At 40.7% G+C, this 144179-nt stretch overlaps 1 protein-coding gene across 1 annotated transcript; it reads left to right on the top strand.

Moving 5' to 3' along the window:
• The first annotated feature begins 69899 nt into the window (after positions 1-69899).
• Positions 69900-143643, top strand: RAPGEF5 (Rap guanine nucleotide exchange factor 5). The gene is made up of 16 exons (XM_047097277.1): positions 69900-70191; positions 94402-94480; positions 99482-99626; positions 100811-100908; positions 103053-103083; positions 103985-104063; positions 106389-106538; positions 110254-110351; positions 113538-113660; positions 115644-115822; positions 121154-121244; positions 123381-123431; positions 124234-124321; positions 129890-129954; positions 135387-135441; positions 139570-143643. Exons 1-16 carry the CDS (start codon positions 69900-69902, stop codon positions 139686-139688), a joined length of 1743 nt encoding a protein of 580 aa, XP_046953233.1. The 3' UTR covers positions 139689-143643.
• Positions 143644-144179: the final 536 nt, after the last annotated feature.

The following is a 144179-nucleotide window of genomic DNA, read 5'->3' as shown; positions in this document are numbered from 1 at the left end:
CTACTCCTGTCTGTCTCTCTCTCTCTCTCTCTCTCTCTCTCTCTCTCTCAAACATAAATAAAAAAACATTATTAAAAAACCCACAAAAAGCCAGTTCCTGAGTGTCAGGGATTCGGGAGCATATTATAGCTGGATGCTATAATATGAGCAGGATGGCTTTTGCTGAGGATCTCTCAGGAAGTTGTCCAAATGTGGGCTAGGGTCCTGGCCATCTGAAGCCTAGACTGGTGCTGGAACATGGGATTGCTTGTTCAGGGCCAACCAGTCCTTTATTAGTACTTAAATAAAATTCTAGTTTCTGTTTCTGCAGTTTCTCAAAGTTTTAGTTTTCAATACAATAATATTTGCATAGGAGGCCCCGAGTCCTGATCATATTCTTTTCTGAAAATTCCTGCTGGGAGTAGCTTATTAGTGGGGAATGTCTTCTCTTTGCATTTTCTCTCCCCTAGGTCCTTTCTAGGTTTTGGGGTTTTTTTTTTTGTTTTTGTTTTTTTGTTAAAGATTACTTATGCATCCACCTCCTGTGGGTCAATGAATGATTGCTGATTCTTGCTACCATAAAAAGACAAACAGGTCCCTGACTCAGTAGAACTTCCATGCAGAAGATAGGAATTAGTCATTCATTTGAAAATGATTAAATACATGCCAGTGTGCTTTAAAAAAAAAAAAAAAAAAGGTTCTGTTAAGATGCTATAGGAAGCTGCAATAAGATCTTAGCTAGTTTGTGTTTTTGCTTGATCAGCACTTTGTCCTTTTTGTTTTGTAGGAAGAATACCTACCCTTGGGTTTTTTATCAAAAACCTCTATCCTGGAGCAGAAACAGGGAAGCTATTACACACCCCACTCTGCATAAAACACTCTTACATCCTCCCTGATGGCAGACATTCAGGGAATTTAGTGTAGTTCTATAGAGTAATCTCATTTACTTAAAAAAAAATGTTTTTTAACTCAGATTTCTCCATTCACCTGTGAAATTCTTGTCTCTCTCACTGGCCTCTCTCCTCTCTTCCAGCTCTGCCAAAGTGTTGTGTCAGTTTCTTATGTACCCTGTTCCTCCCTTTCTTGCCCCACCAAATCTTTGAAAAGATGAGATACCATAGGAAGATGGGAATCTAATCCCTTCTTTTTTTGAGCTCTTTATATTTTGAGATTTATTTCTAATTAGAGAAAGAAAAACTGAATATCTGTGAATTTCAGGTATGGAAAACTGACTTCCTGTCCCTGAGCCACGATGGGATCTTCCCTGGGAGGTTGTAAAATCAGGAAGCCATTGACAAGATCCCAGTTTATTGTCTGCATCTTTGCCCCCACCCCTGAGAATTTGTGACACTGTGAGAGAGGAAAATCCCAAATAGAGAGGGTCATATTACAATAAAACTTATAAATAACTTCAAATATGTAAAGGATGCAATAAATGATGTTTTCATTTGTGACTGTTTTTATTTGACTACCCACGCAAGTATTTGTAAAGGATTTTTGGGGGTCACGTATCCTTTTTCCCCTTGGCCCTCTTTTTCTCCTGAAGTTCTTTTTTTTTTTTTCTTTTTTAAGTTTGTTGTTTATGTCATGAGAAAGAGAGAGAACGAGAGCATGTGCAAGCAGGGGAGGGGCAGAGAGAGAGGGAGAGAGAGAATCCCAAGCAGGTTCTGCACTGCCAGTTCAGAGCCCAACACAGAGCTCAAACCCATGAATTGCACGAGATCATGACCTGAGCCAAAATCAAGAGTCAGACACTTAACCAACTGACCTGCCCAGGTGCCCGTTCCCTACATTTTTCAACCGCAAATTTTCCTACTATGAGCATTTTCAGAGCTGACATCCCATGGTTGGAGAGGGACTGATGGTCTTCTCATTACTGAATAATTTTCCAGAGAGAGTCTTAAGGTATCATAGAAGGGGCTAAATCAAGAATATACCCTTTTTGCATGGCCCGTGTACTAGCCAGACAGGGAAAACACAGCGGTAAAGCAGTAGTGAAGGAAGCTGCCTTCCTCGCGTGGTGATGCCTAGCCATCGTGAAAGCAGTTCACAGCGGAGTCCCAGAGTATAGCATATATATCTACTTTTGCCTTCAAATAAATGAATACATATTAGATCAATTTTAATAGCAAATCTTCTGTAACCTTGAACTTGTGAGTTCTCCCTATAAAATGTCATTAGTGTAATGTATTAAGCTGCAGGACATTCCAAACTCACCAGCACTTCCAAACACATGAATGCACATACACTTCTAAGCTTAATCCTAGAGAGGAATGAGCTTGCTCATTATGGAATTTTTGTTGCTGCTAAACATAGATATCCCAAAGATTATCTTCATGGTATCTTTTTTTTGGGGGGGGGTATTTTTGAAAGTGTTATGTGAAGTGAAGTGAAGTTAAAGTGAAAATGTTATTTTTGAAAGTGACTATGGTTGGGGTTCTTGGTGGCTCAGTAAGATAAGTGTCTGACTTCAGCCAGGTCATGATCTCACAGTCTGTGAGTTCGATCCCTGCATCCGTCTCTGTGCTGACAGCTCAGAGCCTGGAGCCTGCTTCAGATTCTGTGTCTCCCTCTCTCTCTGCCCCTCCCTCACTTGTGCTCTGTCTCTCAAAAATAAATAAAAACATGAAAAAATTTTTTTAAAAAAGTGACTATGGTTATTTTTGTTTTAATGTTTATTTTTTGAGAGGGAACAAATGGGGGACGGGCGGGGGGGGGGGGGGGACAGAGGATCTGAAATGGGCTCTGCTCCGGGAGCAGAGAACCCAACGTGGGGCTGAACCCACAAACCATGATATCATGACCTGAGCCAAAGTCGGACACCCAACTGACCGAGACACCCAGGTGCCCCAAAAGTAACTGTGGTTATCGTTTTTGGTTTTATGTTCCTCTTTGAGAATGCTTTTAGGAAAGGACTTAAGCATTCAAAGTGTGGGGTGGTGGAGAGAGACAGTGAGCAACCAAAAATCTGGACAAATAAGTGGGGTTGAAGGCACTTATTAAAGTTCATTTTGTCTATTTCCATTTCACTGAGTCAATGGCACTTACTTTTATGTGGCATATTTTCCAAAATGGTTGCTGTAAACCTGTCAGACTTGAAGTGAACATTGATTGTGTTTGAGTAGAGATCCAATTACACCAGGATCATCTATTTTAATGTTTCTAGAATTTCTGTGTAAGCTAGAATCTTTGAGGGATAAATAGTATTTAGTATCTTCGCCAAGGTATCTTGCGTGTTTTAATAATTTGTTATTTGAATTATTCCTGAATGTTTTATAATTACAGTTTTGAGGCTCTTCCCTTCATCATAGCAAAAATGCCAATGTTTTACAATGTATACATTCTGGCAACTGTGTAATTTATTTTAAGTCAATATGATTCTTTGAGATTTTTGACCTAAAATTCCTTTGCAGAGGTTTTTCCATCCTACAAACAAAAGCCAAAAAAGTGACAGCAAACATAACTTTAATTGCAATAACTCTTAATTTTGGTGCATACCCAAACACAAAGTACTGCTTTTGATAGCTTCATTTTTCTTGTCCTAATTTGATTTTTTACCCCCCTAATATCAGGTGCAGAGAGAGCTTGCAGCTGTGATTGCTTTGAAAGCAAGGAAGTCTGGTGAGTAGTCCTTCCTGGGGCTGAGCTAATCTCAGGAAGTTTTGATGCAGAATGCAAAAAAGTATTACTATTTGTTTTCAAAATTATATACTCTCCCATTGAAACAGCATAAGCTACTATATGTCGTTCTTTAAAATTTTACTGCCTTGTTTTATTTCATATTTCAAGGAAAAATGAAATTAAAAATAAATGTTGTAGTCCATTGCAACTATGAAAAAAGTGTAAGTACACAACCCAAGAAAGCAAATCACATTGTATTTACCTACCATAATGACAGAGTAAACTAACATAAAGGTGGTCTCTGTTTAAGGGTATGTTTTTCATCTCAAAGTAGTTTCTTCTAAAAAGATTTGTGTAATGCCATTTAAAAGCAAGCATTTCATGTAAGACTGAGTGGATCTGATCCTGGATACCTGTAGGATATGATGTGGAAGCGATATGTGGAGAGGAAAAGGAAGCTTTCAAATACATTTTGAAAGGGAGAAAGCCATACTCTGCTGAAATTCGATATGAGATGGAGACTCGCTGAAGTAGAAAAACACTTAAGAGGAGTGTCAGAAGAAGGCATCCTTTGCTGTTCAGAGGGAGGAGATCAATGCTGAATAGCATGACAAACAGAAGGGAGATGCTTCTTGGGTCACGGTAAACTGGAATAGGACTTTGCAGACAGAAAGACTATGAAAAAATTGAATAAATAAATGGAACAGAAATATTGTAAGAACACAAACCATCCATTTTACATCTTTCTTTTTCCAATTAGAAACTCTAAGGAGAAAAAAAAAGAAACTCTAGGAATTTGCTTTTCTCACAGTTAGCTTTTGAATCAAACGCACCTTAGTATGAATGAGCTTATTATATTTATACCATTTTCTTTGCTGATTTGGCTGATGTGGAGGACACAGAGACTGCATGCTATAAAGGTAGAGAGAAGGATGCAAAGAACAGTGATCTTGACCCCCCAGGATAGTGAACAGAAAGTACAGCCTGAATAGGGCTTCTAAGTGCCGGCATCTGAACTTGGCTATTTGCATAGGTGGAGACCAAGATGGAGAAAAGACATCAATATAAAGGTTTTGGGAGGGAGGTCCTAGAAATTAATGTGCTAGAGCTGTTCTTGTTTCCTGGCATCATAAGAAGACAAAACTTACAGTCTGTTTGAGTTGGAATGGCAGTGTCGGGAATTTTTTTTTTTCAAGTTTCAGAAAAAGTTAAGGGAAATAATTAACTTCCAGGGTGTCATGGCTGGAGAAAAATAATAGATAGGGAGGCTGGAGAAGAGGGGTTGCTAATTTGCACAAAGTGCGATGGGAAGGCCTCTGGTAGGGGGCATTTGAGCAAGACCTGAAGGCAGTGAAGGGGTGGGGCATGTGGCCATCGGAACAAGTGCCTTTGGGCACAGGGGTGCAAAATGTGTTTGGGGAACAGTAAAGAGGTGTGAGTGGCTGGAGCCAGGTGAACAAGGAGAAAAGAGGTAAGTTTTGGATGTCAAGCTAAGAAGTTTGATTTTCTGGAGGTGAAGAGAAGTAAGCAAGACCTCTATAGGTTAGATTGTGCAAAATAAAAGTTTTGGTGTGAAGTTAATTTTATTATTCCTTGATGTGGCTGTATGAAGTTGGACCTGTTTTGCTTACTTAATTGATGTGTGGAGCTTGGAGTGTGAACACAACTTGGGCAACTGCTCAGGACAGTGAAATGGTCTTTCACACATGCACAAATGTTGGGGACGATGCATGTGAAGATTCAGGTAGAAGGAATCCATTGCATTTTTTTAAAAAGTAAGAAATTACAAACAATCCCTAAGTCCTCATAATAAAGAAATAAGAAAATTGAGCAGTACAATGGAATGTTTAAACAGCTTGTAAAATGATATTTTGAAGAATTGATACAGTATTCATTGCAAAAAACTATATGTAATGAGCATACATTACTTCTTTTTTTTTTTTTTTTTTTAATTTTGGGACAGAGAGAGACAGAGCATGAATGGGGGAGGGGCAGAGAGAGAGGGAGACACAGAATCGGAAACAGGCTCCAAGCTCCGAGCCATCAGCCCAGAGCCTGACGCGGGGCTCGAACTCACGGACCTCGAGATCGTGACCTGGCTGAAGTCGGACGCTTAACCGACTGCGCCACCCAGGCGCCCCCATTACTTCTTTTCATAATAAAAATAGTTTTGATTATCTTTTTCTTACTATTACAGTATAGCATGCTCATTGAAAAAAACTTTGCTAATAAATGAGTGTATGAATAAAGTGAAAAATCACTCATTATCTCACCAGCAGAGATAACCACTGTTACTTTTCTTGTATATGTTTCCAGATGTTTCTGTATTAGTATGTAGATACTATATTATTATATATTAATATGCAGATTTGATAAAATTGGGATCATTTTATCTGCATTCTTTTTTTTTGAGGTAATTATATGTTCATATGCAGCTGTAAGAAATAATACAGAGACCCCACATTTCCTTTTCCCAGTTTCACCTAACAATAATATTTGACAAAACTATAGAACAATATCACAACCAGGATATTGACTCTGATACAGAATATTTCTTCCATCACTACAAGGATCCCTCTTGTTGCTCTTGGGTAGCTACACTGACTTTCCTCCTACCCTTTCTACCCCCTTAACCCATGGCAATTATTAATCTGTTCTCTATTTGTATAGGTTTTGTCCCTTCAAAAACATTATATAAATGAATCATACAGTATATAACCATTTGGAAATATCTCTTTTCACTTGCCATAATTCTCTGGAGATTCATTCAGGTTGCTGTGCATCAGTAGTTCATTACTTTTTATTGCTGTAGAGTATTCCATCATAGGAGTGTATGTCAGTATGTTTACCATTCACCCATTGAAGGACATCTGGGTCGTTTGCAGTGTGGGACTATTATCAATTAAACTGCATCTGCAAACATTCATGAATAGGTTTTTATGTGAACCTACATCTTCATTTCTCTGGAACAAATGCCGATGAGTACGGTCGCTCAGTTGTTGGGTAGTTGCATGTTTAGTTTTTTAAGAAACTACCAAGCTGTTTTTCAGAGCAGCTATACCATTTTACGTTCTTGCTAGCAATGTACAAGTGATCCAGCTTCTCCACATCCTTGTCAGAATTTGGTATTGTCACTGGTTTTTATTTTACCCATTCTAATAGGCATGAGGTGATATCTCACTTTTTCCATTTCCCTAATAGCTATTTTTTTAGTTTTTGTGTAAGTTGTAAGACTTAGGTTGGAGGGTTTTTGTTTTGGTTTGGTTTGTTTTTTTTTTTGTTTTTGTTTTTGTTTTTGTTTTTGTTTTGGCTTATTAATGTCCAGTTACCCCATCACCACTTGTTGAAGAGACCATCTTTCTTAAATTGAATTGCTTTTACGCCTTTGTGTGGATATATTTCCAGGTTATCTGTTCTTCTCCATTGAACAGATTCTGTTGGTATCCACCAGGCTTGATTACTGTAGCTATATATAATCTACTTTGTACAGGATTCATTTGCATGTCAATAATATGAATCTACATCTTTAGCTTCATTAGCTATATATACTATAAAATTCATTTAACTAATTCTGGGGCGCCTGGGTGGCGCAGTCGGTTAAGCGTCCGACTTCAGCCAGGTCACGATCTCGCGGTCCGTGAGTTCGAGCCCCGCGTCGGGCTCTGGGCTGATGGCTCAGAGCCTGGAGCCTGTTTCCGATTCTGTGTCTCCCTCTCTCTCTGCCCCTCCCCCGTTCATGCTCTGTCTCTCTCTGTCCCAAAAATAAATAAACGTTGAAAAAAAAATTTTAAATTCATTTAACTAATTCTTGGTTGTATATTTAGGGTTTTTCTCCCTGTCCTAAATAACAATAGAAGGACCTAAGGATATATTCTTAGACTTGTATCATTTTTCCCTTTTCTAATTATTTTCTCATAATAAATTACTAAAAATGGAATAGCTAGGCTGATAGCTAGGTGTAGACAGTGTTAAAGTTTGGTTTTTCACATTCAGGACTTTAAGTCCTCTGGAATTTTTTTTGTATATGATGTCTGGTAGAAATCAAGTTTTCTGTTTTCTTTGTGCTAAGTCAGTCACCCCAGTAGCATCCATTGGGTATGATGCCAACTCCATCATATATGAAATTCATATATATTGTTTCAGTTATCAAAGCTTTATAATAAGACTTTTTCCAAGGTGGGGATAAGGCAAATCTCTTCTTACCTTTCTTGTTCTCATAGTTTTATTTGGCCAGGTTCCGTGAAATCTGATACAGAAATATTTTAAAGTACATCACATTTATAGATCATTAGATACATTTGACACTTTGGAAAGAAGCGTTTCCATTCAAGAACTTAGGATATCTTTTTTCGTTTTTTCAAATTTTCAATCCTGCTTAAAAAAATTTCTCCATAAAGGCCGGCCATGCACATTTTGTTTGTATTTTTAGTTACCTTGTGATTTTGGTTACTATTGTAAACGAACTGTTTCTCTCTGTATCTCTCTTTCAATTCTCTTCTATGATGGTTTCTCAAGTCTTTATCTTTCATGACACTTGTGTTTTAAAAGCTGTACTTTTTAGAGAAGTTTTGGGTTCACAGAAAAATTGAGCAGAAAGGACACAGAGCTATATGGGAGCTCTACCCCTACCGATACACAGCCTCCCCTACTATCAGTAGCTCAGAGTGGTGCATTTGTTACAATCGGTGAACCTACACTGATACATTATTACTACCCAAAGTCTCTAGTTTGCATTAGGGTTCAGTCTCTATTGTACATTTTATGGGTTTGGGCAAAGGTATAATGATACATATCTACCATTACAGTATCATACAAAATAGTTTCACTACCCTAAGAATCCTCTGTGTTTCACCTATTTCTTTCTTTCTCCCAAACCCTGGCCACTACTCCTCTTTTACTGTTTTCATAGTCTTGCCTTTGCCAGAATGTCATATAGTTGTATTCATAGAGTATGCAGCCTTTTCAGATTGGCTCCTTTTGCCTAGTTAGTAATTTGCATTTAAGATTGCTTCATGACTTCTCATGGCTTGATAGCTCATTTCTTTTTAGCACTCAGTAATATTCCATTGTCTGTGTCTTCCACAGTTTATTTATGCGTTCATCTATTGAAGGGCATCGTGGTTGCTTCCTAGTTTGGGCAATTATAAATAAAGCTGTTATAAACATCACTGAGCAGGTTTCTGTATAGATGTAGACTTTCAACTTCTTTGTGTAAATATCAAGGAGCACAATTTCTGGATGCTGTGGAAAGAATATGGTTTGTTTTATAAGAAACCGCCAAACTGCTTGCCAAAGTGACTAATGCCATTTTGCATTCCCACCAGGAACACATGAGAGCTACCGTTGCTCCGTTCTTTACCAGCATTTTGTTGCTGTCAGTGTTCTGGACTTTGGCCACGCTAATAGTTGTGTGGTGGCAACTCGTTGTTGTTTTAATTTGTGTTTTCCTGATGACACAAGATGTGGAGCAGCTTTCTACATGCTTATTTGCCATCTGTATACCTTTGGTGAAGTGTCTGTTAAGGTCTTTGGCCCACTTTTTAGTGAGATTTTTTTTTTGAGTTTCAAGAGTTCTTTATATATTTTGAAGGACAGTTCTTTTTCAGATGTCTGTTTTGAAAATATTTTCTCCTAGTCTGTGGCTTGTCTTCTCATTCTCTTTCCATTGTCTTTTGAAGAGCAGATATTTTTAATTTCAGTGAAGCCAAGCTTATCTTTGTTTCATGGAATCATGTCTTTGGTGTTGTATCTAAAAGGTCATACCATAGTCAAGGTCGTCTAATTTTTCTCCTATGTCACATTCTAGGAATTCTGTACTTTTGCGTTTTTTATTCTAGGAATTCTGTAGTTTTGCGTTTTTTATTAGATCTTTGATCCATTTTGAGTTAATTTTTTTAAGTTTATTTATTTATTTTGAGAGAGAGAGAGAGAGCTAGAGAGCATGTGTGTGAGTGGAGGAGGGGAAGAGAACCAGAATCCTAAGCAGGCTCCGCACTGTGAGATCATGACCAGAGCTGAAACCAAGAGTTGGACGCTTAACCAGCTGAGCCACGCAGGTGCCCCTTGAGTTAATTTTTTTGAAAGGTGTCAGGACTGTGTCTGGGTTCATTTTTTTGCATGCGAATGTCTAGTTGTTCAAGCATCACTTGTTGAAAAGACTCTCTTTTATCTGTTACATTTCCTCTGCTCCTTTGTCAAAGATACTGATTTGTGGGGGGTCTATTTCTAGGCTCTTTGCTCTATTCCATTGATCTATTTCTCTATTATTTAGACAATACTCCACTGTCTTGATTACCGTAGCTGTATAGTAAGTGTTGACATCATGTAGTGTCAGTCATCCAACTTTGTCCTTCTTTAATACTGTGTTGGCTATTCTGGGTCTTTCCCCTCCATATAAACTTTGGAATAAGTTTGTTGATATCCACATCTATATTTGTTGTCTTTTATAATTGGTATTTTTTGCTGCATGAGAACTCTTGATTTTGTGCCTAGCAAAAGTGTTGAACTCAAATGAATTCTAATAGCTTGTTTTAAAATGATCTTGGATTTCCTATATGGGCAAATACATCACCTATCAATAATGACTAGTTCGTCTCCATCTCACCAGTCCAAATAACCCATTTTTATCTTGTACTATTTCATTAGCCAGTGTCCTCCAGTATAAGGCTGACTAATGTCGTTGGTAGTTGGCATTCTTATTTTACCCCTGACTTTATTTTAAAGTTTATTTTTATTTATTTATTTTTTGAGACAGAGAGTGCAAACAGAAGAGGGGCAGAGAAATAAGGAGACAGAATCCTAAGCAGGCTCCGCACCATCAGCACAGAGTCTGATGTAGGGCTCGAACTCATGAACGTGAGATCGTGAGCTGAGCCAAAGTCAAGAGTCAGACATTTAACCGACTGAGCCACCCAGGCGCCCTTTTCCCTGACTTTAACTGAATATAATATTTTTTACTTAGAAAAGTAACATGAGTGAACGAGATTGTTTTAGAGAAAAACAAAGATGTTTCTCTCGTACACCTCAAACAAATTTGGTAAGCAGTCTTGGGACAGAAATAACCAACAAGTTATGTATTAAAATATTCAAATAATCCAAATATGAAAGTAGTAGAGATACTTACCTGTTTCACTCTATACTCTCACTTCTTGAGTTGGCACTGACTGTAGATGAAAAATAACAATGACAAGATATAAGAGAGGCTGTCCTAGGTGTTGCATTCATTCATGCCTTTTGCAGATTCTAATTTGACACCTACTGTAGGCCAGGTACAGTGTAAGATGCGAGGATACAATAGGAAAGATAAATATGGCCCCTGCTGTTATTAAATTACAACATGTTTCATAAATGAAAACCATTAATGAGTCACTCACTGTTTGAAAAAGAAAAACTTATTACTGTGTACTTAGGAGGTGAAAAAATGCAGAGACACTAAGCATAGCCTTAATTAAAATAGAGTTCCAGCTGCAGAATGGTATTTTCTGTGTATGCTTGATGTTGTTTTCTAAAACTATTTTGAGGGTTTCTTTTTTTAAGGAAGAAGAAAAAAGAAGTTGGTATATATCTAACAAAAATATTAAAATGATAGTTGACACATCTGGGGCATGACAGAAGGAATTGATTACCCTAATATCTTATGTCTTGCAGTAAAACTGTTAATTAGGGCTCAGGTGGTCATACCAGATTTATGTCTCATTGGCAAGGGCTATTAAAACAAGAATTCGTATAAAGCAAAAGTTTTTGATTTCAGCAAACTGTGCAAACAGAAATAAAAGTAACGGCCAATCAATAGATTATATAAATGATTCAAGACTCTAGCTTAGTAAAAAATCCATTTTGTTGTAATTTTCTAAAAGGGCATTAGGATGTGCCTTTAAACAGTTTTCTCCAAATGCTAACCTTAGCAAGCGTGAATTGCATTTTAAGGCTTCAGGAGATTTACAAGAATTAGCCCAGATATCCTTGCACTTTTTGTTCAATTGCTTCTTCTGCTGCTAATGTTAGCTAATTAGAGTCTTGGGAGATATGTTTTTTCCCTTTTCTAGGAATCCACAGCCAAAGCACTTTTAGCTCTCATTATCTTTAGATCATAGGAAATTGTGCCATGGTGGGCTTCTATTTCTGGAAAGCCAGAAATACCATATTGGTAAATCTCCTTGGCAGTTGTTATATTTTACTCTGTCTACTTAGTCCATCACTAGTTAAGTGCTTTAAAACTAAGTATCTAGGATATTAAAGTTAGGAAAAGAAAGAAAGGGGTTCTAGGCTCTGTTTATGCCGTTGACTGTCACTGTGACCTTAGCAAAGTGATTGCAATTTGTATCATGAAGCGATTGGCATACAATCTGATAACCTTAGAGATTCCTTTCAGCTCTAATATTTAATTTAGCGATAAATACTCTTTTTATTAATGACCTTAGTTATCCTTAATGGAGTCACAACCTTGGAAATATTTTATTCGGGACTCTTAGGTGCAGGTGCTAAAAAACAGACTGAAAACCACAAAGGGAATGTATTGGTTTAGAGGATCTATAGAGTTAATTGCAGAAAGGGAGAAGGTCTTTCCTGGTAGTCCCAACCAAAGTCCTGGTGGGGACCTTGTTGGAAGAATGACATGCCTGTCTCTGGAGCAGGAGAAGCATGGCAGGGGTGGCTGAAGAGGTCAGGACACCCCCACCCAAGACACATGGACTGAGGCTAGGATACATGTGGCCCCTCAGAGAAAATCAGCAGTAGCAGGAGTGGCTGGTAAGCAAGCACAACATGGGCTCACCACAGAAGGCATTGTTTGTGTTGCATCTCAGTCTCAAGGTTTAGAGAGGAAATGATCTGCTTGGGATCACTTAGGCTGGAAAGCCTGCAGTCAGAATGCAGTCAGAAAAACCCAAGTTTTTCAACAATCAGTCTCTAGGTTTTCCAGCTACACTATGCCCCCTTACTCATTAGTAATTTTCTGGACTATGAGAGTAAAGATGTGATTTGTGAAAAGATATTCCCATTTTCCATGTTTGTTCCTGGAATGGAAAAGACCCGATTAAAAGCTCATACACTTTCCAAGTAGCAGATAGCATTTTTTATTGTCTCTCCAGGATAAATCAGCCAGGGATTCACGTTGAGGTGTTATTTGTGTACCAAGATAGTGTATGATTTCTTTGGGAGAGTAAAATATATATAACATAAAATAGGATAAAATAGCTACACTCTATTGTGTTTAATTTTAGCTTTTTAATAAACATTTTTAATAGGCTTTAATAGAATTAAATGAAAGGGAAGCCAGTGTTTTACATTGAAGTTAAATTGTCTCACCTAGCCTTCTTGGATCCTCATGTTTGTTTTATCATCTTTGGATACTATATTCAAGCTTAATTAGGCATTTGAATAGGTGTGTGATTTCAACAACTTGCTTACTATTATTCTCGCCTTGCAATGAACTCTGCGCAGAACGCATTCAAGCGGGCAACCCCTGGGTCAGGTAATCAGGTCAGACGGGTTGAAGGTCTTTTTATCACTCTGGTAATCTGGTTCAATTGCCAACTTTGAAGATCTACTGTTAGTAACAATCACTGGTCATCAGCCATACTTAGTAGGAAATTTTAGCAGTTTTAAGCCTCCTTCTTAAGAGTATGTCTGTAAAACTGGAGGAAATGAAATGTTGACAGGAAGCTCTGATGTGAGGTTTGAGGTCTACTACAGTTGAAAAGACATATTCTCCTTCAGGGCCGAAGCATTACAAAGACCAGATAGTCCTGTTGCTTTGTCATGAGAAATGAAATAGATTGATTATTTTTTATCAGTAGAGAATAAGGCTTTTCCTTTGGCACATTTAGAAGAAAAACAATAACCATGAAACCCATGGAATGGCTCTGACTCTTATGGTCCTCTAAATTTTCACTTTGCATTGTTAGTTGACAGATGTCTTCTTTTAATAGAGAACCTTGTTTGACTTGACCCTTTCCCTTTTATAAACACATAGCTCATATATAAGAGAACGTACGATAAAATGGGACTTTAGAGTAGACGTTAATAATAAAGTCAGGGGCCGGCAAAGACCACTTCACATCCTAGTACACAGTTCTTGCTGTGTCAGACTCTTTCTGCCTTTCTGGTTTTCTGTGATATTTTATGTTGAAAATTGAAACCTTCTATCTCTAGTGATCTTCTCTTACTTGTTTTTTCATCTCATCTCTGAGTGCTCTGATAATGAATGTTTGAGCTAAAAAGGACTAGAATGACAGAAGTCTGTTGCCTATATTTTAAGTAATTAAGATATTCTTAGTTTTTACTGATAGTTTCAACTGCTGAAGTTTTCTTAAGTTTTCCATAGCCTGTCCTCTAAGGATGCACCTTGTTCTCTCACAGTGGAGATTTCCACATGGTTTGGTTTTTTGTCCTTTTCTTCTTTGCCACCTCTTGGATGCTATGCCGGCCAGTGGCCATCGCTCTCATTTGTGGTCAGCACAGACCTACACTGACTGTCTTGTAACCCCACTGAATGTGGTGTTCAGCATTTGTCCAAGAGGAAAGAAGCAGTATGTGTTTTCCCCTAAAATAGTCAACACAACATTGTGGTCTTCCTGATTGATTGATGATGTAGGATGTTTTCCCTGGAAGAGAGTGCTTTGCCTAACACCATACTGATTGTTGAAGCTTGTAAAATCTCTCTCCTCCTTTGGTGCTATAATAACTCCTTGTTCTAACATTTCCAGACACTGTTCTTCTGTCCCTGCTTGCTGACAGGTTTTGTATGTTCACATCCCATCTCCACTAGTGCATGATGTTATCAGAGATCAATTCAGTGGTTGACAGGTTATATATTCCTTTTTTTTTAAAGACATCAAACCATAATAAGAATCTTAATACGGTAGTTATCAATGCAGTGTAAAGTTAAAGGATCTTTGAAAATGTAAAACTCTTGCAATCAAGAAAATAATAGCATTGGTAAAACCCAGGACCAATTGAAAATGCTTGCAGCAGATGCTTTGTAAATTTTTCTAACTCTCCCACTGGGATACAAAGAAAATTGCCTTTAAAAAAAAATCCTGTGACACTGTCTTTTGTAATTAGAGCTATTAAGTCGAAATGATAAATAACCATTCGATGGCGTACTATAAAAGAAAATAGCCCTTTGCCCTGATTTCTCCTTGAATAGCAAGAGATCTGAGAGTATTGAGTATTGTTTAGAATGTAAGAAAGCAAGCAAGCGGATTTTCTTTTTCATCCTTCAACATGGTCATGTCCATTAGGATAGTAAGTGAAACTGGTTTGCCAAGGACGTGAATGATTAAAACCACAACAGAGTGTGCCCCAGAATGCTAGGTTTTCGTTTTCAAAACAAAGTGCTGTGGGTCACTTCAGTGACGGTATGTAATGCTTATTATAAGGCTCCATAGACAAAGGTAATTATCTCTGAATGGGCGCTTGTCCCTGGTTTAGAGATCAGACGCTGGGAAGGAGAACCAACGGAGCACTGATGGCCCCTGTCCCCCAAAATGTGAGGGCTCACAGACCAGGCTGTTGTTTCCTGGGGTCCAGGACAACGATTATATGTCATTCAGATTTTTACCTGTTAGTGCCTATGTTTTATAAATGTTGCCAAACCTCCCTGAGGTTTGGAACAGAGAGATGGGTGGAAGGCAGGAGAGAGGCTCTCAAGGAAGAATCAAGTTTTCTATTTGAGTGCCGGAAAACGGCTCCTAGCACTGCAGCTCCTGGGAGCATTATTTTCTGTGAGGAAACTAGATGAGTATAATGAGTGTACCCTGTGCATAAATTCAATATTAATTCTACACCCAAGGTCAAATGAAAGTTAATGACCATTTGCACACCAGAGATCTGAAACCCACATTTTACTCCTTTCTCATAATGGCAGAAAAGGAGAGCAATTTATATTTAAATTGATTTAAATTTCAAAGCATAAACACAGAGGTCTCCCTGGTACTCTTTCCTTGTCAGTGCAACTTCCTGGCAGGGCTCGACTTTTGTAAAAAATTGAGCCCCATCCCATTGCAGTTCCCTAGTGTGGACAGTTGTTTTGTTTTCTGTGGCACTACCCTCTTCCCACTCTGCTGGGTTGGTGACGCCAAATCAGAAGCCTGCGGCGCAATCAGGGCCACTTTCTTTAATGATTTGGGTTTTGCATTTGTTGAGCTAATTAGCTGATTGAGGCAACTAATGGGTGTCTTTAATCCACTGTTGACTGGGCACCTTCTCCCCGAAGCCTGCCAGCTCCTTTGTTCTCAGGCGTCTGGGGAGTGGGAGCTGCTTCCCAGATGAACATATGATATATGCCACCCAGTGTCTGGAGGCCAGCCTGGGAGGCTGATTTGCTAATTACCAAGTGCCCTAAAAGGCCACGCATCCGCTTAAAGCCCTGTGGCTGACCAATCCTCTGTGTACGAATGAAGGTTTACATTTGAAGGGTGCCCGGGTGAGAGCGGGAAGGAGGATTGATCTATAATCCATTTTCAGAATTTATAATTCTGTGATTGCTTCTGTGTATACACCTCAAGGCACAAAATAAAAGCAATCTGTAGATGTTTTAAAATATGAAATACTGGAAGATTTGAGGAAATATTTAAAGAAGATGATCAGATAATTAAAAGGAAATCTGTATTAATGGCTAAAATCATCTCTCTTATGAACCAAAAATATTCCTTAGAAAGAAGAATCCTTGCCATATGCTGTTTTTATAAAGTCAAGAAGTTCTACAGTCTGGTATACACACCTTCCTTCTGAAATCCAGCAGTCCTAGGCAGATAATTAGGAAATTTGACCCCCATGCTGTCTTGTGTTCTTTCACTCTGGTAAGTCAACTGGCTTCTCTCAGCCTTAGTTTCCATATTTGGTAAAAGGCTCGGTTGATGCCCAAAGTGCCATGCCAAGGCTGCGGGTCATGTCCTAAGTACCAAGTACTAGGCAGCTTTACTTCTAATTATACGTTGATGTCTATTCAATAAGAATATGGGGATGACCACTTTTTATCACCTAATTTGCTTTCTAAACTTTTTTGATTCATTGCCTTTTTCCTCATTGAAAATCTGCAGAAGGCCCTTTCCTCCCCACTGCCCTCCCCTTCAGGGGACATTTTCTAACTCTCATTTGTATTGACAAGTGAGAGCTATCAAGGGAAATCTTTGTCTTGGCCACATGACCCAGCTATTGTCCAGCATTCGTCACATTAAAAGTCTAATTGTATAAACAGCCATGAAAATGGAGCTGTTCTCAGTAAAACTGCAATGACATGAACACAGTGTGTGTGAGTATAAGTAAATAATGCTCCATAGTACATACACAAAGCAAGCAATTTGATTTAGCTGAGTTCTACCAGAATGAGTAATGCTGTTGTAATAAAGGTGAAATTTGCTTCAGATACTGTTCTTTCCATTTATGCAACACACACATGAATACTTAACATTTGAGAATTTCTATATCAGACCGTGGTTCCAACTATTTGCCTTTTTCAGATAGGTTATAAAAATACTGCATTTTATTGCTGCATACAGTGATTGAGAGCTGTTTGTGGAATGAGATGGGTGATAGAAATGTTGACCCCAGAGTCAACGAAGTCTTGTATTGCACAAGCTCAGCTTCAACAGTACATTTTGACAGTGTTTTTATTTGGAGATGGGGAAACAGAGAATGGATAGATACTTTTAGAAATAACCTTGGGTTTCTTTCCAAAAGCAAAATTCCTCCCTGACTAAAGGGAATTTTGTTTTTCTAAAGCAGTGGTTCTCAAATTTAATTTACATAGCAGTTAATTTGTAGCACTTATAATTCCTGCCCTGCTCTTCACTGCCCCCCCTACACTCAAGTTAAGCTTGATTGCACGCCCCAGTATCTGAATTTCTAACCAGCCTTCACTTCTAGGTGATTTAGATGCCACACTTTGACAGACACTTTCCAAAGTCTTTGTGATCTGCTGTCTCAGAGAGTGAGCTGGTGTTCTATGAAGGGTGTTGGTCTAATGATCCAAGCATGGCAGAGACCATCAAACTGTTGTTTCTACTTTGGCTACTAACTCATTTACTGGACAACTGCCTAACTTCTCAGTGTTTCTCTGCCTGACTGGAGATTTTGTCTCGGGGATGATAACAGAATTATAACACTCTCATGTCATTGGCAGTAAAAGCTTTATAAACGAAGTGAATTTTTACCAAGGTTTGTTTGCTGGGCAGACACAGGAATAAGTGAACATTCTCACTAAAGTCTTACTTACTAAATTCACCAGAAAGACATTTGAGGTGGGGGTGGGGTGGGGGGCTGGGTAGTTGGCACTATTTATAGGGGAAGTGAATTTAACCCTGGCCCCAAACAAGTGCTCCTGAACCAAAGCCATATCCTTGTAAATTGTGGGCTGATCCCAAGTCAGTAGAACCAATGAGTTTGTCTGGTTCCCCTTTTGCTAAAAAATGGCTGCCTTCCATCTACTGAAAATGCAAGCATTTAGTAAAAGCAAAGCATTCACTTTAAGACTTATTAAAATCAATGGGGGAAGTTTGCACCTCATCATCCAATTGCTTTCTGGTAGAAAAATGATTGTGGGAAATGTGAGGTTGAGGTCACTTGGTATCTATCCTTGGGAACAGATGGTAGTTTTTAGGAGTGTTGCCTGTAAAACTTTGCTCTACTTTTGAGAGAGAGCAAAGCATGACAGATGCCATCATCATCTCAGTTTTATGTATTCTTATTTTCTTCATATTTATTTTTAGCCTTGTTTTTGTATGTTTAAAAGGCCTATTTGTATATTATAGTTCCAAAGGTGAAGCTAGGTGCAGGTGATTTTCCTCTCCAAAGGGGCTTTATACAGTAAATACAAATTTGTCACACATTAGCAATAAAACCAACTTCCCCACCCTTCAGATAGGGTTCTTAAGGGGAGTTTGGAGATTATCAATAAGCCCTGGCTGAGAGCCTGTCTTGCTGACAGTGTAGGGGTAGGGGAGCATTATCTCAAAGCCTGGGTTCCCCAGGGGGTGCTGTGTGTACGTTATCTGGTCAGGGAAGGGGCAGATTCCATTACTGGGCTTCATGGTGCTCAAGCAACACATCTGGGCTGTAGGCTTGGACAGTGGACCCCTCGGACCCTCTGGTTCTCTTAGACCCATCCCTGAAACTAACTATGGACATGGAATTCACACTTAGCATTTGCACCTAAGTCCAAGTGACTGAATTTACTTCCTTTTGTGGGTAACATTAAGCCTACATGAATTCACTAATTTCAGGGTTAGTCATAAAACCAGATGGACAGTTTCGTCCAAAGATCACATCTATTTAGGTGGTTCAGGTCCCTTCAAGGACATTTTCATGGGACCTGCTCAAGTACAGTTTTTTGTTACCTTGGTATTTCAAGAAGAAAGACAAATAAAACAACCAATAGTTTTATCAGTTTTATCTGAAAACTCAAGATATATATACTTCTATTTTTTTTAATTTTTTTTAACATTTATTTATTTTTTGAGACAGAGAGAGAGCATGAACAGGGGAGGGTCAGAGAAAGAGGGAGACACAGAATCTGAAACAGGCTCCAGGCTCTGAGCTGTCAGCACAGAGCCTGATGCGGGGCTCAAACCCACAGACTGTGAGATCATGACCTGAGCCAAAGTCGGACGCTCAACCGACTGAGCCACCCAGGCACCCCCATATACTTCTATTTGAGAAGAAATGTAGTTCAGTGCCTTTGGCATGAATGCAAAAGATAGTTTGGGTGCTGTATCAAAACGTTTTTTTCCCACATGTATTTTGTCTTGGTTTTGTTAGCTGATAATCTTAGGAGATTATTTTGTGAGCCATTAAAGTCCTTATATTGATACTCAAAAGTGCTCATTAACAGATTCTCAGAATTATTCTTTATACTGAAATGTAGGTGGGGAATGCTGTGTTCTTTATTCTTGACAACAGCTCTTTGGTCCTCAACAAGCTGCTACCTACTGCCAGAAAGTAATATCTTAGCTATTTTTGATTTGAACTCTTTCTGTGATAAATGGTCTGTTCAGGATATTGCTCCTGCCTGGGCTGAGTTTAAAATACCCCCTTTTGGATCACTTAGTCCCTGGCATGGGAGGGTCTTTGGATCCCCACGGTACTCCTGGGCTTCTCTGGTCTCTGCAGAGGTGCCCGTGACCGTCAGGGGCCCATCTCATCTAGGTTATGGTCTCTGGGACTTTCTGGTTGTCTTGCCCTATATTACCTCTTGCAGGGGCTGTAAACTCCACTGTTGACTGCTGCAAACTCCATCTAGCCTATGGCCCTTTATAAAATAGGCTCCATTGCAGGCCTCTGTCCCCAGGGCATATAAAACTTGTGAGACCTTGCAGATTTCCTATCCTGGGGAAGAGGAACAACTCAGGAGTGATAAGCTCCATACCTCATCTACCCCTTGTCTGCCCTCAGCTTTACTGTGCTCACCGCTGAATCCACTGTGAGCATGCTGACCCCCACGTGGGGCTGGCAGCAGACTGTGATACAGTCTCCCTCCCCTGTGTGCTAAGTCTCAATCTTTGTGTAAACCTGCACTCCTGTTTTCCGTGTCCCCTCAACCATCTACCTGGCCTCACCTTCTGAGAGTCCAAGCCCAGCCAGGGAAGAGGAGGCCCATAGCTCTTACCTTTCATCTCTGCTGCCATCTGTAGACATCTGGTCTACCATCTTTAGTGCCCTGTCCCCCAAACCCAACAGTCCATTTGCAGTATCCTGGGAATAGCCTTGAGCTTTCCTAGCCCATTACTTCCTGACAGCTCCTTGAGGGGGACAAGCCTGTGGCTTATCTGGCTCAGGAGAGAGGGATTTGAGATTTGAACTTCCAGAGTTGGTTTTTGATGTGCAAAGGAAGGTAACATTTCTTTGTAAATGTTGCCCTTTCAAGGCAAAATCCTAACTTGGATGTCAGAATACAAATACTAATGACTTTGTTTCTATGTTCCTTATCCTGCACTCTACCCCAATAGTGGGTGGGTCTGATGAGAAGAAAGGCCCCATCCATGGATGAAAATGCAAAAGGAAAAAAGCACATTGCCATGTTGGAGTATAAGGTAGCTACCCTTGATCAAGCACTTTACGTCCATCCTTTCTTCCACATACCCAGCCTATAGGGTGGTGATTGTTAACATCTCTCTTCTTCAAGTAATGAACTTGAAGTTTGGTGAATTGATATAACTTGACAAAGGTCATGTGCTAGAAGGACTGTAGGAATGGTGCCGTATTTTTCCCCAAATGTGTAATAAAAGGAAGTTTCTTTAAATTCTAGCAGGATGGATTAGATGAGAGTTATGGAAAATTTCACATCTTTCCTTGGCCTCCTCTTGAGCTGCCTGCCCTCCATCGATTGCTGTATTGATTGAACTATTTGGTGTCTTCGCTTGTATTTGCAAACACAAGGACTCTTAGGGAATTCTTGGTGGTTCCTCTGTATGTTTTACAATTTCCCTGTAATGTCAATGAGAAGATTTAGCAGTAACATTACTGACAATTCAGGAATTTAAAAAAAAGCTTATGAGCATCATATGAGTGGCAGAAAACTTTTACGTTATTTTTAAAAAGTAGATTGCTGGTCTACCATAAAACCTTAGTTAAGTGTCCATGTAGATACAACCTGTTGTGTTTTCTTTTTTTTTACAATCCTAGAGGCAGATTTGTATAGCCAGGAAAAGCCAAATCCAGAGACTCAGTTTCAGTTCTAGATTAGCCACTTGACTTAGTGGCTTCCAGAGGCTCATTTTCTTACTCTACGAAATGGAGCACATGCCTCTGGGGCTTGTTAGGTATTGGGAGGGGGGCAGTTAAAGGAGATGCCATAAAGCATGTAGCTTCACATAGGCACATAGTTAGACTCAGAAATTACTTTTCTTTTATTCCCTGAGATCAATCTTTTAGAATTTTAATTCCTGAGAGAGATACAGAGTAAAAAAGTGCACTAGGGTCTTTTTAAATGAATAATCATCTTGTATCAGCTCAGTACCACCTCTGCTCATACCTTTACCGTATGATTATAGCAGATTGGCCTGAACCTGTCCTGTCACCAGATCATATCCTTGTAAGGCACTTAAAAAATGAAAGCTCTTCTGTCTCTGAAGATAAACACTGAAGAAAAATGGTAGCTAAGGTTAACTCGATTTTTTTAAATTGAGGTTTTATTTTAGTTGCATCATGTATAAGGCATCTTTGCATTGAAAGGAAACTTGTTTTTTTCTGATATGTTTCCTCAAAAGAAGGGCAACCATAGAGCTTACTGGGCTCAAGTACTGATTAGTTCTTTATTACTCTGGCCAACGGAGCAAGTATTTATGATCTAATTAAGATTTGATACAGGATGCACTTTGCTCTTTTGACATTATCATTTTTCTCTGTTGAATAACTTTTCCATTGACTGGACATGTATTAAATGGTATTCAAAAGAAAACACTATAAAAACCTATTACAAAGTGGGGGAGAGGAAATTTGAAGAGTCTAGGCTACACGACAAAGGCATAAGAATTGAAGGGGGATCCTCTCTGCCTGAGGGGAGGATAAATCATGCAGGCAGCTGGGCAGCAGGGAAGCAGTCCAGACCTGGTCGCTCTGTGGCATGAGCTGCCTCTAGCAAAGTGTGCAGAGCTTGGAGCATCAGATGGGGAAAATGGCAGTTTTTCAGCTACCTCTCATTTTAGCCTCCTCACTGTGGATTTATTATGTTGCCTGACTGCTGTGCATTTCCAGAACATCAACACACCTATATTCACATGTTAGTAAAAGCAATACCTTTCTTTTGTGCAGGAAAAGAAATTTATTTATTAATTATTTATTATCTTCTCTTCTATAAAAGCAGGGTTTAGGAAGCATGGTGAGAGTTGAAGGAAAGGGGTATGTATGTAGGAGCACTTAGCAATGAGTATGTCATTATGGCCCTAACTTTTACAGACTGAACTCCTGGTAGGAAATTCAAGTCAATTTTCATTAGACTGTTTACTGTAAGCCTCCTGTGTTCTTTGTTTTCAGTCTCACTCCTTTTCAGTTCATTTTGGACAGTTTAAGTCTTCATGGTGGATTGGAGCAGGTAGAGAGTCAGACCTGGGTACTTGATCTCCTCCACCGACTTCCTGTGTGATTCTGGGCCAGCTGTTGAGCGTCAGAGGCTTCAGCGTGAATGGTTCACGGAGCCGGGATCACATGTGTCAAAGCTGTCCAAACGGCACAGCCCCATGCTGAGCCCCACTGCACCAGGAATGCCAGGGATGGGGCCCTGGAGTCTGACTTGGTACTCAGGCCCCTGTGTGACTCTCCTGTTCTCTGAGTGGGGAGAGGCAGGAGTCTGAAAGGATCGGGGGCTGTTGTGATCGGACTCACCAAGTCTGTGGAGGAGAGAATGAACTGTAAAAGAGGCTGCTGGGAGGCTGTGGCAGTGACCCGGGACAGAGGTGGTGCAGTCCTGAGCTCTGATCCTGACAGAGAGGAAGGAAGGTGGAGACATTTCGGAGGTAGAAGTGACAAGGTTTAGTGAGAGACTGATGTGAGGGCAGAGGGGAGGGAAGAACAGGAAGACACCTGGTGGTGACATAAACTAAAATACTGCAAGAGGAGGCTTGTGAAATCTAGTGGACACGATGCTGGTGATTTCAGACCTTCGTGTCCTCGCACCTTGGGGACAGAAGCGGTACCACCACGCTATCATAGCTGCTTGTACCTAGCAGGTGCACAATGGTCTGCAAAATGAAAACGTTCAGAGTGTAACTGGAGATGTGGGCTGGGACTCTGAGGAGAGGGCAGAGATGGAGACACAGATTTGGAAATAACCTGTATAACCATGAAAACTGAAACCAGAGGAACAGATACGATCACTGAGGAAAGAGGCAGAGAGAGAAAAGAGAGCCTGCGGGAAACTTGCATTTTTAGAGGATTCAAGGATGATAATGACCAGCAAAGAGAGTTTTCAAACAACAGTCTCAAGTTCAGTTCACAGGCTAAACCAGTGGGGGCTGAGAAAAGGCATTTGGGACAGAGATGTTGTAGGCATTGGTCAGCTTTCAAAGAGAAGTTGAAAGGGCACTCTGGATGGTCCAGATGATAATACTCTACAACAAATCTTGATGGTGAATACGGAGCAGTAGTTTTCAAATTTTAACACGAAAAAAAAAAGTGACGAAGTGAAGGCTGCAACAGCTTTTTCCCCTTACTTTTTAAAAAATAGAAAAGATTTGAGCATTTTGAAGCATTTGTGATTATATATTGGTAACCAAAAATAAATAGACTCTATCAGCATTTCTCACCGCCAGCTCGTTTCCATGCCGGCTCCGAGGGAATGCAGTACTTGCTGAATGTGGATGGAGTGTTGTTGAGGGGCCTCCTAAAATAAATATTATGGCCCCTCTCCAGGAATGGTACAAAAAATAGCCGGTTATTTAGATAATGAGGAACTGGGTTCTGCCTCCCATGGCCTGGAAGCACCTCAGTGTTTTCCTAACATTTTAAAGTCCACAACCCGTTGAACACACAAAACAGCCCCACCTGGTACACATCTCATCGCATTTGTGAACAGTAAGTACCTGACGTTACTGGTTGCGATGCATTTTGACATTTACATTTTTTTTCCTGTTCTAGTTTATTCTGTTCTGTTTCATTAGAAAAGAAAAAAGAGAAAAAAGAAATACTGGCGAGGACCCCCATGAATGGACTTGTTGATGTGCAGTTTGACCAGCACGGTACCATTGCATCCTTGACAGACACAGGCTGGCACCACTGTAGAAACATCCCTTATCCCGGGAGGGCTGGCACAGGTTACTTCACCTTATGTATAAGATGGTGATGACTTTCCCCGTCCATGTCTTCAGGATGTATGAACCTCAAATGAGAGACCCGTTAGGAAACCTTCCTCCATAAAAAAATGCTCCGAAGGTGAAAGATGGTATTATTGCCCCAACTTTAGTTGTTGGCAAAATACTCAGCGAATTACTTCTCTTGACTGTGTTTGGTGATTTCTCACATTGGGACATGAAATGTTAAATTTCTCTGTGTGGTGACATTTTTGGACGGTGTGTAAATTAAAAAAAAAAATGGTTTGTAAAGAACACTCTCAAGTATAGTCACCTAGCACATCGCGATCCTTGCGTTTAATTTGTGCTAGTGTGGCTCTTTCTTACCTTTGCAAAATTGATTAGAAATTAAATAAGCATTGTTGTGAAAGGACGTCTATCTTCTTTGTGTTTAAATAATAATATTAGTAGAGTTATTAAGAAAGTTGTCTTAGCAACCATCCTAGTAAGTCATGAGAGAAAACCTGTTCTCCTGAAGGTAACAAGGAAGTGATATTAAGGCAAGCCCTGAAATCTTGAAGGCTGTCTGCAGTAGTCCATCTGGAATGACTGTTGGCTAACTTACAAATAGGTGCATTTAAACTAAGTACTCTTATGTGAATTGGTGCTTAGTAATCCACATATATACTTAGCACATAAAACATGTGGATTTTCATGTTTACTATTGAAAATATATGCTTCAGATCTTGTGCTTGTGACTTTTGTTGTGTAAGTTATTTCAAAGGCCTTTTCTTGCTTTCAGACTCTGGGTTGAGAGATAAGGAGATGGTTTGTGTTGGCAGAGAGTGAGGCTCCCAGCCTCCCTCGGTCCCAGAAGCTGTCATTCCTGTGTACGTGTTCCACTGGAGGGAAATGTCCCAGAATCAATATTTGTGTAGGAAATTTTCCCCAACCTACTCTTACTCCGACCAGATAAAAGAAAAATACAGCTGAAAAAATCTAAATAACTGCTTCCTCCTCTTTCTATCACATGAGCCACACCACTAGGAGGCGTGAAGAGAAAAGTTGTCTTTGTATGTATTCCCTGACATGTTCAATCTTCATGTTCAAGGATGCCTAGAAGACTCCTTTTTAGGTGACTAACTGTATTTCATATGGGACGCTTCCCAGGGTGATGATAAATCCTCCGAAGTCCAGAATAAGTACACTTTTCTTCCCAAATGGCGTATATGAACTACTGGCTGAAATATATTCTTGGAATCATACTTTTTCAGTGCTTCCAAGAAAATAATGTTATTTATGTGTTGGAAAAGACCACACTCTTCCTTGTCATCAAGATACTGAAGATAAGAGTCTACTAGAACTTTGAGAGTCTTCATGGTGCGCACTGAGATGGATTGCTGAATTACCTTGCCAAGTCCCTGAATTTCCTTGTATTTGTGATTCTTGCTCTGTGAATCGAACTGTATTGCTGCACAACTAATTTTGAGGTTTTCAAAGATGTGATGAGAAATGGAGTATTGTTGCGTGGGAATAAGCTAGAAATACAGGACTGAATCTTTATCCCAATTATGCTTTGATGCTAATCCCCTCTCCTTTGTTTCTATGTATATGTACTAAGAATCATGCCTAAATCTTAAAAAATAGTGTTAGCCCTCAATTCTGAAATTGTTTTTCATTGTCCTGCGTGTCAGTGTGCAATAATAAATGCCTAGACACCAGAATATTGTTTTAAAAACAAAAACATGAATTTAGAAGGCAAAATATTCAAAAATTTAGTTTTCTTCATTTGTATCAAAACAAACTTCATGGGGCACCTGGGTGGCTCAGTCGGTTGTGTGTCTGACTTCAGTTCAGGTCATGGGTTCAAGCTCTGCATCCAGCTCTGTGCTGACAGCTCGAAGTCTGGCACCTGCTTCAGATTCTATATCTCCCTCTCTCTCTGTCCCTGCCCTGCTCATGATCTTTCTCTCTTTCCCTCTCTCTCAAAAATAAATAAACTTCTAAAAATTAAAAACTAAAACTTCAAAGAGCAAATGTTGAAATTAAAGTGTAAATCAAGTGCCAAGGTATGGTTCACACTTCATGTAGATGCACTTGTCCCGTGTTAGTTGCCCTCAAGAAGAATTATTCCCCATTACAGGTAAAGACTTCCCTTGTTTCAATTAGTTGAGTAAAAGGCAAATAGAAGTAAAAACTTCCATAGCCATTGCATTTTTAAGCGGAATTTACAATGTTACTCTGTATTTTTCCCTTGGCATTCTCACCTCTAGTTTTTCAGAGAAAACATAAGAGTTTTTCTTTCGTCTTCACTTTCTTCATAATTGGGCAGCAGTAGCAATAGGGGAGCCCCTTGGAACAAGCACAAATGGAACTTTTTGCTGGAAAGAGAAGAAAAGCTTCTGTCCACTTCCGCTGTTGCTGCTTTGCCCCTAGATGCTCAGTGATAGGCGTTAGGCTAGTTATTCATGGAGTTTAATACAAGAATTTCCCTCCCCTCTTTTTTCATAAATAGTTATGAAAGAAGTAGTTCATGTAAGTAGGCCTAGTCAAGCCGTGCCGTTGGGGGCACTTGGGGAGGGAACTGTTGATCCAGTTAGTTTTTACAGAGCTCATATGGTGTGCACAGCATTTTAGGTGCTCTCTGTGGTAAGCACCTCACAGTAGGCAGAAAAGGCATACAAAAGCAAAGGGAATATGAAACGGTGCTTTAAAAACTATAGAGCGGAAAGCACAGTATTTGGTACACAAAACCATGCAAAGTGAACCCATAAGTACAGTGCATGACCTCACTGTCAGTAAGGTTGGTAATATTTTTGCCCTGCTTTTGATGGAGAGTGCAAAAGAATAAATGGCACAGAAGATAGGAATAACTTATTCTACTTAGGAGTCATCCTTGATTGCTTCTTCTCCTCATCTCTCTCCGCCATCAACCATATTCAGTTCATTGGCAAGTGGTGTCCATTTTGTCTAAAAAGTCAGCTCAAATCCTCCATGTTTCTGCAGCTCATTGCCACCTTCCCGGTCTGAGCCATTGTCATTTCTAGTCACGATGTCGGCAGTTGGGAGCACCTGGGTGTCTCAGTTGGTTAAGTGTCCGACGTTGGCTCAGATCATAATTTTACTGTTTGTGGGTTTGAGCCTTGCATCTGGCTCTACACTGACAGAGCTTGGAATCCTCTCTCCCTCTCTCTCTGCCCCTACGCTGCTCGTGCTCTAGCTATCAAATAAATACATAAACTTAAAAAAAAAAGATGTTAACAAGAGTCACCTAAGTGGCTCCCTATTTCCTCTCTCGCTTCTCTTAAGGCTGTTCTCCACAAAGAAGTCAAAAAGAACTTTGGAAAATACACATCAAATCATGCAATTCTAATTTAAAATTCCATTGTGCTTTCCCATGTTCTTAGGCTAAAATCTGGATTCACGCTGGGCTGTGCTTTCTCTGGGTTTGTCTCCTATCACTCTCATCTGCCATGGGTGGCTCCATCTCAACCTTGAGGTCTCCCCCCAAGTGTCACTTCTTCAGGGAACTGCTATCCCTGCCTCCCTCCCTCAAGTGTGACCTCTCCCTGTTGGTTTTCTGTCATTGCCCCATTTCTCATGATCTCTAATGCCATCTTACTATTTTTACTGTTATCATCGTTACCATTATCATTATTGTTATTGTTAGTTGTAGTAGTAGTTGTTGTTGTTCATTGTCTCTCTTCCCAGCCAGGATGTGTACTTCATGAAGTCAGGGTTTATTGGCCTTGCTCGCAGGAGTAGCCTCAGTACCAGGCACACAGTCACCACTCAGGAAATATTTTTAGGGTGAAAGAGCCAACTGTACAAAGAGCAAAATAATCAAGTCAGTCCGCCTGGATCAGGGTTGTATTGAATGTCAGTGTGAAGTTGCAGGTTAGGAGGAAGCTAGAGAATTCAAGGAAGACCTTCAATGACAAACAGGGAATTTATACTTGATAAGATAAGCGATAATATAGACCAAAGCATGGTACTTGTTTTATTTTTTGAGACTGATTATTTTAGCAATTGTGCCCCAGCTGGACTGTATGAAGGAGAGGGTGGAATCAAGAGCTTTGTGTTAGGAGATTGTTGCCTGAGTGCAGAAGGGGTGATAAGGACTTGGATAGGGAGATGCTGGGAAGATACAGGAGCAGAGGTAGATTCAAGACTCCCCAGTTTGGAATTTTGTGGTAACAATGCACTGAGCGGTCTAAATTTACAATTATGCTTTCTTTATTATATGACTGTAAACTACCAGCCAAGAAACCCACATTGTTTAAAAAAAATTACTGTTCTCCGATCAACTTGGTAGAAGCCTTCAACTACACCCTAAATCCCGTTAGAAGGAAGCACAGTACTGACATGCTGGTCAGGTTTAGGTGAAGAACCCACGAGAGCAAACTGTTCCACTGCCATTGATTTAATAAACAAGAAAATGTACATGAGAAGTGCCCAACGCAATTAAAGTTCCATCCAAATAATTAAAAATAGCACTGATATTTACATTTTGTGAATCTCCCTAACATTGTTTTTTCTTGCCAAATTGCCATCTGAAAGGAAATTATCTAAAACTGCTTTCTTATGATGCTACATTGTTTTTAACATTCCTTTTCTTTTCTTTTTTGCTTAAAGCAATTGAACAAGATGAAGACAATGGTGACAAACATGTAATTGTGGCAGAAGCTGAAGGTGTTCCAGATTCTCAGGTATGATCAGTTCTGTGACAGTTCCTCGTTACCCTTGTCGTCTGCATTGACAGTTGTGAGATAACGCAGGGGTTTGCAAATGATACAGGTTTGACCTTCTGTGTTCTGTAAATAGTGATACTACTGAGAACAAAGTGCTTGCTTTTGATAAAGAGGCATTTCACAAGAAGGGCCCTAAATTGTTAATGATACTTATAATTTGACTCATGAGGGAGGGAAAGACAGGCAGACATACTCCACTTCCCATAGAAAGCAAGGAAAGTAAGTGAAGGAGCGGGAGAGATCACCTTAGAGCACACCACCCCCTGGAGATGGCGGAGAAGAATCTGCGAGCCGGCAGCGTCGACCGCCAGGGCTTGGCCAGACAGAGGAGTGTGACGCCTCACCTGCCAAATTTTCTGTGCCAACGCCCAGCATCTAACGCAAGGAATAAAGACCTGAGCCACCCTAGTGCTCTCAACTGCTAACTTGATGTAAATCAGAACATTTGAAGATTCTTCGCTTGGTTGACCCATTGCACTTCACCTTCCAAGTTCTGTATCTGTTGATTGTAGTCAGAATAATTACATTAATGGGGCACCTGGGTGGCTCAGTTGGTTAAGTGTCTGACTTCAGCTCATGTCATGATCTCAGGGTCCGTGAGTTCGAGCCCCACATCAGGCTTGGTGCTGACCGCTCAGAGCCTGGAGCCTGCTTCAGATTCTGTGTCTCCCTCTCTCTCTGCCCCTCCCCCACTCATGTGCTTGCTCTCTCTCTCTCAAAAATGAGTAAAACGTTAAAAAAAATTTTTTTCAGTATATGAAATTTATTGTCAAATTGGTTTCCATACAACACCCAGTGCTCATCCCAAAAGGTGCCCTCCTCAATACCCATCACCCACCCTCCCCTCCCTCCCACCCCCATCAACCCTCAGTTTGTTCTCAGTTTTTAAGAGTCTCTTATGCTTTGGCTCTCTCCCACTCTAACCTCTCTTTTTTTTTTTTTCCTTCCCCTCCCCCATGGATTCCTGTTAAGTTTCTCAGGACCCACGTAAGAGTGAAACCATATGGTATCTCTCTTTCTCTGCATGGCTTATTTCACTTAGCATCACACTCTCCAGTTCCATCCACGTTGCTACAAAAGGCCATATTTCATTCTTTCTCATTGCCACGTAGTACTCCATTGTGTATATAAATCACCATTTCTTTATCCATTCATCAGTTGATGGACTTTTAGGCTCTTTCCATAATTTGGCTATTGTTGAGAGTGCTGCTATAAACATTGGGGTACAAGTGCCCCTATGCATCAGCACTCCTGTATCCCTTGGGTAAATTCCTAGCAGTGCTATTGCTGGGTCATAGGGTAGGTCTATCTTTAATTTTTTGAGGAACCTCCACACTGTTTTCCAGAGTGGCCGCACCAATTTGCATTCCCATAGAAAAAAAAAATAATTACGTTAGCCTTTTCAGTCAAGATGGCACAGGCTGTACTGTGTCAGTAAGTTTATATAGGGAATTGTTTGGAATTGTTTTGATGTGGTCATACTGAAAATGCTGTAGTCCTCAAGTTCATACCGAAATTGCATTTCAGGCTTTCAAGAAACCTGGTCAGGGATTCCCCAACTTAGTGTATCCTACACTTCCTCAAAGGTTTCTTAAATCATTAAATTACTAGTGGGACAGATATTTCGAAACATAAACTGTTACTCATTTTTTTGTTTTTGAACTCACTCTGTGGGCAAAGGTCTGTTTTAATGCAATTTTATTTCTTTGTCTCAAGAGGATACGCAGACCTGGCTTTTTGGGATTTTGTGATTTTCTTCTCCAACAGTGTTGTAACTACGCATCTGCAGGGTGCTCAGAGGAATGAAATCATGAAACCAAAAGAAACCAGTGAATTGATGATTAGATCAGGAACAGATTCTGTTTAGTTTGAAAGGCAAAGGTTAAGTTCGCTGGAGGCATGATGCTGGGTGTTACAGGCCAGGGCCACAGAGGAAGGAAGGCAGCTGTCACCTCATCTGATGTGTCTAAGAAAGTCTGACCTGCCACCACCGTACAAGCACCAGTTTTCAGTTCACTTCTGCGGGTCCGTCTTTCCAAATGCTCTGAGTAGCATCCTCAGTGGTTCAAGTCAGGTAGGGTGAGCTCAAAGAAAACTTTGAGAATTTTACCGTCAGACACCGAGGCAGAGTTAGAAATAAATGTATGTGTGTGCACATGTGTGCCCTTGACACCAAAATTTATTAATTTGGTGTTTAGTGTATGTACATATAATGGATTGAGCATCTATGTGCCATGCTCTGTGCTATTTCACCTTATTGCAGTCTTCCCTCCAGAGCATATTTTAAGCAAGTTAAGTAGAAATTGGTTTCCGACTGCCTCCCCATCTGTGACAAAGTATGCCACTATGGGAAAAATGCCCTCATGCTGTTGAAAACTTTGGGTATGTAAAGGGTTAAGATGGCAAGACTGGGTCTTGTATACAGCTTTCCCACCTGCCATAAAACTCTAGTTCTCTCCTCATGTGTTAGCTCCTTTCCTCCTTTTCTCACTAAAAATATCTTTCCTGCTTAAGAAACTCCCACTTTAATGCAGTGACGTGTGGGTGGAGTGAAGGGAGCACGTAGACTTCGGTTTGCTTCCCAGCCCTTCTTCCTAGCCTGTGCTTTTACACAAGTTCTTTAGCGGCTAAACCTGTGGGCTGCTGCAGGGTAGCGTCAGCATTGTTGTCACCATAGTGTCCCTGCATGCAGAGTCCCTGCAAGTGACCGGCACGCTTGATTTTCGCCTCTGTAAAGCAGAGATATTATAAAGTTGTCTTGAGGTTGAAATGATACCGCACAGAAAATGCCTGGAATCCTGGCACATCAGAGTTTCTATGTTGGGCAGCACATGGGAGGTGTGGAGTGCAGCCTCTGGAGCCAGACGCCTGGGTTCTCCTCTGGGCTCTGCCACCGTAACCTTGGGCAAGTTATTCTCCTCTCCTGGGCGAGAGAGTCCTGTACTGAAATAGCATTGAGAGTTCACTTGTGCGGCAATGCGGATGCCGTAAACACTCTCCTACGCTCTTTGTTTTCTCCGCTCCACAGTGAACCCTATGAAGTAGGGAATGTATTGACCACCACTTCACAGATGAGCTGGTAAGTGGCAGGGCCAGGAATCAGACCAAGACAGTCTGGCTCTGACATCCTGGCTTTCAACACCTATACTAAACCGCCTTTCTAACATCTGTAAAATGGGGATGATTGCTGAGTTGAAGATTAGATGAATATATGTGAGACAGAGTGGCGCATGGCACATAGTAAGTACTCAAACAAGTGAGCCTCTATGAGTTGTTACCATTATCATCGTCTATCACATTGCTCTCTGGTTTGAATATTTAAGGCATCTGACATGGTTGGGTTGCAGCATTAGTCTCTATATATGCTATCTTCACACACATACATACACATAGAGAAACAATCTAAACTCTTGATCCTTATCACTCTTTATTTTTTTATACAATTTTTTTTTAATGTTTATTCACTTTTGAGAGATAGAGCATGAGTGGGGAAGGGGCAGAGAGAGGGAGACGCAGAATCCGAAGCAGGCTCCAGGCTTTGAGCTGTCAGCACAGAGCCCGACGCGGGGCTCGAACTCACGAACTGTGAGATCATGACCTGAGCCGCAGTGGGGCACTGAACCGACTGAGCCACCCAGGTGCCCCTCTTTATCACTCTTTATATAGGACTAAAGGATTAAAGAATTTTTATCAAAATGTATAGAATTTTTCCAGGTTCTAGTTTCTGGCTCTTAATGAGATCTTCAATGAGTAATTTATAATGTATTGAACTTTGGAAATTCTTGCTTTGCTTCAGGTCGCCATTGACCCCTGGATTCAGGAATTATTTTTGTTGTCTCCTCTCTTCCATTTGTATCAATCATCTTAATATTAAGTGATGGTAACTGTTAATTATGTACAGTAATTGCCAAATATTTGATGATTAATTTACCATAGCCAAAATGTGACTTCTTTTTAATATACTGAAGAAAGCTGTTATTTAAGGCTGGAATAGCTATTATAGAAACCAGATGACCACTCAAAATCCTTTATGTTGAAATTTATTAGAATTTGCTTTTTTTTCTTCTTTATTATTTGTCTACTTTGCTGCCCAGCTTAGCAGTGTGGTCAGTAATGTTTACAGACTGGAGCTTTAATTTCAGGTCAAAACAAGACAAAATATTGGTGTCCTCCCGACTCTAGTCTGAAAGTTCAAGGAATCAAGTATATGAAATCAATGAATCTTTGACTTCATCAGCTATGTAAATGTATGACAATGTAGTTTCTAGTTTTATCAGAAGAGATTATGTCAGTATAACAGATTAAGAAAATTAAAAAAATTTTTTTTTAATGTTTATTTTTGAGAGAGAGAGTGTGAGTGGGGGAGGGACAGAGAAAGAGGGAGACACAGAATCTCAAGCAGGCTCCAGGCTCTGAGCTGTCAGCACAGAGCCCGACAGAGGGCTCAAACTCACAAGCCGTGAGATCATGACCTGAGTCAAAGTGGGTACCCAACCGACTGAGCCACCCAGGTGCCCCTGAAAATATTTGAGGGAAATAATAGTTATTAAGTCCATATAATAAGGTTTCTGCCTCCTTCCCTACTCGCACTATGCTCTGGCAGGATGTAGTTTCATATAGTGTTTGTATAGGATGGGTCTGTCCAATCGAAAAGTGTTTTTTTAACACATGTAATTGCAGAAAAGAGGAGGACCAGAGAAATGAACCTCTCTGAACTTGGTGCATCACCTGTACAGTAACCAGGAGTTACTGAATCATTTCTGAGGCTCTGTGATGCCCCAGTATGTGGTCTCAGGCCTGTGCTAGTGATGCCCTGGGCATCTATCACATGCACTTTTCACTGTGGATGCAGCTTGGCCCTTTCCCAAAGGAAAGGGTGTGTTTTTATATTACCAAAAGACAAATTTTGGGGGGTGCCTGGATGGCTCAGTCAGTTAAACATCTGCCTTCAGCCCAGGTCATGATCTCATGGTTTAGGGGTTCCAGCCCGCATCAGGCTCTATGCTGACAGCTCAGAACCTGGAGCCAGCTTTGGGTTCTGTGTCTCCCTCTCTCTCTGCCCCTCCCCCACTTGATCTCTCTCTCTCTCTCTCTCTCTCTCTTTCTCTCTCTCTCTCTCTCATAAATAGATAAACATTAAAAAAAAAAAAGATAGGGGCACCTGGGTGGCTTAGTCAGTTAAGCATCTGGCTCTTGGTTTCAGCTCAGGTCATGATCTCATGGTTTGAGGATTCGAGCCCCGCCTCGGGCTCTGAGTTGGCAGTGTGAGGCTTGCTTGGGATTCTCTCCCTCTCTCTCTGCCTCTCCCTGCTTGCTTGCTCTGTCTCTCTTTCAAAATAAATAAATACACTTTTTTAAAAAAGATAGATTTTTCTATCCCAACAAAGAAGAAATTTTAATAGTTTTCTTTCTCTATCTGAATTTAAGAAATGAATACCTGCTGCCCTACAAAATAAAATACGATTATTATTAATTTGTAAATTTGTTATTTATTAGGATATTTAATATATCCTTATATAATAAATACTATAATTAGTTAATTACTATATAATATATTCTATTATATATTGCATATTATGTTACAGTATTAATATATATTTAATATATTTATTATATTTTATTTGTTATTAATCTTATTATTATTATTATTATTACTATTATTATTTAGTGTGAATTGTCTTCTGAATTTTCCTGGAAAGGATTCTTTTTTTTTTTAATTTGTTTAACGTTTATTTATTATTCAGAGACAGAGAGACACAGAGCGTGAGCAGGAGAGGGGTAGAGAGAGGGAAGACACAGAACCTGAAGCTCTGAGCTGTCAGCACAGAGCCTAATGCGGGGCTCTAACTCACGAACTGTGAGATCATGACCTGAGCCGAAGTCAGTCGCCCAACCAACTGAGCTACCTAGGCGCCCGAAGGATTCTTAATATTTGTTGTTTAGGAAATAGATACGTACAGTTTAGTCATGTAATATATTGTCCCAACCCATCAGTGTTTTATTATTTGAGTTTTCTGTTTAAAATAGCAAAAAAAAATTATTTTATGAATTTCTGTGTGACATTTAATTGTTAAAGAAATGACCCTATTATGTAGTAATGAATAAGTATTTATCCAAACACCTTGAATTCATATTAAGTAGCATTGTGGCGTTGCAAAAGTGCTTACTTGAAAAGTGGACTCTTTGATCCTGGTTTTCCTTCTCTTTTGCATGATGTTTGATCTCAGTGTTTTAGAGTAAGTAATTTTTAAAGTCAAGATAATGCAGATGATGTTTTCATACGTAACCTGTGCTCTTTCACCTTTTGTCATGTGGGTTATTCATGTATCATCCTTGTAACCTTTCCTGACAGAATCCTGTCCAAGCTTCATTTTACCACTGAAAGAAGGGACCTAACATTTTTAGGACTCCATTTGCAAAGGAAACAGACTTTAATTTACATTCATAACATTTCTCTCCTCAAATACTGAAAATCATATGAATAGCTTTAATTATACATTACAGAGATTTTTTTTCAAAGCAGACCTTGAAATAAGACTTTTAAATAACTCTTCTGACGGTTACAGATTAATCTTTTTTTTTTCTGCTTTAGCAATGTTAGGTAAACTGTTTATAATTAATTTCATATAGACAAATTAAGTAGTTCAAGAATGTGAAAGTCTAGATCAAGGGCTGTTACTTATCTTGCTTCTCCTGCCATAACAAAGCTCCCAAAATATATTAATAAATTCATGGGGTTTTTTGAATTAAATTACTAAATTACAGAGCTGTGAAAGAGAGCCCCAGAGAACATCTGGCATAGTGTGGTACTTCCCAAGAAGACTACCTTAGAAACTATCTAGAATATATGGGCATCCCTCAGAGCTGCAAGTTCTCCAGGGAATGAAGAAGCATTCATAACCTTCCTTGAAAGCCTTTTTTGACAGTTATGGAAGCACTGTTGTAGAATTGATGATTTTACGAAAATGTACCTAGAAATTATGCAGAAAGCAGAAAATCAAGACATCAATATTCCTTTTTTAATTATATGATGTTTTAATTATAAATATGAAATAATTAAGTTGCTTAGGAACCCATTTTCTTAAGTAACAGCATTTTGTGTTTAAAATACATAATTTCTGCACCCAAGTATCTGGCTCTAATAAAAATGTATTTCCTTATTAAGGGCACCTGGGTGGCTCAGTTGGTGAAGTGTCTGGCTCTTGATTTTGGCTCATGTCATGATCTTATGGTTCATGGGCTCGAGCCCCACATTGGGCTCTGTGCTGGCAGCTCGAAGCCTACTTGGGATTCACTCTCTCCCTCTTTCTCTGCCCTTCCCCTGCTGTCACACACACACTCTCTCAAAATGAATAAATAAACATTTTTAAAAAGGTAAAAAAAAAAAAAAGGGGGGGCGCCTGGGTGGCTCAGTCGGTTAAGCGTCCGACTTTGGCTCAGGTCACGATCTCGCGGTATGTGAGTTCGAGCCCCGCGTCAGGCTCTGTGCTGACTGCTCAGAGCCTGGAGCCTGTTTCAGATTCTGTGTCTCCCTCTCTCTCTGCCCCTCCCCCGCTCATGCTCTGTCTCTCTCTGTCTCAAAAATAAATAAATGCTAAAAAAAAATTTTTTTAAATTAAAAAAAAGGTTAAAAAAAATGAGATTTACTTATTAAAGAAAAGTCTGTATTTAGAATCCTATGCATATGATAAAAAATGTTCAGAGTTGCTTAAAAACTCATGTTCCCAAGAACCCCAAGAAATAGTCAAGGTCTCTAAGTTTTCTCTACACGATTCCACCCTGATGTTATCAGTCATTTAAAAAACATATATGGGACCCACAGACAAAGGAAAGACTCTTCAAATCAGAGCACATGGGAGCTTAGCCCAGTTAACTTTGGCACCTGTGTTGATAAGAAGAAGTAACAGGTTCAGTCCTGTGTGTCTATTTAGTCCCAAGACATTTTCCTCTTGTGTATCCCCCTTCCTGGCCCCATTTGCACACACACCCTCTTTTGTACAGGGCACCGCACTGGGGAGCAGAGAAAGATTAGGATTAATCCATCATACTACTGAATAAACAACCACAGGGCAGGTCCTAATGTCACAGGGTCATGAGCTGCCTCTCTCCACTAACAAGACAGTATGTTAAACACCGTGAGGATGATGTGGATGGAGAAAGAAGAAATTCTAGCTGGCTAACAGAAATGAATTTTGTAACTAACACAAACTTAGTCCTTGAAGTGTCAAAGCATTTAAAGGATGCTAATCATTTGTGTATAGGAATTCCCCCCAAAGTTTCCTTTTCTTTTTAGTTTAAAGGAGGATATTTAACACCACTGATCCTCTTATACTTTCTCTGTTATTGATTAAAAGTGCCTCTTCAAGATCAGCCCATATAGTGTTGTGTCAGGTTATGGGCTCCATTAAAATCCTGACAAACAGAAATATCCTCCAAGGAGGATGGCTAGGATGGGTAAAAGGATCTAACAATAAAATCAAGGGGGCCCTTTGCAATGCTTGACTGTCTGATTCTGCCTCTCTTGTCCTGTTTCCTCTTAAGTCAGTGGGTAAACTACAGTCTGCTCCCTGTTTTTGTAAATAAAGCGTTATTAGAACACAGATGTGCTCACTCACCTATTGTGTCTTCTGCTTTTGCACTAAAACTGCAGAATTGGGTAGTTGCATCAGAGACCACATTGCCCACTAAGCCTGGAACATTGACACTCTGGCCCTTTACAAAAAAAAGTTGGCCAAACTTTGCAACTGAAATGACCATTACATGCTTTCTTTTCTCATCATGCCTCCACATCTTCTCACAGGCCCTACTCTCAGCCGATAACTTGACTTATTTTTCTGGGAAATAGAAGCCTTCAGAAAGGAATTTTCCCATTTTCCCACTATGAAATGTGCCAGCCTACCTATTTACCCTGTACTTCACCTGCCCTCCTGTGTTGGTGAGTGACATATTCACCATCCTCCCACTGAGAGTAGATCGTGATGCTCTCTTCACGTCTGAAGGACACGACTCCTAAAAATGCCCTCTCTCCTTCCTGCATCATCAAATTTCCCTCCATGATGGATGATTTCTAATAAAGATTAAAAGGCCAACATATCTATCACTGTAAACAAGCAAGCAAGCAATCATTCTTTAGCTAGTATCCTGTTGCTTGTAACAATTCAGAAGAGTTGTCACTCTCTTTTGAACCCAGGCTAATACAACTTCTTTCCCTACCACCATTTTGTTCCCCCAAAAACCAAAACAAAAAAAACAAAACAAAAGCTATATTCAAAGTCACCAATTATTGCTGTCAAATTCAGTGTCCGTTTCAATCCATCTTATTTGATATTGTAGCAACATTTGATACAGTTTTTCTTTGCCTTCTCCTTGAAACCCCTTCACTACTCCCCAGGGTCTCCTCCTGGAGCCTGTCCTTCTTAGTCCCGTTTCCTGACTACTCATCTTTCCAGCATCCAAACATGGGACTCAGTTCCCGGATTCCTTGTTATCTTTGTTTACATCACTGCATTGTAACCTCTCTTATTCCTCGGGTTTTAAATACTGTGTACACTGATGTCTCCCAAATTCCTGTCACCAGCCTGGACTTCCCCTCTGAGCCACCAAGTGGCCAACCAGGCAACAGCACTTAGATACCTCAGGGCTATCTTCCTCCCCAGTCTTCCCAATCTCAGTAGATGACAACCCTACCCTCCCAGTTGCTCAGGCTAAACCCAGTTGCTGCTCTACCTTTGGAAAATATTCGAATTCTAACCATTTCTCACCAGTTCCACCACTAAAAGTTCCAAGACTTCTCTTCTCTGAAAACCAGTCCCTTATGGGTCTTCTGGTTTCAGCTACTTCTCCCCACCCAACAGTGTTTTCTCAACCCAAAAGACAGGATGATCTTGTTAAAATGTAAGTCAGATGATGCCATTCCTACATTCAAAACCTTCTAAAGGATTTCCATTTCATTCAGAAAAAGAAACCAAACCCCCTACCCAGCCTGTATGGAAACAATGTGATGCGGTCCCGCATCACCTCTTTGGCAGTTTCAGAGGGGGTAAGTCTCCCCCTTACCAACTCTGCTTCGGCCGTGCTGAACAACAAGCCATTCTTGTTGCTTTTCCCTCAACATGCCAAGCACATTCAAGCCTCAGGGACCTTGCACTTGTATTCCTCTGCCTGGAACCTTCCTTGCTTCCTTTATTTTTTTTTTAAGTTGGTTTATTTTGAGAGAGTGTGTGAGGAGGGGAGGGGCAGAGAGAGAGAGAGACAGAGAGAGAGAGAGAGAGAGAGAGAGAGAGGATGAGAATCCCAAGCAGGCTCTGCACTGTCAGCACAGAGCCAGAAGCAGAGCTCTAACTCACCAATTGTGAGATCATGTCATGAGCTGAAATCAAGAATGAGATGCTCAACTGACTGAGCCACCCAGGTGCCCCTCTTCCTTGCTTCTTTGAGATTTCCATTCAAATCTCATTTTACTAAAGAATCCTTCCCTGACACACCTGTCTTTATAACACCTCCAGTCATTTCTTCTACTCCCTTGCCTTGCTTTATTTTCCATCGTATCATATCTTACCATCTGATATATGTTACATAATCCTCATCCCCTAGTGAATGTAAGATTCATGGCCTGTGGGGCTTTTTTGTTATGGTAGTTCAGTGCTATATTCCTAGAACTTGTAGTTCCTGACTTATGTTTGTTACTCACATAACGAAGTTACTGTTGGGTAAGTGAATGAATGAATAAAATTAGGAGCTGGGGGGTGGGGTGGTTATATATGGACAATATTAAAAGGATATAATAAATACTGGTGTTTAAGTATTTGAAAGATTGTCATATTGGATAAGAAATAGACCTAGTTTCAGGTGGCTCAGTTGGTTAAGTATCTAACTCTTGGTTTTGGCTCAGGTCATGAGTTCGAGCCCCTGGTTGGGTTCTGTGTTGGCAGTGGGGAGTCAACTTGGGATTTTCTCTCTCTCCCTCTCTCTGCCCCTCCCCAACTTGCACTGTCTCTGTCGAAAAAGAAAGAGAAACAGACCTAGTTTTGGTTGCTTTTAAAGGTAAAACTAGTTCTCATGGGTTGACGTTGAATGATTTCAGAGTTTAGTGTGGTAAGGGACTTTCTAACAGTTGTGGGTCTCTAACAGTGCAAAGGCTGTCTGAAGATAACCAGCGATCCCTGTGCAAGGAAGTCTTGGAAATGAACTGGAGGACCACTTGTGAGGGATGTTTTAAAAATAAATCGCAGACTTTGGTGGAGCAGTTCCACTTGCTGTCCCCTGGGAATCTGATTTGGGCCACGTGAAGGATTTTTTTGTTTCCTTCCTAGTTGTTGGAGAAACTGCTAGATAACAGGCTATCCTTGCCTGTGGGAATAGAGATGTAGTCATTGTTTGGCATGGATAGTCCCATTTCTTCAATACCCACTCAACAAAATGGGTATCTTTTGCACAAACCATGAAGACCATAAGGTTGAGCATCCTTGTTGGCCCCTTCTCCATATTTGGTCCTGTTGCTAAGTCCATTCAAATCCTGTAGGTTGTACTAGATAAAACAAGAATCCAAAATTTTGATTGTTCCTGCCAAGAGTAACTTCAGATTTCATTAGATCATTTTCTGATATGTCACTATGAACCATTTTTTAAAGAATTTGAGCAGGAACAGTTCATAATTTGTGTTATAATGAATACACTTGTTTTCTAATAAAAGTCCTAGATTGTCCTCCTTCATATTATTTTTACTTAGGTACTTTGGCAAAAAAAATGTGATACTTTATGGATCATTTCCAATCCCTGATGACATTTTAAGCTTTCTTTTTCCAGTTTATTTTTAATAAACTTTTTTTTTTTACCATATTTCATGCGACATTGAAGATGTTTTGCTAATGCCCCATAGTAACTTTCCAGCTGTGAAAAAAAAATTGTGTGATCTTCTCGTTCACCGTGTGTTTGTACATGGAATAATCTGGTGGAGTAAAAGAATTAGGAGTTTGTGTACTGGTATTTTTAGTACTCTGTATCATTTCACCCTTTTTTGTCAGAGTGGTTCCTGGCTAACTTTCCCATGAGTTTTTAACCTCTTGTGAGGCTTTGCTTATGTAACAGGAAACGGGCTGTCAGGAACAAATAGTGGCATACCAGGAGCACACTTCAGTAGCAAATGACTTAGTTTGCTCTGCCCTTCACTCTCTTAAAGTAGACTGATACACGATCTCAACTTGAAGACTTTTGCTGTGGCGTTCCTAGGTTAAAATAATACAGTTTCAACTTTGCAAAGGCAAAATATTTTGCCAAGACCATGCTTTACTCCAGGCGACAGAGGAGATGAGCTTATCATAAAGCGAATTTTCCAGTGGTGTCATGTCCTGGGACTGTGGATTTAAGTATATCTTCGCTTTTTCTCCAACTCTTAAGGCAGGAGTGATGTGCAAACTCCAGGAGAGAGATGACATCGGACGAATTGAACTGGTTCAGAAGCTGGCAAGAGAAAACTGTCAGTTTTTGCAGACAGACAAAAAGGAACAGGAGAAATCTGAACACGTAAGCCCTTTTTCTCTTGGGGATGCAGGCTTGAAGGGGTGAAAATGTTTCTGCCTCGTTGTATGTTTGAAGGAAAAAATATTTTAAATTCTTTAGTTTTGTTTTTTTCCCCCAAAAGCATACTCCTTGGTAAAAATGACAGTTGCTCAAAACTCTAAGCCAGCCGTTCATAACACTGGATTTATAAGAGAACTCTTCCCAAAAGTAAATCACATAGAAATATAAGAACACATGTAAGCAAGTACAAATGCATGTCTATTTATGATTTTGATTTGATGTCTTTCGAGTTTGACTTTGGGAATGTCAGCCCATCAGATAATTTGTGGGGTATGAATTTTGAAAGTATATTCCTATGTACTTCTATGTTGAGTCTGGGGTGGCTCTAGTTAGCAAACAGATGTATCCTGAGTTAGTAGAAATAAATGAGAGCAGAGTAACAGATTATAGATGCTTTCTCCGGAGTGGGGGAGTCAGAAGAAGAGTTTTCCCAGTATCTTCTGAATGTTTGTGTTCCAACAAAAGTTACACTGTTCAGTTGTAGTTAAACTGGAGGAAAGGGACGCTGTGCTCGGTTCTCCTGAAAGCCGTCATTCAGACTGAGCCTTAGAACTGAGATGCCTTCCGTCAGGCCAGGGCAACAATGGCACCACTTTCTTCTGCTACGCATTGTTGTCTGCTGACTTTGTGTTGTTGTTTGTAAGACTTCGCTCCCAGTGCTCAACTATCCAGGATTGCTCATGAAGGGGAAAATTCCTCAGTGCTTATAAACATGTCTCCCTCTGATTTTAATTTTCCCGTGGAATTTTATTTTCAACCCTTTCCAAAGGGGAAAAATTGCTTCATGACTTCTCTTCTCCAAGGCCATGAGCACAAATGTCAGATTTTTACTGAGCAGGAGAGGAGGTGAGATGTTCAAGCATGGGAGGCTGTTTAGGTCAACATAACACATCTCTAACTGCAACATCACATCATAACAAGTGGTGTCTTGAGGGGGAATATGATTAAGCACTTTCAAAGCCTTGTAACTGAGCTATTCAGGGGGACCATTGACTTTAAGTGAGAGTGGACGTGTCAGGAGCCTTCAGTTCACTAGGGACTATTGAAAAATTCAGGGACTTGTTTAAATTGTTAAAAGCACCCTGAAGGATGACTCTGTCAAAGACTGACTCTTAATCTCCGCCATGTCCTTAGAATATTTGGGATTAGTGTGTGACTTAAGCTTCTCAAAACATTATTCCTTTTGATTGATTTAAATTGGAAGAGCAACAGTTTTCATTTACCATATTTTGTTGATTTCAAATTGCATGTTTCCTCCACATTTTAGCATCTCTGAAATCAGGATAAGTCTTAATGATTGATCATATGAAAACACAACCTGGTTTAACTGTGAGCATTTATCTTTCCTAGTGGTCCTTAAAATGAATGATATGTATTACAGTGAATTGCATATTCAGTTCAGTGGAACAGCGACAGCCTGAGGGTAGGGCAAGAACTTTTAAAGTCAGACAGATAGAGTGCCACTTAACCACGGCTAGAAATCATCAGCCTTATGCCTCAAACAACTTTAGGCTTATTTAAAAAGATAGCTGTATTGCGTTTGCCTTGCATTTAATTGAATCCAGAATATTATAGTTACAGTTAATGAGACTATCATATCCTCTAAATATATAAGTGAAATCTGAACTTGGTGCTGGTAATTGTAAAGACTTGTAACTTAGGATAGAAATTTAGTGGTATAAGATTTATAGCTTTGCTTATGGTTATCTACTCTCTGTTCTCTTTAATCCTTCATTTTAAGATTGTAAAATAGAATACTAAGGTTTGTTACTTTTTGCATGAATGTCGTAATATGGATGCATTACCAGCTCTGAAGTACTTATGTTCCTGAGAGAAAAAAGGTGTATAAATAAACATTGGCATTATGGCCTTTGCTACTAGACCTCACCTACTGCAGTTTAGAGTAAGGAGAGGTGAATATTCAGGATCTTTCCTCCTTAGTGATGAACATAATCTCAGCCATTCTGCCATGTCCCTCCATGCAAGATGACAGCAGTTGAACTGATCTGCTCTGTAAGCTGATATTTATACAGGGCTCTACTCTATGGATTATTTGACACTAGATGCTTATACTTTTTGCAGTAATGTATTAGGAAAAAAAAACCCATCTGGTCGATTATCTTGCTCATTTACGTCTTGAGCATTTGATAGAGCTGTATACACATTGGCTTGCACTCTGAGTTCACTGTGCTCCCTGCCCTCAATCTCTTTTCAGTGGCAGTCATCTGCTCTGGCTCATGAAAACCCGGGGATAACACGCAGTATGTACAGAGGAAACGGTCATTTACTTAATGTAAACCTAGGCCCGCAGTTTCTTCTTTTACAACAGTAACAATAATGACCAAGCCCCGGAGTTAGATACAGATTTCCTTTCTTTTACGATTTTAAAATGCTTCAGCTACGTCATCTACCATTCCTGGGCCAAAGTTATTTAAGTAGACAATGGTGAAATTTGAGTTAGAATCTAAGTTACCCATTGATTTTTTTTTTTTAACTAAACTACACTGCATCTACACTTCTAGAATACCACATCCCTTTAAATGCATAGTGCCAAAATGAAACAGCTCCTTCTTAAAGTACTACTGAATAGAAAAAGAATAAAGCTTTTGTTGCTGGCACATCTTGTTACAAATAGGAGCTTAGAGCTTTCTGGGTAGGGCATTTCTAATATTTTCTTAAACTGGCCAATGCCATTATTATAAATGCATGCAATTAGAGAAACACTTCACTGTGCTTTTGCCAAGGTATTTCTGAAAGAAAAATATTTAAATGTGTAATCAGCACAAGTTTCTCAGGAAGCACTTGGTTTTCTTATTTTATATTAACAAGCTGTAGGTAAAATTAAGCAACGTTCATTACTAAGTGTTGAAAATTATGATGTGAGAACTTGAAGAAGGGGACAGAAGTTGGTTATTTCTTCTAAACATGATGATAGTGGGATTAACATTGGGTCATCAACTCTTTAAAGAAATTACGTCTTATGTAGACATCATATTTCCCCATCTTAATCTGATTATATTAACAGAGGAAGGGGCACATGTTACCAAATGGGGACGTTCAGGCTTGACCTGGAAGGCTAATGGTCACAGCACAGTTTGACAGGGAAGAGCCTCGAAGTCACAGGACTAGCAAAAGACACATGACTTGAGCCCTGAGCGATTCATGGGGAATGAAGGGGAGTGGGCTGTAAGAGAGGTTACGATTCATTTGTGTAAGACCTCATAAGGCACTGAAAGGAGTTTAGGCTTGCCTTTCTGGCAAAGGGAAGCCATCAATGAAGGGAAGTGTGGCACAATCAGGTGCGGTCTTCCTAAGATCTTTCTGGCATTGGCTTAGAGGAAAAAATGAGTGGAAAAGAGGAAAGTGTTGGAGAGAATCCTTAGAAAACTATGATAGTGAGTCAGTGAAAGGTGAAAGCCTGAACCAAGGTGGTAACTTGGGAAATAAGAAGGCTGTAGATGACAGGAGTCACTGAGATGGTAAAACTGGCAGTATTTGATGGCTGGTGATGGGGAGGGGTGCGGGGTAAGAATGTGTGTTATATTAAGCATTGTTTCAGTTTTTATTAAGGCTTCTTTGGTATAGTGGTAGCCATAAGAATGTTCCGTTTAGCATTAGAATGGTTGGTCACCTTTGGTGAAAAGCTACAAGACATTTACCTTGCTTTGTTTCCCTGCAGTATGTTTCAGGTGTCTGAGACACAGACACCTGAGTATCTAGAGCACTCAGTGTTTATCTCCCTGGCAAATTGTCGGGTCAGGGTTCTGGCTTACAGCATGGGAACCGCATAAACCCATCTTCTCATACCAGACCATTGGAAAATACCTTGGGCAGACAGAGTCTCTGGTAGCCACAAAATTAACTGATTTTAATTTTAATAATTAAAATTAATTTAGCCAAAGCTTTGGCATTTCCTGCAATGATGTGTGCGCCTTGTTCAGAATTATCTGTGATTTTAGGGATGCTCTCTTGACCCATGTAATCTGAGTTGGCATTACTAAGCTGTTATTTTAGAATGCTCTTGATCATTTATTCATTCCATATACCTTTATTAAAGCCGGTGTCCTAGGGGATTCAGAATAACTATGGTGGCTTCTACCCTGAAGAAGTACAGTCAGGTGTAGAGAGAAGACAATGACGCAGATAACTGAGATATAAGGAGACAGTGTTGATAATCTCCAGAGAGATACACAGAAGTTAGAAGAAGAATTTATACCCAGGGAAACAGGATTCTCTGTTACAGCAGAGGTAAAGTGTGATGTGAGAGCTGGGCTAGAGCGGACTCAAGTCTGATGGCTTCTGGCTGCTTCTTCTCTCCCCAGTCATTGCAGGAGGCAGGGCTGATAAGGACAGGAACCTGGGACATCCAGAATCATGATAATCTCAAGAAAGAGGAATGACCGGGACCACCCTGCATGGAACAGACAGAACAATTACATAAGGAAGGGATGGTGGTGGCAGATGTGGGAAGGATAAAAGAGAATGCGAAGGTGCCTGCTTCGTTTGAGTCCTAAGTTAGATTTGAACAGCATGTAAACTGCTCATACTTTTGTAGCCGTGAAATAGCTGTATTAAAGAATATATCTAGAGGTGGATACTTTTCTGGGACACAATGGTACTATTGCCCAGAAGAACCAAACTATTCCTAAAATGTAGCTTTGGTAGCATATTGACTTGTAGTGTATACATGGCAGTAGTAGCTGCTAAAGTGAGTTCCTAAATTCTGAAGTGCAAAAATGTGGGTCTGTAAAATGTGTGTGAGAGCTCTGCTAAGCAGTGCTTCCCTAGGGACTCTGTCTATAGCCCTCCCTCTCCCCACCGGTTTTCTCCAGTTCCTTTGTTAAGACTGAGGACCCACCCTACTTCCTTCCCCTTTTCCCATTCACTTATGAAATATGGGTGGGAAGGGGATTTTGCACATTCTGAAACTTAACCTTAGCGTGGTCTGCTGCCAGGGTAGCGTCCCTGTCACTCAGCCTCAACCAGGATTTCCTTTTCCCTGTTTCCTGCAGCCTCATCCTGCAATTCTGCCTACGTCAAAGGCTTCCTTGTTCACAGATGACTAGGGGAGACCTAGGGTATTCTGGCTGCTGTCCCTCTTATTTCACCTATTAAAAGTTAGTCTCTGCCTTTTTCCAACTTCTCTTTGGTCTATTACTTTGTTTTAAAAATAAGGCTAAGCATAAGTTGAAAGCCCTTTTTTTACGTGAAACGCTAAAAGCAAAAGTGGTTTTATCATTCTGTATTCAAACTTGCATTATGTATGTAGGCAAGTAAAGTTTAGAGCAACCATGGCATTACTCAAAGTTTATCAACAATTTAGTTTAACCAAGAAACTACTTAACTACAAACAGAATTTTGTAACATTATTGCTTAATAATGAAAGCCAGAATTCAGGTACATATAATGGGCAATTCATAATATGTTAAGTTGCCCGCCTGACAAACTGCTGTGTAGACATGATGTTGTTTTTCTTAATAACAAAAACTTGACTTTGCGTTGGTTTCGTGCTAAGGTCCCCTTTCATAGGAAGGAGACTTATTTGAATGAATGATTCTAGTTCATTTTTGATCAGGATTAATATGGCCACAGAGTAACACAAAAAATGGTAGAAGATGGTTCATGCCTCCCAGAAGTTTACAAGTGAGCTGGGGGGGAAATTCACACATGGAAACAAGTAATCTCCAAGACGGTATTTATTCAAGTGTTTTACTACTGTGACAGACATTGAGAGAGGGAAACACCCCTGATAAACACATTTCACAATTGCAGCAACCCATGCTCCTCTGCATTCCACAGCAAGGCTTACAAGTGTGGTTCGCTTCCCGTGCTCTTTAAATTCTGGTTTGTTGCAATTATTTATTTATTTGTTTATTTGCCAGGAAAATGGCAGCTGAGCTGCCAGTGAAAGCGGCGTGTTCATGCTGTCTGGTGGAGCCATCTGCTCATTAGCTCTGTTTTTAAGTTCTCACAAGAAGCCCATTGCAAGTCCCGACACTGATTTTTTTTTTTAATGAGTTTCAACGTTTTTGAAGAGAGAAATTTGTCATTATGGCATTTGTTTTTTTAAATACTCAAGTTTATTTTAAAAAGCCCAGTTAAGAAAAGTGATACTGGCTCAGTTAGATTTATCAAGATCATGTTCTCAAAGATCTTGTATTCCCCATGGGACAGATGCTGCTCCCTAGGTTGATGAAGTTCTTACTCTTAAAAAATTAAAGTAGTTGTGTCGTCTCTAAAATGTCTGAGAGGGGCACCTGGGTGGCTCAGTTGGTTAAGCGTCTGGCTTCAGCTCAGGTCATGATCTCCTGATCCATGAGTTCAAGCCCCACATCGGGCTCTGTGCTGACAGCTCAGAGCCTGGAGTCTACTTCAGATTCTGTGTCTCCCTCTCTGTCTGCCTCTCTCTTTCTCTCAAAAATAAATAAACATTACAAAAATTTTTTAAATAAAACGTCTGAGAAATCATTAAAATGAGATATTGAGAATCAGGTTATTTTTCTTTTGTTTATGCCCTCACCCCCCCCCACCCCCTGCCTCAGTGGTATATCTTACTCCAGACCTTGGACAACCTTGCATTCTTTTCCTTTCTACCCCCATCAAGGCCTGATCTGCATTATTGCTAATAATGTAACAATATCATTACCTTCTAGATTGTTGTCTGATTAGGTAACACTAGAAATCTTTGGTAGTTTGGTTTCATTTTTTGTTCATAATGGATGCCTTGACACCAAAAGGTAGGGAAAAGACGCACAGACAGATGGACAGTATTTCATGACAACTGTGTACCACTGAGGCTTGGAGAAATAAGAACATGAAGAGATCTCAGGGAGAAGGAAGACATAGGTACCAACTTATAAAGTGCTTTCATTCCCGTGGAAGGTCCTGATACATCAAAGCCTGCAGAGAGCTAACACTGCAAGAAATTCAGAGGCTGAATTCACAGTTCTCTGTGTGGTAAGTGTTCTGCAGAGTGCTATGGAAGCTTGTCACAGGGGTCTAGGGAGACATGCATACGTCCCTGAGGAAGAGAGAATCTGAAGGGCCAGAGGCATCACTAGGAGAACTGAGGAAAGACAGGCATTGCTGGCAGATGAGGGAACACGAGTGAGGATGCCAGTGTGAACGGCTCATGCCAAGAGATGATGCTGCAGCCCCAGGGGCAGAACCAAGTGGCTGGGGCATGGCCGCAGGGGGAGGGCCACGGGGGCCAGAGGATGCAGAACCTTACAGGCTTAGCCAAAAATTGTGTGCTCCTAGCCAGATAGCTTTGAGCTCTTGTGAAGAATTTTATAAGCAAGAGAGAAGAAGGTGATTTACAGTTGAATTTTTGAGACTCCTCTGCTGCAGCGCCAGAATGGGTTTGCAGGAAGATGGGTCACACTCGCTTCCTTTTTCCACAGGCTTCTCTGTTGGTTTTACAGAAGCAGTCACCAGCATAAACTAAGGATTTCGTGTGAGGAGCTCCAGTCCGTGAACTTGAGCTAAAGTCCCTGGGAAGGCAGAATGTCCAATTATAGCTCAATTCTGATTCTTTAGCTTTACCCTAAAATACACCACAACACTATCATTTTCTTGAAAACGCTGGCTGTGATTCAGTCCTGTTTTTATAGAAATGAATTTTGAGCTTGCGTGTCATGTGAATACTTTCTGTTAATGACATAAGCTTATATGTTCACTTTAAAAATACTTACTCTGTGGTATAATGTTTGCCTCATATTGATTCAGCCAAAGTTTGGTGATTTCTGAGTGATTCAAATACTTCAGTTGATAAAGATGAGGAAAAGAAATGTATAAGAGATTTCCATATAAGATGGAAAGAATTTTTTTTTCCTTTTGCAATGGGAAATGGATTGAAGGAGGATTCCATCTGGCATACAGCAGCCCTAAATGTTGTCTTAAGATAGCAAAAATAGAAGATTGCTTAAAATACCATAACAGAACATAACAGACTGCGGCCAAGTGTGCAGCACATATTTCTCTGATAAATCATGTTAAATACCCACATTTTACTTAAAACATGACCATGTTCTTATTTTTCATTACATAAAAATTTGTCTTCAATTAAAAAAAAAAAAGTCCATTCCATTACTGAAGCAGGAAAGGTTTGTTTTTTTTCTGTAGAAGTTGATGCTACAGCCCTTAGGTTTACCTGGAATAGATTTCTTAATTTTTCTGGTGGTTGTTGTTTTCCAGGATTTCCCTCCTATATTAAAAAAACAAATGGAGAAATAAGATATGGCATGTAGATTCATTTACTGTACATTTGTCCATAATTAAGTGAACAAGGCTCAACAATTTTAAGAAGCCCTTGTAAATGTCCTCTTTGTTCAGGTTCCAGGAATGGCTGGGCATGATTGAGGCAAGCTGAGTCAGAATAAAGGATTAGGGGCTCCTCGAGATCCAAAAAACACATAGAGGGAGAGACTAATGGTGATAATAAGACAATTAAGATGGCAGGAAGTGGCTTGGGGGTAGGGATTTGTAGGGAGGCTCATGAAAACTTAATGAGTCATAAGAGCATATCTTGGTGATTGCAAAAGTGGGGGTAGGATAGACATAAGGTAAAATTTTGGCCCTCTGCAGTCAATGAGGAGAGAGAATGGTACTTCAGACAGATGAGTCCCTAAACCTTTCATGATCTTGCCTTGGCTAGGATTTATAGAGGTAAAACAAGCTTCATATTGACACTCTTATGAATACAGAAGTCTAATGATCCCCAAATGGTGCAATGCATAATAAAATCCTAAACTGAATTTTATGCTTGATGGATGCTATCACTTTCTTGCTGCTCAGTGAACTTACTGTTATTACAAATTGGGGGATTGTGATGATGCGTTATTTTTTGCAATCAGTCTGAGTATCCTGGAGTTTTCCTCTGAGAGTCATAGCCAATGGGAAGAACTTGAGATATCCTGTGTCCTGATTGTTTGGGTAAGAAAAACTTTCAATCAAAAACTGGCACCTGCTAAATAGGATTGTAAAGTGTTCCTCTAAAATGGGCAATAAATACTATACAGTCCATTAATTCTGTTGGAAGTTTGTTAATCACAAGAAAAGGTTAGAAATATGTCCATTAATGATATTCTTCTTGTAAAAATAGATACCTTTTAATGTCTGTAATCAGAAGCAAAAAAATCAATAAAAATAATAATTACTAGAGATCTTTTAGGTTTGTTAGAGAAAGTTACAATTCAATCTTGGTGTTTTTATCTGTGTTCCTAAAAATGGAGTTTGTGGGGACGTAAAGTGAGGCTAGCTTGATTGAAATGACCTTTGTCCCCATAAAACATTTCTGATGAACTGCTTCTCCCCTATTTATTACCAGTTTCCCTATCAGAAAATTAACCCAGCAACTCCCAAAAGCAGGCACAAGCAATTTTTTCCGCAAAAAATAAATGGAATCATTCAGTGCTTTTCATCAAATAGCCATAGGGAGGCAGAGCTCTAAAAAATTATCTCAGTATTAAAACAATACTCAGAGATAACTCTAAAAACATGGGAACCAAGAGGGTAATTGAAGCCATGGAGATAATACTGTGTCCTCTAGTAATTTGTATGACTGGAATTTTAAAAGATGGAAGTGAACAGAACTACAAAATATAAAAATGGCAGAGACAGGTAACACACATGGCCCCGGTTGGTGCTGATTTAGAGCAACAGGTTTGAGGTTAAGGGATAAGCCAACCAAGGTGGTAAAGGGAAGATTTTGAGTGTGGGTGAGGCAGAATTCTGACTAACCTTAAAATCCAAGAGAAGAAATCTTGGAATGAAGCAGAGAGCCAATTTTATTCTGATTGTCTTCTGAGGAATATACTTGAATGCCAGATGCTTGTGGACAGAAACGTTTCATGACTTGTTGAACTATTAAATGCCATTTCCATTATAATTTGGCAATCAAGCCTGACTTTATCTCAATTTTAAGTAGATCACATTTCCGTCCCAACTCGGTAAATCTCAGATTCCTGTCCTTCGGTATTATTCATGATCTTGGCATAGAGCAGAGATCTGCACAGACCTGAGGAAAGTTCACCACACCCTGGAAAAATCCTTGTTCATAAAGATCAGAGAGCCCTAGGTGTATTCAACACCTGCGGCTGTTGTTTCTCTTGTTGTACACCACCCCCCCACGCCCCTGCAAGGCTTGCCACTTTGGCATCTTTGCCCTGATCTCTACTCTTACGTATCACATCTGGTGACTCCAGAACCTCTGGTGAAGAATATGGTGGAAGAAATTTTGCTAGTCCATTTTGGCCTAAACCTAAGTTTTTGAGACTACTTCAATCCGGAAGAGAAAAGCCAGAAATGGTGTCTCTTCCCTCTGAGTGACAGAGGATGGCAGGCTGCAGGCATAGCGGTCTGAGGGGCCCTAAAGAGAAGAGCTGGGTAACACAGGCTCATGGGAGACCCGGAGGGAATTGACAGGGCATTCCTTGGTTGAATGTGGTGACCTGCCAACGCTGGAGAATTCGGTCACTTACCTAACTGCGCTGAGATCTTCAGACAGAAGCCAGCATCCCTCATCAGACATTGAGTTTGTCTACCATTAGCAGCTTATCTCGGATTCCCAAGCCTGAGCTCAGAGACATGATGAGAAAGAATCCTAGTAGGTGAGGATGGGTGGCAGCCAAATAGTATTCAGCTTGCTGCTGCCAGTAGTGATCATTCAGCCATTACACATAAAATTAACTTGGTTGAGGGCCCAATTTTTAAGCTCAGTAGAACTTTCTCCTTTTCATATATAGAGCAGATTTTTCAAATACCTGGCTAAGATTAATCCAGTCTTGCCTTCATTCATTAAGAAAAACATTTGTTGAGCACCTATGACCCAGGCACCACACAAAACAGAGCAAAGACAGGAGTGAGCAAGATGTGATTTGAGCCTCAAAGGCCCCCTCCCCTCTCTACGGAGGGAGAGAACAAAGATAGGAGACTGAAGAGGACCACCCTACACACAGAAGAAAGGGGCATACTTTGAATAAGGTATTTGTTTCCAGAAAATTGTTACTTCACATTCCTGTGAGGCATTTGCTAAATTCAGCATCATTTTGTACTTCCTGGGTTAGGACCGGGAAAGGACATAAATCATAAAAGGCAAAGGTCATACTTCTCAAATGTAAAGAAAGTTACATCTTGTTGGCATTTGCCATTTTCCCCTCCTCCCATGTGCTAGCTACGAAATACACTTTTTAAAATAGTATACTGTTTATAGTTTGGGGCCTGTTTTACTGATTGAGTTTGCTTCTGAAAACAAGTTTCTTGAAGAGGTTATAGGTGTTTTAACAATCGACAGCAAGGTATTAGGCACCTTGCTGGAGTTTATAGCACATTTCTGTGAAAGATTTTTTTTTTTGTTTTAAAATTGTTCTACTGATTGCAAAAGTAATACACGGCTTTTGCAGAAAATTTAGAAATATTAGAAAGCTACAGGAAGAAAAATTTAGTGGGCAACCATGATTGTCCCTCACCTTGCCCAGTGTGTCAGTATATACATTATGAGTCTTGCCTTATGTTTTCGTGGTATACTTTATTTAATCACCCTTCAGTTTGGGCACAAATATGTTTACAAATTTTGCTGTTATAAATGATCTGACATGTATAACTCTAGAAAATTTTTTACCTAAATTTTTAAAATAAAGTTTGATTTATTTTGAGAGAGAGAGAGAGAGAGAGAGAGAGAAAGAGCGCACGCGCGCGCGCGTGTGTGTGTGTGTGTGTGTGTGTGTGTGTGAGCAGAGGAGGGGTAGAGACAGAGCGAGAGGAAAATTCCAAGCAGGCTCTGCACTGTCATCGTGGAGCTGGACCTGGAAACTCATGAACCACAAGATCATGATGTGAGCCAAAACCAAGAGTCTCATACTTAACCGACTGAGCCACCTAGGCGCCCTAATTTTATATTTCTTAAGGATAAACTCCTAGCTTAGTAATTTCTACTTACAGGTATGAAATGTTCATCTCTTTTATGTTTTTGCTCAGTTACTTTCCATAAAGCTTGTGCCAGTTTTCACTTACATCAGCGATACGTGAAAGTACTTGTTTTGTAATGTCCTCACCCTTACCCTCATTGAACATTGTGATTCTCAGGGGAAAAAATTAATTATTTTTTTTCGTTGATGGGGGAAAGTATTACCTAGTTCAAATTCAAATTTCTTATGAGGTTGGATATTTGCAATTTATATCAATCCATTATCTTTCTTCTATAAATAACCTGTTTACCTCCTTTGCCCATTTTTCTATTGGAATTTTTCTCATTGATTTGAATAAGTTCTTTATATATTAAGCATATGCATCCTATTTGCTGCATGTAGTTTTCTCCCATTTGTTTCTTGTTTACTTATTTTTATATGTATATGAGCAAAACAAAAAAATGATTCACATTTTTTAATTTTTAAAAATACCGTGAAAATGAAAAAGTCCTTCCCCATTCTGTGGCCAGATACTCAATTTTATTTTCTTCTATTTCTTCTAGAATTGAACTTTTCACTTCTGTCTTCAGTTGATTTACTATTTTGTTACCAGTGTTTAAAAAATCCATTTTATTCTGGAGGAATTAAAATTCTGTTAACCAACTTCCTCCAAATTAAATATATTGAGTACAAATGGAGTGAGTCACATTACCTCTTTGAGCTTCAGTTTTCTCATGTATAAAGTTAGGAGATGAGTGCTCTAAGATTTCTTCTACCTCTCAAATTCTTTTCTTAACTTGAAGACACCACCCCCCCCCCAAATTCATCAGCATCCTTACTTTTGAGTGTTGGTACTTCTTGGGAAATTGTTGCCATTTTATAGCAGATAACAATTGATTACCCAGGAGGCTTTCAGTAGGCATTTTCTACTATGATGGAACATGTCTATCAATGCCAAGAATCATTCTGTTCTTTTATGTTCTAAAAATACTCCTGTGGATAGAACTTCTAAAAATTTACTCTCTGTGAAATAGTGTTGATATGGGACAGATGGCTGATCGAGCATATCCAGCTACAAGTACCTCTGCTATCAGGGTATTATAGTTATATTTCATGTCAAGTCATTAAATACTTGGAATTGTTTTCCTGAGTTCAGAATGTCCTGAAGAGGATTGAGAAATGCAATTCCCAAATAATGACAAACCAAAAAAATGTTAGATCTTACTGCCTTGAACTCTTAGAAATAACGAGGAAGTGGACTAGCTGTTTATACTGGCTAATAAGTTCATTAACTAACCACTATCCACAGCCTACCTCCAAACTACTCCTTTAAAAAAAAAATGCAGATTTATAGCTCTCCTATAAAGAATTTACTCTTTGAGGGCAATCCCCATTTTTATTTGGACTTTCATCCCCAGTGTCTAGTGCTAGGCTTTCAATCAATGTTTGAATCCAACAGAGAAGGCATTTGTAGGTGGTTTGAGATGTTTTTCCCAAGTTCAACCAAACCAAATCTGTACAAATCCAAAGTTTTACCAGATCCAGGCTTCCAGTTCTGTGGAGATTTTCAGCTTTCAATGAAAGATTTTGTACTATAGGGAATTTACCTGAAAAAGCAGGCAGAAAAGACCGGGAGATTCATCACCAACAGTCAGTTTGTAAGTGTAGACAAACCTTTGGGAGAATTCATACTTGGTAAAAAGTAGACAAAAGCTTTGAATCTTGAGTCACAGTTTACGGAGCAAGGATTTTACCCTAGGCAGGTTTGTCTATGATGATTTCCATCCTCTTTGGCACCCAAGTACAAGTTAATATTCAGAAAAATAGAAAGTATTTTTATCTATATTGTATCATTGAAGTACTTCCATTTCTTTCCAGTGTATCTTTTTTTCAGACACGCCCATCCCCCACCCCAGAAAAAGAGGGAGAAAGACCAATACTATGCAACCAAATTTATTTTTGTCTTATTTTAACCACGTCTCTCTTTTTTTTTTTACCTTCTAATTTTGTTTGTATGCCTCTCACATAGTTTTAGCAATATTTCATTGCCTTTTAAATTCTCTTAACCTATTTTAATACCAACTTTCTATACTTTTGCAATGAACCAAGAGTAATACAATCTTACCTTTCTCCCAGTCTGCTTTCAAGCTGGGGAATGAGGTTTTTGAGATGTTTACTGCAGGGACCAAAGGTGTGCCTCTCTAAAAACACCAAGGAATGTACAAAACATGAAAAAACAAGAATATTTTCTTAAGTTGCTTGTGTTTCCTTGTCTCCATGCCATATGATCTAGCAGTTGGTACACTAACTAGGAATTTTTCATTCCCTAACTTGCGTAAGTACTCAGGCTGCCTCTTTTATTACTGCTTTGCCCTCTCTAAAGTTAAAAATGCATGCATATGTGTGCACACACGCAGACACACACATGTAAACACACAGTTACATAAACGCAAAAGAGATTTGGGAAGAGTTACAGAGTTCCTTGACTTGGAGCCTTCCCATTTTCCAAGCATATTACTTTATACTTTCTTTACTTTTTATTAAAACTTGTTTTCTGGCTTTACTGAGATATCATTGAGAAATAAAAACCACATATGAAGTGTACAATGGGATGTTTTGATGTATGCATACATTGGAGTGATTATCCCAATCAAGGTAATTAACATATCCGTACCTCACAGTCACATGATACGTGTATGTCTGTGTGTGGTGAGAACACTTTAGATCTACTCGTAGCAAATTTCAAGTATTCACCACTTTGTAAATTTGAAGAATACTTCTGAGTCTGTTCAGAGCTAGCTTTTTCAAGTAATTTCAGTTGATAATTAGGTTTTCACTTAATGGCAAAGTATTTTCAAATAACTGAATTTCCTACAGGAGGAATTTGGAAGGAGAAGCCAAAGCTATAGGGAACAGTCAGGGCTAGCTTATCAAGTACTGTGCTAAAAATCCCTACTGTCCTCTTGTTACTCAGATTTTAAAGGCTTCTATAAAACTACTGTGCCTTATTCAAACCCCAAGTGACAAGGATACCTACAACTAAAATGTGGAAACTTTGAGTCATAATTTAGCATAGGTTTTCATCCCATCTCTCAGCTGCTTGGGGAGAGTGTCAAGATATTTTCCCTTTAGAATAACTTTGCAAGTATGTCACACACACATGCAGGGACACACACACGCAGTTGAAATTATTTGAGAATACTTGGAAACTAGAAGATATTTCTAGATAACATTTATATTTGTCACGTTTGTAAAATCTAGGAAACAAGATTTCAGATTTTTTTTTTTCTGTCTCCGGTAACACACGTATTGTATTTTGAGGGCCGTCAGGATAAACCAGTAATGAGAGACAGAAATAAGAGCTGTTAGCGGCACTAAATCATCTCAGGTTTTCGCAGATATGTCGCAAGTGTATCCGTCTGCGTGGATGCCACGTATTGACGGAATTCACATTTGCAAAACATTGACAGTTTTTCTCCAGGGACCCTGGTCGTTGAATTTTTTCCCCTTTGTTCTTCTGCATGTTAGGAAATGCTTACAGATCTAGGATTTGAAGCATCCTCCTATCTTCTGAATTACCTTCAGGTAGGCTTCTATCAGGTCATATATGCACAAGGCAATGTCCTCAATTGCCTTTTGACCTAGACGTCTTAATTCCAGAGAAGCTAAGAGGTGAGACTTGGGTGATTCCCAGCTGATCCTTTGTATATTTATTTCCTTGGGTCCACTAACAAGGGTGAGTGTATGTAACTCATGAGTCTCAGAAGGAAATGACCATCATGTCTGGGGCAGAAAATCGACAGAAGCAGGGGGATTCAGTGGCCTGACCCCAGTGACAATGGCTGACATCACAGGTTGTTGATTGCTGCTGATGTTTTCTCGTGTTTACACGTTAGACTTGCTCGTGCTAAAAGATGCTGACTCCTCCCTTACAGGTAGTCAGGAACCCCTCCCAAAGACGAGGAGCTCATAAAGCTCCTTAAAAAAAAAGCTTAAAATTTTATTTGAAAAATGTAAAAGTCAGAGACCACTGAAATTCATTGTCTCCCTTCTTTTAGATTTTAGCTTCTAGAAGTATATGGCTTTTTGGTGAGAGAGACTTAGGCTTGAGGGGTGAGGTGGATGCCAGAGAGAAACTATCTTGCACTCCCATGAAAATGAAGTTTCTCAATCCCCATCCCAGTTCTCTAACAGGGCATCCAGCCTTCTTTCCTCCAAGTTCAGTGAGCTCTGTAATTAACTTGCCGTGATGGCCTCTGGCTCTCTGTGGTACATACAGCACCAGACGGAGTAGTTTTCAATGCAACTGAAAAAGTTTGATAACATTATTTGTGTTTCTTTAAATATGGATGATATTTAAACACATACATGTGAACAAAATTGTAGCAAGGCCCTGATAAAAATTCAGTTTGTAACATTTTGTCCTTCATATGCTTGGATGGCATACACTTACGGTATAGTTTTATGTTGTTCTGCATCCATTTATTGAGTGCTTTCTCTATGTCCAGCACTCATAACTAGGTCAGTAAGGTTGGTATTATCACATTTCACAGGAAGGAAAACTGTTGCTGAGAGAGATTGAACAGCCCCGTTAAGACCACCCAGCAAATCTAGGATTTGAACTCAGGCAGGTCTGTCTTCACTTTGGTGACTATCAGTTTAACTGAATTCAGGTCATAGGTTCTTTGAAGGGCTGCCATCATCTGAGTTTGATTTTTGTGCTAAGAATTGGTTATTACCAATGAAATACAAATGGACCATATCTCTGGCATGGGGTCTGGTGGAAGGGAGATTAGTAAGGTGTGTTGATTGTTCAGCAAATTATTTTATCTGGGAATTGGTGATGATAAAGGTAGTTTGGTGGTACGATGCTAGGCCTTGTGCATACACGGTCTTTTTTAGTGCCTGAGAACCTTCTGAGAAGCATAAATCCTCATATTTCAAATGACATTTTGGGATTTGGGGAGTACATTTTCCTCCCGGAACACAGCTATTAAATGGTTGTGGGATTTTACTTTAGATAAGGCAAACCCTGTAACGTCTCTCCACTCAGGATAGTTTGCGGCTGCCTCTGCAGCTGTGAACCCAGACTCTCTGTGAGGACAGGGCTGTCCCTGGATGAGAAGTGGCTCCCAAGGTCTCGGAGTCAGACTCAAGCTTCGTTTCTCATATGGGTGAGCTGTGTCCATTACTCAGACTTTTTGCCTACATCTGACTTTGGGGCATCAGTTCCTAGCTACAGGCAATCTAGATCTTGTCCTTTTGTTCTGTAGGCTTATAACTTGAATTTCTCCTTTCTGCCCTAGCCTGCTATCTGGACTGAATCCCTGTGTGGCTGAACCCCTGCCTCCTTGCCCCTATCTCTCTGTCCTTAATCTTGGGCCATTCTGATGGACTGTATCTGTCCACTTATCCATAATTCACCAGATCCCATCATTGATTTACAGGCACTGTTGTTCCGAATGGTAAAAACAGCACAGAGAACGAAACCAAGCCCCTGTTCTCATGCAGCTAATATCAGAGTAGAACTTGTCTTGCCATTTCCTCTCTCCTTTCTCCCCTTCATCCTCACCCCCAAATCTTGTCCTCAACCAAGAACTTTTATACTGGAACCAGAGGAGGACTTGCTGGGAAATACTTATCAAAATATAAGCTTTTACTGATAGTGTGGAGCCTGCTTGGGATTCTGTCTCTTCTTCTCGACCACCTTGCCCTACTCATGTTCGTTCTCTCTCTCTCTCTCTCTCTCTCTCTCTCTCTCTCTCTCTCTCTCAAAATAAATAAACTAAAAAATTTAAGCTTTTATGATACAAATGACATCTTTATGGTTTAACAGCTCTCAGGGATCACATAGGGAATGTTGGGTATGGAGCAAAGGGGAATCTGAATTGTAGTAAACCCATGTAGGAAGACTATTAAGATGCTAAAGCATGCAGGGATTAGATTAAGTCAGGTAGGGGAATACTAACATACGTTACTCTAAAGCTCTTAGATTTTTGAGTTGCTTTCCTGACAAAGAGATGATGGACTCCATGACCTATGTGGAAGCATCTAAGTTAATGGTAAGTTGACCCAAGCTTCTCTGAAAATGGAAAGGCCAGACATGCTACACCATCTACATTACATCCTCTCCTCCATTTGTACCTCTGCTCTGTGCTGGTGGGCCAGTGAGTCCTGACTCCTGTGGACTGTATCACCCAGGCTCTCTTGGATGCCACCTCCAAATGGGATGTGGCCATTGGGGGCCCCCACAGGAGATCAGAGCACAGAAGGGAAGGAAGGTCAGGGTGGTGGTTCTTCCCACCTCTGTCCTGCTTCCTCCCACAGTTGTGGCCATGACTGCACCCCTCCATGACTATAGCTCCTCCCTTGGGGCCTCTCATTGACATCCCCAGCTCCCGGTGGGATCCAGCCCTCACTGTTACTTCCTCTTGCTTGAAAGCCCAAGGGTGGTTAAGATCTCCCTCTTTGCTGGTTATGTCACCATTTTCTGGTTAATTTCCTCCAAGCTACCTGCACTTCTGTAAGTAATCCCTTCATTAAACACTTACAGAACTCTAGCTGAGTGTGCCTCTCCTTTTTTGCCAGAGTAATCAATCAAGCTAATACAGCGTATTGCAGTATACTTGGGATGAAAAGATAATGACTTTATATTTCAAGATATTTCAGCCTATTCCTATTTCTTCTTCTCAGTTGTTCATTAGGTTGACTTGCTGAAGTTGACCTCGGGATAAAATTCCTAGGCTTGCCCTGATATTAGATCCTTAGACAACTTGTTGTACATAATAATAATTACTGGAGGCAATGAAATTTAATAAATACCGTTCTTCTCTAGCAGCCACAGCTTTCCATCCAGACATGTTTACCGGGATCCCGTGGGAGTTTGGTCATATTCACTAACAACTTTGTGTTTGCTTTTATACCTATGGAAAAGCAGACTGTACCTGGATTTTGTGAGTTTGGGGATGATGAATCCTATTAGTTCTCTTTAGGCTTTCGGTTGAGTTTTAATCTCAGTATGTATGGAATTGGGGAAAAAAAAAAAAAAGGAACCAGTTATCATTATTTACTCTTTGTGCCAGAGTAGCCCGTGCAAAGATGTAATTGTCAGGTCAGAGCTTCGTGGTCCAGGAAGTCTAAACCACTGCTCTCCTTGACACACATCTGCTTACTTAATCTTTTTCTTAGTGTATTCTCTTCATCAGACTTTTACTTTTTCTCCATGAGAAAAAAGAATCATGAGATACATTGTCAGCAAATTCTGTGAAGGTTGTTTTCAGACAAAATTGTTTCTGGCTGGGGAGATTTTTTTTTCTGATAAGTATTTTAATTCTGCCATACCCACATTTACGGTACAAGAATAGATGTGGGTATTGGTGGTTTGGTTTTCAAAGCTGTGTGTGAATTTCCGTAGCACAAGATGAAGAGATACCTAACTGCTAAATCATGTGCGTCTTTGCTATTTAGGAGAGCTAATACTTTGGGCTTTTGTGAGAAAGCTGAAGTCGAAACAGTGAATTTTGTGGAATCTTAATATCGGATAAGACACCAAGGTCATCTTGTCTGGACCCACTCTAACTGAAGAACCATCTTCCCTTGTTGCATAATATTGTTGACAGGCTCTGCTCTAGCTTAAGGGAAAGCTCATTCCGTATCTGTTGTCAGTACTTCCTTAAATTGAAACACAATCAGCCTCTTTTATCTGGCCACCCATTAATGGAAGGTCACCTTTCCAGAACATCATGAGTAATCCTATGGCTTGCTCTCCCACAGGAAGGGTAGCTCAGAGAATGGAAATTACCTACCAGGATTTCATTCTCCTGAGCTTTTCTTTCTTAGACATTCCAGCTACATGAACTATACCTCCCAGGGCATGTTTCTCAGAACTCTTTGTAGCTCCTTGGCATAGGGCCCTGTGTACCCTAGTCAGCAAAATCCTGTGCCCACAGGCTTATCACAGCCCAGTTTGGGGGTAGTTTGGGGGTGGGTTGGTTGGTTTTTGAGGTAAAATTCACATTTTAAAGAGTACAATTCAGTATCTGCCCAGTGCTTGAGCCTATCAGGCCCAGTCAGCTAATGCACTAGAAGTCCCACCAGCCTTAACCTGCCTGTCTCTGTGTACCCAAGTTGGGTGGGCACAGGTGCCCACAGTCTCACCGACTCCTCTGATCCCTGCCATGTTTAACTCTGTTCCTGCCAGCACTCCATTTTTCCTTTGCTGGTTCTTGAGCTTTGCCTTGGCCTGAGCTGGTTTAGCTGTGGTCCTGATACAATGCTCAGCCCTTCCCAACCCCCTTCTCTTTTAATTCTGACCCTTGATGGCTTTTCCAAACCACACAGACCATCTAGGACTGAAAACTGGCTACCCCAGTAATTTTGAGCCTCACCAAAACTTAGACACACCTGTTGTGTGACCCACCAAGCAGTTTGGCCTGGTTTGGCTACCAGCATGAGGGTAAACCACGTCCCCTCCAACAGTTAGGTTAGAGTTCCAGTGCATTAGCTGCCTGGGCCTGATAGGCTCAAGGTTAGACCAAGAAGGCCGTGCGATGAAGGAGCCCTAACAAGCTCTTGGCTCTGCATGCTGTCTTAGTCCATGCAGGCTGTTATGACAGGACACAACGCACCCAGTGGCTTATAAACAATGGAGATTTTTTTTGTCACAGTTCTGGAGGCTAGAAGTTCAAGATCAAGGCTTTGGCAAATTCACAGTGTAATGAGAGGTTGCTTTCTGGTTCATAGCCATCATTTCATTGTGTCCTCAGGTGGTGGGAGAGGCAAAGGAACTTTCTGGGGGCTCTTTTAGAAGGGCACCAATTCCATTCATGAGGGCTCCACCCTCATGACCTAATCACCTCCCAAAGGTCCCACCTCTAGATACCTTCCCACTGGGGATTAGGTTTCAACATAGGAATTTTGGGAGGGGGGCACATTCAGTCCATAGCAAATGCCTTCCTATAAATAAGTTAAGATCTTTAAGTACTATTTTCATAAACTTGAGGGGCAACAGCATTACAATTTGTGCTGCTTGTATGACTTCTTGAATGCCATGGCATCAAGCCTGGTGATTCTTTGTTTTCTCCATCTGAAAGTTTATCTGATGCTGCCTGCTTCAGACAGGTTTGATGATGGAACACTGGGCCATGAGAAGTTGCTGAAGATCTCGATCAGGGCCGAGCAGGAGGAGATAAGAGAGTACAAAATATACATCTTGCCCAGTTCATAATTTAGCCCACAATTTGATCTGTTCAAGCCCACCCCCTTTTTATGTGCCCTAGACCCAAGGACAATACCATTTAGTGAATGCCTTCCTAGTGCTGTGTTAGTTACATGGTCTCTTATATGTTAGTTGCATGGAGGCTTATTTTGGTAGATAGAATAAATAATTATAACATTCAAGTTCGAAACACAACTAGCTCCTGTGATGAGCATTGTAAAATAGGAATGTGACTAAGTGGAGAGGGAGGGAAACCTCACAGTAAGAATCACCTTTGCGCCTTGCAACATAGAATTCTGCCTTTTAAAATGTTTTTAAAATTATTTTGAGAGAGAGAGCACATCCGTGCATGTGCGTGAGCGGGGGAGGGGCAGAGAGGTGGTGGTGGGGGACAGAGGATCTGAAGCAGGCTCTGGACTCACAGGCTGATAGCAGCAAGCCCGATGTGGGGCTCAAACTCACAAACCTTGAGCTCATGACCTGAACAGGGATTCTGCCTTTTAAAGGCAATTCACTGGCTCTGCTCTGTTGCTGGTTCATTAATTTGCATATTCAGCAAACCTTTATCAAGTGATTATCACATGCTCTGAGCTGTGTGTTAGAAAGAGAAATAGAAGTCACAGTCCCTGCCCTCAAGATGTCATCATTTAGTGGAGAACACAGGACAGATGATTAGAGGTCAGTGTGATGGGCATCATGACAGGGTTCTTTGGGCACCTCATCTGGATGGAGGGTGTTAGTGGCAGGGCTTGCAAAGAAGGCTTACTAGGTGAGGTGAGAAATAGAGGTTCCATCATATGGAATGGTTTCCACTCTATGGGGTTCATAGACTTGAAGGAGACTGAGGACTCTGGACTCAGCCTGGAAAAGTGTGCCTACACATAAAAATTTTACATGCTTTCAGAGGGTTCTCTGAGACCCTAAAGCCCATCCATGAACCCCCCAATTAAGCGCGCTTGTAAGAGGTTATGCTCATAGAGCAGCAGGGACATGACACCAGGGATAACACCAGTGGATGCTTTATGTAAGTATTTGGGAGAACGCCATTTTCCATTATCTGTGATAATGGAAAAATCAAGTGTAGTTGTGACAATTGCAGCAGGCCTGAGAAATCCCTTAGTAATCACTTTTTCTTGCTAGGGCTGGTGATAAGTGAAAATATAAATACAATCAGAAACTTAGTTCAGAATAATATGTTAAGACCTGCTACACTGTGAGCATCAATTCTTTACCTTACTTATTTTTTAAAAATCAATACTTTTATTATTTACCAGGTATTTTCATCTTAAAAATAAATGTCTTTCATAGGAATAAATGAAAGAAAAGGTTTGATTTAGAAGTGCAGAAGCTGATCATGATCAAGGAAGGTAATCTAAAGTAAGTCAAAGGTACTGGTTCTATAATTCTTTCAGAATTCATAGGCAAGATAGCAGTGTCGCCAGAAAAAGGAAATAAATCAGAGCTATTTGTCCAAAGAGTGGAACAAAGGTGAGGAGCAGGGAAAACTTGGAAAGCCCTCCTCTGTGTTCATGATCCTGATGGGCTCTATTCAGTGGTCCTATAATTCTGTGATCAATAAGCCTTCCCTGTAATCATTTATCTGCCCTGAACCCCCCACACACACCGTTTCCCCACCTCCCTGTTCTTCCCAAACTGCATCCCATAGGCACAGCTGTGAAGAATCCATCTGGCTCAGTTTTTGGAGTTTGTTCTTCCCATCATCAATTCAGAAGAGTAGGGAAAGAACTCTTTTCTGCTCATCTGGAGGCTCAAGTGCGTTTTGGGAAGAGGTGGACATTTTCACTGACCATGTACAAACCAGGGCTGACCACCACAAGCAAAGGCATGAAAGAGCCTGGTGCCCTCTGGGAATCCACCCTCTGCCTCTCTTCCCCTCCCATATCTTGTGGCACCTGCGGAAGCCCCTTCTCTCCTGAGGCCTGTGCCACTTGCGCAGGTCATCTTTCCTTCACTGCACACGCTCTCCCACTTTCCTCAGTAGCTTTATTACCTGTCTCCTACCTTACCATGTCATGAGCCCTGTTCCCTGCAGTCTCTTCCCACGTTCAGGAACACTCCGGCGTATGACTCTCTCATGACCCTGACAAGGACATGTTTGTTTCTGTTTTTTTGTCCTTGAATCCAGTAACCACCATCTCCACACCACTCCAGATCAGTGGCAAGGCAGCATCTTCTAACGCTTGTCTGTGTCCTCTAGCCAGAGACCACCAGGGACACACCTGTAGGTGGACAAGCTGGGTTTGTTGCTTGTTGCCGAGGCAGAGACCTCACACCAGGGGGAGCTGTGGGGTAGCTCAGTGTGAAGGGGGGAGGGGAGGTTAGGGGTTAGGAGAAAGGACTCCTATTAGGACTTGGGTTTGTGTCCAGTGATTTGGGGGAGGGTTTAAAGAAGCAGGGCTTCACAGTCAGGAAATGGGGTAACTCTCTAACTGGATATCTTAAGTCTTATCTACAGGGAAGGCAGACTAGAGCAAAACTAAAGTGGTAATTGGAAAAGAAACAGCAGTTGCTCATTATCTGGGCTTCCCCCCCCCCCCCCCCCCCCCGCCCCGGCTTGGCCAACATTCATGCTTTGTCTGCGCTCAGATGTGTGTACCCTGTGGCCTTGTGTTTGTTCCATCACAGTCACAGAGTGGCCTTGTCTGATGTCAATTTTCTGCATAGTCACTGATGCTCACAGGAGAACCCCAAGTTGAACTGTGAGTGCCAGGCCAGCTCCCGAATATTGGGGGCTGCTTTTCTCTCTCTCAGTCTTTACCACTCTGAACTGCTGCACTTTACATATTTGCCTCCTTGATCAAAACTGCCACCTACTTCCTCACCCACCACCTCCCTGCTCCCTTAGCTCTCTGGGGACTTATCCTCAGCCCCTCCATGTTTTCTCAGTTTATCAGCTCCTTTCCCTGGCCAGACAGATACTATGTGGTGATGAACTGCATTCGTGGTATGCTGACCAGCACCCCGAATCCCTTCTCTTGTCACCTCCTGTTGTTTTGTTGGCCAGCACATTCTTCAGGTGTGCCCCATCATTGGCTGTTCCCCTCTGTTTTTGAGTACTTCAGCAGAAAGGCACATAACCATAAACATGTGCTTCTACCCATAATGGTCTACAAAGCTGCCTGACAACCCTCTTTTTCATAACTTGTTTTCCCCCTGTTGTCTATCCTGCTGTCTGCCATGTTTTCACCAAGTTTAGCCTGAACCCCCTCCTTCCAGAAGACAATCTCAGTTCCCACTCTGCTAAGAAGATGGATGTCATCTCGTATGCTCTACTTTGACTTCCTTCTTTTCCCTACTTTATTTTTTTCTAAGTCTCCATCCATGCTTCTTCCCTTGAACTTCTCTGAGGGGAAGAAATGCCAATCTTCTTATAGCCTAACCCCACCACTGTGTTCCTGATCTTGTCCCCTCTTTCCTGTATCCCCCTCCTTGCTTCCTTCCCCAGCCACACAGCCTCTGCAATATGACCCCCTCCCTTTATAATTCAGTTCCCAGGAAGTGTTCTTTCATGTGTGTGTGTGTGTGTGTGTGTGTGTGTGTGTGTATGTACGTGTACCTCCTCCCTGTTCACTCACACCTTAACACTTTCTTCTCACCCCTGGACCAAACTGATCTTGTCATCTCTTTTTCTTAGACATATCTTTGTAAACTTTACAGCAACAGACCACCTTTTTTCTTGAGTCTCTTGAGACCATGCCCTTCAGATTCTCGGGCTCATCTTGGTTTTACTTCTTCATAATCTCTATAACTAGCTTTCCTCAAGACTCTGACCCTCTACCTCTTCCCCTACGTTCTGTGTTTTTTTCTTCCCCTAGCCCCATCTTTATAGTTCCCTTTTTTCCTTTTCTCCCTTCACAATCTCATCCACTCCCAAAACTTGAATAAATCACAAATTTGTCTCTGCCCTTGACCTCTACCAGAAGCCTGGTTCATTATTTCTAAGTATCTACCTGCTAAGTATCTATAGTATGATGTATTACAGTTCTGAAACATCACTTATCTGAAACTAAATTCACCAGTCGCACCAAAACCCATTTCTCTCTGCATTTTTGTCCCATTTCATGGCATTCCCATTCCCTGTCACCCAGAGTCATCTTTGACTATCACATCCCATGTATTCTATCTTTGTGTGGACTCTTGTATTTGGCCTCATCTTAGGGTGCTTACAAAGTTACAGTTACATTGTTAGGGAGCCTGTTAACTTGTTAGTTAAGATGAAGGGACTTGGCTTACTCATCTCTGCCTGCCACTCGGCATCCAGCCCACTGCCTTGTACATAGGAGACCCTCTATTTGTTGAATGACTGACTATAAATTAACCATTTCAATCCTTTACATACACTTGACCAACTATTTGTCATTGATCAATTTTCCATCATTAGACCTTCCAAATACTTTTATCCTTGACCAAGCAAGCACCAGAAGGAAGTTTCATCCTCAGAACCTCAATCATGGTACTTCTGCTCTTTTTCAGGAAGAGCAATTAGGTAAGAGTGCATGGGTCACGAGGCATTAATAGTCTCTTCTTTTTTGAAAGCCACATATAATACATAGGATTTTTATGTTTTCATGGCAATTTTAGATAACTTACATCTCCCTTTATACATCGATTTTTCTGCTTTTTCCTTTATTTTTTAACAGGTTTTCAAAATGGAAGCTATCACTATGACATAAGATGCTCTTGATAGTACATCAATATGATTCAGCTATTTCCCTGCCCAGCAGAGTGTGGCTGCTCTGTGCACAGCCCTGTAATACATATTAGTTACACAGACATTAAAGAAGCCCTTCCCATCCATATGTATGTGCGGGACCCATGGAAGTTAATAATGCCATATATCACGTGCATGTAGAATGTAAAATGTACTTCGGAATGACAGCAGGCTCATATAAAATGAATATTGGCTTACGATGAGAGGAAAACCAGGGAAAGATTTTTGTCCTTTCAGATCTACTGTTGAGTGAATTATTTGTTTCCTTGTCTCGGTATCTCAGACCCATATTGTGCCTTTTTTTTTTCTCTTTTTGGTCAATATATGCCCCTCTCTCCAGCCACCTTATTTCACTTCAACTACATGGATAACAAAAGAACCCCTTTGGAGAAATGAAAGATAGCAATTACACATTGGTATTCATGTTACAGGAGTCACACTGCCGTCCTCAGGGAGTTTAACAATGAATATCCAACATTAATTGCCACAGTAACTGAGCATCTGACCTTGCTGAAATGTAATACACCAGTTTTACATAGTAAAATTATTTGCCGCTAAAAGATATTTTTAATTATCATAAAATGTTTACAGTGACCCGTATTTTTTTATTTTTGTCTCTACATTTTCTTGGGAATCAGGACATCAACAGTTGAAACCATAATTTTATCAATGATTTGGTTGACACTTAAGGCAAGATAAGTGCCTTCGTATCCTTATGAAAGGTGAATAAAATACATTGACATCCCTGTTAGATCTATGGCGCTGATTAATAAAGTATAGCGGACTTAGTACATTTTACCCATTGGGGAAAATTTTGTTTTTAATGTTTGCACCTAATTTTAGGTTGGATTTTCTGCCAGCGGCAGAAACATGGTAGGAACTCTGGGGCAAGTTTCCCTTTTGAAAGAGGTGACATCATTTTTAAGGTGAAGCCTACTTTCAACTTTTCTTTCTTGAATCTTTTGCTCAAATCCTCAGAAATACAGAAGCTAGGTTTTCTGACATGCATTTTACAGTTCTTTTTTTCCTGGACTACCTTCCCCTTGCTGGGTGTCACACACTGGGAGAATTTCACACTATGTACTCTGGAAGTGTTCATCCCTCAGGGTCGGGCTCTACACTGCTGGGTCAGCAGTGAGCCGGACTCCCAACAGAGAGCCGCGTCAGCGGGCCATGCAGGCTCTGGGCTGTGGAAGCTGTGTGTGCAGAAATGAGTGATTGTTCAGCCTTCTCTCCTTTTTAAAAGGGACTGAGGTGAAGAAAGTCAGTGCACTCACCCATGACATGCGAATTTCAGCCTAGATGAGATTTTAACTAGAGATCCATTTTTGCTTGTATTCCGGCAAAACTGGTACATGATAAATTTGAAGACCATCTTATGTCCGGGGAGGGGGGGGGGCGGAAATGAACGAAACGATAGAATGGGCAGTTTTTTGCCCACCTTTTAAAGTAAGGCTGTGATGTAAATGAATATAGTATGTGTTCACTATAACTACTAAATAGGGCTTGCTCATTGTTTTAGTGTTTAAATGATTTATGACTTGCCAGTTTTAATATGGCGAATGTTTAATAAGCATTGACAAGACAAAAGAGAAGACACGTGCAATTAATATGTTGTGTTTTTCTGAAACTTTGAACTTTGGATTCCTTAATTCAAATCATTCAGGTAGTTTTAAAAGTGAACTCTCTGAATCCAAGCCCCACTTTATTTACTTTTTCCCTTTTCCTTTACAGTATCTATGTCTCCCAAATGCTTTATGTGTCCATAGAACTTGAACCTGGACACTCTACCATTAGAGGGAGATTCCTGAGCAGACTTCTCTTTTTTACAGAATCTTTAAAGAAATCATGGTGGAAAGCAACTTGAGAAAACCCAGCTTCGGTTTACTCCTGTTTTTTCTAGGGTGGGGGTGGGGGGTTGTTTTGTTCTGTTTGTGTTGGGTTTTTTTTTTTTTTGGTTTTTTGCCTGTGTAATTTTCTCTCCCTTTTTCCTCCCATCCATCGCTCCATCCCCAAACAAGCTGGATGAGGAAGTGGCCACGGTCCAGGTGAAGGAGCAGGAGAGGAACGTCCTGGTGCTGAAGAAGGTGCAGTGCTGTGGCCCAGCCCCCCTGGCCGGTGGCAGCGGCAGCGCCGAGAGTGATTGGAGGTGAGTTCGCACCGCGGCACGCGCTCCTGTTTCCTCGGCTCTGCCTGCCTCCCCTTCTCTCGCTCCATCTCACTCGCTCCCGCTGCCTCCCGTCCCTCCCTCCCTCTTTTCTCTCCGCCTCTCGAGCGTTCTAGCTGACTGCAGAGCTCTTGGCAGCCAGATGGACTCAGTTCCCAGCGAAAGGACAGAGATGGCAAGATCTTTTAGCTCTTAGGGGATGCCTTTGTTAGTAGTCGTTCACAATGGGCAGCTCCCGGCTGAGGGTCTTTGACCCTCATCTAGAGAGGAAGGAATCCGCAGCGCTCTCAGACCGAGAGCTGCCCTTGCCTACCTTCGATGTGCCTTATTTCAAATACATTGACGAGGAGGATGAGGACGATGAATGGAGCAGCCGCTCGCAGTCTTCCACCGAGGATGACTCCGTGGACTCTCTGCTCTCTGACAGATACGTGGTCGTGTCCGGGACCCCCGAGAAGATTTTGGAGCACCTTTTGAATGACTTGCACCTGGAAGAAGTCCAGGACAAAGAAACAGGTAAGGGGGGGGGGTGTCTCCAGCTTCCAGACTCACAGCTGCAGCTGCCCTTGTCAATATCCTTAGGGGCAAGGCTCCCACTGTAGCCTAAATCAGCATGGGCAGAAACAGCATATGCTTTGTGTGCCTCCCCCCTTGGCCTCGTGCTGTTTTGTTTCAATCCAGTAAATGGACACATGTAGATCTAAGCAGCTGCCTGGGAAGTCGCTGTACAAAGAAAACGGTAAGAAGGCAGATGTTCTTGTGTCTTTGGCAATTTTTACCGAATCTCACCTAAAGGCAGTTGGCAAGAGGCCAGCATCTTAATAGCCAGTGTTCCTTGGGAAGAAATACAAGCGACAAGCATTCACCTGGCCTGTGGGAAGTGCTGAGCTGAGGGGAGCAGCCTCCCTGCAGAAACGTCAACAATTAATGCAACTACTCAGCAACTATAAGCCTCGCAGCAACTTCTGCCTTTTTCCAGGTGATTTACAAACTGCTCAGAGCAAGCCCTGCTGTGCAGAATATCATCCTCATAGCTTGGCAGACCAGAAACTATAATTCACTGAAGGCTTATTGATCAGACTTCTTGTCCTTTCTCTTTAATCTGGGAGCAAAATACCCATTTAGCTTTGTCACCCTTGCATTTTGGGAAACACTATCATTTGCATTTACAAAATAACCTAATCATGCTTCCTTTATCACCAAAGGGCAAGTACGTACATCTTTTAACCAAAATTCTCTTAACAAATTTGTAATTTGTTCCAGCATGGAACATCATTCCAATGAATAGGCCTCTGTCTATAACTTGATCTGACTAAAATGCACTTTTTGCTGTTATCACAGCACTTGTGATATCCACAGTTTACAGTATACTGACTGCATCAATAAAAAGTGTTTGTAGGTTGAATTCCTGCAGGGTAACACCTTAGGTTTTTCCCTTGTAGGAAAGATTGTGAAATGACAGCGCAGGTGGGAGCAAGTTTCCTTAGGTCCCAGTAGTTTTGTTTTGTTTTGTTTTTCTCTTCTCCTTTTGTCCGAACCTGATGTCTGGCTCTAAATTGCATTGTGAAGGACATTTCAAGAAACAAAGTTGTGTGAAATGTGTAAGTGAGTTAAAAACAAGAAAAGGAAAATGACCTAATCTCCTATCCTACAGTAATGTTACACTTTGATCTCAGTATTCAAATAGACACTTTATTTTGGGGTCTGGGTGGGGGGGATCACTAGTTGTCATTTATACACAGGCTGAAAGAAAAACATTCTCATGGCATTGGCTGGCATTTGTTTTTGCATGTCTATTGATTGATATTTTGTGCATTTGAGCACTATTCCCATGTTCTATATATAGCAGATACAATCATCATGGAACTGGGCATAATTTTCCATGTACTGATTACCATACTGGTTTACACAGGTGGTTTGGACTAGGTTATAGGAAATAATCTGCAAAAGGACACCTTTCAATGTGGATACATATTTGGGGAGATTGAATGCTTGCTTCTTTTTAATAGTACCCACGGTTCTCTATAATGTGAGAATTTGTGTCTAGGTCATATTAGTAAGTGTAAAAATTATTTACAAATATTTTTTAGTTTATTTATTTTTGAGAGAGTGAGACAGACAGAGTGCAGGCAGGGGAGGGGCAGAGAGAGAGGGAGACACAGAATCCCAAGCAGGCTTCAGACTCTGAGCTGTCAGCACAGAGCCCGACGCAGGGCTTGAACCCACAGACCGCGAGATCGTGACCTGAGCCGAAGTGGGACGCTTAACTGACTGAGCCACCCAGGCTCCCGATAAGTGTAAAAATTATTACAGCCAGTGTTAGTCCTAATTTGATTTCCTTTTTCTTTCTTTCTAATCCCCATTGGGTTTTTGAGAAAGACGGCCTAGGTGGCAACTAACAAGTTCCCACTGTTTAACACTGGGAATGAGAAATCACTCTGATTACTAATGCTAGGAGTTGGCCACTGCTGGAAATGATGTTGTGCGTGGTGTCTAGTGACTGTTATACCAACACTGGGGTCAAATGTGTCACTTTAGCCGTGTGCTCAGCAAAGCAAAGCAAAGCAAAGAGGACCAGAGCTCAGTGGCTTGTCCTAAGCCAGGCAAGAAGACCCCTGTCAAGTTCAGCCTCTCCTCATTTTTACTCATTTCCTCAGAGTTTTCAGAGGATGCATGAGACTTCAGATTTTTGTAGCGACACTTGAAGAAAGCATAGTAGCAACTTTTCCTCCAATTCAAGGAGAACTTTATGAAAATGAAAAGTCAAACTTATGAGATTGATGGGTGTGTAATAGGGAGGCCTAAGTGAAGTCCCATGTGGTTCTTCAAAACTTCACATACAGCACTTGGAGAAAATACAACAGAAAAGCCAGCATGTGGTTTTTGTTGCTAAAATGAAAAAGAAATATCATATATATATAAATAAAATAAATTTCGTGGGCAAATTGAAGAATAGTGGTTTTTAGTTTGTGCTAGTTTGAATACTAGATGAATCTCATATTGAAAGTAACCGAGGCCTCTTGTTACCAACAGAGGTGAATTTTAGTTATTTTGGCCAGGCTGGCAACCCTTATCATAAAAGGCCTATGTGTGCAAGAGCCTAATAGCATCGTATAAACATATGGAAGACAGATGGAGGAAAATGAGAAGGGGCTGCAATAAAAGTATACAGCAGCGTTTTTATGTTCTTAAGCACCCCTTTTAGAGAGAGGGAGCCATATGGGGCCAGCTGGGGCCATATGGTGGTCGTCCACATGGCCTCGATGCCAATGAGGAGGAAAGGGCATGTGGGAGGACGTAAGTGCTCCTGGAGACTGGGATGAGTCTGTTCTGGGTTCTTACATTCCTGTACCCACCAGAGGTTGGGGAAAATAATGGTGCAAGAGATGGAATTTCCCCTCCCTCTGCCACAAAACTTACTTAGTTGTGAAAATGTAAGTGCAAGGCCCAATAAAAGACCTTCTGCACTCACAGAGGAGCAGTTGAAGTGATTACTAATTGATGTTAACGTGCAAGTGGAAAAACGTTGACTTAATTGAATGGACTAGGAAAGAGAATGGCAGAGCGGTTGACCTAATGTATTCCTGTTGTTACCTGAGTCCAGAATAGAAAACAATATATAGTGTTCTATCACCGTATGAATGAAGTCAAACTGAGTTTTAAAAGCAAAAATAATGTCAGAGATGCTTTTTTAAAAGCAGCCTACTAATGATTTCCCTAAATGGTTAGTTCCACACAACGCATAGCATGTGTGTTTTCTCATAATCCCCTCTATGTGTGCCTTTCCTCCCTTATAGAACTAGGCATAAGGGCTCTTTGCACGATTAGCTGTAGAATGAAGAATGAATGAATGAATGATTCTTCATTGTTTCAGATGGAAAAACCGGCCACTGGATATCTATTTCTGAACATGGAAAGTGACAGAAGCAGCTTTCAAAGATTACCTTTTCTGTCAAGGTTCAGGTTCTGACTTAAACATTTGGAATGACAGGGAAAAATCAAGCAGCTCTGTCTTTCATCTTCCCAGAGGGTAGACATCACTGAGCATTCTCAGCCCAGGACAATGACAAAGCGGGCAAGGAGAAAGAAAAACAAGGAATTGTGAGTAGAGGCTGGAGGGATAGAAGAGCGAGTCCTCCCACCCCCTCCACCCCCCAGCCAGCCCTGGTCTATAAGGTCTACAGGGTTCCTGCTCCTAGTTAACTCTTTGCCCTCCCTGGAAAGGATACAGTATGTTTTGTTTAGGGATACTACTGTTGGGAATAATGACTTCTGGTTCAAAGTAGGGGGGAAATTATGTATTGGATGGATTACATCAAGAAAAACCTTCTTATTGATTTTTCTTTTTGAATCTGCATTATGACAAATCTACCTCAGGGAGAACACAAGGGGAAATACATTATTTGCTCCCCTCTTTTTTTCCATTTCCTTATTCTTTATGCGTCCTTTTGAAGCAAACGCACTCAAGGTTACAGGTTTTTAAGAAAAGCGAACAGAGAATAGGATGGTTGGGACCAGCTCAATCCTATTAGGCTTGACCTGCTTTCTTCAGAGTGTGGCTGGTTTGGTTACTTGACAAGTAACTCACATAGTCTGTGGTCGGATACTCGGTGTGCAAATGCCTACTTTTGCCTCAGTGTTGGTGCTATGCTTTCAGCAGCACCTAGGAGGTTGAGCACATCATTGAGGAACTGAGTCCCTTATCTTTGTAGTGAGGCAACAATGAAAGTACCTGGCTTATATTTAGGGGTGTCTCACTCCATCGATAGAGTCCAGAAGTTAATCTGCATTGCCAGCTTAATGGCTTTTTTTAGGGCAATGCACTGGTAGAACCTTGAGGAAAGCTAGGACAGGCACTTCATTTTTTATTAACTCTTTTAATCTTCTTCCTGGCTAGCACCAAGCCTGTCATAAGCACTTGATGCATATTTCTTGGGAAGAAAAATTAAGAATGCCTTTCTCCCGGTCATTGGAAAGAGAGAAGATAATTTAGGTGAATTTCTTCCTTGATTCCCTTACCTTTTAGGATTTCTGGAAAGATTTTTGTTACTTCTGTGCCAGGCTGCCTCTGGGAAGAAGACAGTAATAACTGTGAAGCATAGCTTTTGCAGAACTAAAACTTGTTGAGACTAGGCATAGAAAATTCTTAGATGGTGGTACACCTGGGTCCCACCCCAGCGATTCTGATTCAGTAGGCCTGAGATGGGACCTAAGCTTTACTGGCTTTAAAAGCTCCCCAAGTGATGCTGATATGCAGCCAGATATGAGAGCCACGGAAATAGAACATTGACCTTGTCTCATTACCGCCCCACCCCCAGCAGCTTTTTAAGATTTATTCCAAGTTTCTAATAGTTTCAAATATATATTTGCCTCGGAGTGAGGGGCATCATTTCCCCTTTCCTCCACTTCCCCTCTACTCTCCAACCCCTCTTCGGGGCTTTATGTCCACTGGTCAGCCTCATGTCCACTGGTCCCTGTCCCTGAGCCTCTGCAGCCTAACAATTTCACAATTTACAAACCTACCCGATTGGTCCATCCACTGAAGTGATGTTTTTAAAAAAGGAAAAAAATCGGGGGAGACAGAGGTCCTGGACACACAGCTGTTTATTCGACTTCTCAGTGTTTGGAATGAGGAGGTGATGATAGAGTGAACCAAACCCACTTGGATTTTTGGCAGGATTCTGTCACACCATAAAAATCCTTGGGTGGCCCTTATGTCTCACAGCCAAGATGCTTACTTCTGCAAGAAATAGTGTTTTTAGGAAGGAGAAAAACTCTGCACATGGCAGAGTAGAAAGGGTACTAAATTGAGATTCTGAAGTCTGGGGTCCCCCCCAGATCTGGGCTCCTGAGACCTTGAGCAAACCATACAAAAGATGGTCTTTGAGATATCTTTCATCACTAAAACACCTTCACTCAAAAGGATCTAATCAACATCTTTCCAAATGTCACAGAACCATAGAATTCCAGATCTGGAGGAGAGACCCTAGAATTCATGCAGACAGTTTCCGGAAGCTTGTGGTCACTTTACGCTGAAATCACTATCACTTACCCATTGTACAAGGATGTTAGCTATTTAGTCTACCTTCATATTCTATTATTGCTGCCTGTCTTTGGACTCAAAGCAGTTAGAATGTTGATGGGGGAGGAAGCTTGGAACCCATGCTCAGTGGCCATACCTGGTGGTGATTTATGTGTGTTTGTGTATAACCTTGCTCAGTGGGAAACTTTTTAAGTTCCTTTGAGAATTTATATACTATAACATTTCCAAAGAATGGCTTTGATTTATCACCTACTAGTAAAATCCATTTATAGAATTTTATTACCAAGCCATCTTGGGATATTCAGAAATAGTCTGTTGCCAAGGAAAACTGGCAGTTTTGCCCCAGTGGTGAAATATACTACATCCTATCTTTTATACTAGCCATCCCCATAATTTACTTTTAACTTTATACACTAATTCTGTGATAAAATATAACCGTGCATTTTTAATTACTCAATTTCTGTATGCCCATGAATGAATACCTTAGGAATAATTAATTCCTTCATTTTGCAAATATCTTTAACTTCTTTATGTCCTAGATGTGGGGGATGCAGTTGTAAACAAACTCCTTACCTTCATGGGGTTTATATTCCAGTGGGAGGATTCAGACAAAAAAGCAAATAGGAAAATAGTGGATATTAAATGTTAACCAGTATCATTACAGGCACTATTTTAGGATCACTATATCCACATGTCTTTAAAAATAAGCTAGAGGAGGGGCGCCTGGGTGGCGCAGTCGGTTAAGCGTCCGACTTCAGCCAGGTCACGATCTCGCGGTTCGTGAGTTCGAGCCCCGCGTCGGGCTCTGGGCTGATGGCCCAGAGCCTGGAGCCTGTTTCCGATTCTGTGTCTCCCTCTCTCTCTGCCCCTCCCCCGTTCATGCTCTGTCTCTCTCTGTCCCAAAAATAAATAAATGTTGAAAAAAAATTTAAAAAAAAATAAGCTAGAGGAAATTTTGATGTATTAAAGTATTTTAGAGAATTAACATGAAACTATTGGTTATTTTCAACAAAGTTCAGAACCAAAGGACATAGACTTAATTGAAAAAAAAGAGAAAAGACATTTGAGGGGTGCCTGGGTGGCTCAGTCTGTTGAGGGTCTGACTCTTGGCTCAGGTCATGATCTCACAATTCCTGAGTTCGAGCCACACATCCGGCTTGGTGCTGTCAGGCTGTCAATGCAGAGCCCTCTTTGGATCCTTTGTCTCCCTGTCTCCCTTCCCCTCCCCCACGGTGCGTGCACGAGCTCTCTTGCTCTCTCAAAAATAAACATTAATAAAAAAGAAGAAGATGGGGGCGCCTGGGTGGCTCAGTCGGTTAAGCGTCCGACTTCAGCTCAGGTCATGATCTCGCGGTCCGTGAGTTCGAGCCCCAGAGCCTGGAGCCTGCTTCTGATTCTGTGTCTCCCTCTCTCTCTGCCCCTCCCCCGTTCATGCTCTGTCTCAAAAATAAATAAACGTTAAAAAGAAAAAAAAAATTTTTAAAAAAAGAAGAAGATGGGGTACCTGGGTGGCTCAGCCAGTTGGGTGACTGACTTCGGCTCAGGTCATGATCTCACGGTCCATGGGTTTGAACCCCACATCAGGCTGTGTGCCGAAAGCTCGGAGCCTGGAGCCTGCTTCCGATTCTCTGTCTCCCTCTCTCTCTCTGCCCCTCCCCTGCTCATGCTCTGTCTCTAGCTCTCAAAAATAAAGATTAAAAAAGAAAGAAATTTGAAATAGGTATAGGTGTCCCCAGATGGTAGTAGCTGGAAATACAAGCCGTAGAATCTGCATCCACGGAAATGTTTGATACCATCTTTTAACATCTTCACCTGTGAAAATAACTTTTTCATAGACATATAACTAGATAGGTTGCCATTTGAGGTCTTTTTCAGCTTTATGAAACTGCCACATTTAAATATGAGGTTAATTTTGTTTGCATACATGCTTTAATAAAAAAGTCAACAGCAGAATAAATTCATTAGCACCAACTCCAGCCCCCGTGGGTATGCCTGAGATGCTGAGCATCGCTGTTCAGTGAAGGCTTACTTTGCCAGATAAAGCCAAGGCTTGAGATAGCTATCCACAGTTACCGTGAAAATCCCCAAAGTGCTGTTGAGACAAAGCTGGAGGTAAAAGTGTTCATGGGAAAATATAGTTTCTGCTCTGCTGTATACTCTGTACTGTGGGTTTTGTTTTGGTTTGGTTTGGGGGCAATTCCCTTAACTTCCCTCCCTGTTACTAATATGCAGAATTATTACGGAGACCATAATTGAAGCATTGGGAGACTTTGTAAATTAATGTTGACAAATAATGAGATAATTAGAATTATGTAGAAGTTTTCTTCTCAGTTGCCTCATTAACAAAAGCAGAGGACTTAGGCCACGTGATGTTTGAGGTCCCTTCCAGATTTGGGAGCCAGGATTTGGAAATTACTCAAGATAGCCCTCCATTTATCCAAACATCCTCTCCATCAGATGGATTATTTTATTTATTCATAAACTTTTTATTTTTTATTTGAGAAAGAGTGAGCATGCACAAGTAGAGGAGGGAGGAAAGGGGGGGGAGAGAGAGAAAGAAAGAGAGAGAGAGAGAGAGAGAGAGAGAGAGAGAGAGAGAGAGAATCTTAAGCAGGCTCCATGCTCAGTGTGGAGCCCGATGTGGGGCTCAATCTCATGACCTAGGGATCATGACCTGAGCTGAAATCAAGAGCTGGATGCTCAACCAACTGAACCACTCAGGTGCCCTGCAGATGGATCTTTTTACAGGATAATTATCCCCAGCTCATGGACATAGAAGCTAAGGTAGAAGTTAACTAAGCTGCTACAGAGATAGAATGATCATTTGAATCTGGAAATGAACCCAGGTGTATCCCTAGCTTTATTCCAGAGATCATTTTTTTCTAGTGAATAGAGTCATGGATAAAAGGCGTAATGGAAGTAAAAACATACCATTCAACTCTAGCTATAAACCCCAAATCAGGTGCTTCAGTAACTACTTAAGAGTGCTCTAATCTCCGCACAAAGACCTGCTTCTTGGTTTCCAGCTGTGAGCAGGATGGCCACTGGGTGAGCTAAGGGCTTCAAGAAAGTTACAAAAGAAGGGAAGGAAGAGACCCTAATACTAGCTGATGCTATGTCAGAACATTCGCATGAGAAGTGATTAAAAATCATATTTTGACCATGGATTTCATTTGAGGTACTCATCATCTGATCTAATCTATTCACACCACCTTTAAACATGTGATATTATGTATGATAACAAGGGAATTGATGCTTTTACGCTGCCAGTAGATCGTGGGTTAATTAATACTCTTGTTGGTAATGAAGCAAGGTGAAATGAAGTGAGACAGAGCTGAAGCATAAGGTCATTAACATACACTGATTAATAATGGAAATGTGAACGTTTCATTACCGCATAACCAATGGGCAAAGGAAGGTGTGTAATGGATGAAGATATAAGTAGGAGTACAGCATACTTTCCAGGCATACAATTCATATTTAGAATGCGAACAGATCACTGGAACGCATTTTTTTAATTTGCATCATTTTCATGTTGAATCCACACAACCTCTTCCCATATTTTGTGTTCAGCTATAGTCTAGAGCACACTAGAAGCAAACTAAAATATTGTAGGCTATGGAAAATTAATTTCAAGAGGATCTGAAGATAAGAAAGGGAAAATGAAATACATATGGAGCAAGAATTACCTGAGACGTTAAGTCTTAAGCCTCTTGACTCTAAGGATGTTGAAAAACCTGGACATCTCAACAAACTTCTAGATTTTCTTCTTTGAATACTTATAAGGAAAATATCACCACTTTCTGATGGTTTGAGTGAAGTTCTTATCCTAGAGCCTGGAGGTGAAGCAGAGGGTCTTTCAGAGTTTCCTTCACATGAATTCTAAGTGAAATTCACATGGGACTGCTGTTTCTGTAAAGTCAGTCCTGGTGGTGATGTTCTCAAACCGTGAACCATGAGGGGTTTTCTGTGTAAACTGCAGCCAGTGTGAGAGATGTAGAAATGAATGGGCTTTCTCTTTCATTCACTGCTGCACGTTTTATTTGCTTTATTTTCCTTATTTACATTTTATTTGCCTTCCCTTCACCTCAGATGCCCAATTTGATGACACCGTTAGGAACCTTGGGTATTTCTTTACAGTTGAGTAAATTTCTAATTTCCTAGAATGGCTGGAGGATAAATTATTACAAATAATAAAATACTCTGGTACATGAATCGTCAGTTTTCAAAGGATCTGAATATATAAAATTACAATCTATTTTGAAAGATAAATTATATAAAAGGCCCTGTCTGAAAAGACACAAAGTTCATGTAGAATCAATGAAGCCCTGAGAGTCTTCAGCTTTATTATTACAGGAAGAAAATACTGTCTTAAATCTATCTAGTCTCTTTGATACAGGATGCAGGTTGCTTTTGAAACACAGATCCTCAGTATAACTTGAATTTTCTCTCATAAAAATAAATTTGAGAAAGGTAACAGCTTGTTTAGTTCTCATATTCTGTCTCCCTAATATATACCTAGTAAGAATCTCTACAGTACAGATTTTCAGTTAGTTCGGTACTGATTTTTGTTCTTATATTTTGTTGTTTCCTTTTTGTTGTTGTTTTAAAAAGAAAATGGATTTCTATTCCTTTAAAAAAGTGATGCTTTTCCCAAATCTCCCAAGTTTGTAAAATTAACATATTTTCTTAGTTATGGGTCTTTGGGTATATTTAATACTGCACTGCAGACACTTACGATTTTGTTGGTGTCCCCCTGAATTTCCAGATACTTGTTTAAATGTGTGGTATAACACAGGCATGTTTAGAGTAGCAAATTGGAAGGAGCAACAGATTCTAAAATTCATGAAGATAAAATATGCCGTGTCAATAGAATTGGCAATCTAGTAATTTTAGCAAGGCCATAGTTTTACTGTAACATCACCAACTGAAGTTACTGGAGTCTAAGTCAATGTCAAAGGATGAAAAAACCTCTTTTCTCTTTCTCCGTGTCTCTCTCTCTCTCTCTCTCTCTCAGAGATCTTGTGTGTCACTTCCCCAGACATTTGAAAGATTTGAAGTGAGATCATACGATGTCCTTGTGTTATTTGAAATGCTGTGCCGGCGCGCCTGGGTGGCTCTGATGGTTAAGCGACTGGCTGTTGATTTCTGCTCAGGTCATGATCTCACAGTTGTGAGGTTGAGCCCCACATCAGGCTCTGCCCTGGCAGCATGGAGCCTGCTTGGAATTTTCTCTCTGTGTCTCTCTCTCCCTCTCCCCCTCTCCCCTTCTCCCTTCTTTCTTACCCCTCCCCTGCTCTCTCTCAAGATAAATAAACATTAAAAAACTAACCATAAAATGCTATGCCATCTTCCTCAAGTGAAACTAGCATTCTATCAGAAAAAAAAATTGTAAGTGATTTTTCTGTATAAGAGTGTGTACTTGAGGTAGTCTTCTAAGTGTGAGGGAGAAATGTTAGTGAATGGCAATTTGTTGATTATAATCACCGCATGTTAATCTCACAGCATGTTTCAATCGAATTATTGCTTCATTGAAAGGGTGCAGTGCCACAGAATTGCTGTAATTGACAACCACATGTCTGAAAGGGATATTCTTTGAGCAGGAGAATTTTTGCCTTTAACATACCTATAATTGAGCTTTTTCTCATTTCTCTTTGCAGTCTTTCTCATTATAACCTTCCCCTCCCATTTCCCATTATCCTCATTTTCTGCCCTTGGGGCTTTCTTGCTCTACAATTGAAACCATTCTTTTCATTCTGTTTGCAGCTTTTTGCCTTACACATAACGCTGCTTCTCGGCTGGCAGGCCTTCCCCCAAATCTTTCAATAAATATGAAATTAGAGGGAATGGTTAAATATGAGTGAACAGAAAATGTAGAAAACTAAAATATCTTGTAATCCCCAAAATATCTTATTGTAATCTGAATAGTGATAGAAAATTATTTTTAGAGCAATTCTGTATCTTTTTCTGCTTCAGACTTAACTGTTCTTGTCTGTTGTCTTCATACAGGATACTTTATGAATCTTTTAAATCCTTTAATCCTGTAAATGAGTTTCACTTAGAGTGAAGATGAAAAGTATAAGTTAAAATTGCCTATTGCATACTTGGCTGGGTATCTCTACTTAAGTTCTCAGCCTTAAGTGAGTGTCGTTTTTGGTGCAAGGGCTACATGTATCAGGACTCGTGATAGGTAGCAGTTCTAATATTAAAGCACCTGGTCTATTCCTTCAGTAATTACGTGCCTATCAGTGTGCCTTAAATAAATATACTTGTTATAAAGAGAGATTTGCTTAGTACTTAAAGCGAGTTAAATTTTTGCCCCTAAATTTTCTTGTCTTGCTTGATATCGATATCGATACCATCAATATAGTGTAACGTGTTTTGTCAAGAAAAAATAAGGAACATGATGAAGATTTTTTCGCGCTAATTTTGGATCTCTTCTCCAGAGTTGGACATAGAAAATGCACCCTCTTGTGTCTTGTTGCAATTTGATCTGAATTTAAAGGCATTGCAAGCCATTTTGTTTACCACTGTGTTGACTTCCGTAAAAATACTTTAGTTAGCTCAAGTTCTGCCAGTGCTGACTGGCATAATGCTAGCACACATCTCAGAATTGTTATGACGATTTGCTCTATTATAGTCTCCTAGGGAGTGTGTTTGTTCTTTTGGGGGAAAAAACATGCAAGGCAAACGTGTTCTTCATCAGCATATTCTAGAAATCCACAGTAGTGAGGTCAGGATAAATTCACAATACTTATCTCTCCTTAAATGTGCTTTGCCTGCTTTGATAATAGAGAAATGTGAGAAGCACTGCTTATCATGTGTTTGAGTTCCTGAAAATGTGCTTTGTATATATATGATTTGTTAATTTATTATTTGTTATTAGGAAGGCTGTATGTAACAGAAAAACTAATGGTAACTTAAGGTGGAAGGATACTTCTCTCTCATGTGAAAATAAAAATAAGTGCAGTATAGAGCTGGTAGAACTAGTGAGGCCACTCTGAAATCAGCCAGGACTGAGACTCCTTCCAGCTCTTCGCTCCAGTGTCCCTGGAGTCTGGCCTTTATGTCCTGAAATCAAGAGGGATGCTAGCATCCCAGTCCAGATAGCAGGATGGAGCAGGTCAAGAACACATGTGTCCATCACACACGGCTTCTGCTTTTATCTTAGTCATAGCCACATCTAGCTGCAGGTGAAGGTAGGAATATGTTGTTTGGTTTTAAAATATCTGGGGAGCAATATGGCCAAGAAAAATCAAAGTTTGATTCCTAAAGAAATGAAAAGTGGTATGTAATTTTTATAAGGGGTAGCTTATGGGGGTGTCTGGGTGGCTCATTTGGTTGAACGTCCGACTTTGGCTTGGGTCATGATCTCACAGTTCGTGGATTCGAGCCCTGCATTGGGCTCTGTGCTGACAGCTCAGAGCCTGGAGCCTGCTTTGGATTCTGTGTCTCCCTCTCTCTCTGCCCCTCCCCTGCTTGTATTCTGTGTATGTCTCTCTCTCAAAAATAAATAAACATTAAAAAATTTTTTTTTAATAATAAATAAATAAATAAATAAATAAATAAATGGAAGCTTATGTTAGTTTGATACTTTAGATCCCAGGCCATGATTATGTATATTTTTTTCTTAAAGTTTATTTATTTTGAGAGAGAGAGAGAGAGAGAGAGAGTGCATGCATGAGCAGGGTGTAGGGGTAGAGGGAGAAACAGAGAATCCCAAGCAGGCTCCGTGCTGTCAGCACAGAGCTCCATGGGGGACTTGATCTCAGAACCGTGTGATCAGCACCTGAACCACAATCAAGAGTCGGATGCTTAACTGACTGAGCCACCCAGGTGCACCCATGATTATATATTTCTTCTCTTCAAAGGAATATAAATGTATTGTGATTTAAAGCACTGTGTGATCATTTTTTAAAGCCTATAAAATAGTTTGGATTTGCTCTTGTAGTCTTCTCAACACTGACTATTGACAGTGATCTCATGTATTATTAACGTGCAAAGAGTACTTAATAGTAAGTACCTTTCTCGTATCTGATTTGAGCCACTGAATTCATGTTTGAGAATTCTACATCTTTCACACCAAAATTCTCCCTACAAGTTGTTAGAAATACTTTTCACAAAGCATATGAAACATATATTAAAAAATATTTCACATATTATGGTTTCAATGAAGTTTAACAATAGCACACATTAAATTTCTTCTCCTAAAGATAGCTTATAGTATGTATTACTATATTCTTGGTGATATTTCAGAACTCTTATGTGCCTGTAACATAACTGCTCGATGTGGGTCAAATCACCATGAATCTTGTGATTCCAATGCTGTGAGAAAGGCCTAAGGGTGTTCTTAGATGTGTGAGTAGTATATTTACTTCTAAACAAAACTAACTTATTAGAACCATTTTAGACAAAGGAATTTATATGAGTGCCTTTAGCTGAAAGACAAAAATATCTTAACCAGTGGCAGTTAGTTTAATGGCTATGTTTACCCAGCCATTTTAATGTTTAATGGCTTATTTACCCAGATGTTGGAGGGATAGGCAGAGGTGGTCACGGAGGTGAGGAACAGCCAAGACTTTGATGTGGAAGTCAGTTCTTTTCTTTTAAGAAAGAAAGGACAAAATAAAATGTGACTAATGATTCTCAGTATTTGTAATGTTTAATATGGAAAAGTTCGTCTAGAAAGAAAGGAAGAGTTTTATGGTCTGACCTTTAAAAAAAATTTTTTTTAATGTTTATTTTATTTTTGAGAGAAAGAGAGAGAGACAGAGTGTAAATGGGGGAAGGGCAGGAGGGAGGGAGACACAGAATCCCAAGCAGGCTCCAGGCCCTGAGCTGTCAGCACAGAGCCTGACGGAGGGCTTGAACCCACAAACCGTAAGATCATGACCTGAGCCTAAGTCAGCATTTAACCGACTGAGCCACCCAGGCGCCCCTATGGTTTGACCATTTTAAAACATTGTTTCAGTTTCTGCCTTTACATTTCAACCTTTTAAAATAGAATTATGTGTAAATGGCCATTAAAACATCTTAAGAGCATTAGGAGTTTGTGGACTATCTTAATTCTCCCGTGTGAGTGTCAGTTCTGCCTTTAGAAAAGGAAATTGGCTGATCCCATATAGCTATTTGCTGTTTGTCAGGTGTTCACTAGAAAATAAAAACAAAATAAATTTCAGGTAGGCATAAAGGAACTCCAGCATACTGGCACATAGATGGAAAATGACTTTATAGGGGCATTTTTGGCAATTCAAGGCCAATAAAAAGGCCAAGTTCCTGTATCTGTCCATCTGTCCAGTGGATGTTCATGTGCATCCATTTCCCTTACCCCCAGTATGGACCATTTGGATTCACAGCCTCAGAAGAGCAGAGTTCAGTGAAATCCTCTGCTGGGGATCAGCCTGCCTTGGGACGTAGGCCCCTTCTGATATTAACTTGAAACAACTTAGTAGTTTTTCACCTTACCTCAGACTCGATGTCACCATTCTGCAAAAGAGAGTACAAGACCTGCCTCCTAGAAAGAATTTGAGGAGCACAGATCATGTGGGTAAAGCTCATGGTACAGCCCCCAGTATGTGGTCAGTCGAGGGTGGTTGTTTCATTATGTTGAAACAGAACAGCTATCTTCTCTTCCCTACTTTTCCTCATTGCCCATCGAATGATGCTACCCTTGGCTTCCTGGGGCACACTAAGGAATAGGTGAGGTTCAAAGCAAATTTGGGGTTCTTTAGGGCTAAAACATGTGCTGGATGGGGGTGGGGGATGATGGGAGAGAGGGTGGAGGTTTGGTCAGACATTCCCATGAATGGGATATTCATCTGCTGCTAGTGGGCTGCCTTATGTGGTCCTTTTATGATGTCACTGATTAAATTCCAAACCCTGTGAAAGTTGAGGCCTTAAAACTGGGCCTTCTTCATAGCAGCGAGCACAGTGCTCAACCCCAAGCCATAGGTGTTCACTCAACAGTTGTGACCAAACCTTCCTTGGTGACCGTAATGCACCAGTCTCCCTTTCACTGGAGTGAGAAAGAAAGCAGCCATATGTTACTGAAAAGAGCTCCACTGGCTGGTCTGGAACCCAGAGCACACAGGTGTCCCTGCTGTCAGTCACTGGTTGAAATATTTGTCTTAGAAACATTTTTAAACATGGACTAAACCATAAAGGAAATTTTAGAGTAAAGTAAATTTTCTTATATTAGACATTTTCAATTTATATAAGATCTTGTGCCAGATTGTTTAGAAAGAGGCTTAGTTATGTTTAATTGTGTTTAATTTCTTAAAGATCATATTTTTGGGGGTGCCTGGGTGCTCAGTCAGTGAAGCGTCCGACTTCGGCTCAGGTCAGCTGTCGTGGTTCGTGGGTTCAAGCCTCGCATTAGGCTTTGTGCTGACAGCTCAGAGCCTGGACCCTGCTTCAGATTCTGTGTCTCCCTCTCTCTGCCCACCCCCTGCTCTCTCTCTCTCTCTCTCTCCTCTCTCTTGCTCTCTCGTATCTCTAGAGTTTTTGTTAAGCAGAAACAAAAAAATAAATAAAATTTTACTCCTCTGATTTCCAGAGTGGAAAAATTAACATCCAGAATGGTGATATATTTCAAGTTTGGGAAGAAAGCTGATAATAGAGATTCTTCTTGGTGCTTGGGAGATAAAAAATCATACCTTGTCCTAAGTTGAATCCAGTATTAGAGTTATTGCTTGAAATAACCAGGCCCCAGACTTGTAATTTAAGATTTAATGTTTAAATTAGTGTTTTCTTTGTTTCATGAAATTTTGGAATGTTGAGTTGACAAGCACTTAGTAACCTAGATTGTATCTTTAAGAATGTATTGTGTGATGTTAATCATAGGAGATGGAGCACCTCCGACAGTTGACTATGTTAGACTGAGTGCATCTTGCAACTAGATATTAATTTTTGTTGGTAGATGCTGGCAGATAGGTATTGAAAGCTCCATGCCCATGGTACTTCCACGTTCTAATCTATACTGTTAAATAAAATGATACTTGGATTGATCATGAAGAAATTTTTCCTCCCGGCTTATTTGTGAGAGCAACTGCTGTTACTAATCAATGAGCTATAACTGCGAGAAGAGTCTTTGGGGGAAAACAGTGGGATAGATGGTATGAGGGCTGATTATCTGACTATCCGTAGTTCCTTTCAGTCTAAAGGACTAAAAGGGCATGCCCCTACTGTTTTCCAAGGGGCATCTTTCCCTGTGTCCCAGACCGGGACCATTTACACACCAAATCCAGTGACCTTTGAATGGTCAGGCTGATGAATCTGCCTCCAGCAACTTTTGACACTCATAGTGTGCTCTCTTCCACTCGTCCTTTCTTTTTGGCTTCTATGACATTTATGTCTCCCTGTTCCCCTGTTTGTGTCTTTCTTCTCTTCCTCCTTCCTGAATTCTCTTAGCATTGCCCAAATGTGAACATCCATCCCAGCTCACCTCAAACCCCTGCTTACAACTCCCTCGCACTGGATCTGACATGACACTTAATGTCATCCCAGCCACTCTTTTCCTACCGTAGCTCCCATAATCATCCAGACCTCTTTAGCAAGCTCTGGTCTTTGATGTTTTTACCCAGTACCTTCACTTTAAAGTAGCCGTAGGGGCACCTGGGTGGTTCAGTTGGTTGTGTGTTCGACTTCAGCTCAGGTCACCATCTTATGGTTTGTGAGTTCAAGCCCCACATCAGGCTCACTGCTGTCAGTGCTGAGCCAGCTTCGGATCTTCTATCCCCCTCTCTGTGCCCCTCTTGGGTTCTTATGCACATGTGCACCTTCTCTCTCCCTCAAAATTAAATAAACGTTTAAAGTAGCCTTAGAGTACTCAAACTCAGTGCATTTAAAGTAAACTTCCCTCTCCTTACTCTTCCTTTATCCAGTGTGACTGTCCTGACTGCCCTGATAGAGCAAGTGTAATCTCTATCTCTTGTCACTTCTCCTCTTGAAAATTTCCATTCACTTCCCCTTTTCTATAAAACAAGCCCCAGGCTTCTTATTCTAAGGCTCAAACACCCTCCAGAATTGGCTCCAACCTACTTTCTAGCTTTATTTCTCAGTTAGGCCATGTGATCTCTTCCATTACTGTTTCACAACTATACCCCAGACCAAGACTTAGGAACCTGCCTGTCCACAGACAACTAATATGAATAAGTGAAGCCAGTGAGGGCAGAACCATGATAAACTGGTACGCCCAGCATGAAAAAGGCAGCTCAGCTCTAAACCATGGTTGCTGTAGGACAACAACAGCAGACCTGGTGTTGCCAGATCTTCTGATTTTTAAATACTGTCACACAACAAAAAAACATCTTTAAGGGCTAGAGAAGGCCCAAAGACCATAAGATTGTGACTCAGCCACAGATCCACCCCCAGTCACTTCCATGCTTATGTTTATTTCACCTCTTTCTCCATACTTCTTATGCGTGCAGAGGTCATCCCATATGCTACCTGTTTGGTAAAACCTTCCCTGGGATATTGGAGTCTCCTTCATCCCCTGCAACATTTATGATTTGTGCTGCCCAGTTGAAATGTTACCTTATTTAAATTTACTTCCTGGGGATACATGTCTCAACTCCCTAACTCATTATGAGCATGAAACCGTGGGTCATTCTTATGTTTTCCTGTCTCTTACCCTCTCGTCGCTTCTTAACAAATGTCTTATATATAGTCAGTTCTCAATACTTGGTTTTTCTTGGTTGATGGGTGGCGTTTGGAGAACTGGGACAGGATCTAAATATTATTTTATGACAGTAAAGAACAGAGAGGACTTACTGAGTGCCTGATGTATTCAGGTTCTCTGCCAGATGCTTTAGATAAATTATTCTGTTTCATCCTGGCTGCAGTTCTGCTAGGTGTGGGTGTGATACCCAGTTTACAGCTGCCTTAACTAAGGCCCTGAGAGGTTAAGTACAATGCCTAAGGCCATACAGGTAAAAATTCAGCTCTCCGATTCCCTTTGTATTTTTCACACTGTTTTCTAAGCTCCCAGCAGGCTTAGCAGACACATGCATGCACAAGCCACAAATGGGTTATAATTATAATTGTGCCTGGACACTGAGAGCAGCTGAGGGCTGAACCAGTAGGAGCTCATGGGACCTGTCACCTCTCTTACCCCCACGGTGACCTGCAAACATGGCCCTTGGTGTGGAGAAGGTAGGCAAGCCCTGTGTTGATTACTCCATGCTCCTTCTAGTGACAGTTGTAAAAGGCAGCATGTGCAATGTAATACAGTTAAGAACATAATTTTTGGTATACTCTTTCCTTAGGAAAGAATGATGGGATTCCAAAACCAAATTTTACAAGGTAAAATAGATTTCGTTACTTGAAGAGTGCCACCCAAGTTCTGTCTGGAGGAAGCTCCTGTCATTAAAGAGGTGACTTTTCAGACAGATACGATATAGAAACAGCATTAAGTGAATAAGCGTTTCTTGTGTGATCAATATTGAAAACTAAAATTAGAGCTCAAGATTTGGTGGTTTTAGAATAGTTAAGGAACACTCTGGTAGAACTGTAAAAGTATACAGGAATTGAGTGAGTTTAAAAGCTGTGGTAAACAGCTGCATTTGAGGTCATTAATATCGCTTTCAGAAATGGAAAATTCATTGAGAAAGAAGCATATTTTTAACAGCGTAGCACTTTAATCTATGATTCTATCATGAACATTAATTTTTTTTTAACTTGTGCTTAATCAAATTACATGGTACATTTTGGCACTGCTTCTCAAAAATAATGGCAAGTTGTAACATTCCAGGGCCAGAAATGAGACCTTTTATGTACAAAGTTTTTTTGGCTTCTTGAAATCAAGGTTAAAGTAGAACATATTTAAAGTGCCTTAAATTCCATTGCATCTGAAGTAGAAATACATGTGAAACAAAATTGCTAATAGTACTTAGGGAATATGGGTTAGTATAGAAATGTTGAATATTCACATTACCATACTTAGATTAAATAGCTACTAAAGGCAGTTGTCTGTCAAAATTTTTATCATTTGCTTTCTTGGCAATTCACTTATACCCACCCCCCACCCCCAGAAAAAAACATTAAGCTTAGACCTTTTTGAGACATTCAGTTTCTCTTATTTGACTACATTTACATAACAGAACCCTATAAAAAGGATCTGTACCAAACTGACACAAGTCTTAGGGTGCTCTAGAAACATTTATGTTTTACAGAAGTGAAAATTTTGAGTGCTTGATACACTTAAAATGAGAATGAGAAAATACTTTAATTTTTCCATAAAAGAAAAATGCATTCATGGGGCACCTGGGTGGCTCAGTCAGTTAAGCAACCGACTTCGGCTCAGGTCATGATCTCGTGGTTCTGAGTTCCAGCTCCACATCAGGCTCTGTGCTGATGGCTCAGAGCCTGGAGCCTGCTTCGGATTCTGTATCTCTCTATCTCTCTGCCCCTCCCCCACTCACACTTTGTCTCTCTGTCTCTCTCTTAAAAATAAATAAACATTTAAAAAATTTAAAAGAAAAAAATAAATTCAAATAAAATCGAATAGAAACAGACAATTCTTGTCTTACACCTTAAAATGAAAACAGTAACAGATGATAAAGTCTCATATTAACATCATTATGGTGAATAATAGACATGAATATTAGAGACATTTCTATCAAAGCTTTAGATTTTGACCACACATTGATATATTTTATTTCAAGTGAACATAGTGCTTAAAACTGTAATAGTATTTGCTTTCCAGCAATAAGTATGATAAGTATGATAAGTACATACATACTTATAAGTACATAAGTATGTTATCAGCATGTTTCTTTTATACTGCAAGAGTACTTCCTATATTTAAAAAAGCCACAACATAAATATTCTTTTATTTGGGGGGAGGTATGTTGTGTGTGGGGGGGGGTAGTATTCCAAAAAGGATGGCTGAATATTTTTGTCAGTGATGAGTTAAGAATTTGGGATTCGGTTTAGTGATTGATTTAATGATTAGAATCTCAAAGGAAAGCTTTTTGTGTATTAATACCTAGGTATTCACAGAGTTGGAAAGGAAAATGAATATATCTTTTTATTCAGAATGTTAGTGTATATGGCAACTATGAAATTGTTTAAATGAGAGATATTTTTATACACAAAGGTGCTTTGCTGCCTAAGTCTTAAATTACTATTAATTAAGCATTATATAATATAATAGATAATTATAGTGTTTTAATGTCGATGCCAGTGGATTTGCTACTCTTTCTAAATGGCTATTGTTGGCTAATAGTCTTCAGGGGATCATTTATGTAGCCATTGTGGTTCTAAAAATATCCCTAAATGCCATGGGACAGGCTTTTTTGAAACATGGCTGTTATAAAATGCATTTTTATCTGAAGTGTGTCCTTTTGATTATATCATTCATTTACTTTCATGTGCAGCAAAAAATACCAATACTGAAAAAGAAGGGAAAGATCTTTATACATAAAAAAAATTTCATAACAGTATGTTATGTAGGGAAAGATGTGAATCAAGGGTATTGAGAAACTGCTGTATTCATTAGGATTTTTAGCTATTTAGTAGGATTTTAACCAGAGATGTTTTCATGTAGCCTCATTGTTTTTATTTTAATTAATATTTCTATGGCAAGGAGATAATTAGGTAATGCTGTTGAATATTAAATATAGCAGAAGCTTAGGGGAAAGCATTTCTGGGTCAAAGCCCTTAACAAAATATTGTCATGTGTGAGCTGATTAGTTGAATTGAATGCCAAATGGTTTTGCCACCATACAACCAGAATCTTAGAGTCACTCAGTTCATTATCTAAGGCTGTTCCAGAATGGAATGATTGGTTATGTCAAAGTTTAATGGCATTCATTCTAATTTCAGTTGCTAATGGAGTAAATTTTGATTAGAGAATAGTTCCAGTCTCCTTAAATTAGCTAAGTGTAAGAACATCCCAGAGAGACTGAACCTGCATTTTGAATGCTGAGTGTATGAGGTTCTCAGGGCCTCACCCAGTGCTTTCTGTATATTGTTGGCTCTGATCTATAAGGGCCCACAGAGAACCCTAAAATAGATTCTAGGCTACTCTGTGATTCTTGCTGCCTGTATCTAACATTGTATGCAAAAAAGACTCCCATTTCTAATTAGACCAGAGACATTGAGGATTTTCATCAACTACATTTAGTACAAAGCAGTGTTAGACTTTGGGAACATCCCTGTTCAGTAGTGTCCCAGAGTAATACGATAGTTCTCAAGTTGTATTCCAAAATATCCTAGGGTTCAGACATTATGCCATTAAACTATTTTGTTTAAGTTTGTTTATTTTTAAGAGAGAGAGCACAAGCAGGGGAGAGGCCAAGAGAGAGGGAGAGAATCCCAAGCAGACTCCATATTGTCAGTACAAAGCCAGACACAGGGCTCGAACTCACAAACCATGAGATCATGACCTGAGCTTGAAATCAAGAGACAGACACTTAACTGACTAAGCCACCCAGACGCCCCTATTGAAACTATTTTAAAAACCGTGATGAAGGACGCAGAGTTTCAAAAGTATATTTCAAACTTTCCATTAGGATAACCAAGCAATGAACTTATGCTGCCAGATTAACTAGTTTTGGGGCAGGTCTTAGAGTAAACCTTCTCCCGCCTTTGTTGTGCACACGTAGATGCACGTGTAGAGATGGAATCTCTTCTGTGAATTTGGAAATTACATTGAAAGTCAGAGTTTGCCAGTGACTTTTGTAAGCAGGCGCTCTAGTGGAGAGCTCCTGGCTCTTCTGTGAATATAGGATGTGCGTGTGCGCTCACACTAAATCGTCCAACCAGCCACATTGCCACAGTTGCCTGTAAAGCTCTATACTGGGCTGTTCTTTCCCCTTACACACTTACAGTGTATAGATCTTAATTTAGGCCTACTCAGGCCCAGACACATCTGTTTGAGAACTTACTTTTACAAGAAATAGTAAGTTGGAACAGTGACTGTTAACATACTGCAGTGTGTTACAACATTATAAGTGTAGGCTTATTTTACGGTATAGGCGCCATTTGTCAAACTCATTTTTTAATAAAGAATAGTGTTACTTAGTATAAATAAATAAATATCTTTGAAAAAAACCTTTCTTAATACTTTTCCTTAACATCTATGGTTCATTTCACTTAAGGGCATTTTGCAATTAGAAAGCAAGCTTGTTTGTTTTTTTTTTTTTTTTTAACATTACCATTTGCCACTTATTTGTGTAAATCAGGATTATCTTGATGTTCTGCAGCCAAACAAAACAGAATTAGTGAAGCAGGGACAACTGATATAAGACTGTAGATGTCATTTACTACCTCTTTATAGCAGAGTTTTGTGTTCGTAAACTTTGTTGTTTCACATGGATCAACTTTTACAGTAAATGTTATTGGTTATTTATAAAAATTCTGGAATTTTTCCAGTCTAAACATAGAGCTATAGGGCTCTATACTGGGCAATTCTTTCTACTTACATACTTAGAGTAGCAGTTAGAGAGCTTAAATGCTATTGAGTATACAGGCTCATTAGTCTCACAACTTAATGCTATTTCAATTATCTAGAAATTTGATGGCCAGAATGTAATGGACATGAAAATGAAATCATATAGTAAAATGAATTTTAAGTTAAGGAGGGTGGATAAAGACTATTATGGCCAGAGCCCTACTTTGCATTCTACATGTAATTTTTTTCTATCAATTTGGAAGTGATATTGGGGGATGAGAGTTTGCCTGTTTAGGTATTCCATATGACATGTAAGCTGCACTTTTCTTAGAACACTCACGGCCAAGAGGCAAGAGAGAAAAACAAATCAAACTTGTTTTTGTTGGTTGAGGAGGTAGGAAAGGGATTGGGAAGGAGCATATTGTGATACATTTTACCAGTTCCCCATTTTTAGTGAGACTTAGCTCTGTCTCTCTCTCCATAGCAGTAACAACATCACCTGCCACTTTCCCAACTTCTTACAGATGCCTTTGAAAGAGAAAGGTGAATGGTCTTGGAACCTGATCTGTGTTCTTTAAGTTTATTATCCTACTTTATTATCCATTGTTCTTGCCCTAGACTTAGGTAATAGAAAACCTTAATTTATTAAAACATGCAGGCTTCATTTCCTGTAGGATTGGAGTATATACCCCAGAAATATTGTGAAATTTATTTTTCAGAAGACTTTATTATGTATTGGTTTTCCATAACGTCTTTACCCACAGAAGTAAATCATGTTTTAGGGAGTAAAAAAAAAAGATGACAAAAGTATGTTTAGAGAGCCTTGCAAAAAAAAAAAAAAATACTTCATAGCTTGAGGTATTCTGTGTAAGGAGTTTAAAAAATCTTGGGGCGCCTGGGTGGCGCAGTCGGTTAAGCGTCCGACTTCAGCCAGGTCACGATCTCGCGGTCCGTGAGTTCAAGCCCCGCGTGAGGCTCTGGGCTGATGGCTCAGAGCCTGGAGCCTGTTTCCGATTCTGTGTCTCCCTCTCTCTCTGCCCCTCCCCCGTTCATGCTCTGTCTTTCTCTGTCCCAAAAATAAATAAACGTTGAAAAAAAAATTTTTAAAAATAAAAAGTCTTAACTTGAATAAATGATGTATTTTGTGGCTAAAATTCTCCTATCCTAACCCCTCCCACACCCACCACCATGTATCATGTTTCTGCCACACAGTTTTAGAGGCTGGAGAAGCAGTTGTCCCTCTTACCACCGGTTCACTTACCTTGTGTTTGTTTTTCTTGCTTCGCAGAGACCCTCCTTGATGACTTCCTTCTCACGTACACGGTCTTCATGACAACTGATGACCTGTGCCAGGCACTACTAAGGCAATATCCTTCATTAACTTCAGGATGCTGCGTCGGCTTCCCTTCAGACCGATGTCTCGCATTAGTAATTAACTGCCTTTCCTAATTTCCTCAGCCCCTCTGTAGAGTGTGGATATGTTAAATATTAATGTAATGATATCCAAGGTAAAAGACGACACGAGACAGAATTGACAGGGGAAGCTGGAAAGCAGGGCTGCTGTTTTCACCTTCTAGGTCATGGGTAAATTGTACTGTTTGTATTATGTTTTCTTCCAACATAGGTCTCAAGACTTTAGAGAACTGGAGGTAACTTTAGCATAGTGGGTGTACCCCAGAGTCAAGAGGCTGAGTGGATTGGCAGTAAGTGAACTTGTGAGTTCGTGCCAGAGGTTCGTGCCAGTGGTTAGTGCCAGAGGACTTGTGCAAGAGAACGTACACACATGATGGCACGGTTCTCCACAAGTCCGGGATCAGACCAGCTGTCCCCCATGTGGGAGGTCTAAACTACGCCCTGGAATCAACTGCCGTCTCTTCAGAGCTTTGTGAAGACATGTGCTGTTAGAATGATGGATGGGATTAGAAGGTTAATGACCAGTTAAGGAAGCTTTATGATTTGATGCATTAACTAAGAGGGATGCAACAGAGGAAAGGCCAAAAAGCCAAGCCAAGTAAATTTACTCAAGAGTTTCCACACAGGCCTCTTGACTCACAATGTTCAAGGAAGGTGCTTCAGAAGCATTTAAGAAGCCTGGTAACTGTCAGATTTTTACCAAACTAAACTGAAGATTCCACTTGAGCTGATGTGAACATTTTCGGAAAGACAGATTTTTTTTTTTTGTGTGTGTGTGTGTGTGTGTGTGTGTGTGTGTGTGTGTATACCTAGGTTTTATTGAGCCCTCAATGGTAATGGTCTTGGCAATATTCTTTTCCTGTTAAATAATTGTTCTATTTCTCCCCTACTTTACAGCCTTTTCCTGCTTAAGAGAATACCTTCAAACTCCATAAAGGGCATAATTGAAATAAAATCTCTCTTAATAATACGTTAACTAGAAATGGTGATTCGTTTTTAGTGCTTTGTTATCATAAGAGCACACAAAGCTACAGATCTTGTGAAACTTTATAGAACTAGTTCATAAAACTGATCTTGAAAAATTAGCAGTTTTGAATTTGGAAAATTTCTAAACCAGATTTCTTCCACAGCTCTCAAGTGGGTGTTACTAAGAAATTCTGTAATAATTTCAGAATTACACTTTAAAAGTGTTTTAGGGGCACCTGGGTGGCTCAGTCAGTTGAGCGTCTTCAGCCCAGGTCATGATCTCGTGGTTCATGAGTTCGAGCCCCACATCAGGCTCACAGCTGTTCAGCGCACAGCTTTGGGTTCTCTGTCCTCCTCTCTCTGCCCCTTCCCTGCTTGCCCTCTTTCAAAAATAAATAAACATTAAAAAAATTATTAAAAGTGTTTTAGGAAAATATCAATGAGCTAGTTTCTTCTACATTTTAATGCTAACGTTTTCCCAAAAGTATTACCATCTATTAAACAACATAGTTTGTTTTATAGCAAATAAATGCCTTCAAATCATTGTTTTTAAATATGATCCTAATATAATTTGTGATTGTTACTACGTAATATAATGCATCATAAAATTTCTCTGAAGAATCTATAAAACTTTACCATAAGCATGTTTTGAGTCTTTGACAGACATTTTTTGAGAGAGAGAGACCGTGTGCACCAGGGAGTGGCAGAAGGAGAGGGAAAGAGAATCTTAAGCAGGCTCCATACTCAGCGAGGAGCCCGATGCAGGGATCGATCTCACGACCATGAGATCATGACCTGAGCCCAAATCAAGAGTCGGACGCGTGACCAGCTGAGCTACCCAGAGGTCACTAAGACATTGTATATGAAACTTTAGTTCAGATTCTTAGCAGTCTTGTTACTAATTGTCAAAACTTATGAAATCCATAACATTTTTTAAGTCAGGAGTCTTCCTACATGACTATTTCAATATACTTGCAGACTCTGCTTTTTTGTGAAATAATATGAACCACAAACAAAAGTATGGCATCCTTATTTAATTTAAGAGATTTTTTGGTACACCTTAGTGAAGATATCTTATATATCCTCCTATCACCTTCTAAGAGTGGTCTGAATTATTTTTTGTTTGTCCCCCATGTTTTTTGACTATTATTTACAGATTAGAGCCATTTATACTGTTTTTGGATATCTTAGATGGGTACTTTTACAGTGATAGAATTTTATACTTTTCAGGTTTTGTCATCATCAAGAGCATTATGTGAGCTCACAGGTTTAGTCTAGCTAATGGTCAGTGCATTACACTGAAAGTAAATCTTATCCAGTGCCTTCCCACTATTCCCCTCCTCCAGCTACATTTATAAATCAATATAATCTAGCATGGGAAAAATGTGTAAGAGTAATATACCCTGATACAGAAAACAGAATAATCCAAATGTTAAATTTAATCAGTAAACATTTTTAAAAATATATCTTGGGACATCTGGGTGGCTCAGTCAGTTAAGTGTCTGACTTGGGCTTAGGTCATGATCTTATGATTTGTGGGTTCGAGTCCTGTTTCAGGCTCTCTGCTGTCCCAGTAGAGCCTGCTTCAGTTCCTCTGTCACCTCTCTCTCTGCCTTTCCCCTGCTTGTTCTCTTTCTGTGAAAAATAAATAAGCATTAAAAAAATCTATCTATGTCTATATCTAGACAGATATAGATATAGATATAGATATAGATATAGATATAGATATATCTTGCAGAAAGAACAAGATTAAGCAAATAAGTGGTAGTAACTGTGAATGGAGAGGAGCAGCTGAACTGTCAGTCCCTGAACTTGCTTTGTCCTCCAAGTCCATAATTGTAGAACACATATGCAGTGGTACTAAAAAGCTCATCTCTTGACTACACATGCTGACCTAAAAGAAAGAAGCTGTTAGTACTTCCTAATTTTCTAGGTTTTCTTTATATTAGTCAGGCCATGATAGTCACAATAAAAGAAGAACCTGATATCTGCACAAGTGAAAATAATGAAGGATATAAATCTTTATATTTTGCCTTTTTAGAGAAAAACCAGGAAAAAATAGAAGCTTTAACAGGTTCTTTGTGTGTTTGCCTGAGGTTATTTCACAGATAGAAATAAAAAAAAAAAAAATCAAATGTCCTTAATGTGTTTTTGCAGACTTGGGAGACAGTGACTGAAATATGTTTTAAAATATTTACAAAGGCTGAAATAGATATTTCTATTTTGCAATTATGTATCAGCATTAAAGAGTGTAGATTCCTGTCCAGCAACCCCAAAGCCTATCTGTCCTTGGAATCATAGCATTTCCTATTCTGATTTAACTTTCCATTGTATTCAAGATAGTCATAAATGATCATTTGGAGAACAAAAACACTAGATTGGTTTGGAAAATGCGAAGCTTCTGTCTCATTCCTGTGGCTTAAACACGTTGCTTTTGAGGTTGTTCTTTTTACACAATTTTAACAGCATAGTTAACACATGGTCGGTCACTGTATACAAATTAGGAAATATTTATGAGTATAATAAAAATTAAGGTACTCTGATATCTCATTACCTTGAGAAGCCACTGTTAACTTTCAATATATATTATTCCAGGTAATGAAAATTTTCATATAAATAAGCATAGTTAACAGAAATGGATCATCCCATCATATTTTCTCACTTGCTTTCGTACTCAACAATACATGGTGTGTTTTTTGTTTTTTAATTTTTTTAATTTACTTTGAGAGAGAGACAGAGCAAGTGGGGGAGGGGCAGAGAGAGAAGGAGAGAGAGAATCCCAAGCAGGCTTTACACTGTCAGTGCAGAACCTGATGCCAGGTTTGAACTCACGAACAGTGAGATCATGACCTGAGCTGAAACCGAGTCGGACGCTTAACTGACTGAGCCACCCAAGCGCCCAACAATACATTGTGAACATCCACTGTCAGTAAATGCACTATAAGGTCATCAGTTTTATGGCTGTAGAATAGCCTATTAATGCATATGTGATAATTTAGTTAACTATCCACAGTGTTTGAAGCATTTACTTTGTTCCTGTTGTACTTTTTTTCATTCCAGTGAAAATGAAAATCAGCAGTCCTTTTTAATTGTGTCTGCACTTTTATCCAGTCCCTTTTTTCCAAGAAAATTCCTGGGGTTGGGCATTTAAATCATATCACAAATTATGCTCCAGAACTTTGTGCTCATTTGGGACTACTTGAGAAGTAACTGGTTTTATAAATTGTGGATTTCTGAAGATCAGAGGATACCTGGCCTAGTTCCGATCCAACTTTTATGGCAAGTGTCTACCTATGTAGTGACACCAGATCTCTTGGAGCCACCCTTGAAATTCATTGGTCTCTCTCTCTCTCTATCTGCCCCAACCCACTCGCATTCTGTCTTTGTCTCTCTCAAAAATAAATAAACATTAAAAAAAAAATTTTTTTTAAAAAGAGGGCGCCTGGGTGGCTCAGTCGATTGAGCGTCCAACTTCGGCTCAGGTCATGATCTCACAGTTTGTGAGTTCGAGCCCCGCATCGGGCTCTGTGCTGACAGCTCAGAGCCTGGAGCCTGCTTTGATTCTGTGTCTCCCTCTCTCTCTGCCCCTAACCCGCTCGCATTCTGTCTCTGTCTCTCTCAAAAATAAATAAACATTAAAAAATTTTAAATAAAAAAAAAAAGAAATTCATTGGTCTCTTAGAATCTCTTCATGGTGACATTGACCCATGCTGCTGTATGGAACTGTGTCAGCATCTATCAGTGCAAATCATCTAATTAACCTTCACGACCTGCCACCCAGTGCATAGAAATCATTTCCTGGGTTTACTTACTTTCGCTCTTTCCAGTGCATAACTTTTGCTCTTCCTACACATATACTTTTCCTCTGGTATGCTTAGATACTTGTAGATTCTTTGGAAAACGATTTAGCATATTTTGAGAAAACAGTAGATAGATCTCTTTATATTTTTACTTCCAAGAACGCAATATTCTTTCTTAACCATTTGCACCTATTCTGCTAAGAAGTATCAAGGCAAAGAAGAAAACTCAGATGTTCCTTGTCGGAAACGTAAGGTCTTACATCTCGTGTCCCAGTGGATTGCTCTGTACAAAGACTGGTTACATGAAGACGAACATTCCAAAATGTTCTTAAAGGTAATCTGGTGACTTCCAGATATTATTTGATGCCAAATGACTGATTTTATTTTCATTTATGCATTTCAAAAAATCTCATTTGTAGATTGTAGTCATTCAACTTTTATGTAATGTTAAAGCTGTGACTCAAAATATTAATGTCTTGATTTTTGAGTCCTGATATTTTGCACATAGAAATTTTTTTAATGGTGAAGAATTCATTATGAAAAAATGGAAAGGGCTAGTTTTACATTCACTCATTTAAGTTTATTTTATATGATTCATGGGAATTTTGATTCCAGATGAAATAATTAAGGTAGGTAAAATAAAACATACTTGAAAACTTGACCGTATTAATACGTTGAGATTTACTCTAAGTTTGAACTAACCAGTCCCACATATACAATATTTGGATAAGAAAAATGATTTATCATTTAAAAACTCTATTGACAATACATGCATTATGAAAGTTTTTCAGACCATGATGTATTTTGAGAATTTTATGCACTAATAATTTGCAAAATGGGTACTAACCTAGACTTACATTTGGAATTAGATAAATGTATATATTTTTCTAATTGTTCATAGGCTGCCATATCTTTTCCACACAGATGATTCTCTGGAGACAATATGTAGACCATTGGATTCCTTGGCCACCAAAGCCATATTAGCTGTACAGGCTAACACAGAGAAGGAGTAGAATGGAAATTTGAGCAGGGAGCAGGTCTATTTCAGACAAGTGTTCAAACTGATTTTGCCTCTCATGAAGGAAATCACTTTGATTTCAAAATTCAGATGTCATTTAGACATCCACTTAAAAATTGGTTTAACCAACTCTTTGCCTAAACTAATGTTATTTTCAAAACAACTAGGTAATAGAATTTAATCGATTTTTTTCCCTCCTAAATGACGATATGGATATTATGTTTTTTAAATAGAGAATAGGCACGGAACTCTTGAGTAGCCTTCCAGAGACCTGTAAGTTTCCAGCATTGATTACTTAAAGCCCCTGAAAGCTGTGAGGGAGCCACACAATTGAGTGAGGGGCTAGGAGGTAGAATCCCACGTAGCATCTCACAGTTGTCTGGTTTAACCCCCTGTATAACCCTGCTTTCCACCTGTTCCCTCAGCAGGGTAACCATGGTCTCAGTCTTAATCCTTACAGAATAGGCATTTCAGCTGCCACTTTTCTCCCCCCCCTCCAGACCATATACAGGAATGTACTGGATGATGTGTATGAATATCCAATACTTGAAAAAGAACTGAAAGAATTTCAAAAGATACTTGGAATGCACCGTCGTCAGTGAGTATTTAATTTTCTGTATTGCCATTAATAAAAGAAAGCAGCAAGTGTGATCAAATTTGGATGTTTTAGAAATTTTTTTAAACATTTATTTATTTTTGAGAGACAGAGACAGGGAACGAGAAGGGGAGGGGCAGAGAGGGAGGGAGACACAGAATCTGAAGCAGGCTCCAGGCTCTGAGCTGTCAGCACAGAGCCCGATGTGGGGCTCAAACCCACGAACCATGAGATCATGACCTGAGCCGAAGTCAGATGCTTAACCAGCTGAGCCACCCAGGCACCCTGGATGTCTTATAAAGGTCATCTTGAGGGATGCCTGGGTGGCTCAGTCGCTTAAGCATCCGACTTCGGCTCAGGTCATGATCTCATGGTTCGTGCGTTTGGGCCCCGCATCGGGCTCTGTGCTGACAGCTCAGAACCTGGAGCCTGCTTCGGATTCTGTGTCTCCCTCTCTCTCTGCCCCTTCCCCACCTCTCTAAAATAAATAAACATTTAAAAAAACATTAAAATTCATCTTGAACATTCTGAATCAGGATTCCTTCCTGATTCCTTGGCTTTTCTATAGTAAATTGTGTATTTTGTTTTTATATCAAAATGAACACAAAACTAAGGTTGTTGACTATTTTGTTTAACCCTCTTTAATACGGTAGAAACCATAACAACCTTCGTACATAAAAGCAATTATTTAATAAGTTATTTAATGTTAAAAATATAAACATTTAACTTGATGTTTTGGGGGCTCACAGCTATGTCTGATGGAATAAGGAAAAAAATTTTATAGGTAGGTTTCAGCAAGTCACGAAGCATTTTTAAAGCTCCATTTTATGGATTCCCTGAGGTTTCTTTATCAGTTTAGAAAGTTTAAAAAAAAAACCATTTGCTCAATGACTTTTGGCATGTGTAAGTATCCCTGAGGTATCTATCATTAGTCTTTCAAGTTGCCAATACCTGACTTAACCACTGACCCTCCTTATTAATTTTGGTAAATGAAAGCATCAAGTCATTATTCAGTTTTCAGATACAGCTGCAAAGTTAATCTGAAGGGAAAAACTGTTCTCTGATTTACAGTGTAGTTTGTACATAGTAAACATGAAATACATGTGTGTCAAGTTGTGAGAAACTTCTATTAAGATTTCAGAAGTCACAAAGGCACTTCTCAGAGAAAATGTTAATTCAGGCCTCTCAGATGACTAATTTGAGATTTAAAGCCTGACCTAATTTTAGTAAAGAGAGATCCTGTTGCAAATTAAGTGTCTATATAAATTAATTTTAGGGCACAAACAAATCACGTGGAAGTTTTCGTCCTCAATCGTGAAAATCACACACTTAGAAATTCAGAAATGTGATGCAGTTTAGGACGATGTTAGAAACACGTGTTGTAAATTTGGGTGGTCTTCCTTTGTCACAGTCTACACCACAAGAAGCCCCCATCACCTAAGAGCAGTATGAGATTGTGAACAAATACATGAAGCAGAAAAGAAAAAGAACCTTTACATCAGAATAATCCTCCACATGGAAGCTGTTCTTTGCTGCAAGACAGGCCTTGTTACCCTTGAGAAACTTCAATTCATGGCTTAATACATTTACATGCATTAGATGTACTAATGGAACTTGATATATCCCATTAAAAAAACTTACATAAAATGTGAAATAATTAATTAAAATAAGAAAATGATCTCTTCTACCAAAGAGGCAAGAAGATGATCTCTTAATTCTGGGAGAAGATTTGAGCTGGGGACCTGCAGGATGTCCACCACACAGGGAAACATTCTGGAAAAGATGCTCCTTGCATTGACTTAACTATTTGAAGCACAATAATTTCACTTAAAATCCATCAGTATATGAGAAAACTTAAGAGTTTCTGTGGACTGAATAAATCCAGTTCTTCCCTCAGCATTCACTTTCTGTGGGTAGAAAGTAAAATACGCCTGTGGAGTAGATGGCATCTTTTCTTCCTGGTTCGCTTAAAATCCAGAGCCCAATGTCAAGGGTGTTCTACCTAGTGACCTAATGAATACTGGGTTTTATCTTTTTGAAAAGCAGAAAACCTCTGCCCAGTACCTGAAAAGTAGTCTTCTGTGACAATCATTGCATTAACACAGGTTTTGGGACAAAGACTGACTTCTTGTCCTTTTTCCTTTCAGCACTGTAGATGAATATTCACCACAAAGGAAGGTGAGGCAGACCTCTCTCTCTCTGAAATGAGGCCATCAAGCTTGGAGACCTTGCCTTGCCTCACTGGCATTTCTTCATAATGAAAATGAGTGCTGCCTCCAGCAGAACAGGGGCAGGCAGGGAAGCCTGGGGCTAGACTTTGCGAGCACCTTCCTGCTTCACTTCAGTTTCCCTGTGCTAGTACAGATCCGGTTGTACCCATATGCCCTTGACTTGTCATTCTGAGTATTTTTGGAGTCTTAGAGTTGCCCCACTGTTCCCAGAATCATATAAATTTGAATTTGAAAATTCAAATAATTTGAAAAGCTTTGCCCTTTTCAACCCAACAAAAGGAGAAATGGTAGCAAGAAAGAACGTGTTTCCTATTCACCTTGAAGGGGAAATGCACCGTGAACTGTCGGGCACAGGTTTTGTAGAAGCTGATCTATCAAGTGGGGAATTATAATGAATAATCTACTTATTTCCCTTAAGCAAGTCATGGTGCCACAGCAGAAGTATGCAACTTTGTCCCCTGCTTTATCCAGAACTCCTCGATCCACAAGCACAGTGATGTTGGGATGTCTAGAGAAGAATACATGGATTTTTGCAGTAGCCAAAGTTTGAAAATCATGCCACCCCTCTCCAGCATGTTGCTAGAATAATTATAGGGGCTTTTTGCCTGCTTCTGGCTTTGGCCAGATCTGTCTTGTTGCTCAGAATCTCCACCTCCACATGCGTTAATAGAGGCAACTCCCTATTTATTCCTCTAAGATTGGATGGGTGGGTTTCATATTAAAAAGAAAAAAAAAGAAAGAAGGAAAGAAAAATTGGCTAGCTCTTCTGGAACATGCTGTAAGCAGCTGTGGTTTTTCCAAAGGGCAAGAATGCATTCATTCATTGTTCTCTTTCTCACTTCTCACAGAATAAAGCCCTTTTCCACCAATTCAGTCTTAAGGAGAACTGGCTCCAGCATAGAGGAACTGTGACTGAAACAGAGGAAAGTGAGTATGATTTTGTGAGGGTTTGGGGTGGGTGGAGCAGAGGTCAGTCACCCTCACTCTCCAGCAGTATGCATCGGCCTGCCCTTAGCATTTCCAACAGTCACACCCTGTGACAAGCACCTTAGGACCCCACAGGATGGTTTTTATTTTCTTGCTTTGAGTGTTACAGTTGTCTTGACCATACAGCAGTGTCCCAGGGACCAAGGACATTTTCAATTTGAGAAGGAAGGAAAGGAGCCTGCAAAAGAGCTTCCCAACTTTCTTAGGGAGAGGCGCAAAATTGCCGGGAATTTTCCTTTTCCTCTTAGCTGCTTTCTCCCATAATCTGTCAGCCCACTGCCTGTGACTGACTAGAAAGTCCACTAAAGCCACTGTGCAGGACATTGGCGGAGTCATGCCCTGGGATTTAGAGAAGAAACTCTTGGTGAGCATAGCGAAGGAAAGGAAATGCACTGAAATCCCTGCGTGGCCAGGCTGTGCCGGGCAGTGCCGCATGTCCCGTGCACCCTGTGCCAGCGCTGCTCAGTGAGAGGGTCAGTGAGAGGGCTTGTGACCCACGCTGAAGGCAGCTGCTCGCTCAGCACCAGGGGAGACAGCCTTGCAGCCCCCAGAAGGTGCTTACACGCTATTCTGTGTTACTCTCTTGTAACAGAACAGGAAATGGTTTCCTCCCGTTTGCACCAAGGTTGAGTGAAGTGCAGAACCTGGGGAAACAGAATTGAAACATTCATGCTATAGTGACTGGGAGACTTTCTCTTTTAGCCCACTTCTCAGTATGTGCTGAAATTCTATGTGTGCACATTTAATATCTGCTCAGCTTCTCCAACACACAACAAAACGTCACATGGATGCTTCTTGTGCTATGTAGTGTTAGTATATAATGCTGCTGGTAATGGGGCATAAGAAGTATGGTCTATAACAAGTGGAAGCATAAAAAAAATTAGCTTACCTCCTAATTCCTTAGTTGCAGGCCCTCCATGCTTGTTTGTCTTACAATTTAATCGTAAAATTTCCCAAACTGAGTTTCAAAGAGCGTAAGTATTTCCAGACCCCCAGCCTCTTTTTGTTTCAGTTTATTAATAAGCAAGCTGTAAACTTCGCTCATATTTAGCAGTTTTGCAGGATTTTGTCTGGTTCAAAAATTTTATTTTTCTGTGAAAGCAAAAAGCTTTGTGTCTCTCACAAATCTGTTGACAACATATATAAAACAGCTATTTGTTAGATGCTATTGTTTTAGTGACCTACCCAATGGAACCCAAACCAAAATGTTGTCAGTGCCTTCTGGTGGTGTATTTACTTTGAGGTTTATGCACATAAACTCATAGTTGTTTGTTTGTTTGTTTGTTTTTTCTTCATTTGCATTTCTGTGGAAACAATCCTGGGTTTATTTTTGTGGAGCCATTTAAATTGCTTATAAGATTTCTCTAGGAAATGCACCCTCCCCCTTTATTTTTTTTACAGAAAATGAGAAATAATATGCAATATGGTGGAAATAATTTGCAAAATGGTAGAGAAGAATACCTAAGTGTATTATCTTTTTGAAAGAAGCTAGTGTTTTATACATTCAGAGCTGGGATAAGAAGCAAATAATGTATCAATTATCTCCACTATTATTAAGCAATTTCTGCTATCAAATCATAAAGAAATTTTTTTCCAGGACCCTGATTCACCTTGATAGTGGTGATGTCCTAGTAATAATTATTTGCACTGCAGACAATAAAATGAAACTTAAAGGGCTACAAACCGGACTTCTGTTTGGAAACCATACTCATCACCATCTTGCTCAGGGACATCATTATTAACTGCTCAAGAAACCTGAGCACAAAAACCATGGCAAGCCGGCAGATTTTTTTTGATAAGCTTGTGAGAAGTCTAACAGCAAAATGCAGTATTCCCGATTGAGCCACTGTGACTATCCACAAGTGGAATGTCACATAAAAATTTATTAGTTAGGTACCTTAATATATTGCTTTGGGAAAGCTCAGTAATGCTGAAAGAAATTACACTTTGTGTACCACAAATGCTACTGTGCTGGGGTCAGGCCATCTCCACCATGAGCACACACTTGTATCACATGGGTCTCTCATTACAGTTTGGGAAGCCTAAGTCCATTTACCAGGTCTTGATGACATCTGCATCTCATGTGTGTGCAAGCACCCATTTATATATGTATGCCTTCAGGCACTTAGGTGCAGACATAAATATGTAAATCTAGTTCTGTATGTTTCCTACTAAAGAGAATAGTAAGGTAGATGACTTCACTTGAAAAAAGTCTGTACCTGACTATAGTTATCTGTTTACTAACCCTTCTTTTGTTGTGTGCAGTTTTTTGCCATGTGTATATAACAGAGCACTCCTATGTAAGTGTGAAGGCAAAAGTTTCCAGTACAGCACATGAGATCCTGAAAGTTGTGGCAGAAAAGATCCAGCACGCAGAAGAGGATCTGGCTCTGGTGGCCGTCGCATTCTCTGGGGGTAAACGATTTTATGTCCTGGAATATTAATCTTTCCCTAGATCTCCTCTGAAAGGAGAGTCGACATTTTTATAGAGTGAATGTGCAGCTTGCCCCTTCTGGGTCCGCAGCTGGATGACCACAGTAACAATAAGAAGCCGCCTACCAGAGGTGTTTCCATGACAACGGTGGGGTACTGTTGGATACTGAATTTCCTCCCCAAGAACTGAATAAAGAGGCATGCCACTGTTTTGAAATATAAAGCTTTTCATATTTTATACTCTAGATAAGCCTTCTATTTTCATATTTAAATTAACTTGGGAAATTGCTAAAGGATGAAATTACTTTAGGAAGGAAAAAGAAAGACAGCCTAGTCATATTGCTGGCTGACAGTTTAATACTTAAAAAGACTCCCTGTTGAAGGAAATAAAACCCACACTAAGCTGAAAGCTCCCAGGCAATGTTCCTTCAGGTGGACGTGGGGAGTGAGGTCTGGTTATAGCTTTTCCTTCTGTTGGGCCTTATTTATCCTCAGAGAATGGTTTATTGTCTGTTTTGAATAAGATCACACAGATTACAAGCTCACACTATCGATCTACGTGACCTGAACAGACCCCTCCATTTTCACTGGGGCCGGTCAGATCTCGATGTTGCTGGCCCCCTATTTGGCTTACAGTCTTTATTTAATATCTCATTAACCCTGAGAAAAATAAAAAGAAAGTGACTTAGCATCAGTAGTTGAAAAATGGAAGTACTGTGTGAACTAATCAGCCAGAGATAGGGCCGGAGGGAGAGGGGGAGCAGATAACTGGCATTCCTGTTTACCCTTTGTTATCATCCTAGAGGAAAGAGAAGAATGTCAGAGTTTAACCTGGTGTTACAGCATTGCTGTGACAGAATCTTCTATTGCTTTGTTACTCAGAAGCAGGTAAAATGGCCCTACAAGCTAGTGGATTACATATGCGAACCAATATAGCCTTCTGCCTGGGCCTAATGAGAGTCTCTCCTTCCCTCTCAAGGGGCCCTCATTGTGCATCCCATCATCAAAACATTATCTAGAGAAAAAGAGCAAAAGGGGGAGAAACATCTGGACTACATGAACTTTAATCGGAGAGTGGTCGAATTTTTGATAAAATATTTCAGGCATTCCAGATAGATGTGATAAATGTCTATTATGTTTCATTTTAAATGACCAAAAATATTAAATTATTCCAAACAGTATTGAGCTTCCCTCAAGACAGTACCATTACAGAAAGTAGTCACCAGGTCCCCATTCTGCAGGAGGAAGGACCCTGAAGGAACTTGGTAGCACCACTGAGACCCATCTCCCTTGGGGGTGACTCACAGTCAACCCAGGGCCACACATGAATCTGGGAAGTAATGAGTAGCTCTTTGAATACTCAGTGTCTATTTGATGGCCATGAAATACCATTTTTACACTCTATTAAATTAGATTCATCAGGGAGGCCAGTGTCGTAATGTGTATAGACTCAGTGCTAATCTTCGCTAGAAATATCAGCTTATCTCTTGAGTTATCCCACAGATGTGGAACTGTGCCGTCATTTTCCATTAGTTAGTACTTTTGTCTGTTAAGAACCTTTCTGCCTGTAGCTTAATATTCTCCAAACAATAATGCTTTATGAAAAAGCAGGGGGGAAGAGTTTAATATATTCCTTACTCTAGTTCCCTGATTTTCAGTGAATAGTGTTTTAAATGCTACTTCAAAATGAAATGACAATGAGATCTACTCTTACTTTCTTTTGTCAAAAGAAGTTTAAAAACGTTGCAATGTTGTAGGTTTTGTGGATTTTTCTAAAAAGACTAGTGCTGTTATCCTCCTAGCTTTCAGGGTCATTTTGTACCTAGAGAAACGTATATGTATGTAGTAACAGAAATCTGCCTACCTAGTTATTCAGAGCTTAAAATTCTATGACCCTTAATCTTTTATAGTATGGTGACAAACCTAAAAATAAGAAAAAAAAATATTTCTCAGGAAATGGAAAAGTTACTATCAGAAAGCCATGGCATTTGACTCCGTAGCAAGTGCAGAATGGCTCTCATAAATCCAGATATAAGGTGGACATAGGAACACACAGGTTGTAAGAAACTGCAGCCGGAGGAAGAGGGAGACAGAAGAACTTGAGAGGCCAGCCAAGTGGGACCATTTACCACGCTCGTCAGCAGCCTGACATGAAAGTGCTATTGATCTTTATAATGCTGGGCCATAAAGAATATATTGGATTATCATTTGTGTACTCTGTATTAAGCAGAAATGTTCAAAACAAAATTTGGCCTTTGAACTGATTAAGTTATCTAGAAAAACGTATTTGGAATATTGCATTCCCCCACCGTGCTGGTAACGAAAAGGCTGACTTAGAAGCTGATTATGTTAAAGTGCACTGAACTCGAAGATTGGTTTAGTCAATTCCCATCTGTAATTTGTAGTTACGAGGAGGACTTTTTTCTATGAAGAAGGCTTTTGTGTTATAAGAGAGCTCCAGTGATGGTAGAAACATGACTGAAGGACAGGAACAGTTTGTAATAAGGGAAATATGAAAAATACTCCACTTTACTAGTAGTCAAGAAATACAAAATAAACTGAGAATCTAGTTTTGGTTTTAGCTGAATAGCCTACTTAACACCAGTAATGATCAGTGTTGATCAGTGTAAGAATTCAAAAGCCATTGGGCAGTTTGTATCAGAAACTTTATTTGTTCTTAAGTTTATTTATTTTGAGGTGGAGAGGGGCAGAGAGAGAGGGAGACAGAATCCCAAGCAGGCCCTGCGCTGTCAGTGCAGAGCCCGATGTGGGGCTCAAACGCAAGAACCATGAGATCATGATCTGAGCTAAAGTTGGACGTTTAACTGACTGAGCCACCCGAGCGCCCCTGTATCAGCAACTTTAAAAAATATTCATTCCCCTTTGATTTAGTAATTCCATTACTGGGAATCTATCTTTAAAAAATCATCTATAAGCAGCCAAAAATTTATGCATAAGGATGTTGACTTCAGGAGTATATGACTGCTATAATAATAGATCCCATTTATCAAGCCCTTGTTATGTGCCACACCCTGTGCCAGTATTTACATATATCTTGCCATATAATTTATATAACAAAAATATTGAAAACTATTAAATTGGTCAACAATAGAGGAAAGATGAAATGATGGTATAATGGACTGTTATATACCAATTAAACATGACATACCTAAATATTTTTGACAAGTGGTTATAATAAGTGCTTATAGCAAAATCAGAATATAAAGCCAGATATAGAATAATTATAAATGTATATGTGTGTATGTATCCATACTAATTTTGAACATATATGTATAAATAATTGCAATTATATATGTGTGTGGGTATTGGTTATACACACTTACGTGAAGATCAGAACAAAAATAGACCCAAGTGTTATCAAAATAGCCTTTATATGGTTATCTCAGAGTGATGGGATTATGAGTGAATTTTACTTTTCTTCCCTAAACTGGTCTGTATTCTAAAGAATGACTAAAAATTATAAGAAGGAATGATAAGAGGTTTCCACTTTATGGATTGTGAGCAGTGACGTCCATGCTCCCATTGGTGCCATTGCACAGAATATGCAGAACTGAATTAAATCTATATTGTTTGCTTTTAAATATTTTTCTTTGGCAGTTTTCACTTTTTAGATATACTGTGTATGCCTACCACTGTTCTTGTGTGTCTAATCTCTCTCCCTCTTTTTTTAATAAAGAAAAACATGAACTTCAGCCAAATGACTTGGCCATCTCCAAATCCCTTGAAGCATCTGGTCGGATATATGTCTACCGGAAAGACCTGGCTGACACTTTGGTAAGGACTTTGAGCCTTTTACTTGAAACACAAGTGGCACACTGAAATCATATTTTTTTTGTATGTTTGTAATACATGTTAGAAAAGTACATTGAACCACCCCCTCCCCTGGCCAACAATACACTTGTCAAATAACACTGCTTTTGCAAATCCAAGGCAAGTACAACTTCAGGAATCCTAAACCCTTCTGAAGTCAAACCCTGCTTCTCTCTGGGCCCCTGAAACAAGGGATATGAACGAAGTGACCCTCCTCTTCAACAGAATCTTAATTCTATTTCTTCTTTTTGGGTGGATATGTGGAGATTAGGCTGAGAAATGTACCCTGTGCAGATTTAAGGAGAAAGAGACTCCATATCCTTGTTTCAGTCCATTTGGTGCACTTTGAGTGTACCCTTCCCTGGAAGAAAAGGTAGATTATCAACCTTCCCCATGTAAGGTAGGCTCCTAACAATGGTACTTTGGATGTAGATAGGAGTAAGAATTTGAAGAAACGTAGAACCCACTCTGTAAGTTATTTTCATTTCAAACTTAAGCACATTTATGCCTAAGCAGATGATTTGTCATTATGTTCCTAAAACCCTCAGTGTTATGGTTGCTTTCTGCATGGTAGGATCAGGCCTCGGATCCATCACCCATAAAAGACAGGCTCTGCCAGATTGTGGTGGTATCATCTAGACTCTTGGTCTCAGTCTACTTCAAGGAGCCATCACTAAGCTGGTTCTTTCTAGCTGACTCCTGTTGTATGTATAATTGAGGAATGTATGCACCATATTGGTTAACCAAAACTGCTTATAATAGAAATATTTTATGTGAAATTACCTACAAGTATCAACCTACCATAATATTAATCATAGTCAGTTTTTGCACATAGTACCAGACAGGTGCTGAGTAATTTACATACAGTATCTCATGTAACATTGCCAATAATCCTGTGACATTCAGAGAGGCTGAGTAACTTACTCTCACTTCCTACAGCCAAGGAAGGGAAAGTGCTAGGACTCCAGTTATATTTGGCTCTGAAGCTATTACACATGCCTTTCCTTTGTAGGTGGTGAGGGAGCAAAGGAAAGGAAAACTTTTGTCTTACTAGGGTCTTTCCACTTCTGAGTGTCCTTCAGCAGGTCGCAGGTCCTGTGTCTGTACATGATGTAATTCTGTCAATGAACTGTGACAAACACAATGCTGCACAGCATCCTTGAGTAGATAATGAGATTGGCTTGACTTTAGTCCTCACTGTAAAGGAGGACCATCTACCCTGCGGCTGCTGTGGAGCTCCTGGTGACGAAGGAGACCTACACTCTGTCTCCCATGCCCTTCTTCCTCGTGCTCCCCATAGACTTGGCTGCAGTTCCCTGCCATGCACACCTAGAGCTGTCTCCCACCATGGACCAGAGCCAGCTTCAGAAGAGTGGGAGGCAGGCCTGAGCAATGTCTTAGTGGAATAAGTAGGTGCTCACTCTGAAGTATGTTCCGAGATGAGCCAGGTGCCATCTTGCCCTCAAATGTTTCCCGCCACCACCTCTGTGCACCACCTAAAAATTGCCCTGTCGGAACCCCAGCTTTCAGCATTTTATCCCCAAAAGAGTTCAGTTGAAATGGAATATTATAAGGGTTGGATAACATGTGGAGCCACTAGCATGCACTATATTTACATATTGATTAATTTTCTTGGAGAGCAGGAGTTAGAGCCCTGAATGAGTGGGATAGAGAAATAGACAGTGTTTCTTGGAGAGGGCTGTGGACAGCCTTGGGCAACCAGAGGGCAGTACCAGGGTGAGGGATGCATTTAGGGAGAAAGGAGGAGGAATAAAAAGCCAAATCTCCAAATTAGTATGCCGAGATTTATGTTATTTCCCAGCTCTTGGCTCTCCCTGTGAATGCCTACAGTGTAGCATGGCATCTGGCTGATTCCAGACTAATCAGGCCCTGAGAAAGGTGGGCTTCCCTCTCTCAGCACCTCAGTATTTGCATGCATTTTCTCAGTCCGCCCTCATCAAGTACCACGCTGTGTCCCGCTCTGGCCTACGGGCACAATTTGAACCTTGACCTACTCTGAAGAGAATCACATCTGTGGAAAAGCTCTCTGAAAGTCGTTTGTCATTTGGTTTTTTTTCAAATTAGGAAACCTTTTCATAACAGTAAACCTTGTAAAATGCCAATAATTTTGTAGTTTTTAAATAGGAATTAATGTTTATAATCTGAATTCCCTTCGTCCTGTCATGTCCTTAAATTTTGCAAAGTCCCATTCTTTTTTTTCCCAAGTCATTAACAATTTTAACATCATTAGCTATTCAAATTGTGTGTTTTTTTTAAGTAAACTCTAACCCCAACATGGGGCTCAAACTCACGACCCTGATGAGATCACATGTCCTACTGACTGAGCCGGCCAAGATGCCCCTGGAGAATTTACATTTTAATTAGAAAATATCAAATATTTTGAAAAGATGCCAAATAACTTTTAATAAATTTAACAGTGTCCAAAGATTTAAAGTTGTGGTAGCATTTAATAATTTCATGCCAGATTTTAAGGAAATAGTATTACCAGACTCATACCTATTTGTGTAGGGAAAGCAATAGATCCTTAAAATAATCATCTACCATGGGGTGTAAATGAAGTAACATTTATTTTTTTATTTCTTGTTTAAATTTGTATCGCTTTCCACAGGCATTTTAATAAAACTTGTAAATGTGTGTCTGGGATGAGGCTTGTTAAACATATTTCCTGTAAAAGCCATGTCTGTCTTTATTGAAGTGCACCATGACATTTCTTTTGTTTGTTTTTATACTAACCTGCTGGCACATTAATTCTTACCAGAAGCCAAAGTGATTTCAGGGCTTTCGCTTTCATTATGCTGTCTGCTGGGGCAGTGTTTTATAATCAGATTTGTAGATGCGCGCGCATGTGCGTGTGTGCGCGTGTGTGTGTATGTGTGTATGTGTGTGTGTCAGGGGGGAGGGGCAGGCTAACTCAGTGAAGTATCATTGATCACATTCTACCGTTTCCAAGGCTGTTTCCCAATTTGGTTGCATCTTACCAAAGATGAACAGACTAGGGAAAATATTAAGTGTACCCAGACAAGATGCCTTTCCTAATCTGGGTTTCTAGTGCCTTTCTGTGGCCAGCCAGTTCAGTGCCAAACATTTGGGAATTGCTGAGGGTCCTTTTGCTTCTGTCTGTTGGTTTAGAACCCATTTGCAGAAAATGAGGAATCACAGCAAAGGTCGATGAGGATTTTGGGAATGAACACTTGGGATCTTGCTCTGGAATTAATGAATTTTGATTGGAGTCTCTTCAATTCAATCCATGAGGTAAGTGAGTAGTGAAAAGATAAAATAAATGGTAGTTTTATTTCACTGTGAATTCTTCTTCAGGGAATATTTGTGTGTGGCTAAGTTTTAAGAAGATCCATCATCTGGTGATGCAGTTATGCTTAGGATACCATAGCCCAGAGATATTTGGGGACTTTAAATATATTGAAAGACTGACAGAAACCTAGGAAAATCAGAATACATGATCGTGCTTTATTTGTTCCTTATATAACCATACATGTACTGTAGTATAAATATGCTATGTTTTTATATGTATGGATATATATGTATTTTCATGTTTATGAAGCTCTAGGGGGTTGAAGAGCCATTTTACATTTGATGACTTTAATACTGATCCTTTTATTTTTTCTGTAAAGTTGACTGTATGTATACAAGAACCATATTTATGTACTTACCTACATACACATACAGCCATTCTTTTACTCAAAAACATTCTATAAATTTAGATTATGCTACAGGACATAAAGTACTTTCTTGAAAACTTTGAGATATATTTCAAATTTTTATGTTCATCAACCCTCCCTTTAAAAGACAGCTTAAACATTTATAAAATAGTAGGGGCAAAATGCTACTGACAATTAAGGAATAAATGTAGCCAGTGGAAAAGGCTCACAGGAATCAAGAGATGAAAAATGAGACAGCCCTCTGCAACCATATGTTGCATTTGCTTTGCCATGTAGTAAAATGTTCCATTACAAAACAGCCTTTCCTTCTGAGGAAACTAGCGCAACTTGAGGACTTGAGCTTCACTTTCATTTTGGAATGTCTTTTAAATGTCTTCATATTTTCTCGTTAAAAACAATTCCAACATTATTGTAATCTAAATTTTATTTTGCGCGCGCGCGAGAGAGAGAACGTGCACCTGTACACGCGCGTGAGCAGGGGAGGGGCAGAGAGAGAGAGAGGGAGACAGAGAATCAATCTCAAGCAGGCTCCACACGTCAGTGCAGAGCCTGATGCAGGGCTCGAACCCACAAACTGTGAGACCATAACCTGAGCCAAAATCAAGAGTCAGGCACTTAACTGATTGAGCCACCAGGTGCCCCTATAATTTAAGTTTGAGCAAGTAGTGAACTCATTCAAGCTAAATGATTTGTGCCTTTGGAAATGTTAATAGAATAGGACATGTCCCTGCTTGTACTGCTTACTCAGTGTGAGAACTGGCGTTACTTCTGCAAAACACACAGTGCAGACGCACCCCTGTTCCTCTCTGCATCCCTGTACCTTTCCCTGCAGGGAAATCTCCCTGTTCCTCTGCACATGGTCAGTCTCTATAAATAGTTGCTGGTTTTACTCAATTTTGTAAATTTTGGACGTTGCCGTAATCTTATCATTCTCTTTCTGTTTATGATTTTACTATATCTTATATCCGTGGTTCTCAAAGAGTGGGTACCCAGACCAACATCATCAGCCCCACCTGGGAACTTGTTATAAATGCAGGGTTTTGGCCCTACCACAGACATACTGGATCAGAAAATTTAGAGGATGGGCCCAACCATCTGCTTTAACAGACCTCTAGGTGTCTGATTCACACTAAAATTTGAGAACCTTGTCAGAAGACTCTACCTGTGAGAGTTTAATGTGCATCTTAACAGATACTAGTGGCAAACATTTCCCTTGTTTTTGCCGATAGAGCAAGTTCAGGAAGTTTGGATTTGATTCAGCCTATGATTTAAACTTTAGAACTTACTAGATTTTCATGTAAAAAGGCATCATCTGCACATTCTAAAAATAACATTTATGGGCAGATTCCAGGTGAACATTTTTTAATAAGATCTCTCTAAAACTACGTTGTTGATCTCTCTAAAACTCCGTTGTTTCAAATTGAATATATTGTTATTGTTCTCAAGACCTGTGATGCTGTGCGAGCTGCTACCTGAAGTAGCTCTGAAAAATGAACTAACTTTTGTATCAACTTGTGTTTATGCTAAAAATAAATGCTGGTACAAATCTGTCTTTCAGCAAGAGCTGATCTACTTCACGTTCAGCCGACAAGGAAGCGGGGAGCACACCGTGAACCTCAGCCTTCTGCTTCAGAGATGCAATGAAGTCCAGCTGTGGGTGGCCACGGAAATTCTGCTCTGCGGCCAGCTGGGCAAGCGAGTGCAGCTGGTGAAGAAATTCATCAAAATCGCTGCGCAGTGAGTTCTGGCGCTGAAAAGCATAATTCCTCTCGTCTCCTTGAGAGAGTACATTTTTTTCCTTGTGATGATAAGAAGGGTTAGGAGGTAAACGTATAATACTGAGTTAAGTGACCAAATGATGGAAAAGGTCTCTTCTTGAATATTTATGTCTTTGCATTTGAAGTATTCCTGCTGTACAGTGTCAAAACACCGGCCTAAAGCAGTCTGCTCTGTGCTGCAGGATGATTAAGCAGGCAGCGCAGCGCCCACATGCTCCATCCTGGGGCAACGGGGAAGGTGTTGTGAGCAGGGAGAATCATTGCAAATGAGGTGCATTTGAGGATTCTGCTCTTGACTGCTTGATGCCCACGGTGTGAACTTGGCGAACTCTTTAGCAGGCCCTGCACTGGTCAGTCCCAGCTGACCTCTGAGCCACACCCCCTGGGTGCAGCCACTGTGAATGGCTGTCTATCCCATACACACCATCCTCCAAACCTGGACATGTGTTGTTGGCTCAGCCAGAATGACCCCTTCCACCCTACAAATGGCTGCCATTCCTAAGACCTAGGTCAAATGTTGCTTCCTTCCTGAAGTCATCTCTGACTTTCAAATGCAGGATCAGCCATTCCCTATCCCACTCTCCCTCACACACATGCTTTTTCGCGTTTAGCTTCTTTATTATATTTTTTAACTTCTGTGTTTAGGTAGAATCCCTTCACTTGGCTGGGTTAGCCTCCAGAGGGCAGGGACCATTGCTAAGCAAACATTGTACCTGAGATGTCTGGTGCAGAGCTTGGTAAATAGCAGTGACTCAGTAAAGGTTAGTTGAATGACATTTGAGTAACTTGCTGGGAGCATCTCTTCAAATACCAGGTTCGTATCTTGAGATTGCTCTTGAGGCAGCTTCCAACAGAAGTAGGCAGCATGAATCAGAATCTTGCCCAGTTCCCTCTGCCTCCCATCTTCTTTCTCCTTTGTCTCCCAAAATAGTTTTTACATCACACCGTTTTGGAGTATATGTCCATGTAATGCGTTCAGGAACTATATATTGATCATTCATTACATGTGCAGATCCATGCTGCACTGACCCTGTGCACAATCCCTGGCTTCGAGGAGTCTGCAATGTGCTGGAAAGGATGCTTTGATGATTAAAATGGCGAATGTGCAGAAGAGAAGGGGGGGTGCCCTGTTCCAAGATCAAGTTCTGTTGGGGGCCTTAGAGGAAGGGAAGCTCTTAGGCCAACAATGTGGAAAAGGAGGATTGGAAAAACATTCATGAAGAAAGTAGCATTCAAGTCTGTATTTGAAATCTGGGTGAACTGGACAGATAAGATTCCAATAGTTCACACTCTCCATGGAGGTGAACCTCACTGGAAGAGGGTGTTAGAGGGGCTCACTGGAGGCAGACCACATATGGTCAAGGAAAGGAACCTCATCCACTTTGGCCAGAGTGGAGGGGTATTTGTAAGAAAGGTGTGGGAGAGCAGGAGGTTGATCTGCAAAGGAAGATAAAACCAAATTGTGAAGGATGTTGAATTTCAGGTCAAAGAGTTTGGACTGAATTGAGAAGACAGGGATTCATTACCAAGTGTCTGTGCAAGAGACCCATACATAGGAGCAGAGCTGTCCCCCAGGAAGGTTGATCTGGAAGTAGCACATAGACTGAACTGTAGGCAAAGAGACCCCACAGGCATGATATTTTGTTTACCTAGCAAGAGATGATGGAAGTACCTAACCTGGTGTTTGGTGTTACTGAGAATGGGAGGAGAGAGAAATAACAGAGACGCCTACATCTTGGATGGTTTTTATGGTGAATGTTCCTTTTTTTGATTTGGCCAGTGCATTCCAAACAGCCTGTGCAATTCATAAAGGTGAGGCTCTTTTGGATCAAAAGCTTTCTTATAAATGCCAGTTACTTGGAGAAACGGGATGTTAATGTCCCAAGGAGTAAAATGACACCACACAGCTTAGTTCCAGTATAAGATTATATCTATCCTCAGGGAAATGAAATATATTCACATCTTCTCCTTATGGCCCCATGCTCTTGAATTATTTACTGTACTGGTCTCTCTGTCCCCAGCCCATGGAATAGAATGCCAACAGAAACATAAAGTTAAATTCCTCATAATCACACTAGTAGGAATAACCAAGGGAAAACAGTAATTTCCATGATCATGAAGTGTCTCCTCTGCCTAAGGCATCTATTTGCATATTCATGTTTCCCTTCCTTCTCACCAACCCCATCCCCCACCTCTGTGGTTTGAGTGGAGTTTATTTCCTCACACAGACAAAGGAATGTTTGCTAAACTGGAATGTTTCAGTGTCAGTCTGTTCTTATCATGGAATGAATGAACCTGGGTAACAAAGAATTCCAGACTGGATTGGTATCCAACGTTGGTACTGTATCAATTTGTCTTCTAGAGAAATCATTTTTTTCTACTTACAGGTTCAGACATTAGTTATATGTGCTTTTTTTAAAATTATTATTGTAAGGATGACTTAAAAAGAAGACAATTGTTTATGGGAGCTAAAGATAAAAAGATGAGAATTCTATCTAAGATTGCAGATAGATAAATGGTGTTGAATAAAATGAGGAATAATAAACCTTTTTATAATGAATAACGATAAAACCATTTCCCCCAAGAGTCTTGTTTTCAACTCCAGAAAGTGCTGTGTGAAAAGCTGCCTGTCTACAAGGCTTTCCGGTGACGGGCAGAATATAAAAATGAAATACGTACATACTCAAGCCATAAGGAACTTAATGTCTAGTGAGGAATCACAGAACCGTGGAGCCTGGGAATGTGAGAGGACCTGGGAGTAAGCAAGAGCCTCCAGCTGACGTGCTGTGATGTAGGGGCTGGAGAGTTCTTGCTGACCACAGGAGCCTCTCACCTCAAATCATCACTTCAAGAGATGAGCTGACTGAAAAAGAAGGGGGTATGCCTGGCTAACTCAGTTGATAGAGCATACTCTTGATCTCTTGATCTCAGGGTTGTAAGTTTGAGCCCCACATTGGATGTAGAGATTACTTAAATCTTTAAAAAGCGAGAGAGAGGAATGGAGCTGACTCAAGTCTGTCCTGGCTGGTGTGAACTTTCCAGGGGTGTGATGAAACAGAAAGGGTAGACTGAGGGAAGTGGATGACAGAAGGGAAGCAGAGTCAAAGTATTGATGCCTTTAGTCACCAATGATTTACAAAAACAGGTGGATTTCTAAATCATTGACCAGAAGGTATCTTTATTTGTTTATCATGGAATATACCAAATAGCGTTCACCCAGGAGAATGGTGGCAGAAACCAGATGAAGTGACCAATCAGACTGAGTCTTGAGTCCTCTTGCCTCCCCTATAACTGCAGGCACTGGGCCCATGGAGACCCAGCAGTGGGGGGTCCTGCAGGACTGTGTCCACCCCACATATTCTGGACCCTAGGTATGGAGACAGCAGCACCTTTCCAGGTTCCACAATTAATGGGGATAGAACTTCGAAATGCTCCCCGATTGACCTTCTCTGCCCTGGAGCCCAGGCACAGCTATATTGGGCAGTATCTAGCCCATGGGGCTGGGACTAGGAGCAGGCCACTTAGGGAGGACCTGCCAGGGCACAGGCAGCTGTGTATGTGCCCCACATACACAACCCCGTGGGGGTCCTGCCACAACCCCAAGCATTCTTCTGGTTCTAAACTAGATACTTTTATACCCAGTCTGTGTCACTGGAAAGCAGTACAGTTTCTGGGGACAGTTTTTACCAGAACCTTTAAGTTCAAGGATAGCTTTTGACCACTCATGTAATGACTGGAGGTCTAACTTAATTAAAAGAACGATAGGTGGGTGATGGGTATTGAGGAGGGCACCTTTTGGGATGAGCACTGGGTGTTGTATGGAAACCAATTTGACAATAAATTTCATATATTGAAAAAAAAAAAAGAACGATAGATAGGGGCACCTGGGAGGCTCAGTTGGTTAAGCATCCAACTCTTGATTTCAGTGAGGTCATGAAATCAAGCCCTGCATCAGGCTCAACACAGAACTTGGAGCCTGCTTAGGATTCTCTCTCCCCTCTCTCTCCACCCTTCTCCTGCCTGTGCACATGCTCTCTCTCTGTCTCTCAAAACAAAAACAACAACAGCAACAACAACAACAAAAAACCTATAAATACAGTTGAAAATTTTATACACAGGGATACTCATTGTTGCGTTCTGTATTGAATTGAGAATAACTTAAATGTCAATAATAGGGCAATAAGTAAACACATCATGAAAAAATTTTTGATGAAGTTATAGAACCATTGATGATAGGGAAGAATTCATAATATATACTGTATCAGAGTATAATTGAAGAAGCCGGATACAGAGTTATATATACACTGTTCCCAAGTTCCATCTAAGATATTGGTGAAGATGTGATGGGAGAGACAGCATCTGGTACAAGCTAAGTTATTATACACCAGGTAGTTTTTATGCACTGGCTCACTGTTGAGCATTTTCATATTTCTTCATATTTATCAAATCAGAGTGATTTCTTAATTTTAAAAACTAGTCTCAGAGAAGTGTTTTTTTAATGCACCCCAGAAAAAGGAGTGTCCGCAACTCGCAGGCTGTCCTGGCTGAACTGGGAGACCAAGCCCCCTCTGGGGGTTTTGAGAGTTAGTGGAATTTTAACCAATTAGGTTGAAGGGCATGACTGACGTTATGCAGAACAGATAAGCTTACAGAGTGAATGGAGCTCAATGTGATTTTATTTTGTGTTTTTTTCCTCCTTTTTTTTCTCTAAATGAGAAATGTGGGACAGTATCCCCCATGATACATGCCATGTTTTATATAGATATGTAATACAGTAGCTATTTTGTTGATAGCAAGGAAAATGCATCTGAATGTCATGGGAGGGGAAGCTTGGACCACTGAGGTGGGAGGGGCTTGTCTGTCAAAACATAAAGACAGCATCCTGATTAAAGAGATGGGCAAGAGAGCTGTTATAATGAGAGTTTGCTATATATAAAGAAACACGAATTCATGAGTTTTCAGTTGAAATTTTAAATGCGTCATCCAAAATAGATATTTTAAAAGGAGGAATCTTTTGAGGCATCTAGGGGGTGTCAGGAGCACAGATCTTTCCCTAGAGGTAAGGATAAGCCCAAGCATTTGGAATCTGTCCCCTGTGTTAGGAACAGTGGAGGGGATACCACTCCCCATCCATAGGGGCGGTCAATGTGTGTTGGCCATGGGGCAGAGTTCAGCCCTGCCCTGGACATTGAACTCTGTGGCCTAGGACAGTCTTTTGGGCTTTATCTTTTGTGGCCTTCTGGCAAAAGCACGTTGCTCCAAGTACCTTGTACTTTCTTTTATTCCGTAGCTGCAAAGCCCAGAGAAACCTGAATTCTTTCTTTGCTATTGTGATGGGTCTCAACACTGCTTCTGTGAGTCGGCTGTCGCAGACCTGGGAGGTGAGCCTTGGGGGCCCACATGAAAGGGGGAAGTGGGATAGGGACAAATAAAACTGAAGGGGAAACATGCCAACAAAAGGCCTTTATTTAAAATACATTGACTTAAATGGTTTAAATGAGGTTAAGTACCACTCAAAAAAAATGTTAAAAATGAATGTGTCAAGTAGAACTATTTTGATCACATGGTCTTCAGGATGGTTCTATTATATATATAATAGAACATAAATTGTACACACATGCATATTTGTTTTCTGCCCTGCTGCCATGATAGTGTGGTTACAGTCCCATGCTAGTCCTTTCAAAGTGATGACATACGTCCAGAGCAGATTTGTTGAGATGCTAATGAATTTAAGCGTCTGGTCCTTTCTCTTGCATTGCCCCTGGCATTGTGTTCAGTGGAGAATGTGTATCTTTGTAAAATTTGCAGACATAAAGTAATTTTGTATTCTTTTTTCCAGAGAGGGGCCCGCAAAGTAGTATGTTTCAGGCTTCACAAGTCAGGGCTCTGCCTCTGTCAGTGTTGCGTGATAATGGCCATTCTGGTTCTAAGGTGGAGAGGCCCACTCAAGTTAGTCCAAGTTCTGAACCGCAGACTATAATGGGCCTATGAGAAAAGAACTGAAACCGAGATGCCCCTAAATGTGTCTAGGCACGGATACAGGGCTCTCAGCCTCTCCCCGGGCCCCATCACCTTATTTTTGGACTTTTGTTTCTTTCTCTGCCTCTCTGTTCCCTGCTGACTGGCTACCGCACTGCATGCACCTTTTCTCTCCCTCATCTTTTTCTCTTTAACCATTCAGGCTTCTTTCTCCCTTATGACCCTGAGCTCCATGTGACTCCTGTGGTCTCAGTTTCTCTCCAGCCCTCTCTGATTCAGCTCCTGTCACTACTCCATTCTGATGGTCCCCTGATTCAAACTCCTACAACCTAGGCCAGCTAGCTTTTTCTTACGTTAGATCTCAACTCAGAGCTCTGAATAACGGGGATTCACTGTCTTTGCTTCAGGGGCCATACTTCATTGGAATGCATGGTGGTGACCTGAGGGTCAGGGTCACCACCCCTTAAAGGAGTGCAAAAGAAAAGAAACGAAAGGCCTGCCTTCCCTGGTTAAGCAAACACGACCTGCACACACATTGTGAGATGAAAGGAGATGGCTAACAAAGGCCACAGTCAATCAGAGCAGGAGGGAAAAGGCCAGCAAGGGTCAGAAGAAAGTGGAATTTGAATTAAACCTGGAAAGAAGCTTTGATTTGCAGAAATTGAGAGGAGAAATAATTAAGTTCCAACAGCATGCGTTTCATGCACATGTTGACTGCCTACCATGTACAGGGCACTCATCAGTGCCGTGGCTGGTAGATAATGGGCCGGGCAAACGAGAAGAAGGTCTTGGACCGGCTCCACTTGGACCACAGAAGGGCAAGTGGGGACTCACAGCAAACCATGCAGCTAGAAAGGGGCAGAGTCGGAATTCAAATTCAGACTAACTGACTACTAAGTCAGTATGGAAGGTATCCAGTATTTCCCTTAATCGTGTCAGAGCTAGGCTGGAAAATCCCAGGTGCTTCTTGCTTGGGCCCAAATTTTTATTTGGGAGGATGGCATATGTTTCTACCCTCTATGATGTTGATGTGGTTGCTCTTCACTCTTCAGTAGTTCCTTCCCACTGACGTGCAGGCTTCATCACTTAGGGTTTTTATGGCCTTTCACCATTTAGCCCTCTGCTGTGAAACACAGTTCTATCATTTAGACAAAAAATGTCAGCCAATATTATTTCCCACTCAGCAAGACTCTATAAGAAGACCAGAGCATTCGCCGAAGGTGGGATATGGAGCTGAAATTCAAGTTTGTATTAAAAAATCACCCGTGTGTGGAATGTGTGACCAGCTAGATTCCTGAGTCATGTAGCTGTGCATTATTTTAAACTGTCTTGAGCAACATTCCCAAGGAATGTCACATTAAGGAATGATGAAGATTGCCTAGTGAGAAGCAAGTGGCGTAGAATCAAATGATAGAGGTATTTATGCTCAGAAATGGGACACATGCCAGCACAGCTTAGGAAAAGTTCCCCCTAGTGCCTCTGAAAATAACTGACTTCTTTGACCTTTTCCTTTTTGTATTTTGTTTGTTTGATTTTAGAAAATCCCTGGGAAGTTTAAGAAACTTTTCTCTGAACTCGAAAGTTTAACAGTAAGTAGCGAGCCAAAGGGGACTTACTCTTCAAATTAATGGATCGTAACAAATTTCCTTCTAGATTGTAATGGCCAGCACGTTGTCCAGTAGCTTATCCTACATCACTTGTGTATGAAAATGTAGCTTTGCTTCTTAAGGAATGAAGGAATGGACAGTTAATGCCTCTTCCTCTCCATGGAAAAAGGTAGTGAGTGAGAATGGTCCTTTTGACCTCATTTGGACAATGAAGATTTTTAAGTACCTAGTCCATTTCAAAGCTTACAGAATCAACTGGTATAAATGGAGTGTGTGGTCAGTGTCTTATGCATTACTGTTTTCTCCTTTTTCTCCTTTCTACCATTTCTTAGATTTAGGGGTTTTTTTTTTTAATGTTTCTTTTCAGAACACAATAAAACAATGTGCTCTTACTTTCTGTGCATTGTCTGTGCATTATAAGGGAGGTGTTTCTTTGCAGTGTACCTAACAAAAGACTTTGGGGTTACCTCATGATAGAAATTATGCAGAGGAAACTGTACTTAAGAAACCTATTTGAGGAAAATAATAGGGCAATCAAAAGGTGCCTCTCTTTTGCAGTCATTTCCCATTATTGTAAACCAATAAGTTGACTTTCGTTCATTGCCTACATTTCTTGCCCTAATTTAGTGAGTTTATTCTCCTAGGAAACCTTTATCTACTTTGTTCTGAGGAAGAACCTCTCAATATCTAAATCATGTTCAAATTGTATAGCAAAAGTGGATTTAGAATTGTTTCTGTAGCACATTGATTTTTCTTTCTCTTTGTCATCTGCTTGGTTTGGCAGGATCCTTCCCTGAATCACAAAGCCTACAGAGATGCTTTCAAAAAGATGAAACCACCCAAAATCCCATTCATGCCCCTGTTGCTTAAAGGTAACAATTTTGTTTTATGTTGTGCAATTCCATCTTCAGAAATGTGTCATTCTAACTATGAGGGGCTGAAAAAAAAAGGGGGGGGACTCTAGGTGTATTTTGTGAGACTAATTTTGACATTACACCTGTGTTTGCTTGTGATTGTTTTTCAAATGCTCAATTATTTCTGAGGTACCAGAAATACTTAATTGTACTCGAGAGATAAAGCATTTTCACCTGACTTCCAAAATTTGGGACTGGAAACATGTGTTTTTATTTTGCTCTGCTTCTAAGCATGGTCTTAGTTTCTTAGAGTTTACCATCCACTTAATTCAACCAAGAATAAGGCTGGGATAAAGAAACCAAACAGTGATCATGCTCTCTACATTTGCAGCTTAAATTTCAGGGAGCTCCCTGACTGGCTGCTGCTGTGTGAGAAATACCTGTGGTCAACACAGGCAATATAGTGGATGAAAATTATTGGTGGAGGACGTACTTTCTTTTTCCAGTAATGGAATCCATTTGGGAAAATATGTTACAGCTGCAAGCTAGTCCCCTGACTTCTCCTATAGAGCACCAAATAATTCATCCTGAAACATGTTAGTTACATTTGTTAATGAGATCTCAGTGGTCTCTTTCAAACCAAGAGGTTTAATTAAAAGGAAGTTCTTTTTATACTGGCCTATTCTGCTAACATGCAGTATATATTCTACCTAGGTGCTTTCCAGGGAAAAGGGATTTGGTCTTTTTTTTTTTTTTTTTTTTTGGCCATATTTTGATTCTTCCCAAGGGATTTTATAGGCATACTCTTTTATATAGCCTGTGCCCTTCAGAGGCATGTAACTTCTGCTAGGTCTGGCCCCAGTAGCTGGACTCGTAAATGTGATTCTGGAAATGAGTTACCTAGTAACTGTGTTGTTGGATGGCCTGGCCAGACTCCCTGCCTCCTCTCCCCCCATTGCTACCCCCACTGACAATAAAGCTGATCTTCCTTCCTCAGCTTCTCTCCAGAACAACCCGAGCTTGGAGAATTTCTGAGTCGCTGTGATTCCCTGCAGCTCCTCATCTAGCCTGCATCTAGTATCAAGCAAGAATCTTTGTGAAACAATACTGTGTTAGCACAACTGAGAGGCATATAGATGCCGCATTCAAGCTGAAAAGATTCTGCTAAATGTAAATGGGTGAAATAAGGGGGGATTGTAATGCCAAAATAGCAATTTAAACGTTTATTCAGGCTTATGATTTTTATTTGCAAAATAAAACACCTTCACCTGGACAGTGTGGGTGGCAGGTAGGACATAACACTTAGAATCATTTAGACACAAATAGGAAGCAGGAAATGAAGACAGATCTGGGAAAGGAATTGATTTTAAGCAGAAAACAATTTGAAACAAAATTTGTAAGGTAATGAGAAGTTAGTGGACAATGTCCCTTTAGCTTATTTAAATATGAGCAGTGTTTTTTGCTGTATATTCTTGATTTCCCCCAAAAAAATATTTAATGCAGCCAAGTGTCTCACACTTATATCTTAGCTTAGATGCAATTTTCTGCTCTACTGAGTTTATCTACACCTCTTTGTTGGCAGCAAAACGAATTTCCCTTTTTTTCTACTGAAAATACATTCATTCACTCTAGTAAATTAAACGTTTTTTTCTTTTTTTTATTAGAGGCTTTCTTGAGTTTAAGCAGTTTTCCCTTTTAAATATTTTGTGATTATAAAAATAAACATTAGGGGCGCCTGGGTGGCGCAGTCGGTTAAGCGTCCGACTTCAGCCAGGTCACGATCTCGCGGTCCGTGAGTTCGAGCCCCGCGTCAGGCTCTGGGCTGCCGGCTCAGAGCCTGGAGCCTGTTTCCGATTCTGTGTCTCCCTCTCTCTCTGACCCTCCCCCGTTCATGCTCTGTCTCTCTCTGTCCCAAAAATAAATAAACGTTAAAAAAAAATTTTTTTTAAAAATAAAAAAAATAAATAAACATCATTAACACTTTATTTAAAATTATCATTTTTTTCTGGGATGCCTCGGTGGCTCAGTCAGTTAAACGTCTGATGCCGGCTAAGGTCATGATCTCACAGTTCGTGGGTTCGAGCCCCGCATCAGGCTCTGTGCTGATAGAGCCTGGAGCCTGTTTTGGATTCTGTGTCTCCCTCTCTCGCTGCTCCTCCCCCACTCATACTTTGTCTCTCTCTCTCTCTCTCTGAAAAATAAAAATTAAAAAAAATTTTTAATAAAATTATCATTTTGTCTGAAATAATTTCCAAAGGAATATAATGTAAAATTTAAAATATGTATATATCATGCCTGGAACAAAACATTTTGGAAAAAATAACATTGGGATGCCTGGGTGGCTCAGTCGGTTAAGCTTCTGACTTCGGCTCAGGTCATGGTCTCGCGGTTTGTGAGTTAGAGCCCCACATCGGGCTCTGTGCTAACAGCTTCAGATTCTTTGTCTCCTCCTCTCTCTGCCCCTCCCATGCTCATGCTCTGTCTCTCTCTGTCTTTCAATAATAAATAAACGTTAAAAAAAAATAATAACATTAATTTGGGGGTTTTTTTAATTGCAAAAAATTTTTTAAGTTGTAATAAACTACTTTAGAACAACCACCTTATTAATGAAAACTCGTTCTGCCCCTTGTGCCTCCCACTTTGGGTTGCTATTAGTTAGAGAAAAAGGACCAAATTGAACCCCTTGGATGTTAAGAAGGATTAGGCCTCCCATGTTTCTTTCTTTCTTTCTTTTTTTTGTTGAGACAGTTCCCAGTAAGCATGGAGATTATCAGGTAATCTGAGGATCCTTCCAGGCCTCAGCTTTCCTGTTTCCCAGTTGAATTCTTGCCTTTTGATTTAGTTGCCCCCATACTGTGGTGTGGAATCTGTTCAGAAAGCAGATGAATAGGAAACCCTAAATAAGTGTAGGAGAAAGGGTCCAGCTAAGCTAAAGTCCAAAGCAGCCAAATAGTCTGTTTCATTCAGTGTTTTGAAGATGGTAGTCCTTTCCAGTAGAGTCAATAATCAACAGGTGTTTGAAGATTAACTGAAGTCCTCCGGTGGGTTGTGTATGTATTTTAGAGAAGAGATGATTATTGCAGGTTTGCAAGTGTATTTAAATAAAAGGAAAACTGGTGTTTCTTCCTCCTCTTTTAATTGCCATCAACAAGTGGAGTCATTTTGTCTGGCACTTCTGTTATATGAAGTGTTTGGAAAGTGTTCAGGTGTCTCCAGATGAAAGGTACTCATTTCACACACTCAGCCTGGTGGGTACCCAGAATTGCTTCACAGCCCATGACTTAAGTTCTGAGGTCCCAGGTTTCTTTCTCTCTCTCTGTCCCCGTCTCTCCCAACTTTCTTCCCTTCCCTTCCCTTCCCTTCCCTTCCCTTCCCTCCCCTCCCCTCCCCTCCCCTCCCCTCCCCTCCCCTCCCCTCCCACGACTTAAGTTCTGAGGTCCCAGGTTTCTTTCTCTCTGTCCCCTTCCCTCCCAACTTTCTTTCTTCCCTCCCCCCTTCCTTCCCTTCCCGTCTGACTGCATCACCTGCCATTCAACTGCATCAAAACCTTCAGCCACTTGAACCCCCTCTCCTGAGTGGCAGCCCCTCCAGCCTCTCTGCCCTTTCCACCCGGCCCCAAGCACCTTCCCTGCCTTATTCTCATGCTCATCAGCCTGACCTCCAAGCCCTAAGGGTTGGGGTTGAGACCACCCAAGAAGTGAAGAGACCTTAGGTTGGAGGAAAGAGAGGGAGCCACCAAAGGAAAGATTTGAAAAGTTGCAGACACACCCCACATGCCATAAATCTAGCCAGGTGACTGTAACGGGCTGTAAGAAATGTCCAAGTCCTTTCAATGTGAGCTCCCAGAGAGGCACAGTGGGGAAGAGGAAGCAGGCTCCCTGGGTTTGAGCCCTGGCTGGGAGGAGTAGAGCTGTGATCCTGGGCCAGCTGTGCATGTTCTTTGGCTCACAGTTTCTTCACATTCTGTCCTGCTAAGGCTTTACCTTACAGTCTTCTGTTAATGCCCTTTCTGATGCTGTTAATAGAGATAAGTGCCATTATTGTCATCACCCCTCATCATCATCCTCGGGAACATAGGGAGAAGAGGACAATAATGTAACATTGGGGAAATGGCCCAAGTGACTCAGAGAGGGCATTTGTAACCCGAGGTCTCAGGGAGTTAGGGGAGACTGGGCTTTTAGGTGGTGTGTAATGTAGGTAGAGTGCACACGCGCTTATTTGCTACACACAAAAAAAGGAAAAGCTCATGTGCCGACTACTCTAAGTATCGCGTCACAGAATGAAAGCTTATGGTTCTTTTTTGAAAGCAAAGTCATGAAAGACAAAATGACCAGAGTCTTTCAGACAACTGTGTAATTGCAAATTATTTTCCTATTAGAACATCAGTTTTAGTAAAGGGGGAAAAAGCTTAGGAAAACTTTGCAGTCGGTGCTAGAAGCTGTATATAAGGGGTTCCTTGAGGAAAGGTTTGGATCAGGGGATCATGTAGGTCTGTGGCTGGTGTCGTCCCCTGGTGGGCAGTCAGAGCTCAGCAGCCAAGTGTCTTGCAGGCAGGTTTCCAGCACCTACCTCGTAATTGCCCCATAGGGACCAGCAGGATGAAAGTCTTGATTAAATGCAAATGCTTTCCCTTTCTATTTATTGGAATCTTAAGCTGTTCTTTTGCCTCTTTTATGTCAGGTTATTTCAACAAGATAATTTTCATTTGGTTTATCCTCCATGTTTGTGATCCGACATGATTATTTGCAGGCTCTTTGATTCTTATCTGTGAAGATTCCCTAGTGCTCTGTCTTTGACCCTCTGATCTGAGTTTCTGAGTCATCCACTCACTGAGCTTCAGCTGCTGTCTTTATTATAACTAATTCCCAAATCCCTTTCTCTGGAGGAGGCATTCAGGTTTTTTGCAACCAAAAGGAGGCTTTTCTTTGAGTATCTTCTGTCACTTCCCGTGCAGGTGAGGCTCAAACCAAATGTAACTTTCCCTTCCTCTGAAAATATACCTTCATCCTAATTTCCGTATGTTCTTTTCATCAGTGATGCTTTCCACCCATTGAGTAGGGCCAGAAACTGCCATTTTCTAACCCATCCCTTTCCTCATTTCTGATACACAATCACGCACTGGCTTTGAGACCGAAAAATCTACATTTTAACATCTAAATCTAAATCTTCTAATGTAGATAAAGCAGGCCACATACACTTTGCCAGGGATTGTTAAAAAGTAAACACATAAATATGAAAATTCCTTTGTTTCTGGGTATTTATTTCTTTCCTGCTCAGTGTTCTGGTCAAAAAAACATAATGGACTGGTTAAGTTATAGAATAGTGTTAGCTTCTATCAAGCACGTTGAAGTGCAAAATATATAACTGCATTAATGTTATAATATTCTCTCCTCCCCCTCACTTATAAATTATGCTTTTTCACATCGAATACCATACAGATTCAGGTTCAAGTTGCCTTGTCAAATGCATGGAGTAATGCATGATGTTTAAGAAAAATTAATAAGTTGCATTGCCTCTGGGCCTCCTTAGCCCTGACTCATGATCCATTCCTAATGGCACATATGTCTTTTTGTTTTTAATTTTCAGATGTAACATTTATTCATGAAGGAAATAAAACATTTTTGGATAATCTTGTCAATTTTGAAAAACTGGTACGTACATTTCTTTTTTCTGCCTTTTCCCACTGTCAGGAAAGTGCATGCTTTTCCTTCTTGTTCTAAGAAACAAATGGTTTAAATATTTTTCTCCTCTGAATACACGGTGGTTTCCAGGAGCCTATTTGCTGCACGTTCAGCATTGTCGATAAAATGTATTCCAGTGAAAAATAAGTGTGCTAGCAAGGTCTTGAGGACCAACTATGAAAGTCTGCTTTTTATTTTTGAAAATGGGACTTCATTCAATTAATATCAGTGGTTGTGTGTGTGTTACTAAACCGGAAATAAAACCTGTAAGGTTCTGTCACTAAGAGTTCACACTCAGGAGGTTAAGCTTTACTGCTTGAAAGGCATCGCTCTGCGTCTCAGTGTATACTGCTTCCAGGACCCAGGAAAAAGCTCTGCTTCTGGGGAGATGCGTTCATCTTCAGTGCTCCCCACTGGATGCGAAGGTGGAATTCGCAGGCTGTGCCTGAGAGGAAGCACCACCCCTCTGTCCGCCTGTGAAGCACAGTGGACTGTGGAGACAGCAGCTCAGACAGAGTGCACTCCCTGCTCTCAAGTGAAAGGTTCCCAATCAGTCCTCCCTTACAAATTACTGAAATTCCCCTTCCTTAAGTATTTCTAAGACCTTCCCAGGTACTTCCTCCTGTAGTGAGCTCCTCCTAGCCTTTCGGACTGGCCTAGGGCAGAGGGGGAGCTGCTGGGGAGAACTGAGCAAGTGTAAACGAGGGGTGCTCCAGAGAGGCCCCGTGGACTGCAAGAATGGATCTGTCCCCAAATGAACTTGAGTGTCATAGATTAGACTGTCCTTCATGGTTAAAGATGATACCAGTGACCCCTGTCCGTAGATCCTGACCTTTGAGTGACCTTCTCAGTAATGGTAATGGATTTGTATGAACTCTTTCAGGAACTGACCCCTGGTTCCCTGTGAGACTGGGTCAGGCATGTGAGAGAAGGTTGAGTGAGGCGGGGGTTGCAGACCATGACCAAAGAACGGTACAAACTGATGAGTCCGAGCGGGGTTTGGCATCTGACCTTTGCCTCATAAGTGCCCGGCTGTAATCGTCAGGTTAACTCACCACACATGGGGTGAGGTGACAGAGGACCGCTGTGCCACTTGAAAATCCAAGCACCTAGAATCTGGGAGAGAGACGTCTTGGGATATCCTGCCGTAGCTCTATTTTAATCAGTTGAGAATGACTGATTTGACTTCAAATCCTGGCCAGCACATCTGGTTAAGTTGTTTTTAAAGTGGATGTGCCTGTACTCTTTAAATCCCCCTGTGCTAAGTGCTTTGGAACCAGAGCTCAGTTATTTAAAACAGTTTTAAGTTTATTTATTTTGAGAGAGACAGAGACAGCACAAGCAGGGGAGGGGCAGAGAGAGTGGGAGAGAGAGAATCCTAAACAGGCTCTGTGCTGCCAGCACAGAGCCTGACACGGGGCTGGAACTCACAAAACTGTGAGATCATGACCTGACCTGAGCCAAAACCAAGAGTCAGATACTCAACTGACTGAGCCAAGCAGGCTTTCCAGAGCTCAGTTATTTTAGATGCTACAGTCAAACCAGCACAGCCAGAAGTAGATATTCAGAGTGAGGTTTTCTTGTACATACTCTTTAGAGACTTGTTCTGTATCACTGTGTCATGTTCTATTTTTTTAAAGATAATTGTATTTTTTTAATGTTTATTTATTTTTGAGACAGAGACCAAGTGTGAGCTGGGATGGGGCAGAGAGAGGGAGACACAGAATCTGAAGCAGGCTCTAGGCTCTGAGCTGTCAGCACAGAGCCTGATGTGGGATTCCAACTCACAAACCACGAATCATGACCTGAGCCAAAATCAGACGCTCAACTGACTGAGCCACCCAGGCAGGTGCCCCTCACTGTGTCATGTTCTGAAGATCCCAGGGTACCTGTTTGCAACCAAAGACTATAGGCACTAACATTCTAGACTTTATGTAGGTGAATCTCCAGTGTTGGATATTAATGAAATGATTTCAGGCAGATGAAGCCTTTGGTCAATATCTACTTCAAATCCCGGCCAGCACATCTGGTTAAGAATGCCTAACAAGCTTTGGAGAGCATGTGTGGAGATGCGGGAGGAGGGGTGTCACTCTGAGTAGAATTCAGCACAAAGATCTAGTGAGTTACCCTCTGACTAACTTAGACGGAACACGGGAGAACAGTTGTGCTCGTTATAAATCTGACTGTTGTCTGTTGTTAAGAGCAGGCCAGCAGTTGACCTTCTCCCCCAGGTGAGCCAGTGGTTTGGTCAAGTTCCTTGTGTTACTGCCCCTCTGATAGTGCTACTGAAGTCAGAGAAAGATTCGATAAAGGCACAAATGGGAAAAAGCCATGGAAAGATCCTCACATCCCTGTCTCTCATTCTGACCAGCATTTCTGGGCTTCTGCTACTTTCTCCAACAATCCAGTGGATGCCTTTGGATAACAGCTAATGTTGTCTAGGGTCTTGCTTTCAGATGTGTCAGGACTTCAGACTGAGGCACCTGGGTGGCTCAGTCAGTTAAGCATCTGACTCTTGATTGGGACTCAGGTCGTGATCCCAGGGTTATGAGATGGAACCCTGAATTGGGCTTCACACTGGGTGGTGTGGAGCCTGCTTAAGATTCTCTCTCTCTCCTCTTCCCCCTTCCCACCCTTCCCTGCTGGTGCACACACATAGGCTCTCTCTCACTCTCAAAAAAAAAAAAAAAAAATTCAGATTAACCTCTGGGAGCAAAACGTAGTCTAACAAATAGTACTTCTTTTAGTGTCAATAACTGTACCCCCTTAATCCTTTAAGATGCCTTAAGGAAATAACATGGCATAAATAATAACATTCTCTTTTAAATTATAAATTCCCAAAGAGAACTTTATTAAAAAAAGACAACTAGAAGCTAAATGCAGTTATGCATGTACACAGCGGGCCATAACACCCACATACATCCATCAGACGCCGGCTAGCCCACCATTTCTAGACAGATCAGGTTCTGTAACATGAGCGAGTTCCTGGTCCTCACACAGTAGATGGCTCTGAGTATGGAGCACACCTACTGCTGACCCCCTCCTTGCACAGAGAAGACAGGGTGAGTTCAAATTTTTTCAAAGGACAAAAACCTATTATACAATGTACATAGCCCTACATTATACTTGGATGCTGGAGAATGAGACTGAATTTCCTAATAAAGTCAGCGTTTTCAAGGAATGTTTCTTAGCAAGGGACAGAGTTTCACTTAAGCTAAAACAGGATCATCTTTCACAATAATGAACCAATAGAACCTAACTGAATTAACTTGGGAGAAGCCAATGCCTCATGATGGATATTAGCTTAAGCCAGCTAGCAAATCATTCAGTGTATTCTCTTTATCTGGCTGATACAGGCCGACACATTAAGTCAGATGACACGAAGGCCCAGAAGCACTCATTGGGTCTAATAAGATTTCCATTGTTCCCTCTGCTGTCTCAGCAGCTCTAAACGTTTCAGTCGCGAACTATTAAATAATGAAGAAACAAATGCTTTCTCTCTTTCTTCTCTTTACTCCTCAGTGTTGAGAGCCTCATCCTTTACCACATTTTCCCCCTCCCCCCTTCAGAAAACCTGAAGATGGGGAGGATTCAGGTTTCACTGCCACACTCAGCCCTCAACCCTGCATCAGCTCAAGGCTCCCGTGAGCTGCCTAAATGGCAGAGGATAGAAATCTGTGTGACGCCATAGCTTAGAACGAGAGAGCTGCCCTGGGAGTAGTGGTAACATTTGGGGAAGGAAACATAACAATACTTTCACAGACATGAGTCACGTCTCATTTCCTTTACAAATGCAACGTGAGGTCCTGCTATAATCACTGTCCTATTTAATTTTCCACTATTGAATAGAAATACATTGGAAATACAGTTGAGAACAATTTAATAAGTAGGTCACATTCAAATAAAGTTTCTATAGTTCTGACAGATTTTATTTTATTTTATTTTATTTTTTTAAAGCCAGTGAAAGCACCGGGTTCAACTGTTTTTTTTTTTTAATTTTTTTTTTTAACGTTTATTTATTTTTGAGACAGAGAGAGACAGAGCATGAACGGGGGAGGGGCAGAGAGAGAGGGAGACACAGAATCAGAAACAGGCTCCAGGCTCCGAGCCATCAGCCCAGAGCCCGACGCGGGGCTCGAACTCACGGACCGCGAGATCGTGACCTGAGCTGAAGTCGGACGCTTAACCGACTGCGCCACCCAGGCGCCCCAGTTCTGACAGATTTTAAGTGAAAAAAATTTTTTTCACGCCAGAATTATTCTTGTAGCAATAATTCACTGAGGGCTTGGTGTGTGTGGATGAGCCTTTGACTGGTGTGTACATGTGGGATGTGAAAGATGTTGACACGTTTGGGGAAGTTTGGAGGAGCAGATAATTAATAATGTTGATTTCTTGAATAGTGGGCGATGTTTGGATTTTGATATGAAACAAATTAGAAAGTCGACGTGGATTTTCCAGAGGACTATAACACAATGGCAGCAGTGTTTGGAGATGATTCTGGCAACAGTAGGGGAGAAACAGGAGTGGAAAATGGTGTTGTCCTAAATGCTGTCTTTCTTCTTCGTCACGGGAAACTAGAAATGATAGAGCTAGAAGACTCTTGAAGGTACCCAAGTGTGAGCTAATAGGATCTTGTCAAAGGCAGCTGTAAGCTAAGAAGACTTTTGCCTAGAGATCAGTGAGAACTTCGAAGAAACAAATTAAAGCAGAATCCTGAAGACCGTAGGAGAGAATATAAACCAAACCAAAAAACGGTCTCTTTAAAGATATTGGCATTTTAGAAAATGTTTGCCTTTTGTGACTGTGTCATTTCCTGTCACGATTTGCATACTTGAGGCTTTGATGCCACCAGAGTTTCTATCTGTATTCAGCAAGTACCGGAATCACTGTGTGACATATGGCAGGTGCTGGGCATGCGGAGCCCTCTAGTGGCACCCAGCCTGGAAGAGGCGCAAAGATCCAGAGCAGCGCCAACCACACGAGGCCAATGTGTACTGTACAAGGGAGCCTCCCAAGTTCAGAAGGGAAATCTCAGAAAGGCTTCACCGAGAGCAGGCAAAACATCCCTGGAAGGGAAAAGCCTAAGCAGGTTTGGACAGGCAGATGGAGGGGGAATGCCATACCTCTTTACGGTGTGTAAACGGTGGGCTGTTAGACCCCGTGGCATGAGGAAACCCAGTTAGAATGTGTGCAGCCAGGTTTGGGGGCACTGTTTTGACAGATGAAGACTGAATATCCTTTTGTAATCCAAGCTCAGTATTCTCAGTTGAAGTCAAGTCCAGTTCCAAATGCAGCGATTCCGTTTGCACCCAAGGGTGCACTCTGCTTTCATCCCAGTAGGCATACTTCAGAAACACCCTAAATGACCCTTCCACCCATACATTTTCTGCTCTGCCTTCCAGCATATGATTGCAGACACTGTCCGGACCCTGAGGCACTGCAGGACTAACCAGTTTGGTGAGTAATTGAAGTTGGCCAGGGAATGTAAATTCACCCTACATTGGTACAGACTGTGACCTTATCACAAGTATTTGGTGGTAAGAAACTGAAACAGATTATAAAGTCTTATATGCATTTACTATATTCTTTCTTAGTTTCACTGCATATTTGGGATGCAAAGGAAAACAAGTACGGCGTTTTTTTATCCTCTCTTGGCAGCAAGTTTACACTGTACAGAGTGACTTGCGATGAGCAAAGCCCCCCGCCCCCACACCCCTGAGCCTGAAAGTCTGTTTGCTTGCCCCTTGGCTCAGAATTACCAGTGGGTTTATCAGGGGTGACCCTGTCCCTAAACTTCTTGCTTAGAGCCTTCCTGGAATTGGAATATGGTTTGTAAAAGTGCCTGAAGCAGCCTTCCAGAATCTTTACTCCTCTCCAACAAAAACTTCCTGTCCGGAGCTGCCTTTCACTGAATAGGTATTTTTCTGAGCACTTTTGTGGATTCCCTGCTGAGATTAACATAAGTAGGAATATTTGTTCCTTTTTAAACCTCAGGCATAATTTACACCATGTTTAAATAGCGTTAAAACATTGCAGGAAGGAAGGAAATCAGCTTTATTGAGTCCAAGGAGCATTCACACGGGCAGTGGCATCCTGATACCAGTATTGGTGACTGGTGCATGGAGATCATTAACCCTGTGGTGCAGAGCGGAAAACTGAGACTCAGAGAGTTAACCCATTCAGCCATTATTCAGACCAAGCCTGCCTGACTTCCTGACCCATACTCTTTTCTTTGCCTTGTGCAGATTCTATAGATATAAAGGGCAGTAAAGAAAAAAAAAAAAATAGAAAGTTGAGTTCAGTAATTATAAATCAATCAAAGCTGACCACTAAATAAAACTTGCTTTATATATCCTCCTTGTAAAATAATTTTTTCAACAATACGGAAGTATGTATAAAGTACAAAGATCAAAGTCCTACTCCCTAAGGATTAGTGCATATTCTTAAGAAAGTTTTTTCTGTTTGGCTAGTTTTGGCTGGCAGTATTGTCTCCTACAGAGCAACGGAACTTCTGTATGAATTACAAAGTTTGTGCTTGAAAGGGAGAGTTATAAATACAGGACCTAAGTTTTTTTTTTTTAATGTTTATTTATTTTGAGAGAGAGAGAGAGGGAGAGCATGAACAAGGGAGGGACAGAGAATCCCAAGCAGGTTCCATGTCATCAGAGCAGAGCCCTGTGAGTGGCTCAGTCTCAAGAACCATGAGATCATGACCTGAGCCAAAATCAAGAATCAGACACTCAACCAACTGAACCACGCAGGCATCCCAGGACCTAAGGTTTTAAATATTTACATCACTTACTACCACCTGATATGTGCTTATGTATTTCTCCATTAGGAACACAAGTACAGTGCGCTTATAGTAGAAACAGTGATAATATTGTCACGGAGATTCATTCAGATGTGCAAGCATAATGCTCCTGAGTATTGGGTTCATATTTCTCTCATCCACCTTTGCTTCCCAAGTATTTATGCACACTCACCCGATTCAAAGATATTGGTCTCACTGACCAGGAGACTCTGCAAGTGTGGACAGGAAGGTTATACTGTCCTGGTGGCCTTAACACTGTCTTGAACCTCTCATCACTAGAGAGTAAGTCCTCGTAGCACAAAGCATAACTCTTTGTGTTCTATTAGTGAAATTAGTGAAATCCATTTTGACAGCTTATATAAGAATAGTAAACCAATGTCAGCATTTGGGATAAAATAAGATAATGTTAATCAAGCCACTTAAAAATTATGAAGTTCTGGGGCGCCTGGGTGGCGCAGTCGGTTAAGCGTCCGACTTCAGCCAGGTCACGATCTCGCGGTCCGTGAGTTCGAGCCCCGCGTCAGGCTCTGGGCTGATGGCTCGGAGCCTGGAGCCTGTTTCCAATTCTGTGTCTCCCTCTCTCTCTGCCCCTCCCCCGTTCATGCTCTGTCTCTCTCTGTCCCAAAAATAAATAAACGTTGAAAAAAAAAAAAAAAAAAAAAAAAAAAAAGAAAAAAAAAAATTATGAAGTTCTGGGGAGCCTGGGTGGCTCAGTTGGTTGAATGTCTGACTGTTGATTTCAGCGCAGGTCATGATCCCAGGTTTGTGGGATCAGGGCCCGCATCGGGCTCTGTGCAGAGCATGGAGCCTGCTTGAGATTCTCTCTCCCTCGCCCTCTGCTTCTATCCCACTCATGCTGTCTCTCTCTAAAATAAAATATAAAAAGGGGCCCCTGGGTGGCTCAGTCCATTAAGCATCCAACTTCTGCTCAGGTCATGATCTTGTGGTTCATGGGTTCAAGCTCTGCGTCAGACTCTGTGCTGACAGCTCTGAGCCTGGAGCCTGTTTCAGATTCTGTGTCTCCCTCTCTCTCTCTGCCCCTCCCTTGCTCGCTTGCTCACTCTCTCAAAAATAAACATTAAAACATATATATGTGTGTATATATATGTGTGTGTATATATATATACATTTTTTTTTTTAGTTTGGAAGTGCCATGCAGGTGTCACTTGTCATGGTTGGAACCACTCATTCTGCCATCTTCTTAAGGTTAAAAAATTAACAAAAAAATTATCTTTGTATGATTATGTTTTCGAAACCAATATTTACTAAGCCAAAAGCAGTCTCTCAGTGTCTTACAGAGAAGGTGTTCTAGAATAATAAAACTTTTTGGTCACTTCCAAACAAGTGGGATGGTAAAAACTTAAATTCCTGGTATTTTTGCCTTTTGAAACCAGGAAGCCTTATTTGCTATTAAACCTAAGAATTACAAGCCACCCATGACATGCAAGCCTTAAGTTATAAAACACATTTGTCACAGAGGAGGAAAAAATGGATTTCACCAAGAGAAGAAATTGCTGCATTGAAATGCTTAGCTTCCTTTGGTCCCCTCTACTCAAGCTGAACCCTGCTGTTCCCATCCGAAATTCCGTGAAGCAAGAGGATGTGACGTCACCATCTCTCACATTGACATTGTCCCTCTATAGCAGTTTAGCCAGGCTCCCAGTGCCTTGAGGTTTGGGGGGATTTTTTTTTTTTTTGGATTGTGTTTGTTTTTGCCTATGGGAAGTGGGCTTGCCCCATTGTCCAGGCTACTTTATCAGGCTCCTTATCAGACTTGTCACCAGCATGGCACATACGTGTTCACAGGGCACTAAAAGCTTCATGTGGCCCTTCAGTTTTGTAACCACCCTGGATTTGGGAGTGGAAAACCACCTTGCCTTGTCCTTTGCTGGGTAGATGTTAGCCCAGCCACATGCTTCTGGAACTTGTTTGCCTGTTAAATATACCTTAAGTTCAGTTCTGTGATATCTGTTCATTCAAATGCTTCCTTAATTTTTTTACTTTTTCAAAAACTAAGGACACCAAAGAATTATACAAATTCTAAAAACAAACCATTTTGTCTGTGCACTGACCAGATTAGCAGTGGTTTCTGACAATTCCAGACTGAGATATAAGAGCCAGTGAAAGCTATTTAAATGGCAGTTGCTGTGACATGGGACCTCAGACATGGACTCAGGAATCACATAGTCTGGCTGCCGGACCTGTTCTGCCCCTCCCTTGCTGTGTGTCTGTGCTGTTTCCCACTCTGTAGTGGGGGGATACTAACACAGTCACTAAATACTAGATAACATTAGGTAATAAATGTTATATAAATGTTAATACAACAAATACCTTTGTAGTCTAATGACCTGACCTGAGGCCCTGGTCTGAGCTGGAGAAGTATCTCCACTGTAAGGATAAAGATCCCCTCTCTGGGATGCTGACTAATAAGAATCCCCCTGCTAGATTTACTCTAAGCCTTAATGAGAGATGTCACTGGTATTCAGAAATAGCACTTCTGCACAAATAAGATAGAAACGGAGAGGGAAACAAACCATAAAAGACTCTTAAATACAGAGAACAAACTGAGGGTGGCTGGTGGGATGTTGGGGGCGGGGGGAAGGGCTAAAGGGGCGAACGGCATTAGGGAGGACACTGGTTGGGATGAGCACTGGGTCTTATACATAAGTGACGAATCACTAAATTCTATGCCTGAAAAAAATTGTATACTTAAAAAAAAGAGAGAAAGAAGTAGCATTTCTGCTCTCATGAGACTTTTTTCTTCCAAAAACCAGGAGGTGACATGTCTCCAAAGGAACACCAAGAGTTAAAATCCTACGTTAACCACCTGTATGTCATTGACAGCCAGCAGGCCCTGTTTGAGTTGTCACACAGGATCGAGCCTCGGGTGTGAGCCCCAGCAGCCCACCGCCTCGCCTCCCCTGTAACTTGCAGCACTTTGAGCTATGGGAATGTCAGTGCTGAGCACGTTGCTTTCCTGTGAGAAAAGAAGTTGCTGAGTTTTATCAGTATATCCTAAGACACCCACCGGAAAGCCCAGCAAAGCGTGTTCAGGAAGTTGATGTCAGCCACCAGACATGGGGAGAGGCCTCTCCTAGCTGCTCTCAGAATGAGAAGGCAAAGAAAGCGTCAGAAGCATTCTTGAAATGGGGAAGTCTGGTTTCTTATGACTGCATTGTTGATCCAACCCAGTTTTCAACTTGAGATGTGCCCGCGTCAAGACGAGAGCATGTCTTGTCCTACAGTGACCCAATATTTCAGTACGAGTGTGCGCGAAACGGGAGTTTTATGTTGCCTGGTGACAGATTACTGTTTATAGGCTGTCAAAGAAGCAGCTCATCTGAACACCTAAAGACAGTGATGGCATCTCTAGATTTCCAGGGAGAAGGAGTGGCTGCTGTCAGTACAAACTGTGACATCACCAAAAGCCACTTGTGTCTAGGAAATTAGGACCGCAGCTGGCATCCATGCTCTGATTTCCAAAAGGGAAATGTCAAGGCATGCATTTCTTTGCATCCACAATCATTTATCAATGTAGGCTTGCAGGTGAAATTCGTTTCTGCACAACCGATTTGCAGCTATAGGCCAGTTAGAGTACGTTGCTTTACCAGTAAGGAAAAATAGTAATCTTTAAGAAGTGGACTCATTGCTCAGTTTCTGGAGATTTTCTTTACGTGTGCAAGAAGATTCACATTTCTTATGGGAACAATACGATTTTTGAAAAAGCACAGCGCCTGATAGATTATAGGCACTCAGTAACTGTTTATCAAGGGAACAGAGTCCCAGAGGTCTACATTCTTGTGCCTGGCGATGCCGTAGTGTTTGGCATCCTCCAGCAGGCTCCTTTGCCCACAGCAGAGAACGGTAACAGCCAACACAGGGAGGTGAAGTGGGATTTGGTGTGTGAAGCACTTAGCACTCCCTAGAGAAGAGCAAGGTATTTAGTAGTGACTGCCTATCTCTCAGCAAATGCCAAGAACCCCCAAAATACCCAAATGTCTGATTATGTTGGACACTTAAAAGTCCTGCAGTCCACTCCTAATCAAGGCCCAGAGCTCTTCTGTAATTTGTCTTTTTTCCCCCAGAGTCTCAGAGTCTTCGAGTCTACTTTTTATTCCCATTTTTACAGACGGGGGCTCCTACAGTAGAGAAAACCTCATGCTATTCTCAAGAACTGGTTAGAGAATTTCCCCCGAGCTTAAAATGAACAAAAAAAGCCTGTGGGCATTGCTGAAATACAAGGGCCCTCCTTCATGAATTCAGTCCATTCATCTTCTACACGTGTGAGTTCTCTCCTGCCTGTTCATCTCTCGGGTGTCTGCACAGAACTGCTTCCTTCTGGCCCATTAACACCTTATTACTGTGGGTATCCAATGCTTTCTGATACCCTGTTAGCAGTGCTGTTTCCTGAGTTCGAGAACCACACTGAGCTTGAGAGAGTGCTGGAAGGTACCATGTGGAGGAAATTTTGGGTAGGACTTTCAAAGAGATTTGATCTGTCCCAGCACGTGTAAACTTCAATCCTGCAAACTAACAGAGTTTTACAGAAAGGGACCATCCGGGGATGGTCCACTCAAAGAAAAGCTCCAGGCTACTGGGAATGGACAGAGACCCACTGGAGGAGACCAGAGCCATCAGGACTAGGAAAAACCGGTTCGTCTCTTGGCTGATCAAACACTGGAGAAGCTCTCCCCTTGGCAATTATTGGGGACAGCATGGGCGTACAGCCCATGTTCTCACCTTTTCTCCGTGCTGGGGAGGATCATTTGGTCAGTCTAATCATGTAAGGCCATTTTGACATTGTCTCCACGTTTTACAATTTAAGTGTCTGTTCACAGGAGATCTCCATTACTCCAACCAGAACATGACCTCTCGAGGACTAATTTGCAGTGGAGAACTATTTCAACATAGCACCTGCCGCTTAGATCCCAATCCAAATATGTATACAACCAAATGAATCCACACGTACATCATGTTTAAACTCATTCTGATGGTGTAGTCAGTATTCCACGTGTCGTGGGTAGAAACAAGCCAGGGACGATGTGGGGCTCGCCCAGTCTCCTGCAGCCATGGCCATGTGGCTCTCAGGGCAGCAAAGGGAAGGGAGGGTTTGGTTTAGTTTACATTTGCTTTTTCATTCCTGTCTCCTGAATGTCAGAATCTCCAAATCTTTGTTAATTTTAACAACCGTCTCCAGAGATTTCCCAATCATCAGCAACTCAAAAGTTTCAGAAGCCCTGTGAAGACGTAAATCAGGAACTCAAGAATTGAAGACAGAACTGGGAATGGCTTTAGCTCCGCATGAAACTTTCCTGAACAAAGCTGAGCCGTCTGGCCGTGAGGCTCCCTGTGAATAGGGATTCCCTTTCCAAACATTCGCCAAGGCCTCTTTGAAATAGATTTTGTTCTGGCTAGAAGGGTGGACCAAGATGTCGAAGCTCCTTTCCCGCTCTTAGAGTGTTGCGATTCCATAAAATCTCCATTCACTCTGAAAATCTCTAATCTGCCAACTTCCTCAGCAAGTGGTGCCCCAGCGCTTCTCAGTAGGTCCTTTCTGCTACGGCACCAGAAAGTGGGCTCATGGATTCGTCCGCATCCCGGCAAACCGGCCCTGCTTACAAGGTAGCACAGGACCAGTTTTGTGGGCAAAACTGCAACCTTCCTGAAAATTTTTTTCATACATATTTCCAGATGCTCCAAAGGCTACAGTGTTTTAAGTTCACTTTTTGTTATCATCTGTACAATTGCCAAATGGTTACAGTGCTAAGTATTATGACCCACGTTCACTTTATTTTAGTATCATTAATTCTGTTTAGATTAATGCATTTCCCTAGACCCATATCCACAGGCAAGTTGGGTGGAGCGTGCATTGAATTCAGAATAATGAGGATAAAGGAAAAAGCCAGCCGTCCCAGTTGGCAGGCAGAAGGAGTTGCATCCTGTAGGCTAGCCTCTGGGTAGAGAGAGACAGTTGCAGGGAAGAGGGGGTTGGTGATTTCTGATCCCCGGAGTTGGGCTTCACCGCTGCCCCAGTCCCAGCCCCTTTGGCTCGTTATGGCTGTCACATCGCAGATCTCAAACCTCGTATTCTGAAATGGCACAGCTGATCCAAGCTGCTCAAGAAACTAGACAGAAACATTAAAAAGGGGGAAGATCAGGTCCACTGCAGTTATCTAACACGGCGTTCTTTTTAAATGCTTCAAAGACATGTCCTTAAAATTTCAGCCTGTTCATTAATGAGCGGGCCATTGTGCTTAAAAGTAGTAGGGGGAAGAAAAGTTTTTAAAAATTGCCAAAAAGTTAGATGAAAATGTACTACTGTATAAAGCAAAGCTGTATATACTAAACGTTTTTTAGCAGAGGAATATTTATTTGCATAGCCTATTTATTGTATTCGTATTACACGGTTATTAAATACTGGGATGAAATTGATGCCCTGAAGCAAGGACTCTTGCCTTTTAATGTGTCATTAATTAGGACTGCTGTGACATTGTCAGCTTGCATTAACAATTAGAAGATAGAAAACCCACAATCAGGGTGTCTACCTAACTTCTCAGGGACTACACTTCGTAGTTTTCCACCATTATAAGAGCTGGTAAATATGAAACATTTGTGGAATTACCAGAATTGCCATTAACAGTATTTTCTTTCTCCCATGTCACGCTTTCTGCTTCTGTATATAGGACTGTGCTGTGTATTTATCGAAGCTAGTAAGCAATAATTTATATGTAAAAAATGGCCAAGCAATATAAGGTGAACACTTCTATAAGTCACTGTTACCTTATCTTGTATTTTCAAGTGTTTTTTTTTTAAACTGCTTTTCCAAATATAAGATTATGTTAAAGATACTGTTGATGCCTCATAGCTTCTTGCTGTGTCTGTGATGTTCGTGGGCTCCATAGCCTATGTCTGGCAGCATGTTCTCACTGTGTGGAACTCATTTGCTCACCGAGAGAGCTACAGGCAGGTGAAGGGATTCCCAGGCAGCCGCTGAAGCTCTGAATCACTTATGCTGCCCCTGAGCCATTGGAGAACCCAAGGACCCTGGGTAGGAAATCACATCAGGATTCTCCGATTCTGTCCTCCCCGCCCCCCCACCATACTCAACTGGGATCAGCAACTCTGCCTTATCAGCCCAGATACTGAGGGAAGCTCACGGCCCTGGCGGCAGTGCTCTAGGTCTCAAAGGGAGGCCCTGACCCCACAAGAGGTGTGGGCAGGATGGTAAAGCACAGGGTAATACTGATGTTCCCCGAAAGTGGAAAAACTAGACCACGTCATTGTTCAAAATCTCTACCCCTTCTGATGGGAGGATCACACATCCTGCTCATTGATGTCAAGCCTGGTTTTTGGCATGTGGTAATTAATCCCTTCCCGCAAGAGG

The sequence above is a fragment of the Lynx rufus genome, unplaced genomic scaffold (assembly GCF_022079265.1).
Source record: "Lynx rufus isolate CCGP_SWC_20201006 ecotype Redwood Valley unplaced genomic scaffold, mLynRuf1.p SCAF_4, whole genome shotgun sequence".
Taxonomy (NCBI): domain Eukaryota; kingdom Metazoa; phylum Chordata; class Mammalia; order Carnivora; family Felidae; genus Lynx; species Lynx rufus.
Note: the sequence above shows the minus strand (reverse complement) of the source record. Positions and strands in the feature narration are given on the sequence as shown.

What these genes read in the sequence shown, in the direction of transcription:
- RAPGEF5 (XM_047097277.1), top strand. Translation starts at nt 69,900, where the DNA reads ATGGGCAGCTCCCGGCTGAGGGTCTTTGACCCTCATCTAGAGAGGAAG. An exon ending in AGTCCAGGACAAAGAAACAG is followed by an intron (nt 70,192 to 94,401) that starts GTAAGGGGGGGG and finishes CTTGCTTCGCAG; the next exon opens with AGACCCTCCTTGATGACTTC. An exon ending in CTGCAGGACTAACCAGTTTG is followed by an intron (nt 135,442 to 139,569) that starts GTGAGTAATTGA and finishes TCCAAAAACCAG; the next exon opens with GAGGTGACATGTCTCCAAAG.